This window comes from Grampus griseus, assembly GCF_964374135.1.
Source record: "Grampus griseus genome assembly, chromosome: 4".
NCBI lineage: Eukaryota > Metazoa > Chordata > Mammalia > Artiodactyla > Delphinidae > Grampus > Grampus griseus.
The window spans coordinates 124,249,350-124,393,528 of NC_138997.1; the positions used below are offsets into that span (position 1 = coordinate 124,249,350).

General features: G+C 37.6%; 1 protein-coding gene, 1 long non-coding RNA gene and 2 pseudogenes across 4 annotated transcripts in view; 1 reads left to right on the plus strand and 3 right to left on the minus strand.

Moving 5' to 3' along the window:
- The window catches only part of QRFPR (pyroglutamylated RFamide peptide receptor), a gene marked incomplete at both ends in the record, with an annotated part of 23,381 nt that extends 7,574 nt beyond the window's left edge, over window positions 1-15,807 (minus strand). The window contains one exon of the mRNA XM_082654037.1: window positions 15,370-15,807. Coding sequence (XP_082510163.1) covers window positions 15,370-15,807 — 438 coding nt within the window. The remainder of the gene's footprint in view (window positions 1-15,369) is intronic.
- A 13,194-nt stretch (window positions 15,808-29,001) lies between these two features.
- Window positions 29,002-93,037, plus strand: LOC309822185. Its single transcript, XR_014296717.1, has 3 exons — window positions 29,002-29,108; window positions 91,314-91,402; window positions 92,991-93,037. It is a non-coding gene; the product is annotated as an uncharacterized lncRNA (long non-coding RNA).
- LOC309822174 (large ribosomal subunit protein uL22-like) lies at window positions 32,032-32,591 on the minus strand (annotated as a pseudogene). The gene has a single exon. The product of its transcript is annotated as a large ribosomal subunit protein uL22-like (transcript).
- LOC309821796 (lysine-rich nucleolar protein 1-like) lies at window positions 76,542-77,897 on the minus strand (annotated as a pseudogene). The gene has a single exon. The product of its transcript is annotated as a lysine-rich nucleolar protein 1-like (transcript).
- Window positions 93,038-144,179: the final 51,142 nt, after the last annotated feature.

Consider the following 144,179-nt stretch of genomic DNA (forward strand, 5'->3'; position numbering starts at 1 on the left):
CATGCTCCACAACTACTGAGCCCATGTGCCACAACTACTGAAGCCCGTGCGCCTACAGCCTGGCTCTTTTCTTTTAGCAGAGTCCCCTGGACATGCATCCAAGTTGTTGCATTTATCAAGTTTGTTCCTTTGTATTGCTGACTAATACTCCACAGAATATATGTACCACAGTTTGGTTAATCATTCATCCACTGAAGACCATGTGGGGTATTCCAGTTTTTGACTATTACCGAAAAAGCAGTTATGAATATTCACATTTAGGTTTGGGTGTGAAAAAAACTTTTAATTTTTCTGGGATAAATACGCAAGAATGGAATCCCCTGGCTGCACGGTAATTGCATATTTAGTTTTATAAGAAATTGCGACATTATTTTCCAGAACGGCTGTGTCATTTGATATTCCTGCTGGCAATGTATAAGTGATCCAGTTTCTCCACATCCTTGCCAACATTGTGTTGTCACTATATTTTCTTTTAGCCATTCTGATAGATGTGTATTGATATCATGGTTTCAGTTTTCATTTTCCTGATTTCTAACAATGCTGAACATCTTTTCATGTGTTCGTTTCCCATCTGTATATCCTCTTTGATGAAATTTCTCTTCATGTGATTTGTCCATTTTCTAATTGGACTGTTTGTCTTTGCGCTGCTGAGTTTTGAGAGTTTATATATTCTATTGATAGATACTAGTTTTTTGTCAGATATATACTTTGTACATATTTTCTCCCTGTCCGTAGCTGGTCTTTTCATCTCTCTACATGGGCTTTAACAGAGCAAGTGTTTAATTTTGATGAGGTCCAAATTATCAATTTTTCCTTTTATGCATTGAGCTTTTGGTGTCAGTTAAGGACTCTAAGAATTCTGTGCTCAGCCCTGATAATTTTCTATGCTTTTTCCCCAAAGTTGCATAGCTTTACATTTACTTTTAAGTCTACAATCCAGTTTGAATAAATTTTTGTATAAAGGGTGAGATTTAAGTTTTTGTTTGTTTTGTTTGCTTATTTTCACCTATAAATGTCAATTGCTCCAGCACTATTTGTGGAACAGGCAATCCTTCCTCCATTGAATCACACCTTTGTCAAAAATCCTTTGAGCATATTGTGCAGATCTATTTCTAAATTCTCTATTCTGCTTCATTCATCTGTGTTTATCCCTCTGGCAATACCACACTGTTTTGATTACTTTATCTACATAGAAGCTTTGATATCAGGCAGAGGAATTCCTCCCACTTCTTCTTTGTCAAGATTATTTTAGCTATTTTAGGCCCTGTGCCTATTAAAAAGTTTTGAATAAGCTTGTCTATGTCTTCAAAAATCCTTGCTGGGATTTTGATAGGAATTACATTAAACCTATTGATCAATTTTGGGAGAACAGACATCTTTAATATATTGAGACTTCCAATCCATTAACACAGTGTCTCACCATTTCTTTATGTATTCTTTGATTTTCTTCATCTGCATTTTGTAATTTTCAGCGCACAGAACTGAAAACTATGTTTTGTTTACTGTATACCTAAGTATTTCACTTTCTTTGGAGTGATTATAAGTAGTATGGTATTTTTCATTTCATTTTCTGCACGTTACTTGTTAATATAAAAATACCACTGAGTTTTGTGTGTTGATCTTATATACTTTGACTTTGCTGAATTCACTTATTCTAGGAGATTTTGTAGATTCTTGGGATTTTCTATGTAGAAAATAATGTCTTCTGCAAATAGAGGTAGTTTTCTTTTTCCTTTCCAAACTTTATATCTTTTATTTCTTTTCTTTGCCTCCTTGCAGTGGCTTGAACTTCAAGCACTATGCTACATAAGAGTGGTGAGAGCAGACATCCATGCTCTGTTCCCAATTTGAGAAAAAAAGCACTGTCTTTCACCATTAAATATGATGTTAGCTGTAGGTTTTTGTACATGCTCTTTATAAAGCTGAGAAAGTTTCTCTCTATTACTAACTTGCTGAGAACTTTTATCATGAATGGGTGTTGGATTTTGTCAAATGTTATTTGTGTGTCAATTGCTATGATATGAGTTTTCTTCTTTAGCTTGTTGCTCTGGTGGATTACATTGATTTTTTTTTTTTTTTTTTTTTTTTTTTTGCGGTACGCGAGCCTCTCACTGTTGTGGCCTCTCCCGTTGCGGAGCACAGGCTCCAGACGCGCAGGCTCAGCGGCCATGGCTCACGGGCCCAGCCGCTCCACGGCATGTGGGATCTTCCGGGACTGGGGCACGAACCCGTGTCCCCTGCATCGGCAGGCGGACTCTCAACCACTGCGCCACCAGGGAAGCCTTTACATTGATATCTGAATATGGAGCCAGACTTACATACCTAGGATAAATCCCACTTGATCATGTGTGTAATCCTTTTTATACATTGTTGGATTCCGTCTGCTAATACACTGAGAATTTTTATGTCTAAGTTTGCAGTTGAGAGACATTGGTTTGCAGTTTTCTTTTTATTGTACTGTCTTTGTCTACTTTGTCAGAGTAAAAATGGCCTCATGAAGTGGTTTAGGAAGTGTTCCCTTCTCTTCTATTTTCTGGAAGAGTTTGTGTAAAAGTAGTGTTAATTCTTCTTTAAGTGTTTGGCAGCACTCTCCAGTGAAACCATCTGGCTAGGAGATGTTTTGGGGGGGGCAGCTTTTCAGTTACAAATTTAATTTGTCTCTTCCTTTTAAAAATGTCTTTTTAATCAAAGAATTATGAGCAAATCATTCAGAATCGGAAGGGCTACGATAAAAAAAGAATGGGTCTCTGCCCACCCCCTCTCACCTGCTGTCCTACTCCCCGACATCTACTTGTGTTTAGTTCTTCTGCCAGGTACCGTCACATTGCTAAACAGGTTGCTTTATATTCTTGATTTACTGATTTTAGATGGTCTATATTGACTTTCTTCTCGGATAGATAGGCTTTTAGTTCATTTTTATTACCTCCCACCTCTGCTTCTCCCCACATCTTTTAGTTTTCTTATAGTTATAACAATTTCTTCAATTGAAAAGCTTTAGAGAAGTGTGTTACTAAATTCTTGCACGTGGTTTCCTCTATCTTTGACTCATAAAGTAATATACTTAACACCCTTTTTCTTGGTCTATCAGCTTCCAACAGTTTATCTTGTCCCTCACTTTGTAAGATGAAGATACCTCACCTCCTCATGTCACCTCCTTCCTCCTTTTCTTCCTCTCTTCTTCCTTCCAACTTCTTTCAGCTATACCTTTATATTTACTTTATCAAGACTGATAGCTTTGCATTCTGTTCCATTGCCATGTTAAGTCTTCTGTACTTGGCCTACATTTTAATTATAAAAGATTAAAACTATAAGCAGCATTTTCATTATTATGACTACTTAAACATTATAACTACAAAACCAATATACATGTTCCAAATACATTTCTCTTTCTCTGAATTTATAGTAATGATCCTTGTGAATTTACTCATTGCTCTAAAGTGTGCCATATTTTAATGTGCTTTGTATCCGGGCCATGACCTTTTGTAGAGTATTTTCATTTATTTAATTTTTCCTGGAGTTTTAATTTGCATTTCTTTTTTTTCCAGTTTGAAGAAGAAACAGGTACCTTCTTCAACACAGTATAGCAGTTTAGAGTATAAGCTCTGGAATAGACTGCCTGGGTTTGGATCTTGGGTTAACCACTAGTTAATAGTGTGACCTAGAGACAATTACCTTACTTCACTGTGTCTTGGGGTTTCTTATCTATAAAATGTAGATGATGAAACAATACTTGTCTCATAGGACTCTTGGAGGATTAAATGAAATCATAAATGCCATGTGTTTAGGACAGAGCCTGGCACTATGTGAAAGTGCAGTCATGAGTGTTAGCTACATTTATTGCTGCCGTAATCATCATCATCATCATTATTTTTACTATTACATCTCAACTTTTCACATAACATATACACAACTTGGAATCAATTCTAGTATTTGTTCTTTTAAGACTTTCTTCTGGAAGACTACTGACTTCTAAGTTTGATGACTGTGTTTATTTATTTATTTAAAGATTGTTCTATAGCCATGTTCTTGAAATTCATTTAGAATGGATTCCTTCTCCACTGTTCCTTTTATTTCATGGCTTCTTATTTCTTGTATTTCACCCTTGTTTTGCATGAATCTTTTTCAAGTAAGTTCTTCAAATTAATGAGTTTAAAGTAAGCTCCTTAAGTTCTTGCTTATCTGAAAGTGGCTATAATTTGACTTTAAATTCAACATTATCTTCCTTTGGAATCTTGAAGATCTTGCCTTGTTGACCTCTAGCATCCACTTTTGGTGCTAACACATCTATACCGTCCGACTGATTTTTGCTCTCTTATGAGTATCCTGGTTTACTATTTGGAAGCTTTTATTGATCTCTTTGTAATTGTACTTCTGAAATGTTATGGGGATATGAGTTGAAGCCTAGACCATTTTTTATTCTTTTGCTCTTTGTGTGCCTTTTGAATTTGGAGGCCTCTGACTCTCTTATCTCTGTGTTTTATCTCTGTGTTTTGTGCATTTTTTTGGTGGAACTCTTATTAATCAGATTTTGGAATTCCTGGCTGTATCCCTCATGTTTCTATCTTTTGTTTATACATATTTTTTGCTTTATAAATTCTCTTTGTCTTTTTTGGTCCACATTACAGAGATCTTCTTCTCTTTATCTTCTAGCTCTTATAATTTATATATAAGTTCAGCAATCATATTTTCACTTTTAAGAACTTTTTCTTATTCTCAAATGTTCCTTTTCAGAGATGCTTACTCTTGATTTATGAAGTCAATATCTTCTTAAATGAAGACATCTCCCACTTACCATTAGTAACTCATTCATGAAAATGAGACATTCTGTGTGAAAATGTGCACTAGTAGCCTATTCCCCGTTATTTAAAATGCCAAATCAAACTCCCAACAGAATTCCTGAAGTGTAACTAAAATATAGTTAAGTCATCATTTAGCATGTAAAATGTATAAAATATTGCTCCCAATTTCCAGAACAAGAATGGTTTTTATCAAATGGTTTGTGTGCATGTTGCTCTGTATGCAGCATTTTCATGGTGCATCATGAATAATTTTTTCCAACAAGGCATAGCAACCAACACACAGAAATTAATAAATATGTTAGAAAATTTCAAATATAATTTGCAACAAAAACAGGACAATTACCTTGGATGACCTGATACCCATGAAGAAAGGAACAGACTGGAAACTTGAAGAAAGTTGAAAGGCGAGGAGGGCTGAAATGTAATCATTGTCACTGGCTGTGGAAAGTGATATCATGAGTAAGTTGGCTTGCAAAGGTGCAATTTCAGGCAAACTATAAAACTCAGAAGCTTTCAGTTTTGTTTTTTTTTTTAATCACTTTTGTGCTCAGGTAGGGACTCCTGAAAGAATCTTCAGGGGATGTAGTTGACTCTTTAGGATGAAACACTACAGAATAAAGCTTTACTTACTCTCCTGTAGTATGTTTATAGAAGTATTTGCATGGTGATATAAGAGATATCTGGCAGTAATATCTCCACCAAGTTCAAAGATAATGATTATCATTGTATCAGCAGAGCCCACAAATAATTTTCAGCAAGCAATGTCTAGTGGTTTAATTGAATACCTTCTGGTTATCACTGTGATTAACTTTTTCAGACTGATATCCTGAACAACTTTAGTACTTGCTAATTTCTCATCATGCATTTAAATAATTCTTCAACATCTTTTTCATTGACCTCTTTGCAAAGCTACTCTTCTTTTCAAGAGTAACAATTGCAAAGAATGGTTCAGTCGCAAAGAATGTGTAAAATGATGTGATGCTTCTCTTAGTGTCAGCAACATTCAGTACACACATCCCATTGTGAACACTAGGCATGCTTTTCAAAATATCTATTTGTGATTTTGATGTTCTACCAAATGTATTTGGAATATAGCTGGATAATTTTTATTTATAGATAAATCATTTGGTTTAAAATGTTTTCTTAAGTTTTGGGACATACATTTTTCTTATGTAAAATCATCTTAAAAAGTGTTGTATTGAATGATACATTTATTGTAGAAGTTTGAGACTAAAAACCAATAGGAATTCCACTATGAAAATATCAAATGAGGAGACATTCTTCAGAATATGTCCATAGATATGAAAATACCACTTAGAATTTTTTCTAAAGAAATCTATAAATCACCCATTTATGCTAGTTTCATTTATCTGTTTGTTTGTATTCCCTTTTATTCTGCAAACTTTCTTCAACTGCCTAACAATCCTTGATTGCCTTTACATATTTAAGAATGGGGCAACGTGAAAGACTTCTGGCTTCTCTGTGTACATGGGCTGGAGCTGTCCTCAGAAAGATTTTGATTTAGGATGAGTGGCCCTCCACAAGGGGCCATACAAATTGCGAGACCCTGAGGTTTTTCTTTGTGGAGCCAAGCTGATACTAACTGTAGTTCTGCTCAGAGTGCTTCCTTCAACTACTTTACAAGAAGAACCTTCTGGGTGCATATTTGTGTCAGAAAACAAGTTCACCAAAGTAAAATTATGTCTCTTCTGGTATTTCTCTTCCTATTTTCATTACTCTAATAGCTACAAATACCATTTTAGAAAAGTAACTGAATTGTTTTTTTACTTTCCACTAATGGCAATAATTAGACTTTCAAATAATAGAGTAAAATAAGCCCAGGTTAAACATTAGGGTAATAAAGCAGAAACAAGGTGGTTTCATTGTGCTAAAACTCTTAAAATAACTCACTGTCAAATAATATAGGAGGGATTTTTCTTTCTTTTCTTTTTTTTTTTTTGTATACAAGGAAAGAAATGGAGAAGGTCAGGTTAGCCATTAGGAAAAAATTCTTGAATGTGAAGGTTATCAGGCAACAAAATGCATTATAAAGTGTTCTTCCCCAGAAATGCTTAATAAAAATTTTTAACTATTCATGTAATTTATGTACTCAGTTGCTCACCAAACATAAAATAACCTCAAATTAGTGTAAACTAATGCCAAAAATAGCGGGATGGCTAAATAAAATATATGTCAATGTAATGTAAATTATTAAATCATCTTTCAATGGACGTTTTAAAATGAAAACTAACTGAAACAAGCAGTAAACAAGTGATATATACATGTACACACACATACACTCAAACACTAAAGGGTTTCTATTTTGCTAAAAATATATTCAGGAGAAAACTAACTACTAAATGTTACTAATTTTAGTAACACACTAAAATTCTCATCATAATTACCTCTGGATTTGGAATACATAATTTTTATTTTCTTTGTATTTGTTTGTTCTATATATTAGTTAGATGTTTTGGACTGCAAATAAAAGAAAATTCAGCTCAACTGGCTGAAACAATAAGGGAAATGTACTATTTCATATAAAAGTGATTCCAGAGGTAGAGCAATAATGGGGCAGTAAATTCTACAGCTGAATGATTTCAGCATGGATTGGCATTCTCTCCTTTGGATTACTTCGTCCTCCTCAGCATGCTTTTGTTCTTAGGATTCGAAAGGAAAATATACGCTTTTCTCAGTCCCTTTATGAAAGTGAGGAAAACCTCAGACTCTATGGCCAAAATGGGCTGCATGCCCATTTTAAAACTCATCGACAAGGAGAATGAAATTTAAAATATTGACCTACATTAATGAAATCCAACTCCTAGAGCTAAGAAGTATCCTAACCTCCCCTGAAGAACATGCCCACCCAATACGTTAACACACCAGGTTTCTGTCTGGAAGGAATAACATCCAACAAGACCTAATTAAACAGAGTCATTCTATGTGTAAGAGGTGATTGTATTAGTTCTCTACTGCTGCTCTAACAAATTACTACAATCTTAGTGGTTCAAAAGAACACACATTTATATCTTATAGTTCTGGAAGTCAGGTGTTTAAAATGGGCCTGCAGAGCTGCATTCCTTCTGAAGGCTCTAGAGAAGAATCTGTTTCCTGGCCTTTTCCAGTTTCCAGAGACTGCCTGCCTTCCTTAGCTCAAGGCCCTGCATCACTCTGACTTCTGGCACGGTTGCCACATCTCCATCTCTGCTCCTGACACTCCTGACTCCCTTTGTAAGTACGCTTGCGATTAATAGGGTCCAGCCAGATAATACAGGATGGTCTCCCCATCTCTAGATCCTTAACTTAGTCACATCAGCAAAATCTCTTTTGCCATGTAAAGCAACATAGTCAGAGGTTGTAAGGATTAGGTTATGGACATCTTTGAAGGACCACTGTTCTGTCTTATCACATAGGATTAACATGACAATATTGCACAGTGACTTATCATTAAAATGTCAATTATCTCCAAAACAGCAGATAAATTGAATACAATATCAATCAAAATTCCAGGGGGACAAACTTATTTTTAAATGCTTATGGAAAACTAAAGGTCCATACATAACTAAACCAACTCTGAAAGAGAAGGTCAAAGAAATGGGGGACTTTCCCAATGCAATATTTAGATATGCTAAAAAAGCCTTTGCAATAAACACTATAGCACTGGTGTGGACTTAGACAACTAATCAATGTTTCAAAATAGACAGAAAAGAAGATGGGAAATGGATTTATAATTGAAATGGCACCACAAATCAAGGGAGAAATTATAAGTTGTTTATAGGAAGTGTAAAAAAGACTAGCTCTCTACATGGAGAAAAATAAACCAATCTGCCTATCTTGTATCACATACAAAGGTAGACTCTAAATACATAAATTATCTGTTAAAAATAAAAGCATTAGATAAACACAGCAACATGGAAAGATGTTGGAAACAGCACTGAGCAAAGTAACAACGCATATTTATGCAACATATGTAAGAAGAATACAAACAAATTTAAAGGTACATATCAAACACATTATTGTAGCCACCTTTTCAGGGGGAGATGAATTATAGCAGGGAATGGGGATTTAAGGGAAAAAAAGAATATAAACATAATAAAACAAGAGAAGGTTATTGTCCAGAATGATAATAATATCATATTATTAACTCAACGCTATGAACCTGAGATCCCAAAAGAGAGCACAAAAGCAAGAATGAGAGAGAGTTGTAGGATGGAAGGTGAAAGAGAGAGAAATCTACAAACGTTTTTTACAAGATGGAGAAGGTGAAATGGGAATTTTTGTTTGCTTGTTTCAAGCTATAACTAAAACTTTAGGCCAGTCATATCTGAAGATGGAAGCAGTAACCATCAGTTACAATTCTCAGCAGTTACTCCTAGGTGGATATTCAGACACCCTTCCCAACAACAGAAATGTGTACACTGGGAATTCCAAGACCTACCCCAGATTCCAAGCCCTAGAAAGCACTGGTTCTCAAACCTGGCTACATGTTGTAATAAGCTGAGGATCTTTAAAAGAAATTGATACCTAGATCTCACTCTGAGAGATTCTGAATTGTGGGGAGTGAGTGGGGCCTTAGAGTTTTAAAAAGTACCCAGGTAATTTTAATATGCAGCAAAGTTTGAGAACCACTGGGTGAGAGAATGGATTTGAGAGTGAGCCTTCTCTTCAGGGTCTACTTTCTAACATTGCTTCCAACTGTGGGGGCTTGGGGAGGGCTTAGGAGGATATCTTAGTCTATCACACTAATTTTTCATGCTATAGTCTGTCTTCTCATTCATTCATTTGTTCATTGGCTCACCTATGGATCATATACTACTGAAGGCTCTGACTATAGACCGAGACAAAACATAAACACTCCCAGCTGTTCTTCACGGAAGGAGAGCAGGAGTTAAACAATATCCCACAAATAAATGTATAATTACAAAGCAGTATTCCAAGAAATTCTGTTTGAATGCATACAAGGATAAAGTTTAAAAAAACAAAAGTAAAATGCTGGATTAAAGTTGGTTGAGAAAATGACAATATACATTAAAGCAATGGTGGTGAGTAATACCTAGAATGTTGATGATTGATTATCTTGTACATTACAAGGGATACAAGCAGTGGTGTGCTAATAAATGTTAACAACCAGCTCCCCAGGTTAAAAAAAAAGTTTCTGATCATTAATTATTTGCTAATTTCCCTGGTATAAATATGGTCACCATGGCCAATCCCAAACTACCAAAAGGATATCAATAAGTGTGGAGCCTGGAATAGATGTACACACAGTTGGTTATCGTGAGTTGGTACAAATTAGCTCTAGCACACCATTGGATACCTAATTATGTTCAAAAAAATGATAGCTAAAAAGAATGCCAATCTATATATGTTTTATGACTTCTTTTATTTTTTGGTTTTGTTTTCTTCTTCTCTGTTCTTTCTCTCTGTGTATCTAAAACACTATTCCTGAACAGACTAGTTGTAAAAGAAAGTTTGTGTTTTAGATATGACTTCTTATGATAGTTAATTTTTTTCTTCTTTTTTCCAGTTGTATTGAGATATAATTGACATACAACCTTGTATTAGTTTAAGGTATAAAATATGACTTGATACAAGTATATATTACAAAATGATTACCACAATAAATGTAGTTAACATCCCATCACCCCACATGGACCTACTGTATAGCACAGGGAACACTACTCAATACTCTGTGATAGCTAATTTTATGTGTCAACTTGTATTGATAATGGGGTGCCCAGATGTCTGGTTAAACATTACTTCTGGTTGTGTCTGTAAGGGTGTTTCCAGAGGAGATTAGTATTTGAATCCGTGAACTGAGTAAAGCAGATGGCCCTTCCCAGTGTGGGTGGGCATCACCTAATCTGTTGAGAGCCCAAATAGAACAAAAGGGTGGAGGAAGGTGGGAATTTGTTCTCTGCCTGACTGCTTTGAGCTGAGAAACTGATCTTCTTCAGTCCTTGAGGCCCCTAGTTTTCAGGCCTTCAGACTCAGACTGGAATCTACAACGTTGGTTCTTTGACTCTCAGGCTTTTGAACGACCACTGCCACCTGCTTTCTGGGGTCTCCAGTTTGCAGACAACAGATTGTGGGACTTCTCAGCCTCCATAATTGTGTAAGCCAATTCTTCACAGCACATCATACATATACACACATACTATTGGTTCTCTTTCCCGGGAGAACCCTGACTAATAAATATGTTTATCTTTCATCTCTTCCCCTGAGCTGCTCTCATTGACTTCTGTGGTTCTGCAGCATCATGAAAGTCTATCTCTGCTCTCCTCTATTCTCTCTTTTCTTTTGTCCCTGTTTATGCCTTATACCTGCCAGAAGTGTCCTTTGTCCTGACTGAGCCACAATGATGATAATGTTCAAAGTTAAAAGACTAACTTCCAATCTAGAACACTTTTTACCATTTACTGTGTTATAATCAGCATTAACTTCATAAATTCATAAAATCTGCTTGGCAGCAACACCATAAAATATGTATTGTTATGACCTCCATCTGTAGAAAGAGATGAGAAATAAAGCAACTTACCCAAGGTTGTTCCTATATCCCATAAAATGATGGCTCCAGAGTCTATGCTCTCAGCCACTGTGAAAAACAGTCCCCAAACCACAGGTTTTCCATAATTAGTGTGGAGAAGAGGCCTTACAAAATAAGTAAGTATTTAGGGTATTCAATGGTTTGGAAGCATCAATCCTATTTCTTTTAAATTACGTTTCTACTTGCCAAATTAGTATAATTCTATTCTCTACCTGTCTCTATATTATGACTTGGAAGACAGCTGATTATCACTGTTTTCCTTCTTTTCTACATCTCATCTCTTTATCTTTCACATTTCCCTGCTTCCTTCCCACCCTGTTTTTCTGAACACCACTTTGCAAATCTTGTCGGGATAACATTTTTCTAAAATTTATTTGAGTAGTGGGTCTCCTACAATTTTGTAATCTCTACACTTAACACAGTTCGAGGATTAAAATATATTATTCTGAGAGACTACACCATATATTTTTCAAGAACAGCTCTGATTTTACTGCAGTAATAAAAATAGTCAGAGGGCTAGGTGGCCCTAGGCAAAAATCATGTGTATAGCTGTTCTTCCACTCGCCATGACTTGCATCTTTTTGTATAATCTCGTCTAAACAGTCTGCCTTTGTCACAGTCTCATCCACACCCACACATTCCAAGATGAATAAAAACTTCTGCTTTATTAGCAACCAACCACAGGTAAATCAATTTTTTAATTATCTGTGTTCCTTAAAATTGCATCATCAATTCCACCACTTTAGTAATCGAATTCAGAGAGTTGGCTGTAACAAAGTACTGCCACAGGGTAGCAATGGAACATAACCATGGCTGATGAATTCTGATGGGTTTAATTTGCTTATGGTCAACCATACTTGCTCTAACTTGACTCCCTTTATACTAGTGGTTTTAACCATGATCCACAATAGGAAATACCTTTACATTACACACACACACACACACACACACACACACACACACGTAATTTAAAGATATTTCTTATTGCATGTGGAGATACATATATGTATATACATATATATACACACACAACCAAACTTTTACTATGTAAATGCTCTCTGAAATTCTCTATTCTAATATATATCATTTTTTTAAAAATTGCTAATCCTGACTCACCCAATGACTCATGACTAATTAATAGGTTGCAACTCCTAGTTTGAAAAATTTGTTGCTTCAGATTAGTGATGCATCTGCTTCAGAATAAAATTCAAACTCCTTAACATAGCACTAGAAGGCTCTTCATGATTTCTCTTCTTTTCTCTCCAGCTTCATCTCTCACCACTTCCCCTTTGAATGCTAAACTCCAGGCATACAGAACTACTCACATTCTCCAGAAAAACTGCTGTCTTTCCTCAAAATCTTTACACGACATATATTGTGTACTATTCACCCTTGTATTTGAGTTCAGCATAACGACTAGCATATATTAGTCATTCAATAAATAGTTGAATCAGTAAAGGAATGAATAAATAAACAAATGAAAAATATTATATCAAAGTCTATGCAAAGAATGTACTTTGTCAATTACATCCCATAGATTTCACTCTGAAAATGCAGGTATAGGCTACAGAAAGGAGAAAAAACACCCAATAACCTAGAGATTTATTAAGGAAAATTGTAATTTCTGGAAACTGGAGTAAACAGCTTCATAATAGCTTATTTACTTTGAGGAAATTTTTACCCATTTAATTTGGTTCAGCGGGATTTTGGTCATCAACAAATCAGGCAGACAAGTAAAGTTGATTGTGTATTAAATTCCACACCCTCCTTGGTATAATTATGACTTGGAAAAATAAGCTCTAATGGGAAAAGTCCTCGTTATTGTAGTAACGGCCTCTATGGTATAACAATCAGAGAGAAATATTTAGCCTGTCTATTTGCTAACGAAAAGTGCTCAGTGGTGGCCTATTACCATTGGTCAAAATAACCTGTCCCCAAAGTGGAACACAGCAATGGTGTATTAGAGACCAATGAATCTCAAACTTCCTTGTGAATTTGGACCACATAGGGAATTTTGTTAAAATGCAGATTCTGATTCAATAGGTCTGGAATGGGGACTGAGACTGCATTTCTAACAAGGTTCCAGGTGATGCTCATGCCGTGGGCCCATGGCCTAGACTCTAAATAGAAAGAAAAGTACACAATTTATTGAAGACATTCTGTTTTGCTCCTAGAAATCATTATTTCCTAGCTCAAATATTTTTGTTACCAAGGTAACTGGGCCACAAGCAGGTCCTATGACCACTTGACCTAATGACTTGTGCTGGAGGAACTGTTTTAGCCAAGGAGCAGCCTCTCCTCCCTCCACAGAATTTCAAATTAAAAGGAACAAGTACCATTTGTCCCAGAATAAGATATCTTCTAGTTACCAGTGAAGCAGCCCTTTCTTATTTACCTCTTTACATCAGGAACTTCATTGCTGACAACATTCTACATTGCCACTACCTAGAATTGAAGCATGTTGAAAAGATGTGTAAAAGCCATGCCAAAACCAAATAGCTCAGTATATTATTTTGGCGCTTATGCCTCTCACTTAAGAATTGTTTTTCTGTTAGATTTCCTTCAGGTTTTCAGTGGAAGATAATCACATCCCATTCTCATATAGTCAGCTTCCCATCTGTCAGTAACATCTGTAAGTCAAGAGTTTCTGACAATAATAGAAAAATGTGGGTGCTTTTTTCCCCCAGTTCTTCCTTTTTTAAACAAATTTTTTTTTTTTGCTATATACCTTTTTCCAAGAAGAGAAAAAAAAAGGGGACATGTACAGAGTTGCTTTAATTAAAGGGAACGCTCCTGTGCCTTTTTCTCAAAAAATAAGCCATGTGTACTGGTCAAAAGTTTTTCCATTAGTTCTGTGGCGTTAGTTGCACTGGGCATCTTTAAAATGCCCAAGTATAATGATTTCATCAGAGTGCATAAAAAAGTCAATAATCCATAAGTCAGTTTACGACTCTGCATTATGTGTCACTTTCAAGCTAATACTATGTACTCTAATGTTTAGTGTATTGGGGGAAATATATATATCATAGATGGGATGGGAATCAAAGATTTTAGCAACCTGATCCACTAACAATAAACCCGGTGCAAATTAATGAAAAAAAGTAATGCCAGGGACTTAAATTGAGGATCTCAAGTTGGTAATGGTAGGATGAAAGAAACACCCGCCATGAGAATAAAAGGAATTAGCTAAGGAAGGGGTGGAAATAGCAGAGTTTGAGAGCACAATGATTCATTTCTCTCACATTCTCCCTATATTTCCAATCACTTTCTATGAATTTTGAGATGGTCACAAGAGTACATCCACCCATGAAAACACAGGTACAATCAATGTTTCCTCGTCCCCAAGGCACTCCATAAGCACTGATGAGAATACAACCCACTACTATTTATGGGTTACAAAACACGCTCTCTAGTCATGTCTCTTTGGAAAGACTGCATCATTTGGAGAAGTGCAGTGTCTTATTTTTCCCCACACACTGCTCCCAACGATGGCTCCAAATGGTTCTCTGCCATTTCTGCTACCATTCTAAGGAAGAGAAATTAATCTCTCTTCCTTTATCAGTCAAGGAGGGCATATATTTTCTGTGTCCCTTCTCCAAGTGTGACTCTGTTCATGTATTTTTTAAAAAGAAGGACTAGATTTTTTTTTTCTGCAATGCATTATATTTGTTTTAAAGTTTTAAGTCCATATATATACTTGCAGTACAAATACCTGTCTGGAAGCCCCACGGGCAACTGGGGAGTGAGGCTGGAGGTTAGAGGAATGAGGGGATGTTGGGGTTTTTATTATTTGAATTATTTTATCTTACTTTTATTTAAAAAATAGGAAAAAGTCTTGGTAATTATGGAAAAGGGAGCTGAACTAACTGGTGCCACTTCCCACCCCACTGCGGTGAGACTCTCCTAAGCATTTCCCTAACTTGTGTCTCTAAGCGACACGGAGAAAAATGCTGGAACGGAATCAAAAGGAGCAAAAACTTATCTCCAAGTGAGGGCAGGTGAGGAAATTCTAAGAAAGGGTACTGGATTCATTTGGTAAAGAGAAAAATGGAAGAAAGTCAGAAGAGTAGAGTGTGTGTTGTGGAGGGGGTCCCCTGGAAGGCTGGGGATTAGGGGAGAAGGAAAGCGCGCGGACTCACCCCCCAACCAGTTGTTGAAGATGTTCTCGAGCATAGTGACCAGGATGCAGAAGGAGATGGGCAGGTCGCTGAGCGCCAAGGAGCAGGTGAAGATGTTGGTGACGGTGCGCATGGCCTCGCTGAGGGTCACCACGTAGACCACCAGCGCGTTGCCAAAGAGCGCCAGGACGAAGATGAGCACGCCGGTGAGCACGAAGGCCAGCTTGGCGCGCCCAGGCAGCTGCGGGGTGTAGACCAGCGGCCGCAGCCCGTACAGCGCGATGAACTGCGCCCGTGTCGGGTTGTAGTCCCGCAGCAGCCGGGAGAACTGCTCCGGGGTGATGTTGAGCTACTGCATGCTGCGCGCGCCCCGCGTGCCATCCACCTCCCGGGGCTCGGACTCCCGCGCGGCGGGGCGCGGGCTACAGGGGGACCCGCGCGGCGGCCGCCTCCCTCCCCTGCAGGCCGGGACAGCCTCCGCTCTGGACTCGGGCGCACGAGAGGGCTCCCGCCAGCACCTCGGGAGGTTCTGGAGAAGGAAAGCAGTGCAGGGTTTTAACTCACAATCAACAGGCGAGAAGCCAAAGCGAGGGAGACGATCCCGTTGACCAAAAATGTTCGTAGTTCAAAGTCTTCTGCTCCTCTCTGAGGCCCGGCGCTGTGGCCGTCCGGAATGCCGGAGCGACAGTGCCCGTGCTTCTCACTCCCCAGCCTCTGGCCACGCGGTGAAGACACCGCACCGGCTCCGGGGGCGACGGAGGGTGGGTCTGGAGCTCGGCTGCGCGCCCCTCACTCCCGGCTTCAGCAGCGGGGACCCCGCCTCCGAACCCTCTGCGCAAGGGAAACTCCTCCCGGGCTCCCCAGTTTCTGCCACCGAGCCCCTTTCTCGTGCCTCAGATCACGCTTATGTGTAAAATTGAGTATTGGGGTTTTCCACAGTCTCACGGTTTCTCCTCTTAAGAAATAATGTGGGCCACAGCTAGCCAAGGCAAAAGAAGATTTATTTTTAATTATTTTTCTGTATTAAAAATTAATTACAGCGCCTAGGAAATTACACAGATAGTACAGAGAGGTCCAGTGCACCCTTCGTCTGGTTTCTCCAGTTGATTACATCTTATTTAACTATGGTACGATACAAAACCAGGAATTTGCTATGTGTGTGATATGTGTGTGTGTAGGTCTGTGTCATTTTATACCGAGTGTAGATTCCTGTAACCGCCACCAAAATCAAGATAGAAAACTCTTCTATCACCACAGAGGCCTCAGTGCAGCTACCCCTTTACTGTCACACCCAGCCTGTCCTCCCACCTCTAACCCCTGCTGATAACTCATCTATTCTCCATCTCTATATTTTGAGAGGTTGTATAAACAGAATCTTACAGTATATAACCTTTTTTTAAAACATCTTTATTGGAGTGTAATTGCTTTACAATGTTGTGTTAGTTTCTGCTTTATAACAAAGTGAATCAGCTATATGTATACATATATCCCCATATCCCCTCCCTCTTGCGTCTCCCTCCCACCCTCCCTATCCCACCCCTTTAAGTGGTCACAAAGCACCACTGGGCTGATCTCCCTGTGCTATGCTGCTGCTTCCCACTAGCTGTCTATTTTACATTTGCTAGTGTATATATGTCCATGCTACTCTCTCGCTTTGTCCCAGCTTACCCTTCCCCCTCCCCATGTCCTCAAATCCATTCTCTATGTCTCCATCTTTATTCCTGTCCTGCCCCTAGGTTCATCAGAACTTTTTTTTTTAGATTCCATATATATGTGTTAGCATACGGTATTTGTTTTTCTCTTTCTGACTTACTTCACTCTGTAGGACAGACTCTAGGTCCATCCACCTCACTACAAATAACTGAATTTCGTTTCCTTTTATGGCTGAGTAATATTCCATTGTATATATGTGCCACATCTTCTTTATCCATTCATCTGATGATGGACACTTAGGTTGCTTCCATGTCGTAGCTATTGTAAATCGTGCTACAACGAACACTGTGGTACATGTATCTTTTTGAATTATGGTTTTCTGAGGGTATATGCCCAGTAGTGGGATAGTTGGCTCATATGGTAGTTCTACTTTTAGTTTTTTAAGGAACCTCCGTACTTCTCTCCATAGTGGCTGTATCAATTTACATTCGATACTAATTCTTTTTCTACTCAGCATTATGCTCTGCAGATTCATCCAAGTTGTTAGGTATATCCGTAGTTCCTTTTTATTGCTGAGGATATATCACGGTTTAACCAGTCACCCATAGTAAGATGTTTTGGTTGTTTCCAGTTTGGGGCTGTTACAAATAAAGCTGCTATGAAGAACCAGGTACAGATTTTTGTGTGGACATGTTTTCATTTCTTTGGGAAATGCCAAGAAGTTTGGTTGTTGAGTCTATGGTCTGTATATTTAGGTTTTTAAGAAATTGCCAAACTACTCTTCAGAGTGGTTGTTCCATTTTACGTTGCCATCAGCAATACATTGGAGATTCAGTTTCTCCACATCCTTGCCAGCATTTGGTAGTTTCATTACTTTTATTTTAGCTGTTTTAATAAGTGTGCAGTGCAGTGATATCTTATTGAGTCTTAATTTGCATTTCCCTAATAGCAGATGATGTTGAATATCTTCTCATGTGTTTATTTGCCATCCCAATATCTTCTTCAGTGAAATTTTTTTTTTCAGTACGCGGAACTCTCTCTGTTATGTCCTCTCCCGCTGCGGAGCTCCGGACGCGCAGGCTCAGCGGCCATGGCTCACGGGCCCAGCCGCTCAGCGGCATGTGGGATCTTCCCGGACAGGGGCACAAACCCGTGTCCCCTGCATCAGCAGGCGGACTCTCAACCACTGCGCCACCAGGGAAGCCCTTCAGTGAAATTTTTAAAAATATAGTTTACCCACTTTCTAATTCAACTGTTTGGCCTAGCTGCTGTTGAGTTTTGAGGGTACTTTTTATACGCTAGATGCCAGTCGTTTGTCAAATAAGTGGTGTGTAAATATTTTTCTTCTGTCTGTACCTTGTTATTTAACCTCTTAACAGAGTCTCTCACAGATCAAAGTTTTTAATTTTGATGAAGTTCTATTAATTTTTTTATAGGTTATACTTTTGATTTTTTTTATAGGTTATACTTTATATATATACCAGTCTAAGAACTCTTCATCAAATGTTGTGTCCCCAGATTTTTCTCCCATGTCTTTTTCTAAAAGTTCTATGGCTTTACATTTGACATTTTGAGCTCTCTATTTTGTACCATTGACCTAAGTGTTTCTTTGTCCTCCAATACCTCACAGGCTTGAATACTGCAGCTATGTAAGTCTTGAAACCAGGTAGAGTGATTTCTGCCACTTAATACTTTTTGTAAAATAAAATAATTTTGTAAAAATTATTTTAGATATTGTAGGGCCAGCGCCTATTCAAATAAATTTTAGTATATATTTGTGTATCTCTACAAAATGCCTTGCTGGGATTTTGATAGGAATTGAGACCTTTCCTATGTTGAGTCTTCCAGTCTGTGAATAGAGTAAGTCTCACTGTATAGTTAGATCTTCTTTGATTTCTTTCATCAGTGTTTTGCAGCTTTCAGCATATAGGTCCTGTATATATTTTGTTAGGTTTGCAGTTAAGTTTTTTTTTAAGCATTTGTGCATGGTATAGTATTTCTAATTTTCAGTTCCACATATTCATCGCTAGTACATTGAAATGTGATTATTTTGTATGTTGATCTTGAAACCTACAATGTTGCTGAATTCACTTATTAGTTTTGGGCAGTTTTTTGTTGTTGTTGATTTCTTGGGATTTTCTATGTAGACAATCATGTCACTTGAGAAGACAGGCAGTTTTATTTCTTCCTTTGTGACCTGTATGCATTATATATCCTTTTCTTGCCTTATTGCAATGACTAGAGCTTCCAGTAGTATGATAAGTGGCAGTAATGAGAATGGATATCATTGTCTTGCCACAAGTTGTAGGGAATTAGGTCCTGTTGGTTGATGGTGTGGTTGAGTTCTATTTCCTTGCTGATTTTTTCTCTACTTATTCTATTAATTGTTGAGAGAGGAACTCCAACTATAATTGTGGATTTGTCTATTTATCATTTCAACTTTATTAATGTTTGTCCCACATATATTGTAGCTCTATTTCTTAATGAATGCACATTTAGGACTGATATGTCTTCTTGATGCATTAACTCCTTTATCATTATACAATGTCCCTTTCTGTACCAGGTAGTTTTCTTTGCTCTGAAGTTGATTTTATGCTATAATAATATAACCACTCCTGCTTTCTTTTGATTAATGTTTGTATGATATTTCTTTGTCCATCCTTGTACTTTAAACCTATCTATATCATTACATTTAAGTTGCGGTTGTTATAGAAATAAATCTTTGGGTCAATTAAAAAAAATCCACTCTCCAGTCTCTTTTAATTTGTATATTTAGACCATTTATATTAAATGCAATTGTTGCTATGTTAGGATTCAAGTCAACCATTCTATTTATTTATTTGTTTGTTTTCTGTTTGTTCTTAGTTTCTCTAATTTGTTTTTCCTGCCTGTGGGTTATATAAACATCTTTTAGCATCTCATTTAGATTTAACTGTAGTGGTTTTGACTGTATCTCTTTACGTACCCATTTTCTATGACTGCTGTATGTAAGTCACACTGCTTATGGTATTTTGTTATGGCAGCCCAAGTAGACTAAGATACCTACATTTTTCTAATTTTACCCCAACTCTTTCCTTAGTTTGACATGAACCCTGTAGCCATTGTTCTCTATCACTAACTTTCATGATAATAAAAAGCTGAGAAACATAAAAAACTCACAATATAAATATTCAGAAATACACCTGCTAACCTACATCTGGTATTGGAAATGAAGTAGTTATCTAAATCTAATGTTGGCATCTACCCACATGTTACTGCAAACATCTAGGAATGTTTTTATGGTAATTTTTAAAAACAATGCAACCGTGTTGTGCTATTATATTTTAAAGAATCTGACATTCCAAAAAAGCAATGATAAATGAAGTTCAACATTGTAACTATTGATGGAAGCCTAAGAAAGGAAGATGTCCTAATGGTTGCAGCCCACTGAAACCTCCTTGTAGAATTGATAGCCCACATCTGTGAGCCTGATTCTCTGGACTGTGGGTTGTAGATTTGGGTCACAGAGGATAGCCCTCAAATAGTGCAGAAGTCACAGAAATTGAAGGCCTGCCCCACCTCTCCCTGGGCCTTGGTACTGGGACCAAAGAAGGCTAGTAGTACAGCTGCACACCAATCCAGAGAAGAAATCTCAGGATCTGTTAGAAGCTGGAGTGAGTCTGGTGTCACCATATTCAATCGCCTGTGCTATGTGGACCCATGTTACTGTGGATAGCGGTGGTGCTGACCTGGATGCCTCAGCCCTAGGTCTACTCAGCAGTCTTCAAACAGATAAAGAGTATTAGAAATCAGGGAGGTGTGAGAAGGAAAGATTAGCTCTCAGTGGCTTCCTGAGATATATTCAAAACCCTGTGGAGCTAGAGTAGGAGAATGTTAATTGAAATAATACATGATTCATGTTAGGGTTGGACTAGAGCTAAATATGAAAAAAGATGAAATTCATCTTCAAAGTTTCAAATTCTGTGTTTGTTATTCTCCCTACTGATACCGTACAAGTACTCATTTCCACCACTTATTCACACCTCTTCGACCATTACTCCCCCATCCTCCCAACCCACTCCATCTCACCCATCTACTGCCAATCCCCACCCAAGTGAAAATATTCCTATGAAGACAGCCCAAGTCTGATCTCACAAGGCACTCCTGACCTTCTCCTCACCCCAACCCTGAAAACCCTTAGTGATCCAGTTCTTCAGATCTCTGCTTACTGCTAGAAAACTGAAAAATTAAATGAACAGTTATCTCTCTATCCAATACCTTTTTTGGATGGCAGTAGCAAACCATGCACTATGTTCATAATTGTGATGAAGAAACAGACACATCCCCCGCCTTTAAGAGGTAACTTCTGATGGACAAAGCACCATGGCATGCACACAATGGCATAAAACATAGCTCGGACTTTAGGCAGTTCATACTCTAGTTTAGGGGGTCTGCGAACTACAGCCTGGACCAAAGATGGCCCAGTAATTGTTTTTGTACTGCCCATGAACAAAGAATGATTTTTACATTTTCAAATGGCTGAAAATAATCTTAAAGAGAACATATTTCATGACACATGGACATTGTATGAAATTCAAATTTCAGTGACTATAAAAACAGAAAAATTTGTTCAGAACACAACCATGCTCATTGGTTTACATATTGTCTATGGCTGCTTTCATACTACAATGACAGAGTTGAATATTTGCAACGGAGACTGTTTGGACCTCAAAGCAGAAAATATTTACTATCTGACCCTTTGCAGAAAATGTTTGCCAACCTCTCATCTTCTTGGAGAGGCAAGATGGACACAAGTATTCATAGCCCAGAGCAAGGTGATATGTGCCACATCCACACACAAAAAAGACATGTTCCAAAAAATGTGAGCAAATCCACAAATGCTGCATAGAGAAAGTAGAATGTGACCCAGGCCTAGAAGGAAGGGTAGAGATGAAAGAAAGGCCACCTATTTCACACTGAGGGAACAGCCTCCCTAAAGACGCTGAGGTGGAAATGATTATGCTAGAGATAGGGGAAGCTGGAAAAGGTAAGGCAGGGAAGGTAGGATTGGCTTCTGATATTTGTTGCCAATAAAAATGACTGGAAGAGGACTTCTCTGGCTGTCCAGTGGTGAAGACTCCACACTTCCAATGCAGGGGGCATGGGTTCAACCCCTGGTTGGTGAACTAAGATCCCACATGCCCCATGGCATGGCCAAAAAAAAAAAAAAAACTGACTAGAAGACAGTAGTGAAAGAGAGTTCCTTTCCCAAAAGAAACAAGCTGACCAAGTGAAGGAGAAGCAATGAAGAACTTCTACTCCTGAAGGTAGAAACATGGGAGAAATTATTTCAATAAAGGTAAAAGGAAAGGCAAAAGCAATTATACTCCAATAAAGATGTTAAAATAAATAAATAAATAAAAATTAAAAAAAATAAAAGAAAAGGCAAAGGTACTTTATGGGAATGTTCTAGAGTTTATCTTGCCAGTCAGAGGGTGTAATAATCAAATCTTTCCCAGAAAAGATTACAAAATTGTCCGAGATGGGGCATTAACTAGACACTGACTGAAAGTATAAGTAGTCTAAAAACATAGTATATGGTGAATGTTTTCTTCACTTTGCTGAGAATCTTGTCACTCAGAAGGAAGAAGTAGATTCCATATATACATAGGGGCAGGACAGGAATAAAAACGCTGACATAGAGAATGGACTTGAGGACATGGGGAGGGGCAAGGGGAAGCTGGGATGAAGTGAGAGAGTTGCACTGACATATATACACCACCAAATGTAAAATAGCTAGTGGGAAGCAGCCACATTGCACAGGGAGATCAGCTCGGTGCTTTGTGACCACCTAGAGGGGTGGGATAGGGAGGGTGGGAGGGAGATGCAAGAGGGAGGGGATATGGGGATATATGTATACATATAGCTGATTCACTTTGTTATACAGCAGAAACTAACACAACATTGTAAAGCAAGTATACTCCAATAAAGATGTTAAAAAAAAAAAAAGAAGTATCTGGTAGAACTGGTGTTTTGTTTTTAACTCTGACCAATGTGGAAAGAGTTGATGGTATGACAGGAGTGACAGAAAGTTTGGGATGATTTTTGCTGTCAACTCTGAGTGTGAGTTGAGGTAGAACATATATATATATATATACACACACACACACACACACAAAACAGACACAAAAACTTCTAAGAAGAGAATAAACTAACGTTTGTGATCATGGTAAAAAAGAAAACGAAAGAAACAGAGACAGAGAGCCAGAGAGAGAGAGAAAGGCTTTTTTTCTGTTTGAGAGCAAGAAGTTGAACAAATAAGAGCTAATTTGGGTACAAGATCATATAATTTGGGTACAAGATCATATAAGAGCTAATTTGGGTACAAGATCATATAATTTTATATATTGGATATTTTATATCCATATTAATTACCATAAAAGAGGATTAGCAAGAACTTATATTTTAAAAATTGCACTTAATGATCCCACAAAAAATTGTAAAAATAAACAATTTAGCAAAGTTGCAGGATACAAACACAACCCACAAAACCAGTTGTGTTATGTTTTTATACACTAACAATGAACAGTCTGAAAAGGAAATTAAGAAAAACCTCACATATATGGTCAAACAATTTTCAATATGGGTGCCAAGACCATTCAATGGGGAAAGGACAGTCTTTTCAACAAATGGTATTGGGGAAACTGGATATCACATGCAAAAAACAATGGACCTTACTTAGATACAAAAATTAACTCAAAATGAATCGAAGACTGAAACATCAGAGCTAAAACTAAACAACTCTTAGAAGAAAACATAGAGAAAAAGCTACAGAACATTGGATTTGACAATAATTTCTTGGATTTGACATGAAAAGCACAGGCAACAAAAGTAAAAATAGATAAACTGAGCTACATTAAAATTTAAAACTTCTGAGCATCAAAGGATATAATCAACAGAGTGAAAGCAGCCTATAGAATGGGAGAAAATATTTACAAGTCATATTTCTGGTAAGTGGTTAATATCCAGAATATATTAAAAACTCCTACAACTCAACAACAACAAAAAAGCGACCTGATGAAAAAATAGACAAAATACTTGAATAAACATTTCTACAAAGAAGACATACAAATGGCCAACAAGTACATGAAAAGATGCTCAACATCACTAATCACTAGGGGAATGCAACTGAAAATCACAGTGAGATGCCAGCTCACACCCATGAGGATGTCTACTATTTAAAAAACAAAAACAAGATAACAAGTGTTGGTGAGAATGCAAATAAATTGGAACCCTTGTGCACTGTTGGTAGGAATGTAAAATTCCAGTCACAAAAGGACAAATACTGTATGGTTTCTCTTATCTGAGGTACCTAGAGTAGGCAAATTCATTGAGACAGAAAGTAGAAAGGTGGTTGCCAGGAGTTAGGGGTAGGAGGGGATGGAGAGCTGTTGGGATATACAGCATTTCAGTTTTGCAAGCTGCGAAGAGTTCTGGAGATTGGTTGCACAACAATGTGGATGCACTTAACACTACTAAACTGCACACCTCACAATGGTTAAGATAGTAAATGTTATGCTATGTGTATTTGAACACATTTTTTTTTTTTTTTTTTTTTTTTTTGTGGTACACGGGCCTCTCACTGTTGTGGCCTCTCCCGTTGCGGAGCACAGGCTCCGGACGTGCAGGCTCAGCGGCCATGGCTCACGGGCCCAGCCGCTCCGTGGCATGTGGGATCTTCCTGGATCAGGGCATGAACCCGTGTCCCCTGCATCAGCAGGCTGACTCCCAACAACTACGCCACCAGGGAAGCCCCCTGAACACAGTTTTTAATAAAAGGAGAAATGCATTAATAATATCATTTGAACTATACTTTACCTGCATTATTTTATTTTCACAACAACCATATGAGCAGGTGCTTTTATTATTTTCATTTTATAAATGAAAAAGGGAGGCATAGAGAATATTACGAAACTCAAGTTCACACAGCTAAAAACTGTTAGGCTGTTTCTCAAAATTCCAGTGAGTCAGGCTTTTAAGCCGATGCTGTCTTTACTACTCAGCAAAAAGCTATAAACTTACCAGGACAAAACAAAAAAATGGTGAGGCAGGGGCTTGAGGCATGAAGTTGGTAATGAAGGAAGCCAAGCAGGTATTTATACTAGTGAACCTAGATTACAGGAACTACAGCAACTGAGTGGAATATTTAGATACGAGCTTCCTGACCAGAAGGGAGTCAGGGCCAGGAGAAAAATATAAAGTACTGCAATTCTCATTACTCAAAAAAGAAAGGACGCATGCTGGTATGTCAGAAGAGACCAAGCTCTTTCTGGCTCTGAACTCTTGGGGGCGGTGGCGGGGGGTAGTAATTTACCACATCAGCCTTTATAGAAGAAACATTGACGTACATAATGGATGGTGTGTTCAGTACTGGTGGACATTCTGCATGTAGCCATAGCAAACGATGCCAGCTGATGGCATAATTCAAGTCATAGTTCTATAAAATGATGTGTATGGAAAACCAAAATAATAAAATGCAGGTATGGTGCTTTCTGGTGATTTGATTCCATAGGAAAAAGCTTAGGGAATGTATTACTATTCATGTCTCATAAACTACCAGCCCTGAATATCAATTCTATTTGTCAGGCTTTGGACAGGAGCTGTATAGGAAATGGCTCTAAATTGAGATAAATGAGGTAATCTCTGCTGTTGATTGAAAAGAGATCCAATTGCTCTAGACACAGCATATCCACGTTAGTGGATTTGCTAGGAAAGTTAAGGGGCTCAGCTGCGTTGTCCTACTGTTCAAGTGGACCCCTCCGATTCTGCACGGAAGTTGGCAACAGATTGTATAGCCGGAAAGCAAGAGGATGACTAACTTAACCATTAAGGGTTAAGGGGCCGAAGGACCACTGCTGAGAATCTTTAGAAAATCAGAAAACCAAGAAAAACAGTGTAGACTAGACATGGGTAAATTCTCCATTTCTCCAAGAAAGAAAATGGGGATTTTTAAACCATAAGTTTGAGGCCAGCTCCAGTAAAACTCTAGAGTAACTTAATAAAGGGAGGGAGATTATAAGCACAGGTTTTTATTAAGAAAAAGTTTTGTCAAAGTACTACATTATTTTAAGTGTTGCTAGACTAATGGTAAAACACTGTAGTCAGGGGATAGATACCCTGTTCATGAATGAATCCCAGCTCTGTCACTCACAAACTGCAGAACCCAGATGACTTTTTGTTTTGTTTTTTGGCTGCATTGGGTCTTCACTGCTACGCGGGCTTTCTCTAGTTGTGGCGAGCGGGGGCTACTCTTCATTGCGGTGCGCGGGCTTCTCACTGCGGTGGCTTCTCCTGTTACGGAGCACGGGCTCTAGGCACGCAGGCTTCAGTAGTTGTGGCTTGTGGGCTCGAGCGCAGGTTCAGTAGTTGTGGTGCATGGGCTTAGTTTCTCTGCGGCATGTGGGATCTTCCCAGACCAGGGATCAAACCCATGTCCCCTGCATCGGTAGGCGGATTCTTATCCACTGCGTCACCGAGGAAGTTCCAGATGACTTTTTTTTTAACCTGTCTAGGCCTCAGTTTCCTTGATTATAACCTGGGGATTGTAATACCTACTTAACAGTTCTATTGTGAGCAGTAAGCAAAATAATTCATGTAAATTGTTTAGCATGGTGCCTAACAAAAAGTGGTTGATAAACATTAGTTATTGTGATTTTCTAGTGTGAAAATGAAAAAGCAAGCATAGGTTTAAAATAATGAGTTTAACACTCAAAACCCTCGGGAAATGCTTTCATTTTTATTAAAATGCTTTTCTTTTTTTGTGATACGCGGGTCTCTCACTGTTGTGGCCTCTCCTGTTGCAGAGCACAGGCTCCGGACGCGCAGGCTCAGCGGCCATGGCTCTCGGGCCCAGCCGCTCCGCGGCATGTGGGATCCTCCCGGACCGGGGCACGAACCCGTGTCCCCTGCATCGGCAGGCAGACTCTCAACCACTGCACCACCAGGTAAGCTTTTTTTGTGCCTCTATATAGGGTAACTTTCTCTATTTCACAGTCTCCTAAGATTCATTTTTTTCAAACACAAATGTCATTAAAGGCTTTGACTAACAATAGAACACAAGAAAGATATTGTAGCTGAGTGTTAGAAAGGTCTTAGGGTCCTTCTAGGGGGCTTTTACATTTAAATTTTAACCTCCCTAATGTTTAGCTGACTTGTCTACAAGTTACTTTTTAATAAGACTAAGATTTTATACAATATATTGCTGAAGGAATAAGGTACGATTCAATTTAATATATGCAATAATGCGTGGTCATAGTAAATGGAGAGATGATAAAGGTTAGCGGTGGTGGTATAAGTACAGATGCTTTTTAGTTACTTTGTTTTGATTAGAAGTATTTTCCATTTTTTCCTACAATGAGTATATATAAAAACGGGGGAAATATTTTGAATTTTAAGATGTAGAGTGATCAGGAATGTCAAAATCTAAAATTTTTATAATAGGATGAGAACATGCTTGGAATGTATTTGTTTAAATTTTCTAGCCAGTTGAGTTTAGTGGATAGAAATCATAGCGTCCAGCCTTAGGAAAAATTTGTAAACACATTTCAGAATGTCCATTTATTTATTCATCAAGCACACATTCTCCCCAAGATATGCCACATGCTGTGTTACATATTAGGAGTAAAATGATAGGTTAGATAGAATATAATTCTGGGTGGCAGAGCCTCTTGCCCTTCCTAGAAAAGAGCAAAGCCTAAATTTTCCTAAGTCAGAAGTTCTCAGGTTTGGAGGCACATTAAAATCATCTGAGGAGCCTTTAACATCACCAATGCCCAGGTCCCACCTGAAGAGACTCTAGTTTAATTTAAAAGTGACTCAGGTGACTCTAATATGAAGCCACAGCCTGAAGAATGGGTATTGAAACCGACCGTTGAGGGATATGAGGAGGGGCGTGCAGGGATAGAGGGAAGAAAGAGACCGGGTAGAGGCTGGTCAGTGATGGCAGAAGTGGATGAGGGATGCGGAGGACATGGGAAAGAATGATGCCCAGTGATACCCTAAGAAACTTCTGTGCACCTGCTTACAGGTATGCCCTGTGTAAATGTGTTTTTTAAATGTTTTACTAAAAAGGACCTGGCCCCTTTAATAAAGGAAAGATCTGTGCCAGCCATCCTGAGACAGGTGGGGCAAACTGCTAGAAGCCTGTGACATAGCTCAGTAAAAACAAAATTCCATGTGCGTATAAAGAATTTATCATAAACCCCAGCTCCAGTGGAGCGAAGGCTGTCAAACCTCAGCTCAAATGGCACTTGCGGTGGGTCAGACTAGAAAAAACCAATAATCAGAAACACATCAAAACCGCAGGCACAGAGAAGGTCACTGGGACAAGTCTCAGCAGTTATTGACAATAAAGCAAAGAACATACAGGGAGATTGACAAACGGATTTCAAGAGGCCTGGCAACAGTCCTAAGGCCATGAAATCAGACTGTGGATATCAGCCAGATACAGCAGCAGGCGGCCGGCTTAGGCTGGGCAGATACTTGGAGCTTGAACTACAGACCCCAGAGGGATGAAAGGGAATAAGAAAGGGTGATTATCTCAGGTCGGGGCCTGCATCAGAGGCTGCAAGGGGAAGGTGAGCGTGGGCAAGAGAAAAACAGAGACACATTCTTAAAACTAAGATATAAAGAAGGATATGACCACAGAAGTAAGTCAACAGCCTATTTGAGAGTGGACTAAAAGTCAGATTACATCAACGGCTATGTATGGCCAACTTAAGCTGACGTGGCGCCTTTCATGAAGGAAGAGTTCAGGGCCCCCAGCCAGGCTCAGCTGGCGGCAGCTACAGTTAAGTGGCTCCAGCTGCAGGACCTCTTATGCGCAAGCCCCGCCGGTTATCGCGAGGCAGACTGGAAATAGATCCAAGGAGAAGGGGGCAATCAGAGGGCCCCCTTCCTAAGGCCTAAGGCTGGAAGAGCCCCTCTCTCCCTCCCACTGCACATCAGAGAAAGGTGAGTTCTCCCTGGATCTTGCGGGCCCCTGAGCTATGTTTTTCTGTGCTGAACTTGGCTGTCAGAAACGCTGAAAGGGGGTAAACAAGGAATGTTGGGAAGGCAGTTAGCGTGGGGTAAGAATGCCTGCAACACAGGAGAGGGCTACCAGGGAGGACTTTACACGTTCTGTAATGATGCGGCTGCAGGCAAGAGCAAAAGAGGTGTGTTTGTTCATTTGGGGAGGGGAGAATCACTTTTTTAAGAGAATGAAGGGAAGACAATTACATTGAGATTTTCATAGCACATTGTTAACAAAGGGTTTTAAGCTTAAGTTCCTGGTACATAGTATATGGCTTAATTTCAGTTGTATAACATTGGAAAAGAGGTTCGTCTGAATGCAGAACAATTAAAAATAGAATTAGATTAAGCAGTTACAAATAGGAGCTGGCATTTAGGAAGTTTTGCATTATTATCAACGTATTACTTCATACAAAGCACTTAAAAGTGCCTCTGAGTGCCTGCTGCCACCGCTGCTGCAGCTACTCTATTTAAAAGCATAAACATTTAATAGGCAGAATAATGGTTATGAGCCAAACTGATGGCACAAAAATCATGTTCCATCAACGAGAGTGACTTTGGATAAGTCACTTAATTTCTGTCCCTTATTTCCATCAGCTGTAACATGGAGATAACAATAGTACCATAGGGTCATAGGGAAAATTAGGTGAGTTTATAGTCATAAAATGCTTACAGCAGTGCCTGGTACGTAGCAGGTACAATATCACAAGTGTTTTCAATTATTATGAGTCTAATTAAATAATATAAAAAATGTTAAATCTCCCTGTAAATCAGTAGTTCCCAAACTTAGCTAAATGTTGGAATCTCCTGGAGCACTTTAAGATGTATGACACCTGGATCCCACCCCGAGTTATTATATAATGGAAGCTCCCTAGATGATTGTAACGGATAATTACCTTTGAGAATCATTAATGTAAATAATGACTCCCTTGCTTTAAGTAATGAGTTTCATTTAATTAAATAGGTCATTTTATAATAAATGAGTCTAATGACAGCTAACCAAACTGCAGATATAGAACCAACTGAAAAGAATCAGCTTTGTGACCCAATTTGGGAGGTACTTGCACTGAGTTCATAATACTTGTTTTATGTATTACATAATTCTAGTACTATGAGAAACGCCGTAAACACTGTGAAAAACAATAAATAATTGCCAAATCAATGGAGCAAGGGATCATTTGAGCAGGTGCTTTATCAAGGGAGCCGCAAGGGGAAAAAGGCCTCTGTCCTCAGGATGGTGTATGAACTCATGCAAAGACTATACTCAGAAGCTTTTATTATTCCTGTGGATTTGTTTATGATGAGGGTAACACAGAATTGCTGATGTTCCCAGGATAGTGTAGCCCACATGCTACTGGTTTAAACAGGGATTTTCCCCCAGGGCCACTTCTGGGGCACTAGTACAAAAATGGTAACTGATGCTACATTTTCCAGGAAATGCCAGAGTATCATAGAATGAGAAATCAGTTTTTATTTCAGAGTCTGAGTAGCAGATAGTTCTTTGGGCCGAAGGGAGGTTAAAGTGTGTGTCGCCTGTTAGAAAGGCAGAATCCGGTGATTGCAGAAAGACCACAGCCACAAGATCACTGCAGACCCGGGGGTATTCAGATTAGAGAGTTTGGGAGCTGTAAAATTCCTGAGGTTGGTAAGCAAGGCAGGCAGCCAGAATTTTGTGCAGTGTTTTGGAAGGAAACAACATTTTCTGAAGAAATTAATTGCATGCTGCTTAAAGACTAAATTTGGAACAATAAACAAAGGCATAGAAGTTCTCTATGATTTGTATCAGGAACTCTGAACTGCATAGGATGTAAGGGAAGAGTCCTTTAGCTGCACTGGTCAAAGGCAATGGATAGTTTTTGAGTGAAGACACAGAGACCATCCACACCTACCATATACCCTTCTTATATAGCCCATGTATGCTTAAATGTGTATAATTCCCATCACAGAATAAATTTACAGTCAGTCTCAGCAAGTCCATGTGAGAGGTAGCACGGCATAGCACAGCACAACACGACTGATTCAGACTTCCCAGGTTTGAATCCTGGCTCTGCCATGTACTCACAGGGGAAGCTTGGGCAGTTTTTTCATCTGTAAAATAGAGTCCATAAAAGTACCTTCTCTCAAAAAGCTGTTATGTAGATTAAAAGAATTCATATTTGTAAACCACCTAGAAGAGTGCCTTCACACTGCTATAGAAATGCTTCTGAAATAAGTAAAGCTTCATCAAATCTCAAATTAGAAATTCCCTTCTGACTTTATTATGTGTAGTCATGTTCCTGGATCAGGTGTCTATCTGATAATCAAAGTCCCAACTCTGGCATACAGATGTGCAGAAAATAAGATAAGCCATACTTCTTTTGGAAACGTGTTTTGCTGGGATTATCTCTACCTGAATGAGCACTGTGTTATAACACCCACTTCGAGGGTATCAGGATGACAGACAGGATGCAATTTAAGAATCTGAGGGCATCATTTGTCTATTACTCTCATATCAGGAAATAGGATGTAAATAAACTTCCTTGGATGTCAAGAATACCCAACAGCACATGAGATTCAACCATTCATCCTCAAAACTCTGCCCAGTGTTTGTATTTGTTTGGCTGGTTGGTTGGTTTGCTAGTTTGTTTGTTTGGTTTTTATGTTTATTATTCAGCTTTTTTACAGTCTGGAGAAGAGACGTGAAATTGCAGAAGCCTATGCTTCTCGGATTTTCTGGGGTTGGCAATGCTCAGGGCAGAGACAGCTCTTTCAATTATGGGTCTCGGTCAGTGTCGGCCACAAGGAAAAATGAATGGCCACACAGTTCTAAGGGGCCAGTATTTCTTTTTTTTTAGTTTTATTTGCATTTATTTTTTTGTGGCATTTATTCCCAGGCCATAAGTTTTTTGTTTCTTCGGTTTCTTCTGGGTTATCCTTTTCTTCTGTGCAACCCCCTTTTCTGGTTTAGGAACAATCTGTTCTTTTTCTGTAAGGATCATCTCACTGTGGCAGGGAGAGCTCGTGTATGGGTTGATCTGACCATGAGCTCTGTAAGTCCTGTGCTGCATCTTGGGGATTCTGTTCACCTGGGTACGCTCCGCTCAATGACCAGAGAATCTACATCTAAGCCCTTAAGTTCAGCATTACTCTCTGCATCTCTGAGCATGTGCAGTAAAAATTCAGGAATTTTTTGGGTCACCGACCCTGCATCCAGCCCCACTGTTTGGCCTGGGCACACCTACCAACTCGACCACTGTGACAAAGGAATGGCACACACTGCTTCTGTAAAGTGACATCCTTCAGATACTTGGTAGCTTTTCTGCTCTGCATACCCTTAATGGCCTGGGCAGTTTCACGAGTGTTCTTAAAGTGGACATGAAGATTTGAACCTCTTGACTTGCATGATTTTGTGGGGTTTTCTGGGTCAAGTGAATAGCAAACCATTTTTAGAGGTCACCTCAGGCCACTTACCAGAAAAGCAGGGGCTAGTATTTCTATATCACATAGAAGCTGAAGCCCAAATTCACCGTATCTGCAGCATGGACTCAAAGAAGCTACCCAGTGACACTCTGCCCCCAAAGTGCTCTGGCTAACTGGTTACAAGCTCTATCTTTGACGGGCCAGTGACTCTCTCAGCTGGTTTAGTGGCAAAACACTGTTGACCCTCAGCCAGTTTCTACATGGCATCATCATGGTAAAAGGATGACTCTAAGGAGCTCTTCTGGCCATACCTGCGCAGAGCGGGAAAAAAGGAATGTATGCCAGCACCGTGCATCCTGAGTGGCATAAACAGCTGACACCCTCCCACTTGGGATTTTAAGTTTTTATCCTTTTTAATGTGTGCAAGTGTCATAAGACTTTGACACCCCTCCCAGGATTTCTCGGGATCTTTCCCGAAGAGCATTTGGCCTAGAGCCCTGTTGCTACAGACTGTACCTCCTCTCTCTTCCCCTGCTTTTCTCTTTACAGCTAGACTTGCAAAGTAGATTTGTGTTAAAACACTTAAAAATGAAGATCATATATATATATATATATATATATATATTTTTTTTTTTTTCTTTTTTTGCGGTACGCGGATCTCACTCTTGTGGCCTCTCCCGTTGCGGAGCACAGGCTCCGGACGCGCAGGCTCAGCGGCCACAGCTCACGGGCCCAGCCGCTCCGAGGCATGTGGGATCCTCCCGGACTGGGGCACGAACCCGTGTTCCCTGCGTCGGCAGGCAGACTCTCAACCACTGCGCCACCAGGGAAGCCCGGAGATCATATTAATACAGCTCAAAATTTACCTTATTTTGTTCAAAAAAAAAAAAAAAAACACAGAGTGAATTGTCGAGTTTGAGCTATGAATGAAGCTTTGGGTAGATTTCAAGGCAATAATGCCAATCGACCTACTGAGTTTATCCCAAAGTGGACTGAAAGTTTGAGGAATCTGGCTGTGCTACTTAGATTGCCTAACCCATCCCATTAAATATTATTTTCTAGACCCCAAATTTCCCTTTTAGATCATTATCCATTGTCTGTTTTCTTGCCTGTGGTAATTACTGGGCTCCTGCACCACTGGAAGTACAACAGAAACATGTAACACAATCTGTTTTCTATTATGCTCCTAACCCTGTTTCTAAGTTCCAAGCAAACTCTCATCATCCTAAATTTACACACTCCTCTTCTTCCTTAGAGAATGATATGCATTTCTATTACTAAAATAATATAGTGGAAAAATATTTGCAATAGAACTTGTTTTCTTCTCTTATTTTTAATTTTTATACAATTTTTAAAGGTTTCACTCCATTTACAGTTATTACAAAATATTGACCGTATTCCCCATGTTGTACAATACATCCTTGTAGCCTATCTTACTCCCAATAGTTTAAACTTCCCACTCCTCCACTCCTATTTTGCCCACCCCGTTCTCCCCAAGGGTAACCGCTAGTTTGTTCTCTATATCTGTGAGTCTGCTTCTTTTTTGCTATATTCACTAGTTTGTTGTATTTTTTAGATTCCACATATAAGTGATATCATACAGTAGTTGTCTTTTCTGTTTGACTTATTTCACTTAGCATAATACCCTCCAAATTCATCCATTTTGCTGCAAATGGCAAAATTTCATTCTTTTTTAAGGATGAATAGTATTCCGTTGTGTGTGTGTGATATATATCACATCCTCTTTATCTTTTCATCTGTTGATGGACACTTAGGCTGCTTCCACATTTTAACAATTTGTAAATAATGCTGCTATGAACATTGGGGTGCATATATATTTTTGAATTAGTGTTTTCATTTCTTTGGACATATATACACAGGAGTAGAATTGCTGGGTCATATGGTAGTTTTATTTTTGGTTGTTTTTTTTTTGACACCTTTATTGGAGTATAATTGCTTTACATGGTTGTGTTAGTTTCTGCTGTATAACAAAGTGAATCAGCTATATGTATACATATATCCCCATATCCCCTCCCACTTGCATCTCCCTCCCACCCTCCCTATCCCACCACTCTAAGTGGTCACAAAGCACTGAGATGACCTCGCTGTGATATGTGGCTTCTTCCCAGTAACTATCTCTTTTACATTTGGTAGTGTATATATGTCAATGCCACTCTCTCACTTCTTCCCAGCTTCCCCTTCCCCGTGTCCTCAAGTCCATTCTCTAAGTCTGCATCTTTATTCCTGTCATGCCCCATGTCATGTATATATGTCAATGCCACTCTCTCACTTCTTCCCAGCTTCCCCTTCCCCATGTCCTCAAGTCCATTCTCTAAGTCTGCATCTTTATTCCTGTCATGCCCCATGTCATGTATATATGTCAATGCCACTCTCTCACTTCTTCCCAGCTTCCCCTTCCCCATGTCCTCAAGTCCATTCTCTAAGTCTGCATCTTTATTCCTGTCATGCCCCTAGGTTCTTCAGAACTTTTTTTTTTTATTCTGTATATATGTGTTAGCATATGGTATTTTTTTTTCTCTTTCTGACTTCACTCTGTATGACAGACTCTAGGTCCATCCACCTTACTACAAATAACTCAATTTAATTTCCTTTTATGGCTGAGTAATATTCCATTGTATATATGTGCCACATCTTCTTTATCCATTCATCTGTAGATGGACACTTAAGTTGCTTCCATATCCCAGCTATTGTAAATAGTGCTGCAATGAACATTGTGGTACATGACTCTTTTTTAATTATAGTTTTCTCAGGGTATATGACCAGCAGTGGGATTGTGGGGTCATATGGTAGTTCTATTTTTAGCTTTTTAAGGAACATCCATACTGTTCTCCATAGTGGCTGTATCAATTTACATTCCCACCAACAGTGCAAGAGTGTTGCCTTTTCTCCACACCCTCTCCAGCATTTATTGTTTGTAGATTTTTTGATGATGGCCATTCTGAGCAATGTGAGTTTTGACTTGCATTTCTCTAATAATTAGTGATGTTGAGCATCCTTTCATGTGTTTGTTGGCAATCTGTATATCTTCTTTGGACAAATGTCTATTTAGGCCCTCTGCCCATTTTTTGATTGGGTTTTCTGTTTTTTTGATATTGAGCTGCATGTGCTGCTTATCTATTTTGGAGATTAATCCTTTGACAGTTGCTTTGTTTGCAAATATTTTCTCCCATTCTGAGGGTTGTCTTTTAGTCTGGTTTATGGTTTCCTTTGCTGTGCAAAAGCTTTTAAGTTCCATTAGGTCCCATTTGTTTATTTTTGTTTTTATTTCCATTTCTCTAGGAGGTGGGTCAAAAAAGATCCTGCTGTGAGTTTTGTCAAAGAGTGTCCTTCTATGTTTTCCTGTAAGAGTTTTTATAGTATCCAGTCTTACATTTAGGTCTCTAATCCATTTTGAGTTTATTTTTGTGTATGGTGTTAGGGAGTGTTCTAATTTCATTCTTTTACATGTAGCTGTCCAGTTTTCCCAGCACCACTTATTGAAGAGGCTGTCTTTTCTTCACTGTATATTCTTGCCTCCTTTATCAAAGATAAAGTGACCATATGTGCATGGGTTTATCTCTGGGCTTTCTATCCTGTTCCATTGATCTACATTTCTGTTTTTGTGCCAGTACCATACTGTCTTGATTACTAAAGATTTGTAGTATAGTCTAAAGTCAGGGAGTCTGATTCCTCCAGCTCCATTTTTCTTTCTCAGTATTGTGTTGGCTATTCGGGGTCTTTTGTGTTTCCATACAAATTGTGAAATTTTTTGTTCTAGTTCTGTGAAAATTATCATTGGTAGTTTGATAGGAATTGCATTGAATCTCTAGATTGCTTTGGGTAGTATAGTCATTTTCACAATATTGATTCCTCCAATCCAAGAACATGGTATATTTCTCCATCTGTTTGTATCATCTTTAATTTCTTTCATCAGTGTCATAGTTTTCTGCATACAGGTCTTTTGTCTCCTTAGGTAGGTCTATTCCTAGGTATTTTATTCTTTTTGTTGCAGTGGTAAATGGGAGTGTATCCTTAACTTCTCTTTCACATATTTCATCATTAGTGTATAGGAATGCATGAGATTTCTGTGCATTAATTTTGTGTCCTGCTACTTTACCAAATTCATTGATTAGCCCTAGTAGTTTTCTGGTAGCATCTTTAGGATTCTCCATGTATAGTGTCATGTCATCTGCAAACAGTGACAATTTTACTTCTTTTCTGATTCAGATTCATTTTACTTCTTTTTCTTCTCTGATTGCTGTGGCTAAAACTTCCAAAACTATGTTAAATAATTGTGGTGAGAGTGGGCAACCTTGTCTTGTTCCTGATCTTAGTGGAAATGGTTTCTGTTTTTCACCATTGAGAACGATGTTGGCTGTGGGTTTGTCATATATGTCATTATTATGCTGAGGTAAGTTCCCTCTATGCCTACTTCTGAAGAGTTTTTATCATAAATTGGTGTTGAATTCTGTCGAAAGCTTTTTCTGCATCTATTGAGACTATCATATGTTTTTTATCCTTCAATTTGTTAATATGGTGTATCACATTGGTTGATTTGCATATACTGAAGAATCCTTGAATTCCTGGGGTAAACCCCACTTGATCATGGTGTATGATCCTTTCAATGTGCTGCTGGATTCTGTTTGCTTCTATTTTTTTGAGGATTTTCACAACTATATTCATTAGTGATATTGGCCTATAGTTTTCTTTTTGTGACATCTTTTTCTGGTTTTGGTATCAGGATGATGGTGGCCTCATAGAATGAGTTTGGGAGTGTTCCTCCCTCTGCTATATTTTGGAAGAGTTTGAGAAGGATAGGTGTTAGCTCTTCTTTAAATGTTTGATACAGTTTGCCTCTGAAGCCATCTGGTCCTGTGTTTTTGTTTGTTGCAAGATTTTTTAATCACAGTTTCAATTTCAGTGCTTGTGATTTGTCTGTTTATATTTTCTATTTCTTCCTGGTTCAGTCTTAGGAGGTTGTGCTTTTCTAAGAATTAGTCCATTTCTTCCTGGTTGTCCATTTTATTGGCATATAGTGCCAATTTTATTGGCATATTTTATTGGCATATAGTGGCCTTTCATGATCCTTTGTATTTCTGCAGTGTCAGTTGTTACTTCTCCTTTTTTATTTATAATTCTGTTGATTTGAGTCTTCTCCATTTTTTTCTTGATAAGTCTGGCTAATGGTTTATCAATTTTGTTTATCTTCTCAAAGAACCAGCTTTTAGTTTTATTCATCTTTGCTATCATTTTCATTTCTTTTTCATTTATTTCTGATCTGATCTTTATGATTTCTTTCTTCTGTTAACTTTGTGGTTTTTTTGTTCTTTCTCTAATTGCTTTAGGTGTAAGGTTAGGTTGTTTACGTGAAACTTTTCTTGTTTCTTGAGGTAGGATTGTATTGCTATAAACTTCCCTCTTAGAACTGCTTCTGCTGCATCCAGTAGGTTTTGGGCCATCATGTTTTCATTGTCATTTGTTTCTAGGTGTTTTTTGATTTCCTTTTTGATTTCTTCAGTGATCTCTTGGTTATTTAGTAGTGTATTGTTTAGCCTCCATGTGTTTGTATTTTTTACAGTTTTTTTCCTGTAATTGATATCTAGTCTCATAGCATTGTGATCAGAAATGGTACTTGATATGATTTTAATTTTCTTAAATTTACCAAGGCTTGATTTGTGACCCAAGATATGATCTAGTCTGGAGAATGTTAATGAGCACTTGAGAAGAAAGCGTATTCTCTTTTTGGATGGAATGTCCTATAAATATCAATTAAGTCTATCTTGTTTAATGTGTCATTTAAAGCTTGTGTTTCCTTATTTATTTTCATTTTGGATGTTCGGTCCATTGGTGGAGGTGGGGTGTTAAAGTCCCCTACTGTGATTGTGTTACTCTCGATTTCCACTTTTATGGCTGTTAGCATTTGCCTTATGTATTGAGGTGCTCCTCTGTTGGGTGCATAAATATTTACAATTGTTATACCTTCTTCTTGGATTGATCCCTTGATCATTATGTAGTGTCCTCCTTTGTCTCTTGTAACAGTATTTTAAAGTCTATTTTGTCTGATATGAGAATTGCTACTCCAGCTTTCTTTTGATTTCCATTTGCATGGACTATCTTTCTCCATCCCCTCACTTTCAGTCTGTATGTGTCCCTAGATCTGAATTGGTCTCTTGTAGACAGTATATATATACTGGTCTTGTTTTTGTATCTATTCAGCCAGTCTGTGTCTTTTGGTTGGAGCACTTAATCCATTTACATTTAAGATAATTATCAATATATTTGTTCCTATTACCATTTTCTTAATTGTTTTGGGTTTGTTATTTTATGTCTTTTCCTTCTCTTGTGTTTCCTGCCTAGATAAGTTCCTTTAGCATTTGTTGTAAAGCTCGTTTGGTGGTGCTGAATTCTCTTAGCTCTTGGTTTTAATTTCTCTGTCAAATCTGAATGAGACCCTTGATGGGTAGAATAATCCTGGTTGTAGGTTTTTCCCTTTCATCACTTTAAATATGGCTTGTGGCTTGCAGAGTTTCTGCTGAAAGATCAGCTGTTAACCTTATGGGGATTCCCTTGTATGTTATTTGTTGCTTTTCCCTTGCTGTTTTTAATGTTTTTTCTTTGTATTTAACTTTTGATAGTTTGATTAATATGCATCTTGGCTTTTTCTCCTTGAATTTATCCTGCATGGGACTCTCTGTGCTTCCTGGACTTGATTGACAATTTCCTTTCCCATATTAGGGAAGTTTTCAACTATAATCTCTTCAGATATTTTTTCAGTCCGTTTCTTTTTCTCTTATTCTTCTGGGGCCCCTGTAATTCAAATGTTGGTATGTTTAATGTTGTCCCAGACGTCTCTGAAACTGTCCTCAATTCTTTTCATTTTTTTTTTCTTTATTCTGCTCTGCAGTAGTTTTTTCCATTCTTTTATCTTCCAGGTCACTTATCTGTTCTTCTGCCTCAGTTATTCTGCTATTGATTCCTTCTAGAGAATTTTTAATTTCACTTATTGTGTTGTTCATCATTGTTTGTTTCATCGTTAGTTCTTCTATGTTGCTTTTAAACATTTCTTGTATTTTCTTCATTCTGTTTCCAAGATTTTGGATCATCTTTACTATCATTACTCTGAATTCTTGTTCAGGTAGACTGCCTATTTCCTCTTCATTTGTTTGGTCTGGTAGGTTTTTCTTGCTCCTTCATCTGCTGCATATTTCTTTGTCTTCCCATTTTGCTTAACTTACTGTGTTTGGGGTCTCCTTTTCACAGGCTGCAGGTTCATAGTTCCTGTTGTTTTTGGTGTCTGCTCCCCGTGGGTAAAGTTGGTTCAGTGGGTTGTGTATGCTTCCTGGTGCAGGGGACTGGTGCCTGTGTTCTGGTGGGTGGGGCTGGACCTTTTCTTTCTGCTGGGCAGATCCGTGTCTGGTGGTGTGTTTTGGGGTGTCTGTGAACTTCTTGTGATTTTAGGCAGCCTCTCTGCTAATAGGTGTGATTGTGTTCCTGTCTTGCTAGTTGTTTTTCATGGGGTGTCCAGCACTGGAGCTTGCTGGTCATTGAGTGGAGTTGGGTCTTAGCATCGAGACGGAGATCTCTGGAAGAACTCTCGCTGATTGATATCACGTGGGGCCTGGAGATCTCTACTGGTCCAGTGTCCTGAACTCGGCTCTCCCACCTCTGAGGCTCAGGCCTGACACCCAGCCAGAGCACCAAGATCCTGTCACCCACACAGTGCAGTGGACTGGTTCTCAGAGATAGAAATATTCAATGGAAGATACTTGATCCAGAGAGCTTTTGGGAGAGGGACGTGCAGCTTGTTCAGGCCACCAAGGACTTCCTGCCAATCAACAAGGCCCACTTCAGCAAGTTCAAGTTCGAGCCACTCAGGGAAATTTAGACAGGGTGTGATCTCCTCAGCCCAGTATTCCAAGAGCTTCCTGTACCTGCCTGCTGGGGAGAATTTCCAGAACATCTTCGATGAGCTGCTGGAGCTTGTGCACCTGGACTTTGGTGGCTTCAAGGAGCCTCCCCACATCACCACCAGGAAGAACAAGAAGAGTGCATGGCAGTCCAGCAGCCAGCAGGTGGCCTAGACTTCAGGACCCACTGGTGGGCAGGTGTGCTCCAGCAGCAAAGTCAGCAGCCACCAGGTGCTTCATGCAGCCACTCCCAGGAGTCTCAAGTAGTGCTCCCCACTTTGGGCAGGGGCTGCCACACCTGTGAGCCTCCATCCTCCTTCCTCCTTCCTCCTTCTCCTGGGCTGCCAGGCAGCTGGGTGAGGCCCTAGGGAGGCCTCCCACTCAGGCTCCTCACCACTGGCCGCCTGGGTGTCTTGTGTTTTTTTGTTATTGAGTTGTATGAGCTGTCTGTATAATTGGGAAATTAACCCCTTGTCAGTTGCATCATTTGCAGATATTTTCTCCCAATCTGTAGGTTGTCTTTTCATTTTGTTTGTGGCTTCCCTTGCTGTACAAAAACTTGTAAGTTTGATGAGGTCCCATTTGTTTATTATTATTTTTTATTTCTATAGCCTTGCGAGACTTAAGAAAACATTGGTATGATTTATATGATAGAATGTTTTGACTATGTTCTCTTCTAGGAGTTTTATGGTGTCATATCTTATATTTAAGTCTTTAAGCCATTTTGAGTTTATTTTTTTGTATGGTGTGATAGTGTGTTGTAAATTCATTGATTTACATGTGTTTTTCCAACTTTCCTAGCACTACTTGCTGAAGAGACTGTCTTTCCTCCATTGTATATTGTTGCCTCCTTTGTCAAAGATTAATTGACCATAGATGCATGGGTTTATTTCTGAGCTTTCTATTCTGTTCCATTGATCCATATCTCTCTTTTTGTGCCAATACCATGCTATTGATTACTGTAGCTTTGTAGTATTGTTTGAAGTCTGGGAGGGTTATGCCTCCTGCTTCATTCTATTTCTCAGGATTATTTTGGCAATCCTGAGTCTTTTATGTTTCCACATAAATTTTAGAATTTTTGTCCTATTTCTGTGAAAAATGTCATGGGTAACTTGATAGGGATTGCATTAAATCTGTAGATTACTTTGAGTAGTATGGCCATTTTGACAATATTTTTCCAATCCAAGAGCACGGATGTCTTTCCATTTCTATGAATCATCTTCAGTTTCCTTTATTGATGTTTTGTAGTTCTCAGCATATAAGTCTTTTACCTCCTTGGTCAGGATTATTCCTAAGTATTTTACTTTTTTGCATGTGGTTTTTAAAGGGATTTTTTTTTTACATTCCCTTTCTGGTATTTTATTGTTAGTATAAAGAAATGCAACTGATGTCTGTATGTTAATCTTGTATCCTGCTACCTTGCTGAATTCACTTATCAGTTCTAATAGTTTTTGTGTTGAGTCTTTAGAGTTTTCTATATATAGTATCATGTCATCTGCATATAATGACAATTTTACTTCTTCCCTTCCAATTTGGATACCTTTTATTTCTTGTCTGATGACTGTGACTAGGACTTCCAATTCCATATTGAATAGAAGTGGTGAGAGTGGGCATCCTTCTCTTGTTCCAGATTTTAGCAGGAAGGCTTTCAGCTTTTCACCTTTGAGTATTATATTGGCTTCTCATAAATAGCTTCTATTATATTGAGTTATGTTCCCTCTCTATCCAATTTGGTAATAGTTTTTAGCATGAAAGGATGTTGAATTTTAGCAAACGCTTTTTCTGCATCTATTGAGATGATCATGTGGATTTTGTCTCTTTTGTTGATACGGTGCATCACATTGATTGATTTGCATATGTTGAACCATCCTCATGACCCTGGAATGAATCTAACTTGGTCGTGGTGTATGATCTTTTTACGTATTGTTGGATTCAGTTTGCTAATATTTTGTTGAGAATTTTTGCATCTATATTCATCAAAGATATTGGCCTATAATTACTTTTTTGGTAGTATCTTTGTCTGGTTTTGGTATCAGGGTCTTGGTGGCTTCAAAGAATGTCTTTGAGAGTGTTCCCCTCCTCTTCAATCATTTGGAAGAGTTTGAGAAGGATCAGTATAAATTCTTCTTTGTTTGGTAGAATTTCCTGTGAAGCCATTGGGTTCTGTACTTTTGTTTGTAGAGGTTTTTTTAAATTACAGATTCTATTTCACTTCAGGTCATTGGTCTGTTCGTATCTATTTCTTTTTTTTTTTTTTATAAATTTACTTATTTTTATTTTTGGCTGTGTTGGGTCTTCATTGCTGTACACGGGCTTCCCATTGCAGTGGCTTCTCTTGTTGCGGAGCACAGGCTCTAGATGTACAGGCTTCAGTAGTTGCGGCTTGCAGGCTCTAGATCACAGGCTCAGCAGTTGTGGTGCACAGGCTTAGTTGCTCCACAGCATGTGGGATCTTCCTGGACCAGGGCTCGAACCCGTGTCCCCTGCATTGGCAGGCAGATTCTTAACCATTGCGCCACCAGGGAAGCCCTCTATTTCTTCTTGATTCAGTTTTGGTGGGCTCTGTGTTTCTAGAAACTTGTTCATTTTTTCCAGGTTGTCAAATTTGTTGACATATAGCTGTTCATAGTATTCTCTTATGGATTTTTGGTATTTCTGCAGTATCAGTTATTATTTCTCATTTTTCATTTCTTATTTTGTTTATTTGGGTCCTCTCTCTTTTTTTCCTGGTGAGGCTGGCCAGAGGTTTGTCAATCTTGTTTAATCTTTCAAAGAACCAGTTCTTGATTATATTGATTTTTACTATTTTTAATCTCTATCTTATTTATTTACTCTCTGATCTTTATTATCCTTCCTTCTGCTGACTTTAGGTTTTGTTTGTTCTTCTTTTTCTAATTATTTAGGTTGTAGTTTAGGTTGTTTATTTGAGATTTTTCTTGTTTTTTGAGGAAGGCCTGTATTACTATGAACTTCCTTCTAAGAACATCTTTTACTGCATCCCTATATTTTGTATGGTTGTGTTTACATTGTCATTTGTCTCAAGGTATTTTTAAATTTCCTCTGATTTCTTTGTTGATGCATTGGTGTTTCAGTAATCCCTTTTTTCTTATTTCTTTTTCTGTGGTTGATTTCTAGTTTCATGCCTTTGTGGTCAGAAAAGATGCTTGAAATAATTTCTATATTCTTAAATTTGTTGAGGCTTGTTCTGTGCTCTAGTTATGTGGTCAATCCTAGAGAATGTTTCATATGCACTTGAAAAGAATGTGTATTCTGGTTTTTTTGGATATAATGTCCTGAAAATATCAATTAAACCTAACTATCTATTATATCATCTAGGATCCCTATTACCTTACTGATTTTCTGTCTAAAAGATCTGTCCATTGATATGAGTGAGGTGTTAATGTATTCTAGTATTTTTTTATTCCCATCCATTTCTCCCTTTGTGTCTGTTAGTATTTGTTTTATGCATTTGGGTGCTCCTATATTGGGTGCATATATATTGGCAATTGTAATATCCTCTTCTTGTATTGATTCTTTTATCATTATATAGTGTCCTTCTTTATGTTTCTTTATGGACATTGTTTTAAAGTCCATTTTGTCTGATGTGAGTACTGTGACCCCCTCTTTCTTTTCATTTTCATTTGCATGAAATACCTTTTTCCATCCACTCACTTTCAGCCTATGTGTGTTCTTTGCCCTAAAGTGGGTCTCTTGTAGGCAGCATATTGTAGGCTTTTTTTTTTTTAATCCAATCTGCCACTCTATGCCTTTAGATTGAAGCATTTAGCCCATTATCATTTAATGTAATTATTGATACATATGTGTGTATTACCATTTTAAACCTTTTTTCCACTTGATATTTTATTTCTTTCTTGTTCCTTTCTTTTTCTTTTTGTTTTTCCTTTTGTGGTTTGATGATTTTCTTTTTTTATGCCCTTGTTCTCTTCTTTTTGGTTTTTGTGAATCTATTGTATGTTCCTGATTTGCAGTTACCCTGTTTTTGAAGTATGTTAACCCCTTCCTGTATCTATTTGCTTTAGACTGATATTCATATGGGTTCAAACACATTCTAAAAAAAAAATCTACATTTTCTTACTTTTTCCCCCAAATTTTATGATTTTGATGACCTCTTTTACATCTTCATGTTTATCCTTTTCCTATTCATTGTGGTTATCATTACTTTCACAAAAATTTCTTTTGATTTTAAAAAAAGTCTGTATATGGGCTTATTTAAGTGATTTACTTTCCAATTGTGATTTTCTCTTTCCTATGGATTCTTCTTTATTATTTAGGGAAGACCTTTCAATATTTCTTTTAGGATAGGTTTATTATTGCTGTATTCTTTTAGTTTTTGCTTGCTTCCTGAGAAATCCTTTATCTCTCCTTCTATTCTAAATGATAATGATGCTGGGTAGAGAATTCTAGGTTGCAGATTTTTCCCTTTCAGGACTTTGAATATATCTTGCCACTCCCTTCTGCCTGCAATATTTCTGTAGAGAAATTAGCTGATAGCCTTATGGGGGTTTCCTTGTAATTAACTTTTTGTTTTTTCTCTTGCTGCCTTTAGAATCCTCTCTAACTTCTGTCATTTAAATTATAATATGTCTTGGTGTAGGTCTGTTTGGGTTCATCTTGATTGGGACCCTCTATGTTTTCTGTTTCCTTCTGTAAGTTTGGGAGGTTTTCAGCCATAATTTCTTCAAATACATTTTCAATCTCCTTTTCTCTCTCTTCTCCTTTGGGAATCCCTATTATGCATAGATTGGCACATGTTATATTACCCCATATGTCTTTTATATTGCTTTAATTTTTTTTCATTTGTCTTTCTGTCTGCTGTTCTGATTGGGTACTTACCATTATTCTATCTTACAGATTATTATTTGTTCTTCTGCATTATCCAATATGCTATTTATTGCCTTTAGCTCTGCTTTTGTCTTGACAAAAGAGTTTCCTAATTTTTCTTAGTTTCTAATTCCTTTTTACAGTAATCTGCATTTGCTTTTTTTAATTTTTAAAAATTTTTAAATTTTTTACTTTTTAAGGCCTAAAAATTTAATTTCTGCACTTTCTAGTGGAAAATTTACAGAAAAAGAAATACTTATCAATTCAGCTAGAAGTCCTGTTATTTAGAAGATATCCAAAAATATTAAAAGTGGTTTAGTGTAAAATCTTCAAAAATATTTCAAAACTACAAAATATTTCAACAAACCCATAAGCCCATATTTTCTATACTGTTTTCTTGTTGGTTTTTAATTTTTATTTTATATTGGAGTATAGTTGATGAACAATGTTGTGTTAGTTTCAAGTGTACAACAAAGTGATCCAGTTATACATATACATATATCCATTCCTTTTCAAGTTCTTTTCCCATTTAGGTTATTACACATTATATTGCAGAGTTCCCTGTGCTATACATTAGGTCCTAGATGGTTATATATTTCAAATATAGCAGTGTGTACATGTCAATCCCAAACTCTCATTCAAACACTCCCTCTCCACTCTCCCCCCCTGGTAATCATAAGTTTGTACTCTAAGTCTGTGAGTCAGTTTCTGTTTTATGTAAGTTCATTTGTATCATTTTTTTTAGATTCTGCATCTAAGAAATATGATATGATATTTGTTTTTCTCTATCTGACTTACTTCACTTAGTATGACAATCTCTAGGTCTATTCATGTCGCTGCAAATGGCATTATTTCATTCTTTTTAAAGGCTGAGTAATATTCCATTGTATATATGTACCACATCTTCTTTATTCATTCATCTGTCAGTGGACATTTAAATTACTTCCACATCTTGGCTCTTGTAAACAGAGCTGCAATGAACAATGGGGTGTATGTATCCTTTGAAACAATGTTTTTCTCTGGATGTATGCCCAGGAGTGGGATTGCAGGATCATATGGTAGCTGTGTTTTTAGTGTTTTAGGAACCTTCATGCTATTCTCCATAGTGGCTGTACCAGTTTGCATTCCCACCAACAGTGTAGGAGGGTGCCCTTTTCTCCACACCCTCTCCAGCATTTATTATTTGTAGTTTTTATGATGGTCATTCTGACTGGTGTGAGATTATACCTCACTGAAGTTTTGATTTGCATTTCTCTAATAATTAGTGGTGTAGAGCATCTTTTCATGTGCTTTTGGCCATCTATATGTCTTCTTTGAAGAAACGTCTATTTAGATCTACTGCCTTTTTTTTTTTTTTGCAGTACGCAGGCCCCTCACTGCTGCAGCCTCTCCCATTGCAGAACACAGGTTCTGGACGTGCAGGCCCAGTGGCCATGACTCACAAGCCCAGCCGCTCTGCAGCATGTGGGACCCTCCCGGACCGGGGCACAAACCTGTGTTCCCCACATCGGCAGGCGGACTCTCAACCACTGCGCCACCAGGGAAGCCCTGCCCATTTTTTTGATTTTTTGTTTTTTTTGATATTGAGCTACATGAACAATTTGTATATTTTGGAGATCAATCCCTTGTCAGTCACACAGTTTGTAAATATTTTCTCCCATTCTGTGGGTCGTCTTTTTGGTTTGTTTATGGTTTCCTTTGCTGTGCAAAAGCTTTTAAGTTTAATTAAGTCCCATTTGTTTATCTTTGTTTTTATTTTCATTTCTCCAGAAGGTGGATCCAAAAGGATATTGTTGCAATTTACATCAAAAAGTGTTCTGCATATGTTTTCCTTTAAGAGTTTTATAGTATTGGGTCTTACACTTAGGTCTTTAATCCATTTTGAGTTTATTTTTGTGTATGGTGTTAGAGTATGTTCTAATTTCATTCTTTCACATTTAGCTGTCCCATTTTCCCAGCACCATTTATTGAAGAGACTGTCTTTTCTCCATTGTACATTCTTGCCTTCTTTGTCATACATTAAGTGACCATAGGTGTGTTGGCTTATATTTGGGCTTTCTAGCCTGTTCCATTGATCTATATTTCTGTTTTTGTGCCAGTACCATATGGTTTTGATAACTGTAGCTCTGTAGTATAGTTGGAAGTAAGGGAGCCTGATTCCTCCAACTATTTTTTGTTTTTTCTCAAGATTGCTTTGGATATTCAGGGTCTTTTGCGTCTCCATACAAATTTTAAGATTTTTTGTTCTGATTCTGTAGAAAATGCCATTGGTGTTTTGATAGGGATTGCATTGACTCTGTAGATTGCCTTGGGGAATATAGTCATTTTGACAATATTGATTCTTCCAATCCAAGAACATGGTATAGCTTTCCATCTTTTTGTGTCATCTTCCACTTCTTTCATCAGTGTTTTAACGTTTTTGGAGTAGAGGTCTTTTGCCTCCTTAGGTAGGTTTATTCCTAGGTATTCTTTTTGATGTGGTGTTAAATGGGGTTGTTCCTTTAATTTCTCTTTCTGATCTTTCCTTGTTAGTGTATAGAAAAGCAACAGATTTCTGTGCATTTATTTTGTATCCTGCAAATTTACCAAATTTATTGATGGACTCTAGTAGTTTTCTGGTAGAAATGTTAGGATTTTATGTATAGTATCATATAATCTGCAAATAGTGACAGTTTTACCACTTCTTTTCCAATTTGATTTCCCTTAATTTCTTTTTCTTCTCTGACTGCCCTGGCTAGGGCTTCCAAAAGTATGTTGAATAAGAGGGGTGAAAATAAACATCCTTGCCTTGTTCCTGATCATAGAGGGAATGTTTTAAGCTTTTCACCATTGAGAATGATGTTAGCTGTGGGTTTGTCCTATACAGACTTTATTACATTGAGGTAAGTTCTCTCTATGCCCACTTCCTGGAGAGGTTTCATCATAAATGGGTGTTGAATTTTTTCAAAAGTTTTTTCTGCATTTATTGAGATGATCATATGTTTTTTATTTTTCACTTTGTTAATATGGTGTATCACACTGATTGATTTGTGGATATTGAAAAATCCTTGCATCTCTGGGGTAAATTCCACTTGATCACGGTGTGTTATCCTTTTAATGTATTGTTGGACTCTGTTTGCTAGTATTTTGTTGAGGATTTTTGCGTACATATTCATCAGTGGTATTGGCCTATAATTTTCTTTTTGTGTGGTATCTTTATCTGTTTTTGGTATCAGGCTGATGGTGGCCTCATAGAATTAGTTTGGGAGTGTTCCTTTCTCATCAATTTTTTGGAAGAGTTTCAGAAGGATAGATGTTAACTCTTCACTAAATGTTTGATAGACTTTGCCTGTGAAGCCATCTGGTCCTGGACTTTCGTTTGTTGGAAGTTTTTAAGTCACAGTTTCAAATTCACTACTTGTGATTGGCCTGTTAATATTTTCTCTTTCTTTCTGGTTCAATCTTAGGAGATCGTACCTTTCTAAGAATTTGCCCATTTTTTCTAGGTTGTCCATTTTATTGGCATAGAGTTGCTTGTAGTAGTCGCATGATTTTTTGTATTTCTGTGGTGTCCTTTGTAACTTCTTTTTTATTTCTAATTTTATTGATTTGAGCCCTCTTCCTCTGATGAGTCTGGCTAAATGTTTACCAATTATGTTTATCTTTTCAAAGAACCAGCTTTTAGTTTCCTTTATCTCTTAAATTGTTTTTGTTGTCTCTATTTCATTTATTTCTGCTCTGCTCTTTACTGTTTCTTTCCTTTTACTAACTTTGGGGTTTTTCTTGTTGTTGTTGTTCTTCTTCTTCTTCCTTCTCTAGTTGCTTTAAGTGTAGGTGTAGGTTGTATGTATGAGATTTTTTGTTTCCTGAGGTAAGTTTGTATTGCTATAAACTTCCCTCTTAGGACTGCTTTTGCCACATCCTATAGTTTTTGCATCATTGTGCTTTTGTTTTCATTTGTCTCTAGGTATTTTTTGATTTCCTCTCTGATTTCTTCAGTGATCCACTGATTGTTTAGTAGCATATTGTTTAACCTCCATGTGTTTGGTTTTTTACAGGTTTTTTTTCTTGTAGTTGATTTCTAATCTCATAACCTTGTGGTCAGAAAAGATTCTTGATATGATTTCATATTTCTTTAATTTACCAGGGCTCACTTTATGTTCCATCATGTGATCAATCCTGGAGAATGTTCCATGTACACTTGAGAAGAATGTGTATTCTTCTGCTTTTGGATAGAATGCTCTATAAATATCAATTAAGTCTATCTGGTCTAATGTGTCATTTATGGCCTGTTTTTCCTTTTTGATTTTATGTGGATGATCTGTCCATTGATGAAAGGGGTTTTATAAAGTCCCCCACAATTATGTCACTGTCAATGTTTCCTTTTATGACTCTTAGCATTTGCCTTATATATTGGGGTGCTCCTATGCTGGGTGCATATATATTTACAATTGTTATATCTTCTTCTTGGATTGAGCCTTTGATTATTCTGTAGTGTCCTTCTTTGTTTCTTGTAACAGTCTTTATTCTAATTCTAGTTTTGTCTGATATGATTATTGTTACAACAGCTTTCTTTTGATTTCCATTTGCATGGAATACCATTTTCCATCTCCTCACTTTTAGTCTTTGACCCTAGATTTGAAGTGGGTCTCTTGTAGACAGCATATATATGGCTCTTGTTTTGGTATCCATTCCACCAGTCTAGGTCTTTTGGTTGAAGGATTTAATCCATTTATGTTAAGGTGGTTATCGATATGTATTTCTTATTGCCATTTTCTTAATTGTTTTGGATTTGTTTTTGTAGGTCTTTTTTCTTCCCTTCCTCTTTTATTCTCTTCTCTTGTGATTTGATGAGTAACTTTAACGTTTTGTCTGGAGTTTTTCTTTTGTGTATGTGTATCTTTGTAGATTTTCAGTTTGCCCTTACCATGAGGTTTTGATATAGCAGTCTATATATAAACAAGATTGTTTTAAGTTGCTGGTCTTTTAATTTCAAATGCACTTCCAATGTCCTGAATTTGTACTCTCCTCACAGTTGCTGGTTTTGATATCATATTTGTGTTCAGATGTTTTCCTACCATTATTTTATATTTGCCTTTACTGGCGAGCTTTTCCATTCATAATTTTCTTGTTCTTTAGTGGCCTTTTCTGCTTAGAGAAGTTCCTTTAGCCTTTGTTCTAGATCTTGTCTGGTGGTGCTGAATTCTCTTAGCTTTTACTTGTCTGTAAAGCTTTTAATTTATCTGTCAAATCTGAATGAGAGCCTTGCTGGGTAGAATATTCTTGGCTGAAGGTTCTTCTCTTTCATTACTTTAAATATATATGCCACTCCCTTCTGGCCTGCAGACTTTCTGCTGAGGAATCAACTGATAACCTTATGGGAGTTCCCTTGTATGTTATTAGTTGCTTTTCCCTTATTGCTATTAATAGTTTGTCTTTCATTTTTGACAATTTGATTACTATGTGTCTTGACATGTTCCTCCTTGGATTTGTACTGCCTGGGACTCTCTGTGTTTCCTGGACTTGGGTGATTGTTTCCTTTTCCACTTTAAGGAAGTTTTCAGCTATTGTCTCTTCAAATAGTGTTCCAGGTCTTTCTCTTTCTTCTTCTGGGACCCATATAATGTGAATGCTGGTGCATTTAATATTTTCCCACAGGTCTCTCAGACTGTCTTCATTTGATTCTTTTTCTTTATTCTGCTCCACAGCAGTGATTTCCACCATTCTGTCTTCCAGCTCACTTATTCGTTTTTATGCCTCAGTTATTATCCTATTGAGTCCTTCTGGTGTATTTTTTTCATTTCAGTTGTTTTATTTTTCATTTCTGTTTGTTTGTTCTTTAGTTATTCTAGGTCTTTGTTAAACATTTCTTGTATGTTCTCGATTTGTGCCTCCATTATTTTTCCCAGATTTGAATCATATTTACTATCATTATTCTGAATTCTGTTTTGGTTATATTACTTATCTCCACTTCACTTAGTTATTCTGGGGTTTTATCTTGTTCCTTCATCTGGGATGTATTCCTCTGCCATCTCATCTTGTCTAACTTTCTGTGATTGCATTTTCCATTCCGCAGGCTGAAGTATTGTATTTCTTCTTGCTTCTGCTGTCTGCTCCCTGGTGAATGAGGCTAACAGCCTTGTCCAGTATTCCCAGTGGGATGGACTGGTCCTGCCCACTGGTGGGTGGATCTGGATCTTGTCCCTCTGTTGGGCAAGACCGTGTCAGTGGGTGTGTTTATCAGGCAGCTGTATGCTCAGGAAGACGTTAAGCATCCTGTCTGCTGATGATGTGGAGCTCTGTTCCCACCCTGTTAGTTGTTTGGCCTGAGACATCCCAGCACTGGAGCCTACAGGCTGTTGGTTGGGACTAGGTCTTGTTGAGAAAATGGCAGCCTCAAGAGGGCTCACTCCAATTAGTACTTCCCAGAAACACTGCTGCCAGTGTCCTTATCCCTGCAGTGAGCCACAGCTGCCCCTCTCCTCTGCAGGAGACCCTCTAATACTAGCAGGTAAGTCTGCCTAGTCTCCCATGAGGTCACCACTTTTTTCACTGGGTTCAATGTGCATGAGACCCTGTGTGTGCCCTGTAAGAATGGAGTTTCTGTTCTCCCAGTTCTATGGAATTCCTGCAGTCAAATCCCACTGGCCTTCAAAGCCAGATTATCTGGGGGCTTTTCCTCCCGTTAGCAGATCCCTAGGCCAGGAAGCCTGACGTTGGCTTCAGACCTTTCACTCCTGTGGGAGAACCTCTGTGATATAATTATTTTCCAGTCTGTGGGTCACCAACTGTTTTGCCGAAAGTCTGCTTTTGGTTTTAAGGTTCATTGGATTCGCTCGCAAAATAACCACTCATCTCACACAAATAAACAGCTTTAATCAATTCTCTAATGAAAGGTGATTTAGCTTAATTTTAATATACAATCATTAGAAGGAAAGGAATAATATTAGAGAAACATAATAGGGTATACATCACCGAACTGGGCCGACACATACTTTCAGATCCAAACAGCAGCTGGGAAATCCTGAGTGACAGCAATCTGGAGCCCCAATTGGGAAGAGTCCTGGGCAGTGCGTCCACCCCATGAGTGAGACTTCAGCTTGGAGTGCTGGGGGCTTCCACTTATAATTCCAGACCACAAACTGATATTATCTGTTTACATGCAAAAATGCAGCTCTGGATTCACTTTAACAATGTTGTTGGTTTCACCATGTGAGTCACAAGATTTTCTAGATCCCCAGGGGACTGGCCTGGTCCGCGGGGCTCAAGAAATTCCAAGACCCACTCCCTTTCTGATCATAAGTGCTGTTTGACTTGCTAGCAGCAATTGTTACGTGTGCAAGCAGACATGCAGTCCAGGCAAGGTCACAGGTCGGTCAGAGGCCTGCTTCTGCCTCTGAAGCCTGAACAAGACTACTTTATTAATTTTCCCAACACCAACTGGCGTGTATGGGATTTGATTTTATTGGAATTGCACCCCTCCTATTGTCTTGTTGTGGCTTCTTCTTTGTCTTTGGGTGTAGGGTATCTTTTTGGTAGGTTCCAGAGTTTACTTGTTGATGATTGTTCAGCAGTAGTTGTGATTTTGCTGTTTCCATAAGAAGAGGTGAGCTCACAACCTTCTACTTTGTCATCGTGTCTTGGCCCTCCAATAATCTGCATTTCTATCAATAGCCTTTCTTAATTCCTTCAGTATTTTCATTATCTCCTTTTTGAACTCGGTATCTATTAGACTGAAGAGGTCTTGTTCATTGTTTGTTCTTTTAGGGGATTTCTCTTGATCTTTTAATTGGAAGTGGTTCTTCTTCTCCTTCATTTTACTTATATTTCCCTGACTCTATGAGTTTAGGAGAAACAATTACCTACTGTGGCTTTGGATGGCTATTTTTATGTGGGAGCATTTCTTTGTAGCCTGTATGGGTTTAATATTTTTGGTGCAAGGGCTGTTTTTAGCATGGATGCCTGCTTCCCCTTTCCTCACTGTGTGCTGGATGTTTTCCTCTTGATGGGGGATGTTACTGGTGTTGTTGTGACCAGAGCCTGCACTGGATGTTGAGCAGGGTCTCTTCTTTGCTATACGGTTGTCACAGCCCTTTCAGGGGCAGGGTCTGCTCCCTAGTTGTTGGATTAGAAGTCCCCAGATCCATTTCTGAGCTGTGGTATGAGGTAGGAGGAATTGGAGCTCTCCCACTAGGAGAGGAACCACTGTGTACTCCTCCACTGGAGCTGTCCTTTGGGGATTGTGCTCTGTGATGTGACTTGTCACCTGTACTGTGGGCTCACAAAGTACACTGTTGTTGGCACTACCCTCAGCCCTGCCTCAACCATGACAATTCCAGAAATTGGACCTGGTGTCCCTTAGGTGTTGTTTTCATGAAGACAACAGTGCAGATCCATAGGAGCAGATCCACTGAAGTCAGGTTCCAGGACCAGAGTAGTCATGCACCTGGACCCACCATGGGAGCTATGGAATCAGCCTAGACCCTGGCCCTGTCTCCATGTATGTATGCACTCTAGACCTACAGCAGCTAAAGCCAGACCTGTCCCAGCCATGGGAGCACCCATTTTCCACTTGGATGTCCTGCAGATGTTAGGTTAGAAAGCCACTTGTGGTGGCATAAATCCAGGGGTTGCATAGCCACAGGAAGAAAGCTCAGATTTCAGCCCTACTTCCTTAGTTGCATGGCCCCTGGGGATAAGCTCTGATTTCAGCCCCACCTCCACGTCTGGACAACTCACTGGCACTTGTGCACTCCCAGAGCTCATAGAGGTGGCTCTGAGCAGGCTGAGAGTGTGCTGGGAAAGAGGCTGTTATGGCAGGGCCTGCCCCTGCCTCCTCACACCTCTTAACAATGGTACTTCGCTTCTATGGTGGGCCTGGGCTTCTTCTGTGTACACCCCCCACTTGTGGCCATACCACACTCCAGCCCCTTCAGGCTGTCTCCATGCAGCCAGCCCCATTCCTTTCCCAAGGTCTGTCATCTAAAACCCGAGTTTCAGTGCCCAGCCCCCGCCTGCACCAGCAGACATGTGTCTCAGGCTGGGGAGTGCAGGAGAGTGGCATGGACCATCTTTGCAGGTCTCTTTCTGTTCTGCCTGTCACAAACTGGTTGCTGCATTCTTCTTTGAGCCTCTGAGGCTCTCTTTCTGTCCTGGCTGATCTCCCTGCTGGTGAGGGGACTTCCCAGTGTGAAGGAACATTTCCTCTTTCACAGGTCCCTCCTAGGGGTGCAGGTTGCATCCTGCTTCCTATTTTTTCTTTTTTCGTTTGTCCTACCCAGTTTCATGGAGATCTTTCTTGCACTTTTAGGTGTCTGAGATCTTCTGCTAACTCTCAGTAGGTATTCTTTGAGAACTGTTCCACATTTAGATGTATTTTTGATGTATTTGCGGGAGGAGTTGAGTTCCACTTCCTTCTATTCTGTCATCTTGATTGGACCCTCCCTCTGCTTTACTTTTGTTTGAATTTGTCTCATATACTTTCCATTCCTTTGCTTTTACTTTTAGCCTTTTTTACTTTAGCCTTTCTGAATCATTCCCTTTTAAGTGCATCTCCTATATATGATATAGAGTTGAATTCCACTTTAAAGCCAGCCTTATTTTTTAGCAGGTAAATTGATTCCATTTGCATTTATTAATATGACCAACATTTTTTATCTCCATATTTTTAATATTTCAAGTTATATTTACTATGTGTCTTTCATTAAATGTTCTCTTTTGTTTATTTTATTTTGAACTTTTTGGTTTTTAGGAAGGTGTGTATTTTTGTTCTAGTAGTGATCTTTATTCTAATACTTTTATATAATTCCCTAGTCCCTTTTTTCTTTACTTGGACATTTACTGTTAAGTTTATTATCTTTAAAAAATATTCTTCAACTGTCATCTGTTATTTATGGGCCAATTCATGAGGCAATTACATCTTCTTTTCTTTCCCTTATTCCATTTTTTGGTTGTCAAACATATATTTATATGCTTTTCTTCTACCTTTATTTTAATGTTAAATGCTCACTGTTTTTTTTACAGAAGTCTCCCTGATCATCTCTGAAATTCATTTTCTTATTGTTTCTTTAGAAAGGACATGTAGATAAAATACATCTTTGAGTTATCACATGTTTAAAACTATTTTTTCAAAGACCTTTATACAGACTTTATTCTTTGCTTAGTATGTTGCTGTTGAAAAGCAGAGTTACACCAATCTGATTTCTTTCCTTTGTAAGTGACCTTATGTATTTGCCTGGAGGCACAATGTATCCTTTCTTTTATTTTTTATTTCTTATCTTTAAAGTCCAATAGTTTTACTAGATTGTGAGATATAACTGAACTTCTGGGATCAATACTGTCAGGTATTTAATGGAAACATGATTTTTTCTTTAAGCATAGTTTAAAATGTTCTCTTTAACTGTATTTTCCCCTATATAAGGACTCAAATTATATATTATATATATAATAGATCTTCTGTCCCTCTCTTTTATTTCTATCACTTACTTTCTTCTACCTTGTTCATAGTTCCTCACTTCTGTATATTTATTTATTTTTAATTCCAATTTTATTGGGATATAATTGATATACAGCACTGTATAAGTTTAAGGTGTACAGCGTAATGGTATTTTTTTTAAATAAATTTATTTATTTTTGGCTGCATTGGGTTCTCATTGCTGTGTGGGCTTTCTTTAGTTGCGGTGAGCAGGGGCTACTTTTCATTTCAGTGCATGGGCCTCTCATTGCGGTGGCTCCTCTTGCTGTGGAGCACGAGCTCTAGGTGCATGAGTTTCAGTAGTTGTGGCACACAGACTCAGTAGTTGTGGCACGTGAGCTCTAGAGCCCAGGGTCATCAGTTGTGACACATGGGCTTAGTTGCTCCATGGCATGTAGGATCTTCCCGGACCAGGGCTTGAACCCATGTCCCCTGCATTGGCAGGCAGATTCTTAACTACTGCCCCACCAGGGAAGCCCCAGCATAATGGTTTGACTTACATATATTGCAAAAAGATTGCCACTGTATGTTTAGTTAATACCCATCATCTAATATAGATACAAAAAAAGAAAAAAGTTTCCCTTGTGATGAGAATTTTTAGGATATTGTCTTAGCAATTTTCATATATACCATGCAGCAGTATTAACTATAGTTATCATGTTGTACATTACATCCCTAGTAGCTATTTATCTTTTAACTGAAAGTTTGTAACTTTTGATTACCTGAATCAAATTCCCCAACCCCTTACCCCCACCTCTGGTAACCACAAATTTTTACTTATTTTTTAGTTAGTTTGTTCGGTTTTGTTCTTTTAAATTTCACATATAAATGAGATCATTTAGTATTTGTCTTTGTCTGACTTATTTCACTTAGAATAATGCCCTCACAGTCCACCCACATTGTCCCAAACAGAAGGATTTCCTTCTTTTTTAGGGCTGAATACTATTCAATTGTGTATATATACACAAACCACATTTTTATCCATTCACCTGTCCATGGACAATTTAGGTTGTTTTCATGTCTTGGCTATTGTGAATAATGCTGCAATAAACATTGGGGTATAGATATTTCTTCAACATAGTGATTTTCTTTAGATATATACCAGAGGTTGAATTGCTGGGTCATATGGTATTTCTAGTCTTAATTTCTTGAGAGACCTCCATATTGTTTTCCATAATGGTTGCATCAGTTTACATTCCCACCAACAGTGCACAAGGGTTCCCTTTTCTCTACATCCTCACTACATTAGTTATCTCTTGTCTTTTTGATGATGGCCATTATAACAAGTGTAAGGTGATATCTATTGTGGTTTTAATTTGTATTCCCCTGATGATTACTAATGTTAAGCACATTTTCATGCAACTGTTGACCATTTGAAAACCTTCTTTGGAAAATGTCTATTCAAGTCCTTTGACTGTTTTTAAATTGGATTAGTTGTTTTTCTATTGAGTTGTCCTAGTTTCTTATATATTTTGGATATTAACCACTTATCACGTATATGATTTTCCAGTATTCTCTCCCATTTTTTAGGTTGCCTTTTCATTTTCTGGATTTTTTTTCTTTTGCTGTATAGAAGCTTTATAGTTTGATATAGTCCTTTTGTTTGCTTTAGGTGTCATATGCAAAAACATCATTGTCAATACCCATGTCAAGGGGCTTTTTCTCTGTTTTCTTCTAGGAGATTTATGGTTTCCACTCTAATATTTAAGTATTTATTCTGAATTATTTTTTGTTAGTGGTGTGAGATAGGGGTCTAGTTTCATTCATTTACATGGAATATTTCATTTTCCCAGCACCATTTATGGAAGAGACTGTCTTTTCTCCAATGTGTATTCTTGGCTTCCTTGTCAAATATTAGTTGACTGTGTTTGCTTAGGTTTGTTTCTCAGCTCACAATTCTGTTCCATTTGTCTATGTGCCCATTTTTATACCAGTACAATACAGTTTTGATTAGCTTTATAATATACTTCGAATTCAGGAAATGCATGCCTCCAGCTTTTTTCTTCTTTCTCAGGATGGCTTTTGGCTATTCAGAGTCTTTTGTTGTTGCATACAAACTTTAGAATTGTTCTATTTCTGTTAAAAAAAAATGATGTTGGAGTCTTAATAGGGATTGCATTAAATCTATAGATGGTTTGGGTAGTATGGAAATTTTAACAATGCTAATTATTTCAATTCATGAACATAAGATATCTTTCCATTTATTTGAGTCTTCAATTTCTTTCATCAAATTCCTGTAGTTTTTAGTGTAGGGATCTTTCACCTCCATGGTTAAATTTATTTCTAAATATTGTTTTTGATTCTATTGTAAATGGGATCATTTATTTTTTTCAGAAAATCCCTCATTGGTATATAGAAAAACTACTGATATTTGTATGTTAATTTTGTACCCTGCAACTATACTAAATTTATTCATTAGACCTAACAGGTTTTTAGTGGAGTCTTTAGCATTTTCTATATATAAAATCATGTTATTAACAGAGACAATTTTACTTCTTCCTTTCCAACTTGGTTACCTTTTCTTTTTCTTTTTTGCCTGATTGTTCTGGCCAGGAATTCCAATTCTATGTTGAATAAAAGTGGTAAGAGTGGTCAACCTTGTCTTTTTTCTGATCTTAAATGAAAAACTTTCAGCTTTTCACTATTGAGGTTGATGTTAGCTGTGGACTTGTCACATATGACCTTTATTACATGGAGGTTTGTTCCCTTTCTACTCACTTTGTTGAGATATTTTATCATAAATGGATGTTGAATTTTGTGAAATCCTTATTTCTGCACCTTATGAGATAATCATATGGTTTTCATTCTTGATTTTGTTAATGTGGTGTATCAAATTGACTTGTAGAGGTTCAACTAAACTTAAACTTGAATACCTGGAATAAATTCTACTTTATCATAGTGTAAAATCCATTTAGTGTGATGCTAAGTTGGATTTGCTAATATTTTGTTGAGGATTTTTACATCTATACATATGATGGAGATTGGTCTGTAATTTTCTTTTCTTGTAGTGTCCTTGTCTGGTGTTGGCATCTGGGTAATTCCAGCCTCATAAAATGAGTTTGAAAGTGTTCCTTCCCCATCTATTTTTTTGGAAGTGTTTAAAAATAATTGGTATTAATTTCCTTTAATGTTTGGTAGAATTCACCAGTGAAACCATTTGGTCCTGTGCTTAAATTTGTTGGGGGATTTTTGATCCCTGATTCAATATCCTTACTTGAAATTGGCCTGTTCAAATTTATTTATTTCTTCATGTTTCAATCTTCGTAGATTGTATGTTTCTAAGAATTTATTCATGTTTTCTAGGTTGTCAAGTTTGTTGGCATATTCACAGTCACCTCTTATAATTCTTTGTATTTCTGTGGTATCACTTGTAATGTCTCCTCTTTCATTTATATTTTTTTCGTACAAATTTTAAGATTTTTTGCTCTATTTCTGTGAAAAATGTCATTGGTAATTTGATAGGGATTGCACTGAATCTGTAGATTTCCTTAGGTACTATAGTTATTTTGAAAATATTGATTCTTCCAATCCAAGAACAAGGTATATATTTCCATCTGTTTGTGTCATCTTTTTTTTGCGGTACATGGGCCTCTCACTGTTGTGGCCTCTCCCATTGCGGAGCACAGGCTCCGGACGCACAGGCTCAGCGGCCATGGCTCATGGGCCTAGCCACTCTGCAGCATGTGGGATCTTCTCAGACTGGGGCACAAACCCGTGTCCCCTGCATCAGCAGGCAGACTCTCATCCACTGTGCCACCAGGGAAGCCCTGTTTGTGTCATCTTTGATTTCATTCATCAGCATCTTATAGTTTTAGGAGTATCCTTAGGTAGGTTTATTCCTAGGTAATTTATTCTTTTGGATGCCATGGTAAATGGGGTTGTTTCTTGAATTTCTCTTTCTGATCTTTCACTGTTAGTGTATAGAATGCAAGAGATTTCTGTGTATTAATTTTGTATCCTGCAACTTTACCAAATTCATTGATGAGCTCTAGTAGTTTTCTGGTAGCATCTTTAGGATTTTCTATGTATAGTATCATGTCATCTGAAAACAGTGACAGTTTTACTTCTTCTTTTCCAATTTGGATTCTTTTATTTCTTTTTCATCTCTGATTTCCATGGCTAGGACTTTCAAAACTATGTTGAATAGAAGTGGCAAGACTGGCCATCTTTGTCTTGTTCCTGATCTTAGAGGAAATGCTTTCAGTTTTTCACTGTTTATTATATTGTTAGCTGAGGGTTTGTCATATACAGCCTTTAATATGTTGAGGTAAGTTTCCCCTATACTCACTTTCTGGAGAATTTTTATCATAAATGGGTGTTAAATTTTGTCAAAAGATTTTTCTGCATCTATTGAGATGATCATATAGTTTTTATTCTTAAATTTGTTAATGTGGTATATCACACTGATTGATTTGTGGATTGAAAAATCCTTGCATCCCTGGGATAGATCCCACTTGATCCTGGTGTATGATCCTTTTAATGTATTGTTGGATGTGGTGTGCTAGATTTTTGTTGAGTATTTTTGTGTATATATTCATCAGTGACATTGACCTGTAATTTTCTTTTTTGTGATATCTTTGTCAGGTGTTGGCATCAGGGTGATTGTGGCCTCATAGAATGAGTTTGGGAGTGTTGCATCCTTGGCAATTTTTTGGAAGAGTTTCAGATGGATAGGTGTTAGCTCTTCTCTAAAAGTTTGATAGAATTTGCCTGTGAAGCCATATGGTCCTGGGCTTTTGTTTGTTGGAAGTTTTAAAATCATATATTCAATTTCAGTGCTTGTGATTGATCTGTTCATATTTTCTGTTCCTTCCTGGTTCAGTCTTGGAAGATTGTACCTTTCTAAGAATTTGTCATTACTTCTAGGTTGTCCATTTTATTGGCATACAGTTACTTGTAGTAGTCTCTTATTATCCTCTGTATTTCTGTGGTATCTGTTGTAACTTCTTCTTTTCATTTCTAATTTTATTGATTTGAGCCCTCTCTCTTTTTTTATTGATGAGTCTGACCAAAGGTTTATCAATTTTGTTATCTTTTCAAAGAACCAACTTTTAGTTTCATTGATCTTTTCTATTGTCTTCCTTGTCTCTATTTCATTTATTTCTGATGTTTATGATTTCTTTCCTTCTACTAACTTCGGGGGTTTTCTTATTTTTTTTTTAATTGTTCTTCTTTCTCTAGTTGCTTTAGGTGGAAAGCTAGCATGTTTATTTGAGATTTTTTGTTTTGTTTTGTTTCTAAGGTAAGATCGTATTACAATAAACTTCCCTCTTAGAATGCATTTGCCACGTCCCATAGATTTTGCATCTTCGTGCTTTCATTTTCATTTGTCTCTAGGTATTTTTTGATTTCCTCTTTGATTTCTTTGGTGATTCATTGGTTTTTTAGTAGCATTTTGTTTATACTCAATTTCTTCAGTGATCCATTGATTGTTCAGTAGCATATTATTTAGCCTCCAGGTGTTTCTGTTTTTTATAGTTATTTTCATGTAGTTGATTTCTAATCTCACTGTGTTGTGGTTGGAAAAGATGCTTGATATGATTTCAGTTTTCTTATATCTACTGAGGCTCACTTTGTGGCCCAGCATGTGATCAGTCCTGGAGAATGCTGCATGTGCACTTGAGAAGAATGTATATTTTGCTACTTTTGGATGGAATGCTCTATAAATATCAATTAAGTCTATCTGATCCAATGTGTCATTTAAAGCCTGTGTTTCCTTGTTGATTTGCTCTCTGGCTGATCTGTCCATTGGTGGAAGTGGGCTGTTAAATTCTCCCACTGTTATTGTGTTACTGTCCTTTTTAGCTTTTATGACTGTTAGTATTTGCCTTATGTATTGAGGTGCTCCTATGTTGGGTGCATATATATTTACAATTGTTATATCTTCTCCTTGGATTGATCCCTTGATTATTCTGTAGTGTCCTTCTTTGTCTCATAACAGTCTTTATTTATTTATTTTATTTTTTGTGTGTGTGGTACGCGGGCCTCTCACTGCTGTGGCCTCTCCCGTTGTGGAGCACAGGCTCCGGATGCGCAGGCTCAGCGGCCCTGGCTCACGGGCCCAGCTGCTCCATGGCATGTGGGATCTTCCTGGACCGGGGCATGAACCCGTGTCCCCTGCATCGGCAGGTGGACTCTCAACCACTGTGCCACCAGGGAAGCCCCAACAGTCTTTATTTTAAAATCTATTTTGTCTGATATGAGTATTGCTACTGCAATTTTTGTTTGATTTCCATTTGCATGGATTACCTTTTTTTATCCTCTTACTTTCCATCTGTATGTGTCCCTTGATCTGAAATGAGTCTCTTGTAGATAGCATATATATGGGTCTTGTTTTGGTATCCATTCAGCCAGTCTAGCTCTTTTGGTTGGATCATTTAATCCATTTACATTTGAGGTAATTATCAATATGTATGATCCTATTGCCATTTTCTTAATTGTTTTAGATTTGTTTTTGTAGGTCTTTTTTCTTCCTTTCCTCTTTTGTTCTCTTGTGATTTGATTACTAACTTTGTTGTGTTTGGATTCCATTTTCTTTTTTGTGTGTGTACCTGTTGTAGATTTTCAGTCTGTTAACATGAGGATTTGATATAGCAGTCTATATATAAACAAGATTATTTTACGTTGCTGGTCTTTTAATTTCAAATGAATTCCCAATATCCTGCATTTGTGCTCTCCTCTTCTCACAGTTGCTAGTTTTGATATCATATTTGTGTTCAGATGTTTTCCTACCTTTACTTTATATTTGCCTTTCTGGTAAGCTTTTCCATTCATAATTTTGTTTCTAGTAATGGCCTTTTCTTTTCTGCTTAGAGAAGTTCATTTAGCATTTGTTGCAAATCTGGTCTGGTGGTGCTGAATTCTCTTAGTTTTTGCCTGACTGTAAAGCTTTTTATTTCTCCATCAAATCTGAATGAGAACCTTGCTGGGTAGAGTATTCTTAGTTGAAGTTTCTTCTCTTTCATCACATTAAATTTATCATGCCTGCAAGTAAATTTATCTTGCCTTCTGGCCTGCAGAGTTTCTGCTGAGAAATCAGCTGATAACCTTATGGGAGTTCCATTGTATGTTATTTGTTGCTTTTCCCTTGTTGTTTTTAATGTTTTTTCTTTGTTTTTCATTTTTATCAGTTTGATTACTATGTGTCTTGGCATGTTCCTCCTTGGGTTTATCCTGCCTGGGACTCTCTGCACTTCCTGGACTTGGGTGACAGTTTCCTTTCCATCTTAGGGAATTTTTCAGCTACTATCTCTTCAAATATTTTCTCTTGTCCTTTCTCTCTCTATTCTCCTCTGGGACCCCTATAATGTGAATTTGGTGCATTTAATATTGTCCCAGAGGTCTCTTAAATTGTCTTCATGTCTTTCCATTCTGTTTTCTTTATTCTGTTCTGTGGCAGTGATTTCCACTATTCTGTCTTCCATCTCACTTATCCATTCTTCTGCCTCAGTTACTCTGCTATTGATTCCTTCTAGTGTATTTTTTATTTCCATTATTGTATTTTTAATTTCTGTTTTTTTTTTTTTCTGTGGTTCTTCTAGGTCTTAAACATTTCTTTTATCTCCACAATCTGTGCCTCTATTCTTTTACTGAGATCTTGGATCATCTTCACCATCATTACTCTGAATTATTTTTCCAGTAGATTGCCTATCTCCACTTCACTTAGTTCTTCTGGACTTTTATCTTGTTTCTTCATTTGGGACCCATTCCTATGCCATCTCATTTTGTCTATCTTTCTGTGATTGTGTTTTCCATTCTGCAGGCTATGGGGTTGTAGTTCTTGCTTCTGCTTTCTGCCCTCTGGTGGATAAAACTGTCTATGAGGTTTGTGCAGGCTTACTGTTTGGGAAGGTCTTGCTCTTGCCCACTGGTGGGTGGAGCTGAGTCTTGTCACTCTGGTGGGCAGGGCCGTGTCAGGGGGTGTATTTATTGGGCAGCTGTGGGCTCAGGAAGATTTTAAGCAGCTTGTCTGCTTTGGGTTGGGGCTGTGTTCCCGCCCTTTTGGTTGTTTGGCCTGAGGCATCCCAGCACTGGAGCCTACAGGCTGTTCTGTGAGGCTAGTTCTTGGGGGGCGGCGGGCCTCCATGGTGTTCACTCCAATGAGTACTTGCCAGCACTCCTACTGCATGTGTCTTTTTCCCTGCAGTGAGCCACAGCCACCCCCCACCTCTGCAGGAGACCCTCCAGTACTAGTAGGTATGTCTGGCCCAGTCTCTTATGAAGTCAGTGCTTTTTCCCTGGGTCCTTGTGTGCACTAGACCATGATTGTGCCCTCCAAGAGTGGAGTATCTGTTTTCCTCAGTCCTGTGGAATTCCTGCAATCAAACCCCACTGGCCTTCAAAACCAGATTCTCTGGGGGCACCTCCTTCCATTGCCAAACCCCAAGGCTAGGAAGCCTGACATGGGGCTCAGGACTTTCACACCTGTGGGAGTACTTCTGTGGTACAGTTATTTTCCAGTTTGTGGGTTGCCCACCTGGTGGGTATGGGATTTGATTTTATCATGATTGGGCCCCTTCTACTGTCTCATTGTGACTTCTTCTTTTTCTTTGGGTGTAGGGTCCCTTTTTTGGCAGTTTCCAGTGTTTTTGTTTTGTTTTGTTTTATCAATGGTTGTTCAGCAGTTAGTTGTGATTTTGGTGTTTTTGTAAGAAGGGGTAAGCTCACATCCTTCTACTCTGCCATCTTATAATTTTGTTTATTTGGATCCTTTGTCTTTTTGTTTGTTTGTTTAGTCTAGTTAAAGTTTTGTCAATTATATCTATCTTTTCAAAGAACAGACTCTTAAGTTTGTAAATTCTATTTCATTTTCTGTTCTCAAGGTTATTTATTTCTGCTCTCATCTTTATTATTTCTTTCCTTGTGCTAATTTTGTGCATAATTTGTTCTTATTTTCTACTTACTTGAGGTATACATTTAGGCTGTTCATTTGAGAACCTTCCATTTTCTTGTATATACACTTATAGCTATAAACTTCTCTTAGAACTCCTTTTGTATCATCCCATAAGTTTTGGTATGTTGTGTTTCTGTTTTCCTTTTGCTTAAGATACTTGATTTCTCCCTTAATTTATTTCTTTATCCATTAGTGTTCAGGAGACTGTTTTCTAATTTCCTTGTATTTGTAATTTTTATAGTTTTCCTCCTATTCTTTCTTTCCATATATTGTGGGGTTTTTTTAAATTGATGTAGTTGATTTATGATATTTTGTCAGTTTCAGGTATATAGCATAGTGATTCAGACAATTTCTTCTGATTGCATTCCATTATAGTTTATTACAAAATAATAAACATAATTCCCAGTGATGTACAGTAAATAGTTGTTGTTTATAATTTTATGTGTAATAGTTTGTATCTGTTAATCCTACACTCCCAATTTGTCCCTCTCTCTCTCACCTTTGGTAACCATACTTTTTTTTTCTATGTCTGTGAGTCTATTTCTGTTTTGTACATAAATTCATTTGTATTATTTTTTAGATTCCACATTTAAGTGATATCATATACTATTGTTCTTTTTCTGGCAGACTTACTTCACTAAATATATCCTCTAGCTCCATCCATGTTGCTGCAAATATCAATATTTCATTCGTTTTATGGCTGAGTAATATTCAATGGTGTATATATACCACATGTTCTTACATCAGTCATCAACTGATGGACACTTGTGTTGTTTCCATGTCTTGACTATTTTAAATAGTGCTGCTATGAACATTGGTGTGCATGTATCTTTTCCAATTAAGATATTTTTTACAGATATATACTGAGATATGTTACTACTGGATCATATGGTAGTCTGTTTTTTAGGTTTTTTTTTTTTAACTCTCCATAATGTTTTCCATAGTGGCTATACAAATTTACATTTCCACCAACAGTATAGGAGGATGCCCTTTTATTAACAGCCTCTCCAGCATTTATTATTTACAGACTTTTTCATGACAGCCATTTTCACCAGTGTGAGGTAATACCTCATTGTGGTTTTGATTTACATTTCTCTAATAATTAGTGATGTCAAGCATCTTTCATGTGCCTGTTGGCCATCTGTGTGTCTTTGAAAAATGTTTATTTAGGTCTTCTGCCCATTTTTTTTGATTGGGTTATTTATTTTTTCAATACTGAGTTGCATGAACTGTTTGTATATTGGGTATTAACTCTTTGTTGGTCATATCATTGCAAATATTTTCTTCCATTCCATAGGTTTTCTTTTCATTTTGTTAATGGCTTCTTTTGCTGTGCAAAAGATTTTAAGTTGGTTTAGGTCCCATTTGTTTATTTTTGCTTTTATTTATTTTGCCTTGAGAGACTGGCCTAGGAAAATATTGCTACGATTCGTGTCAGAGAATGTTTTGCCTATGCTCTCTTCTAGGAGTTTTATGATGTTATTCTTTACACTAATGTCTTTAAACCATTTTGATTTTATTTGTGTATATTGTATGAGGGAGTGTTCTAATTTCATTGATTTACATGTAACTGTCCAGCTTTTCCAATACCACTTATTGAAGAGACTGTCTTTTCTCCATTGTATATCCTTGCTTCCTTTGTCATAGACTATTTGACCATAGGTGCATGGTTTATTTCTTGGCTCTCCATTCTCTTCCATTGATCTATATGTCTGTTTTTGCACCAGTTCCACACTGTTTTGATTACTGTAGTTTTGTAGTATAGTCTGAAGTCTAAAAGGATTATTATTCCAGTTTTGTTCTTTTGACTCAGGATTGCTTTGGCATTTTTGGGTCTTTTGTTGTTCCATATAAATTTTAGGATTATTTTTTCTAGTACTGTGAGGACTGTCATTGGTATTTTGATAGGAATTGCATTACATCTGTAGATTGTTTGGCAGTACAGGCATTTTAGCAATATTAACTCTCCCAGTTCAAGAGCTTGGGATATCTTTCTATTTCTTGGAATCATATTCAATTTCCTTTAGCAGTGTTTGTCTTTCATCTCCTTCGTTAAGTTTATTCCTAGATATTTCATTTTTTGACACAATTTTAAATGTTTTTTTTTAATTTTCTCTTTCTGGGTATTTCATTATAAGTGTAAAGAAATGCAACAGATGTTTGTATACTAATCTTGTATCCTGTTACCTTGCTGAATTGATTTATTAGTCCTAATAGTTTTGTGTAGAGCCTTTAGGGTCTTATTTAGAGTATCATGTCATCTTCAAATAGTGACAGTTTTACCTCTTCCTTCCAATTTGTATACCTTTTATTTCTTTTTCTTTTCTGACTGCTGTGGCTAGGATTTCCAATACTGTATTGAATAAAACTGCTGAGAGTTGTTATCCTTGTCCTTTTGCTGAATTTAGCAGGAAGGCTTTCAGCTTTTCACCAATGAGTATGATGTTAGCTATGGGTTTGTCATAAATGGTCTTCATTATGTTGAGATACGTTCCCTCTATACTCACTTTGGTGAAAGTTTTTTATCATAAATGGATTTTAAATTTTGTCAAATGTTTTTTCTGCACCTGTTGAGATAATCATTTGGTTATTGTCTCTCCTTTTGTTAATGTGGTGTATCACATTGTTTGCTTTGCATACACTGAACCATTCTAGTGACACAGGAATGAGTCCAAAGTGATAATTATGTATGATACATTTTATGTATTGTTGGATTCAGTTTGCTAGAATTTTGTTGGGGATTTTGGCATCTATATTCAACAAAAATATGTCTTGTAATTTCTTTTTTGTAGTATCTGACTGATTTTGGTATTAGGGTGATTAAAATGAATTTGGGCATGTTCCCTCCCCTTCAATTTTTTGGAATAGTTTGGGAAGGATAGATATGTTGTTCTTTGTATACTTGATAGAATTACCCAGTAGACATTGTGTCCTGGAATTTTGTTTGCAGGGAGTATTTTTATTACAGATAATATTTCACTTCTAGTGAACAGACTGTTCAAACTATCTGTTTCTTTCTGACTCCGTTTTGGCAGGGAACCTCTAGCAACTCATCCATTTCTTCTAAGTTGTCCAATTTGTTGGCATATAACTGTTCATAGTATTCTATTATAATTCTTTTGTATTTCTGTGGTATCAGTTGCTATTTCCCCTCTTTCATTTCTTATTTTGTTTATTTAGGTCCTCTCTCTTTTCTTCTTGGTGGTCTAGTGAAAGGTTTGTTAATTTTGTTTATCTTTTCAAAACATCAGCTCTTGGTTTTATTCATCTTTTGACCTTGATTATTTATTTCCTCTCAGATCTTTATTATTTCCTTTCTTCTGCTGATTTTGGTTTTTGTTTTTTCTTTTTCTAATTCTTTTAGATGGTAGGTTAGGTTATTTATTTGAGATTTTTCTTGTTTCTTGAGTAAGGTCTGTAGTACTATGAACTTCCCTCTTAGGACTGCTTTTGCAGCATCCCATCGATTTTGTAAAGTTGTGTTTTCATTTTCATTTGTCTCATGGTATTTTCTGATTTCTTCTTTGATTTCATCATTGAGCCATTGGTTTTTTAGTAGCATCTTGTTTAGTCTCCATGTAATTTTTCCCCCCATTTTTCTTTCTGTGGCTGTTTTATAGCTTTATACCATTCTGGTCAGAAAATATCCTTGAAATAATTTCTGTACTCTTGAATTTGTGAGGCTTGCTTTTTGACCTAGTTTGTGGTCTATCCTAGAGAACATTCCATATTTGCTTGAAAGTATGTACATTCTGATTTTAGGGGGATGTGGTGTCCTGCAGATATCAACTAAGTCCAACTGGTCTATTGTGTCATTTAAGACCACTGTTGCCTTATTGATTTTCTGTCTGGATGATCTGTCCATTGATGTCACTGTGGTGTTAAGGTCTCCTACTATTATTGTAGTATTGTCAATTTCTCATTTCATGTCTGTTAGTATTTGTTTTATATATTTAGGCACTCCTATATGGAGTGCATATACGTTAATGTGTGTAATATCCTCTTCTTATATTTATTGCTTTATCATTATATAATGCTCTTTTTGGTCTTTCTTTATAGTTATGTGTTTTAAAGTTCATTTTATCTGATATGAGTATTGCTACCCCTGTTTCCTTGTCATTTCTATTTCCATGAAATACCTCTATCCATTCCCTCACTTTCACTCTGTGTGTCTTTTGCCCTTAGGTATAGGCAGCATATTGTAGGTTCTTGTTTCCAATTCAATTTGCCACTCTCTGTCTTGATTGAAGTATTTAGTCCATTGACATTTAAAAAATTATTGATAGACATGTACCTATTGCCATTTTATTCCTTATTTTTTAGTTGTTTTGTAGTTCCTCTTTCTTCATTTCTTCTTTTTGATTTTCCTTTTGTGGTTTGATGATTTTCTTTTGTAATAATTGAGTTCATTTTTGGTTTCTGTTAACCTAAGGTGTATTTTTGATTTGTGGACCATGGAGTTCAAATATGTGAACCCATTACTGTATCTGCTTGCTTTAGACTGGTAGTGATATGTTTAAACACATTCTAAAAGATTTACATTTTCTTTCTCCCCTCCCCCCATTTATGATTTTGATGTCATATTTTACATCTTCATTCTTATCCTTTTGCTGTTTTTTATAATTGCTTTTACATTTTTGTATTGTTTTTAAATCTATGCACTTTTTAATTTAAGTAATCTTCAATCCTTTTATATATTTGCCTTTCCTATTGTGATTTTCCCTTTCTTATAGCTTCTTGCTTCTTTACTATTTGGAGAAGACCCTTCAATATTTCTTTTAGGGTAGGTTTAGTATTGCTGAACTCTTTTAGTTTCTGCTTATATGAAAAATTTTTTACCTCTCCTTCTATTCTAAAGGATAGTCTTGCTGTGTAGAGTATCTTAGGTTGCAGGTTTTTATGTTTCAGCACTTTGAATAGATCATGCAACTCTCTTCTGGCCTGCAAAGTTTCTGCAGAGAAGTCATCTGATAGCTTTATGGGGGTTCCCTTTTAACTGATTCTGTTTTTCTCTTTCTGCCTTTAATATTCTCTCCTTATCTTTCACTTTTGCCACTTGAATTATTATATATCTGTGTGGGTCTGTTTGCATTCATTTTGTCTGAGACCCTCTGTGCTTCCTGTACCTTGATAAATGTTTCCTTCTTTAGGTTTGGGAAGCTTTTAGCCATAATTTCTTCAAATACATTTTGATCCCCTTCTCTTTCTCTTCTCCTTCTGTATCCTCTATTATATATAGGTTGGCATGTTTTATATTTTTCTATAGATCTCGTATGTTGTGTTCATTTTTTTTTTCATTTGTCTTTCTGTCTGATGTCTGATTGGGGAATTTCCACTAATCTATATTCCAAATCCCTTATTCTTTCTTTGTCATTTAGTTGGCTATTCATTGCTTCTAGATTTGTTTTTATCTTGGCAATCAAATTGTCATTTTTTGATTGGTTCATCTGTATTGTTTCTAGTTCCTTGTTACAGTGATCTGCATTTCTATTAATAATCTTTAATTCAGTTAGCATTTGTATTGCCACTTCTTTGAACTCACAGTCTAGTAAACTGTTGAACTCTGTTTAATATTTGTTTTAATATATTTCTCTTGTTTTTTTTTTTTTTTTAAACTGGGAATGGTTCTTCTGCATTTGTGTTTGGTTTTTTTTAACATAACTTTCTCTGTCTCTGTGAATTTAGGAGAAACAGTTATCTATCCTGGTTTTGAAGGGCGCTTTATGTGGAAGCATCCCTGTGTATACTGTGTGTGTCCAATGTTTTTGGTGCAAGGGCTGGTTTTGGTATGGATGCCAGCCACGTCTTTCCTCAGGATGTGCTGGTCATTATCCCCTTGATGTGCTCTGGTTTGTTTTGGAGTATCTAGAGCTGTGCAAGTTGCCATGTGGGCCTTCTGCTTACTGCCTTTTGTTACCCTGTCAGGTGTGGGGTCTGCTCCCCAGTTGTTGGAGTAGAAACCCTGAAGATTTGGTTCCATTGCCCTTGAATGCATGCTCTGGCTTAAAGGAGATGATTGCTGAAGGAAGTGAGGCTTGTGCAGTAACAGAGGATATATTCACTAACCGTGTAGTCATCTATAGTTCTGCTCAGTGGCAGACCAAGGTCATGTTCTTTTCTCTGTTGTGTTCATCCCAGATATAGTGCAAGTCTTTGCCCTTGAGTAGGCTGGAGCTCTGAGTTGGGGAGTTGTGCTTGCAGGAATTGAGGTGGCTGCACTGCCATCTAATATCTATGCTGCCTCTTTGGCAGACTTCTCTCAGGACTTGTCTACTGCACTGTGGAGTGGGCAGAGTTAAGGTGCTCTCACTGGAAGACAAACCACTGCATAACTTTGAGCATGCTGACAGTGGTTGCCACAACCCAACCTGGACCACACCCTAGGCCCTCCAGGCTCTCTCTTTGTAGCCAGATTGAGCATTCTCCCAGGAGCTGTCTGCCTGAGATTCAGCACTTAATCCTATCATGCTCTTATTGTACCACTCCTTGCACATGCTGACAATGGCCACATTCATCCCACCTGGATCACACCCCAGGCACCCCAGTCTGTCTCTGCACAGCTAGACCAAGTCTTTGCCCATATCTTGTACCAGGCTGTGATGTGGAGTGAGTGGGGCTGGGATGTTCATGCCTTTGGATTGGGGAGTGTGACAAGGCAGAGCCACCAGTGTAAGGCTCTTTCCCACCTGACTGTTGGCAAACCAACATGAGTGCACTCCTTGCAAGTAAAACCTAGGCTTCTCCATCCCTTCTGTCTGTCTGAACAAATTTCCCAACAGAAAGGGGGCTTGTGTCTTCCATGCAGGACACCGGGTCTGGGATGCCTAGATTTTTGCTTGACTTGCTCTCTCTTCCCAAGGCAGAGATCCGCCTGTGTAGACCTTCTCTTCCTTATAGATCCCCCCTAGGGACTCAGGTCCTGACCTGATGCGTTTTTGGGTTTTTTTTGTTGTTGTTGTTCTATCCAGTTATGTGGAGATTGTTCTTTCAGCTTTGGTTGTACAGGAGTTCTTCTGCCAGTTTCCACTTCTGCTTAATTTCCTATGAGAATTGTTCCACATGTAGATGTATTTTCAATGTGTTTGTGGGGGGAGGTGAGCTCTGTGTCATCCTACTCCACCATCTTGATCTCCCTCCTCCTCCTGTTATTGATTTCTAGTTTCATGCTATTGTGGTCAGAGTAGATACTTGGTATGAGTTCAATCTTCTTGAATTTGCCAAGGCTTTTCTGTGGCCTAATATATGGTCTATTCTAGAAAATGTTCCATGTATGCTTGAAAAGAATGAGTGTTCTGCTGTTGTTGGATAGACTGTTCTGTATATGTCTATTAGGTTCATTTGTCAATCGTGTTCAAATCTGTTGTTTCCTAACTGATTCTCTGTCTGGATAGTTTATCTATTGTTGAGAATCGGGTATTAAAATCCCCAACTATTATTGTATTGCTGTTTTTTTTCTCATTTTAGTTTTGTTTGCATTTGGTTTATATTTTTATTTAGGTGCTCTGTTTTTGGGTGCATAAATATTTGTGATATTTTTGTTTTACCCCTTTATTATTATATAATGACCTCATCTCTTTTTACCATTTTTAGTTTAAAGTCTATTTTGTCTGATATGGTTACAGCTACCCTTGCTTTTTTAGGGTTACCATTTGCTTGTAATATCTTTTTCTATTCCTTCACTTTCAATCTATGTGTCTTTAAAGCTAAAGTGGGTATTTGTAGACTGAATATCACTGGACCTTGTTTTTTTCTTTTTATCCATTCAGCTATTCTATGTCTTTTCATTGGAGAATTTAATCCATTTATGTTCAAAGTAATTTTTTTTTTTGGTATTGCTCAAATGTTCCCAAGTGGCCTTTATTTCACAAAATTATTTTCATTTAAATTATTTCCTATACCACTTTTACTATATGATGCTATTCAAATGAAAATCAATTGGCGAATTTACAAATTATGCACTTTTAAGTCATCTACTTTGAGGCTGTACACATCAGACAGCATCAGTGCCCAAGCCTGAGTCAGTGAATTCCTAATGCCCTTCTTCCATTAACCTGGACTTGGACTTTCACATTTGGTCAGGTATCCGTTACACCAAAGCAGCCTCTGAACCATATGTTACCTGGCCCAGGTGGAAGCTTAGATTTTCTATGTTCTTGTGTGGTTTCCTCAGCCTGTTACTAAATCAATTAGCCAGTCTCTGAAGACCATGGCCTAGATGAGATGAAGTCTACTACTACTACTACTACATGAAGGATGATGGAACAACAACACAAAAAAAATCAAAAAATTTTAGGAAATAAGGTGAAAGTGAGAAAAACCTCTGCATGAGGCCTGTATTAATTTTCTATTGCTGCTTTAAATTACTACAGACATAGTGGCTTAAAACATCACAATTTTACCACCTTACAGCTCTACTGGTCTGAAGTCCAGTGGGCTTACCTTCAAAATGAAGGTGTCAGCTGGGCTGTATTCCTTCTGAAGGCTCTAGGGGAGAATCAGTTTTCTTGCCTTTTCCAGCTTCTAGAGGCCACCTGCATTCCTTGTCTGGTGGTCCCTTCATCTTCAAACTAGTGACAGCTTGTTGAGTGTTTCTTGCAAGTCTCTTGACTCTTCTGTCCCCTCTTCTACTTCTAATCCTGGATTATCTGGGTAGGCCCAGTCTAATCATATTAAGGTCAGCCGATTAGCAAACTTAATTCCATCTGCTACCTTAAACTCCCTTTTGTTTTGTATCACAACAGATTAACAGGTTCCAATGATTAGGACTTGGACAGGGGGTGGGGGGTCAGGGCATGGAGGCATTATTCCACCCACAAACCTGAACATTTCTAAGTTTGCAGAGCTGAACACACAATTTTTAAGGGGAAAACTGTGTCTATCTGGCAAATACTTTTTTCTTTTTTCTTTCTTTTTTTTTTTTTTTTTTTGCGTGGGCCTCTCACTGCTGTGGCCTCTCCCGTCGTGGAGCACAGGCTCTGGACGCGCAGGCCCAGCGGCCATGGCTCACAGGCCCAACCACTCCATGGCACGTGGGATCCTCCCAGACCGGGGCACAAACCCACGTCCCCTGCACCGGCAGGCGGACTCCCAATGACTGCGCCACCAGGGAAGCCCCTGGCAAATACTTTTGATGGGCCAGTCTAGTTACAGAAAGGTGGCCTCATGGAGGGGCCTAGTGAGCTAAGGCAAAACAGCAAGAATCACCCCAAGGAATAAAAAAGTGGTTAAGAATCACGAGGTGATGGATAAAGGCAGTTATAAGGAGGGAAGGACCTTGCCATAGGAGAGGGTCAGTCAGTGAGCAACCCCCAAGGGAGAAACAGCCAACAAGTTCGAGAACAGTGTTGTTACATATTCAGCTAAGACCTTGGCTGTGCTTAAATACCAGACCTCCCACCCATCTCTCCCAGATTCTGAGTAAAAATCCAAAAACCGCCTTGTTCCAGTGGAGACAGGCTGTGTGCTACACGGAGTCAACTAATGAGGAAAAACATGGGAAACCACACCACAAAAACTTGCAGACAGCTTGAGGAGGGCCCAGGACATGGGGAAAAAGGGGGATAGGTGACTCAAGACAGTGTTGTTTAATTTACGAAAGGACGGAGGCCCAGCTAACTGCAGGGCAGGAGCTGTCACTAGAGCAACAGTGGTCTGCACCTATGAGAGCAGCCGAGACAAGGCTAATAAGTTCAATCTGAGGACACTTGGCATCTTGCCGACTTGGCTGCCCAGCCTTCTCTGCTTACACCCTGCTTCAGGAACAGACTTTAATAAACCTTCCCAAGCCAAGTGGAACTCATTCATTCACACTGAGCTAGAAAGTCAAATCCTATCACACAGAGACTGAAGATACCGAACAGCAAGAGGGGAAAGGCCTGACCACCACACCCTAATGAGAGCTACCACTGTGGGGATAGGTCAGGGGCAATCGCTCAGCCACTCTCCGGAAGCACCCGGCAGATGGCTGAGCACAGTCCTTCCTGACAGTCGAGCAGGCCCAAACTGTAGTGTGATCTCTCAGCAAGATAAAAATGATTAGAGAAGCAGTGGTTGGTCCCTTTTACACTGGGCAAGTTCCTGTAGTGTGGATCAAGACTGGGAAAGATTTATTCCCCTGTCGGAAGGGGATGTGCCCTGAAGCTAACTCAAATGCAGAATCTTACCGTGTAGGCCTCTTCCGTTATGCATCTCAAGGTTGAATCCGTGAAAGGCCAAGTTCACCTTCTGAGGGAAGTGGCCCACCTGAATCACTGCTAACACAGACTTTGTAGGACTCTAGACCTGGCCAATGCTTGTTGGTCAGGGCCCAGGCAGGCCTGCCTCACCTCTGCCCCATGGGACAGTAGTGGACCCGTGTTCATCTCACCAGCATCCAAACCTCAGTCTTCCTTCCTGACTGGCCTGAGAGTCTCCCTCCACATGCCAGGGGCTGGCTCAAGAATGGGTACGTGACCCACTGCTGGGCAATGAGTTATGACAAAGGGCTTCTGGAAGTTTCCTTGAACCACAAGAAGGTTTTTCTTCTTCCTCTGTAATGGTCTAGTGTCTTGATACGCTGTCTGGAACTGCTACAGCCATCTTCCCACCAGCCTGATGAAGCCACCACTGAGGATGATGGGGCAGAGAGCAAACACTCGTTTCCTTCATGGGAAGCTGAATCAACCCCCTATGACAGGACAGCACTCCCTGCCACGTGAGAGAACTGAATTTCCTGGCTGTCCAGGCCTGCCTGAGACAGGATGTCTGTAGCAGGAGTTCAAGCCAAGTGGTGTGAAAAAGGCCCAATCACAACTGATATTTTGGGAAGTAAAATGCTAGGTGAGTGCGGAGAAGGTGGTCACATGTCACTCGGGTGGCTATACCTGGAGCTTTGTGAGGCTGGCTGTAGCATCAAGGCTTGGAAACACTGTTCCCAGGCTGATGAGGCAACGCCCTGTCATCCCCACGTCTGTGCCTCCCGGCATTCGACCTCCTCCAGGGAAGTCGCCTGGGATTCTCCTCCTCATGTTTGAAAAGAATCCAATAAACACGTCCCTGGGAATTAATGTGCCTTCGGTTCACGTGGAGGACTAATCACCTGCTCTCTAAAACGCCTGTTCAGAATCCAGTTAAAGCAGAAAGATGAAATGCAAGCTTGCCACTGGGGATGGAAGGACGGCAGACGCAAAAGGCAAGATGGGTTTAGAAGCACATTTCCCAGCAGCAGAGGAAGCTCAGCCACATCTGCTTGGTGGCAATCCAGAGGCCTCTTTGCCTATGGCTACTCCAAGAAGGGGGAGGGAAAATGAGCTTGCTTCTCCCTGTTTACATTAATCCTGCTTCCTGTTTGAGTTTTAGGCATGTAAAAAGCTTCTGTTTCCACAGTTGAGACATTTTAATCCTCAATGAGTATTCTGGGTGAAATTCCCTAGAGGGGACATTCAGTGTGGTGAACAGTGACATCGGTCTTGGGGCACAAAAGTGCACTTGGCACTTACTGGTTGGGTGACCCCAGGCAATGTTATTACTTCATTCCTGAACTTCAGTTTCCTCATCTATAAGATGGGGATAATAATAGCACCTGTTTCAGAATCATGAAGATTAAATACATTAATGTAAGGGAGACATATGTGCCTGGCACACAGTAAGCACTAGACGAGTGTGAGCTACTGCTATTGATACTCACTGTCTTCAACAGGGATGGAAGCTTCACCCAGAAAACAGTAGGTTTCAGCCACTCACATGTTCTCCTGGTTCCTGAAACGAGCTGCCCTCACCCCAGTTTTTCCAAGCACATCAACATAGTTGTCCTTTATCTCTGCAGGAGTTCGATTCGAGACAACTGTCCTATGGCTTTCATCTGCATAACAGAACCGCTTTGGGGGACAAGACAGGAGAGTTTAACCTTCAAACCTGATTGACTTGGATGCATTCCTGTCAATATAAAAGATTTTTGTCCAGAGCCGTGGAGAAGCCGAGGCCGGCCCTCCAGTTGTACTTCCAGCTCATGGCCCGGTCGTAGTCTTGCTGCAGATTCTGCTGCAGGGTGTCGGCCACCTTCTTACTGAGGGCCACCTTCTTGCTGAGGACCACATTAGGGGGGTGACTGAATGAAGGGGACAGATTTTTAAGCCACGCATGAGTTTGAGAAATTTCAGTTTCTGTTCCTCATTTTCAAAGCCAGCAGTATCCCATTGGCCAAACTGAGTTCCCGTCTGCTTCCTGGTGTCAGAAGCTTCCGTCCTGCCCGACTCACGATCGATCTCTTCTTGCAAGGCCTTTCACCTCACCTGGTCTATGTGCACCTCGTCCGTGTTGCCCTTCTTTTCCAACACTACCTCCAAGTCCGTGTCTGGCTGCTCCTCCCAAGGTTCTCCTGCTACTCTGCTCTCCTGCCTCTTCTTCTTCCTCTTCAGGGCGGGCTCCTCAGTGTCTGCCTGCTCTGCCTTTTTCCTGGACTTCATTTTCTTCCTCACAGGGGCCTTGGGGTCATCTCCTATTGGGATGTATTCTGGAGCTTCAACTTTGACTGACTTCTTTTTACTTCCTTTCCTACGGCTGCTCTCCACAGACCTGGAGAGCTCAGGGTGCCCCAGGGGGGTATCTCCCTCCTGGTGGGTTTTCTCTTTCTTCCTCATCTTCATGTTGTGTTCCCTGGGGCTCCCCTGCTTCCGTTTCTGTCCCGAGGCTGCCTGCTCAGGGACGCCACCTTTCCCAACTGAGCAAGTGTACAAAGCATCCCTGGCCTCTCGGAACCAAGGGTCCCTGGCTGAGAAGGCTGTAGCTCCCTGTGCCTTCTTCTCCTTCTTGTGTTTTTTGAGCTTCTTGCCAGCTCTGGTCACCCCCTCGCCCTGCCTGGGGTCTGGGGAGGTCTTCACCCTTGAGCCAGGGGACACGGACTTTCTCTTCTTCTTCTTTTCCCTACCGAGGGACTCAGATGGACCAAGTGCCTGCTTCCTGGGGCTGGGCGATGGCTCAATCCGTCTGGCACATAACATGGTCTCAGGTTCTAGGGGCTCCTCGCAGACGGTGCTGTGACCCTTCTTTTTCTTCATTAGAGGCATTTTGGGTGCCTGCTCTTGGACCATATTCTTCGAGGGTGATGTGGCTCTTGTGGGACAAACCTCCGCAAAATAACTGTCACTGTTTAAAATCGAGTGTTGAGTCTCTGGTTCTTTAACTACCTTCTTTTTCTTCTTCTTCTTTTTCTCTGGGAGCCCAAGGCCCAGGTCTCCCTTGTGAGTCTTAGTGATCATTCCTGAAGGCCAAACTTCCCCGCCTCCACGTGAGAGCCCGTTCCGCCTTCCAAAGTAATTATTGATAGGTAAGGGTGTACTATTGTCATTTGTTGTTTTGTTTTTGGGTTTTTTGGTAGATTCATTGTTTCTTCTTATCCTGCTGGTTTCTTTTGAGATTAGATGACTTTCATTGTCTGTATTTTGACTTTTTATTCTTTTTGTATAATTACTACATGATTTTTCCCCCCTTGGGTTATAATGAGGCTTATGTAAAATATCTTAAGATGATAATACCCTATTTTAAACTGATAACAACTTAACTTTGAGAGCATTCCTAAACTTTACAATTCTCCTTTCCTCCACATTTTACGTTATTGATGTTGCAGTTCACATATATTTTATATTGCATATCCAATAACGGATTACTGTAGTTATGGCTATTTTCAATATTTTTTAACTTTTAAACTAGAGTTATAAGTGAATTATGCAATATCATTACCACATTAGACAATCTGACTTTGACTATATAGTCACCATTACCAGTAAATTTTACACTACCTTCATATGTTTTTACGATGTTAATTAGTATCCTTTTACTTCCATTCAAAGAACTCCCTTTAGGATTTCTTTCAAGGCTGTTCCAGTGGTGATGAACTCCTTCAGCTTTCATTTGTTTGGGTAAGCTTTATTTTTTCTTTATTTCTGAAGGACAGCTTGGCTGGGCATAGTGTTCTTAGTTGATAATTTTTAGTATTTTGAATATATTATCACATATCTTTATTATAGTTTAATTTTTTTAATCTTTTTTTTTTCTTCTCATCCTCTGTCCCTTGCTATTGTTTTGGGCATATCTATTCTTCCTTGGATACCCTGTAATTCATTGTCCATTCCTGAGATGTCTTTGTTTTTTCCTTCAGTTTTTGTCCTGAGTTTGTTTAGCATCCATTCATATTTTCCTCTTGTTTTTCCAGTTCTGTTTTCAGACTTCGAACTTTTGATTTATGCTGTTTTCTCATATCAGCGATTACTTGTTCAATGACGTTAAATTCATTTTGGAAAGTCGTGTTAGTGTTTATGTGCCTCATATTTTTCATCTTTTAGGTTTTAATGCACCAAAGTATCTTGATAATCATTTTCTGCTTTATAATTATTGGAATTTCTATTAGATGTTGAGTGTCTTTTGTCTTCTGTTCATGTTTATTTGTGTTACATTTTCCTGGAATAGCAATAGCAAAAGGGGAGTTTGGATGACTAACTCAGTTCCTTACTTCATGAGTGCTCTCTAATGTTGCTACAGGGAGTGAAGTTTTTTAAATAAACAGTTTAAAGTTTTTTTTTATTGCTGTCGTTGCTATCCTGTATTTTTCTTAGTTTCAATTCTTTGTTGGTTTAGTAGGATATTTTATTTTTACTCACCTTCTTTTTTTCCCTTCACCATCAACAATTCAGGGCTACCTCCTTCTTCCAGGGAAGGAGTGGTACCCTTCTGTAATGGTTATCTATGGATGCATAATAAATCACCCCAAAACTTAATGGCTAAAAATAATATTTGCTTATGATTTTGTGAGTTAGCAGAGAAGAGCTCAGCTGGGACAGCTTGTCTATGCCTCACATGGTATCCACTGGGCTCACTTATGCCAATGCAATTTGGGATTGAAGATCCAAGATGGCTTTGGTAACTTCTGCTAGGATGACTGGAGGACTGGGGTCTTTCTCCTTGTGGCGCTTTATCCTCCTTATGGAACTTTATCTTCCTAGTGGCACTTTATCCTCCTTGTGGCACTTTATCCTCCAGGAATTATCTCCTCTCAAGACCTTTCAACTTCATGTCCTTTTGTGTTCATGTAATTTCCAGTGGGGTAGCTTGACTTCTTCACATGGTGGCTCAGAGTTCCAACAGGTCACAAGTGCAAGGTGCAAGGACTCTTAAGGCCTAGCTTCAGAAGTTACATAATCTCACTTCTTCCACAATCTATATCTCACAGAAAGTCACAATAGGAACCCGGATTCAAAACTCCATCTCTTAGTGGGAAAAATGCAAAGTCACATTGCAAAAAAAAAAAAAAAAAAAGGCACAAGGGATGAAAGAGTTGTTATGGCCACCTCTGGAAATGTTTCTTAAGTGCTGGGAATTACTTCTCAAGACTGCTGCCTCTAGTTCCATATACTTCCTGAACTCCTTCCTTTTGAGTCCTTAGTAGTTTTTTTTCAGATTTACCAGGGCTTAGATATATTTCCAGTATTTTCTGACTTGAAGTGAACCTTCTACCTCTGGAGCTGAACCCTAATTGACACTATATGTGTGCCACTACCACCATGACCCAATTCCACCTGTATTCACCTCTCTTCTTTGTATTCCCTACTAACTTCACTCTGTTCTGAGTTCCAGAACCAACTATGCTGCTCTTGGATGATTATTTCCTCTTTAAAAATAAAGTTCGTAGAATTTTTCCCAGTTATGCTGCAAATGACCTAATTGTGGGGCTATAGGCCAACTTCAGACAGAGAGACAGGGAGAGAGACAGGGAGAGGGAGAGGGAGAGAGAGAGAGAGAGATTCAGATTTAAGCAGCTACCATTATCCTATCTAATCTTACAGTGAGACTCTCATAATTTCATAATTACAAATCTGAGATTGAAGTGTTGCCATTCTGTGTCTTTGAGAACACGTCACATATTGATATCTAAGTGCTACCTTAAACATTCTTATATATTCAAAATATATTTAAGAACTAGGAAAAACTATATGCAGAATTCTCAGAACATCTTTGATTTAGATGTCCCCTAAGGAAAAAATTTTAATAAGAAAATTAAAATAAAAACAAGAGATGGAAATATTTCCACTGAATGTTGTCTAGATTTTTGCTCAATGTATTAATATATTATTGCATTCCACTGAGCAGCACAAAATGCTTTCTAAGTCTTGGTCAGTCACTCGCCTGATAATGCCAAGGAAAAGAAATCTGCCAGATTCCTGAGAAAGGCTATTATTTGCCAGGATTGCTTATCTTAAAAAAAAAACAGTCTTAAAAGCATTTTAGTATTAAAGTAAACATTTTAAAACTTCACTTATGCTTTTTCCAAGACTAAATTGAGAAACATATAATACTTAGTATCTATCCTTAAACACTATATAAATTTTAAAGTTTCAAATCCTTTTTACTCATAAAACTTTGTTAGCAACCTAAATCCAAGATTTTAAGAATTTTCCCAACTGAATTAATTTTTCTTATTCCAAAAATGAAAATACAGTGCACACAGAAATTAGGTGGTGCTAAGTCAGTGGAGAAAGAATTTTTTTCCTTATTAAAATCCTCCAGGTAGCAATTGAACATCTACTTAGTGGATTAAAGATAACCTTCTCTCTTTTCCTTGTCTAGGTATAGGTTTGGAGAATGTGTGGCCTTGGGAATAAAGGGAATTTGGCTAGCCTGTCTGGAATGTAGGGTATTACCTAGTTAGGTGATGAAACATCCTTAATTGTTGACAATGATTTATTGTGTTTCATTAGGATTAAAAATCTCTCATTACTCAAAAAGCGGTTTGTGAGTCAACAGCATTGACATCATCTGGGAGCTTGTTAGGAATATAGAATCTCAAGTCCTACAGAATCAGAATCTTCATTTTTAACAAGATCCACTGTTTATTCCTATGCACAATAAAATTTGAGAGTCATTGGCATAATCTGTTTTTGAAAGAGTTGACCCTATAGTTAAAACCATAAGAAAGGTATCTGTAAAAGCATGATTGCATTTAATCATAACTTATAAAAGTTTCCTATTTTTTCAAAATAATAAAGTCCACAAATTGAGTACCGTTTAAAGAAAAGACACTGTTGACAATATGCAAAGATCAGGAAGACAGCCTTTGCCTCTAAAGAACATTACAGACTAGAGCAGAGATAAAAAAAATATGGACATAATCTCAGTACAAGGCACTTAGGGATACTTTCTGTAAGAGAACTATGAACTATATATTTTTTATTTTTTTGCGGTACACGGGCCTCTCACTGTTGTGGCCTCTCCCATTGCGGAGCACAGGCTCCAGACGCGCAGGCTCAGCGACCATGGCTCACAGGCCCAGCCGCTCCGGCATGTGGGATCCTCCTGGACCGGGGCACGAACCTGCGTCCCCTGGATCGGCAGGCAGACTCTCAACCACTGCGCCACGAGGGAAGCCCGAGAACTATGAACTATTAAGGAAGGGCAGCCCTGAGAGAGATCAAGGAAGACTACATGTAGGAGTTAGCCTTTGAGCCGGTATTTCAGGTATAAACAGAATTAAAACAAAGGGAATGATGGTGAGCAAAACCTTAACAGGCAGGAAAATGTAAGACATTTATCTAAAACACAGGGTACATATAAGGGAACATAAACAAAATCTAGAAAGGTAGGATAAGACCAGATACATTATAGGTTCTTTCCCAATTTCATACTCTCTTCTCATGGTAACAATCAATATCCCAATGTGTAGGGTATTTAAGCAGTTTGTGGTAAAGGAAATGGATTTTAAAACTAGACCAAAGTGGGTTGAAACTTTAGCCTCACCTCTTATTAGATATGGGTCCTTGGCTAAATCACTTAAACACTCCAAGCCTCATTGAGCACTGGGTGTATTAATTCATGCATGTAGACTGTTTAGCACAGTGCCTGATACATAATAATTACTCCATAACATTATTTTCTCCTTGTGGGTTTTGACATCTTGTCAGTTATATCACCTGTCAAGTAGAGATGTAAAAATTTCAGATGGACCTTGGTCTTCAATATCTTTGCTCTGGAGTTATAGAAATCCCAAGTGGAAGTGGAAGAGAAGTAAAGAATGTATCACCATGTCTCTGTCAAAAGATATTGTAACAATTCCCTAAGCAAAAGTAATGTAAAATGCCTTAGATATGGAATCATTTGATGTTAGAGGTTGTAACTACAATAAGTATTAAGTGCCAAAGCTGATTTCATTTGTTCATCTGTGAAATGGGAATAAAGCCTACTTCTCAAGGTTGATGGAAGGGTAAGATTACATATGTATATTTTTATATCATTCAACACAGGGCCTAACACATAGTAAACATTCAATAAATGATAGCTACGATCGTAATGATGATGAGTACTATTATATCAATAAACTAGATAAGTAACATTTATTCCAGTTCTATCTGAGTACACCCCTTGTCAAGCTGCATAACAAAGCAGAATGGAACCTATAAGATTTGACAATGTTTAAACTTTTCTGTCTCCTTGAGCCCTGGAACTCCTTTAGCAGGGTGACCTTGGGAAGTTTCTTAAAATTCTTTGCTGCCTTGCCACTGAAACCATCCTTGACAAGATCATGAGCAGTCTCAGCAAATCCAGTGGCCAAGTCTTGGTCCTCATCTCACTGAAACTTTTGGCAACATTTGATAAAGTTGGTTGCACTCTCCCTGACACACTTCCTTAGCTTCAATGACATCACTTCCTTTCTCTCCTTTATCTACACTGATTCCTGCTGATTGATTTCAGAGTCATGGCCTTCAATGTAATAATATACAGACATGTACCAAATGTACATCTCTAGCCCTGGCCTCTTCCTGAGCTACAGACTCATCTCACACACTGTCTCCAATTTACCAGCCTATTTCCTAGGGCTACTGTATCAAATTACCACAAATTTAGTGGCTTAAAATAACAGAAATTAATTGTCTCATAGATCTGGAGGCGAGAAATCTGAAATCAAGGTGTTGGCAAGGCTGCCTACCCTCCAAATGCCATAGGGGAAAATCCAGCTTCTGGAAACTCCAGGCATTCCTTAGCTTGTGGCTGCATAACTCCACTCTCTGCTTCCAATTTCATATGGCCTTCTTCCCTTCTTTCCTGTGTCTGTAGCTTTTCCTCTTCTGTCTCTTACAAGGACACTTGTCATTAGATTTAGCGCATACCCAAATAATACGGAATGAACTTATCTAGAGATCCTTAATTACATCTGCAAATACCCTTTTTCCAAATAAAGTCATATTCACAAGTTCCAGGGGTTAGGATGTAGACATATCTTTTTCAGGGGCCACCATTCAACCCCCTACACAACTCCTCTGTGAACTCTACTTTCAAATATGTCCCAAATCCAACCATTTTCTACCATCTTCACAGCTTCCAGTCTACTTGAAGCCACCATCATCTCTTGTCTAGACTCGGCACAACCACTTAACTTGTCTCCCTGCTTCTGCTTCTCCACAGTCTATTCTTTCTGCACAGCAACCAAAGTTGTCTTTTAAAATGTAAATAGAATCATATCTTTTCCCTCTTCAAATTTCTCCAGTACTTTCCCATCATACTTAAAATCCGAAGTCCTCACCAAAGGCCTCCAAGGCCTTGAAGGGTCTGGCCCCTGCCCACCACTCCAAACTCATCTCCTACCACCAGTCTCCCTGATCACTCTGCTTCAGCCACAGAGAGTTCTTGCTCTTTCTTGACTATACCAAGTGTGATCCCCTGGAATCAGGAACATTCTTCCTCCAGATCTCCACCAGGTTCTCTCCCTTACTTATTTCAGGTTGCTGCTCAAATAGCATGTCTTTATTTTTATGTTTTTTCATTACGTTCTCAGGACTTGTAACTGGAAGTTTATACCTTTTGATCAACTTCACCCATTTCACCCACCCCTACCCACCCCTACTGCCTCCATCACCACCAATCTGTTCCCTGTATCTGATATCAATGGTTTCTTTTTCTATATTCCACATTTAAGTGAGACCATACAATATTTATGCCCTCAAGTTCCATACATGTTGTCATAAATGGCAGAATTTCCTTTTTTATGGCTAAATATATTCCAGTGTTTGTGTATATATTTGTGTGTGTGTGTGTGTGTCTATGCCACATTTTCTTTATCCATTCATTCATCAATGGACACTTAGCTTGTTTCCACATTTTGCCTGTTCTGAATAAAGCTGCAATGAACACAGGTATGCAGATATCTTTTTGAAATAGTGATTTTGTTTTCTTTGAATAAATACCCAGAAGTAGAACTGTTGGATTAAAATGGTAGTTCTATTTTTAAATCTTTGAGCAACCTCCATACTGTCTGCCATAGTGGCTGTACCATTATACATTTCCACCAACATTGCACAAGTGTTCCCTTCTCTCCACATCCTCACAACACTTGTTATTTCTTGTCTTTTTGATGATAGCTATGCTAACAGGTATGAGATGATATCTCATTATGATTTTTGGTTTGCATTTCCCTCATGATTAGTGATGTTGAGCACTTTTCATGTACTGTTGGACATCTGTATGTCTTCTTTGGAAAAATGTCTATTCAGATCTTCTGCACATTTTAAAATCAGATTGTTTGTGTTTTTTTTGTTTGTTTCTGCTATTGAGCTATATGAGTTCTTAATATCTTTTGGATATTAACCCTTTGTCACATATATGATTTGCAAATATTTTTTCCCATTCCATAGGTTGCCCTTTCATTTCGTCAATGGTTTCCTTTGCTGTGCAGAAGCTTTTTAGTTTGATGTAGTCCTGCTTCTTTATTTTTACTTTTATTGTCTTTGCTTTTGGTGTCAAGTCCATGAAATCGTTGCCAAGACTGATGTCAAGGATAGCATGTCTTAACGAGGCTCTCTCGGAACATTCTTTCTAAATAGTCTTGCCTGGGCACTCTCTATCACCTTATCCTGCTTTATTTTTCTATGTAGCACTAATCACTACTGGTGTTGTATGTGCCCTTTCTGCTCCTGTATGTCTACTTCTCAAGGGATGGGGCATCGTCTTGTATACCTGTTTCTCCAGTACCTAACATCAGTCTCTGAAAGATCATAGAAACTTCAAAATTATTTGTTGAAGGAATGAATGAGAGGATAGTTCCTATAAAAGGCCAAAGAAGTGAGAGACTTTGGGGTAGAGATGGAGGCATACTAATCTAAGGCATACTTCTCTTTATGTATCTATTAACTTAATCTTGAACTTGCAAAACAGATATAAATAGGCAATGTTTCCCCTCATTTCTGCTTCTCATATTTGGAAATAACACAATGTATCTTAGACATTTGGTGTTGATTTGAACAATGAGAGTAAAATGAAAACTTGAGGCAATTATCTGATTCAAAATACAGGATATTTGTAATTTCAACTATCTGAATATTCAGAATGTTTTCAGGAGGGTTAAAATATCTCAAAAGCAGCTTGAGCTGCCTCATAAATACTACCTTGAAAAAGAGCATGTATCAATTAACATACTCTTTCACTTCTCTCTCTCTCTCTCTCTTTTTTTTGTCTTTTACCAGTTTCCTTTCACCCAGGATTCAGGCATTGCAAAGGAGGGTCTCCTTCCTGTTTAAAAGAATTTACATTATATTTCCATTCCCACTAAAAGCTGCTATCCTGAGATTATGTAACGTGCACTTAGGAGCTGAGTCAACACATGGCTGCAGGCCTAGTGTTTAATATGGACACAAAACCTGGCATTTAACAAAATCTTACTTTTAATTTTCCCTGCTCACAGCAATTAGTCTGTAACAGGGCAACCAGTGCTTTTATTGTAGGTCAACTGAAATTTTCTCTGTCCTTGCAGTGATATTTTGATGGTGGTTCTGTGCTAGATAGATAAAAAGAAATCATGAGCCATGATGAGGATGGCAAAGCGAAGGATGTGCACCCCTACCCCCCACCACCCACAGAGCAGTGGGTCTCAGGAGAGAGTACAGCTATCTGAGCTCAGTTCCAACTGTAGGGTTGTTGTTGTTTTTTTTCTGTTAAGTAATTTTTTAAATTTTATATGAAATTTTTTTATATAATTCTAAAGACAGGATCCAGATTTCAAAGATATCATGTACCTACAATGGGCCTCAAAATACCCAGGCCCTGGGGTGCACCTTTGGTCTCCTCTGTGGGAAGGAGTGTTTCCATGGAGACATGGGAGTACCACTGGAAAAAGCACTGTGTTCCAGAAGCTTTGGTCTAGAGTATAATTTGTACCTGAAACAAATTTCCGTTTTGAATGGTTATTCTATGTGAGTTAGAGTTTATAGTAAGTTAAAAAAAAACCTACCTGGTATCTGCAACTGAAAAACAATTAAAATCAGAAGAAGTAACCTTTTTTTCTTTGGGGTACGCGGGCCTCTCACTGTTGTGGCCTCTCCCGTTGCGGAGCACAGGCTCCGGACGTGCAGGCCTAGCGACCATGGCTCACAGGCCCAGCCGCTCTGTGGCATGTGGGATCCTCCCGGACCGGGGCACGCACCGTGTCCCCTGCATCGGCAGGCGGACTCTCAACCACTGCGCCACCAGGGAAGCTCAAGAAGTAACCTTTTATCAAGAGGTATTTTAGATATCTTAGAGCTTGTAGATACATCCAGAGATTCTTAAACAGTTCTTTTTAAGAATTCTAGTCTTCAGCACATTGGAAAAGGGGTTTAAATCTAATGTTGGACTCTGGCATTTTCTCCAATATAAAGAGAATATTTAGTCAGTATTTAAAATACTTGGAATTTTAAGTGTTTTTTCCTATGATGTTTTTCATAAACTTTTGGTCATTTCATTGTTTCTTCATTTACTATTAAGTGTTATCTTAATTGAATGGGTGCATTAAATACTTTTAGTGGTTGTGATTTATTATTATATAACCTAATTGTAAATTTGTAACCCATTAGTTTGATGGAATTAAATAGATCCGTATTCCTCAAAATTATACTGATTTACAGAAACTGCTGTCTGAACAAGTTTGAGAACAATTTATTGAGTCCAGTCAACTTGTTTTATGATTAAACCCAGATGTTATAAGATGTCAGAAATGATATAAAACCATATGTTAGAAATAAGTTCACAGAAAAAAAAGATAAGACTAGAACCTAGGTCTTCCACATCATAGTAATCTTTCTTTCATTGCACTTGATATTTTTGTGGACCACAGAGATTCTTATTTCTTATGCTAGATGTCAAACTTATAATGCATTATAACCTTTTGTGCATAGAAAAATGGAAAACATATATACACAGCTACATTTGCCCTAAGAAATAGCTGTGCTTTCTCTTGGGAGTTTGCAGGTAAAATGTAAACACGGTTTAGACCTGGCAGCCCACTACTAAGAATCAAAATAAAGCAAATATAACCATTCATTGCCACAAGAAGAAAAGAACATTCTCACATCCACAGGTGTCCACACGTGCCATGACATTTGGCTAAAAGAATAATCAAGGCAGCCAGGGAAGAAAGAAGGCAAAAACAGACAGCTCTGAAGGAGAAAAAGGAGACCAGTGAATTCTTTAGTTTCCCAAATTAGAGAAATTAATTTCTGATTCTCAGAGGTGAAGGATGTCTATGCAGAATTTTGGAGCATATAACAAAGATAAGGATCAGAGATGGCCTAAAGCCTACCCTCATCTTGATCTCTAGGTCACACTTGGGAACTTTCTTCCAACAACTAAACGGGGAAAGAACTAGCTGCAGTAGACACAGTGTTTGCCTGTGGTCAACCCTCCCACTGGGAGCAAACTAAGGAGTCAGATCACCTGGCTTTTTCTGAGAACTGCTAGCTTTCCAAGTGTAGGCAATTCAGCTCCTAAGCCTTCTATTTCTACATCTGGAGAAAAAGTGTGTTTTTCCGGCTCTATAATCTAGAACGAGATCAAAAGAACCTCTTCTCATCTCTCTTCCCAAAAGATACTTTATCAACTTCTGCCTGAAGATAGTAAAATCTACTGTTTACTGAATTCAGATAATCAGTCAGTGTTTAAGAATAGTGAATATACTCATGTCTCTGTTAATGAAAAAGATAATTCCAAAGATATATTTATTGGTCAGAAATTTAATTACCAGGGGTAAAATACTACTAGATTATACTACTTTCTAGGGGTTCAGAAAAGTTGCATTAAATACTAATTGAATTAATATCAAGTGTTTGGGGAAACAGAAAATATGAGTTGGCAATCATAGGGTGGAGAGATGGGTTACATTGTGTAAAGGAGTGTCTGTATTATGTGCAATAACAGCTGACATTTATTCAGTGTCTATAATGTATCAGAGGCTTTACATACATTCCCTCTGTCTCAAGCCAGAAAGTATGTATTGTTTTCTTTTCAGCTGAAAAACCAAGTCTCATAACCCAGCTCAAGCCAGGTCTGTGTGGCTCCCAAAACTCTTTCCATCTCGCCACCCTGCCTCCCTGCTCAGAGGGGAAGTGGGAAAGAGGCTGAGAATAGATCCAAAAAGAAGATAGAGCTATGGTGGGAAAAGAAGACTCCAAATTTCAAAACCCAAGGAAAACAGACACTTTTACTCCCTGAACCCCCTGGGAATTGATATCTAAGTGTACAAATGTGATTCAGTGACTCTTGTCAGCCCCACCAAAGGTCTACCTGCTTATAGATGTCCAACATAGATTGTATAGAATTAAAAATTAAAGGCATAAAAGGGAAATAAAGGTCAGTATTTGAATGAAGGAGATCAGAATCTTTCCTATTTTAGAAAAGTAGAGGAAAACATAAAAAAGGCAATGAAGTTTTTTAAAAGTTGATTCAAGAAAATGTACAAATAGAAGATAAAATTTGGAAATCGCAACTTTGTCTAGTTCAAACTTGTGAACCTTCAGCTGGGGGTGGCTACTAGAACCTATACAGGGATTTGACCCTCAGGCCCGTGGATTGTGCAACTTTGATTAAATAATGTATTGATTTTTGAGTTGAACTATTTTTTAAACTTTTTGATAAATGAATTTCATTCCTAAAAGATCTATTAATCAGGATCTCACTGTATTCCCAATGTACTTGGAACTGTGGGGAATATTAAAAGAGTGATCAGAAATTAAATACAGTTCTTTCTTCTACTGTGGGAAGAATTGAACTCCTATGATTACATAATCTTTGCTTTTCTCACGTAGGGGACTCAGCTCTGATAAAATTCTGAATAACAGTTCAGTATGTTTGAGAATCCAAAGACAATATTAAGATGAAGTCTACTTAACCCCCCTCTCCTTGAATTATTATTGGAATAATTAATTTCTATTGAGACTAAAGGCCAAAAGGGAATAGTTGGTACAGTTTTGTACACATTCGTGAAAAACTTATTTATTTATGATTCATTGGTATGAATTGCTTAAAGATGTGATAAATAAAAAATAAAGTCAGTAAAAACATCTTTAAAGCATCCTTTCATTCCTCCATTTAGTTTCTTTTTATACTAAAAATAGCAATAATTATATATTCCTACTTCTCTCTCCATCTGATCTGAGAAGATGTTTAGAATGTGTTCCATAAAAGTAAGAAGTGTTAAGGTTAATAATTTAAACTTAGAATGTTTTCAGTAATTTTGCCTTTCACAAAAAAAATAAATAAAAATCTCAAAAAACCCCGCCTTCCATCTAACTAGCAGCTCATTACTGTCAGGGATCTACACATGTCTTCATTTTGCTTTTTGTATTTTGTCCATCACAAAATTTACTAACCTAAGAGGCAGGCCTGAGAGGAGTAAAATGAGAGAGGGAGATTCTTGCCAGCCGCTTGGGCTCTCAAGACTAGAGATAAGATCCTCTTTCACCAGTTAAGATCAGAGATCCCCGAAGGGAGAATATATTAACAGTTATTTTAATACCTTAGTGACTAAGCATAGTGGGACTGGTCAGCAATCAGTTAAGAGCCGGCCAGGGGTCTAGAGACTGAAACCCGAATGTGTGTGACTTTTAGCTATTCAGAAGGACTGTGATGGAAAATGCCAAAGCTGGAAATTCAGGAATCATTTGGCCATGTTTTACTCCACTTTGTTTCAAAGAATAGTGTCTTTTGACATGTATACACTGCTATATTTAAAATAGATAACCAACAAGGACCTACCGTATAGCACAGGGAACACTGTTCAATATTCTGTAATAACATAAATGGGAAAAGAATTTGAAAAAGAATTGATACATGTATATGTATGACTGTATCACTTTGCTGGACACCTGAAACTAACACAACATTGTTAATCAACTATGCTCCAATATAAAATGAAAATTTAAATAAAAAGAATAGTGTCCTTGTGGATTTAATAAAAAAGCAAGACTTAGTTTCAAATCCAACAAATTTTATTGAACACTTTCCATATGCCACATCCTGGGCTTGTGCTTTCAAATACATTAACCCATTTAATTCTTAAAAGAAATATTTGAACATGTATTAAGATGATAGGGGCTTAATGGTAAAGTAGAATGGGATAAAACTGTAAGACAAGCATGTGAATGGCTATGTAGACAGGGGATGAAAAATTTAGGTTTGGGTGCCTATATGGTCATAAATCAGACAATCCTGTTTAACTCAATATATCCTAACCCTGCGTATAGATTTTCCTCTTATTCCTCTCTCTAATCGATCAGGGTTTGTCAAACTTTAGTATTCACAAGAATTTCCGTATAGGTTTGCATATACAAAACCACGTTTACAGGCATACCTTGTTTGATTGTGCTTTGCTTTATTATGTTTTGCAGATTTTTTTTACAAATTGAAGATTTGTGGCAACCTTTCATTGAACAACTCTATTGGCAACACTTTTCCAACAAAATTGTTTTTAACGAAGGTATGTACATTATGTTTTTAGACATAATGTTATTGCACACTTAAAAGACTACAATATAGTATAAATATAACTTTTATATACACTGGGAAACCAAAAAATTCATGTGACTTGCTTTATTGCAATATTCACTTTATTGAGGTAGTCTGGAACAGAACCCACAATATATATGAGGCATGGCTGTAGTGTATCTGCTGCTTGCCCCTCCATAAAACTGTGAACATCATGGGTGAGAAGAGGAAGGGAATGCATACATACTGAGCTAGGCATCATATAAGCAGCACCTAATACTATGCTCTTCTGACAGTTGTTACTTCCTTGTCAACTGGAGGTCAGAACATGTATTAAGTTGCCCAGTTCACGTCACTATTGACATAGCAGGAATTTGAACCAAGGCCAGATTCAAACAAAAGCCCAAACTCTTTCTGTTTTCCACTTTTCCTAGGCAAATATATACTGGCCTTGGAAACATGTCTTCAATAAAAGAAAGAAAAAGTGATATGCTTGGGGACAGGAAGTGATCAGTAGGTGTTGCATAAAAACAAGATATGTCAAGTTAAACTTCACCACCTCACGGTTTTGCCTTAAGCAGTCTTCACTATTAACAGTCATCTCATGTGACACTTTTGGATGAGGGCTTGCTCTGGGTAGGTTTCCTATGTATAAAATATCAACAGCCAAAGATGGATGTATGGAATCACCTCACTCACTATATTCCTTAAAAAAACACAATAAGCTATTATAATAATCATGCATTTTTTTCTTTGCTTCTTAGCAGGCCAAATCAGAGTTTTGTTGTGTGTTTATGTGCATATGTGTTTAATCACAGTAGTAATTATGGTGCTATTAAATAGATAGTAGCAACTGAGTTTTCATATTATTTCAGTTAAGATGGAAAAACACCCACACCAGTAGAAGTCTTTTAAAATATTAAACTTTGATTTTAAATTTCCATACTGTAGAGTTAAAAGAGAAATTTTAAGAGAGGATAGTAAAATCATGACTCTCTTAAAGATATAAAATGAACATATCAAAAGATTTTATTTAATTCATTAAATAAAAAGGGAACCAGATCAATGTTGCAGCTTCTTCAAAGGAGAAGTCAGACCCATTAATTTATATGAAGTAAGGGAATGTTGAAATTAACTTACAAATGGACCCAAAGTGGCTTTTTCCACGGGTAGAATTAGAAGAATTATTATATGGTTATCAGCTGTCTACAATTTAGAGTTGTAAAATAGTTCAAAAGCAATGAAAGGTGCAGAGTCCTTTACAGAATCAGATAATCTCCTGGAGGCTCCAGCATTCCACTGAAAGGATATCTAGTAGTTTCTTTAGTTTATTCCAAAGTCTTAAATTCTTCCTTACAAAAAGTACATGATAATTCCTATAAAACCTATTTTCTAAAATAACAATTTTTAAAAAGAAGAGCAATTATTTTAAGAACATCCTGTTTATGCCTAACCATGTTGTCGTGTTTCCTGGTTTCCTCTGGCAGCTGAAAAGTACACTAAATAGTTAGACAGTGTTCAAGGAGAGTACTTGTTTAATGCCTATTTAGACATTACTGTGTCAAAATTTGTTTTCACAGCCCTTCTTGCACTTGCATAGAAATGTACGAGAAGACCTGAACAGGGCAGGTAAGGAGCCAGAAAACAATATTGGGTGTGGTGTTAAAACAACCTGGGTGGGGGTGGCGGTGGGGAGCAAGATTCCAAGTCCACACCTGTGGCTTAAATTCACTGAAAAGACACAATTTAATAGATGTGTGCATAAAGAGAATATGGTGGTGTTTCTCAAAGAATTGTTGAGGAACATCTACCTTTTGGGGTGAATAAGATGATTTGCAGGTACACATACCTACAGAGCCTCAAAGCATTAATTCACATAGTGATTCAGTTCTAGGAAAGCTTTAGAAATGAAATGATGTTAGATGTCCTGACAGAAAAAAAAGACCAACTTACAGTGCTGACATTGAGGATCAAGTAGGATTGGTTGGATGGGTGTGGAGATCAAATGATAGACAGAGTGTGTATGTGGGGGGGATGGTGTGTGTGTGTGCATACATGTTCATGGGAGAGAGAAAGAGGGAGTGTGCACAACAGAAGGCTTACTGATGCAAACCTGTGGCCTGATTACCCATAATAGAAAAAAAAATTCCTGTTACCCTTAAAGTTGTCTTTCCCTCAATACAAAGAATAGATTATACCCACAAAATAGACTCACAGAAATGGAAAACAAACTTATGGTTACCAAAGGGGAAAAGGGGGAGGGAGAGATAAATTAGGAGTTTGGGATTAAAATATACACACTACTATATATAAAATAGATAACCAACAAGGACCTACTGTATAGCACAGGGAACTATACTCAATATCTTGTAAAAACTTACAATAGAAAAGAATCTAAAAAGGAATATATATATATATATCTATATATATAATATATATAACTGATTCACTTTGCTGTACACCTGTAACTAACACAACATTGTAAATCAACTATATTTCAAGAAAAAATTTAAAAATAAATTCACATTTGCTAATATATATAATTTTAATAATTTAATATATAATTTAAATTATATATAATTTTTAGTTGTATATAATTTTTAACATATATATATATACACACATAAACACATACCCATATCAGAACAGTCAAGCATATATATGCAAGAGGCAGGAACATTGTATTATATTTATAGGCTTCTTTTTTATAGAAGTTTCAAAAATCAAAGCACATAGCTATTTCAAGATGGCACAGTGGTTATATTTCATCATTTGGCTTTTTTGTCTAACAATCTTTCTTTTTTTGTACTGTATGCCTTTGAGTAATTCTATTCAAATCTGTACATTTCTGTAGCAGTTTCTACTCAATCTGTGTAAAATGACACACCTTTGGATTATATTTCTTCCTGAAGAATTATCAAAAACATTGGTATTGAATTTATTATCACCCACCAAAATACAGCACCTGCTATGCTGTCCCTCTGCTATTGAGTTGTTTCTGTGAATGCCATGTTTAGTAGACTAATCTTAGTTTCATTTATCTAAAGTAATAAGTGAGAGACAATGGGATTTTTCCCACAATGCCTATTTTAATATAGTAGAAATCTGAAGAATAATCATGTGGGCAAGTGAAATCTAGACTATGTATTGTATTCAGACTAGCAAAAATTGATAAGTTCCCCTAATTAAGGCCTTCTTTAAAAATTAGCATTGGGATGTTTTAATAATGAATTCTAAGACCCTAACCATAACCTAAGAAATAGAATGTTGTCCAAGAAATAGAAAACAAAAGGAGCAAATGAGTACTTTTCTAAATGCTAATAGCACAGTCTGCCAGTTTCATCTGGGGTCATTTCCATCAAGCATTTGAATAAATGGCCTAGAAGAAGAAAAACACAATAAAGCATAATTTCCATAGGCTCGAGGATGACATTGTCCTGGTAAAGGACTAAAAAATGCAAATAGATAGACCATGAAGCTAAAATAATCTTTATGAGAGGAAGTCAATGGATGTCAAATAATTAACAAGTACCTTTTTGGTTTAGACATTATTCTAAATGCTAAAAATATGGAACAGTAGAAGATGTGCCATCATAATTATCTATAAATTTCACAGTGACTGTGATAGTCCCAGCTTGACTTCATCTTAGTAAGTGGTAACTATAATAGTGTGCTTTTGATATTGTAGGTTACATAGAGGCTTTTTGGTAGTACAGGAGTTAATACTGTGGTATCTATGATCCTCTCTAGAAGAAGATACCAAAGACAAAATGGCCATTACTATGAAACAAAAGCAGGTAAATGAAATCATCAGAAGATTCATATTAAAGATTGGAAGGGAAAGTTTCTAAGTTTCTATATTTTTTAAAAAGGCTTTTAACTGATATATACAACAGCCCAAGTAAGCTCTAAGTAATATAATGGCAACCTGATGGAGACAAAAATGTAGAGGAATAAGGGGTGCTGTAAGCGGTAAAATAGTTGAAGAGTATGAAAGAAATACACAAGATTGCTAGCACCTAACTATGAGTTGAAATAAACAACTATAACACCTAACTATGAAAGAAATACACAAGATTGCTAGCACCTAACTATGCTAACTACGAGTTGTTTCTATCATGTTGAAAGCAAAGTATATGGTAGTGATCATCTTTTAATTGGTCAGAATAGAGTGAAAATAAGAGGCCAGCATCTCTTTAGTTGTGCATACTTGCCCAATACCAAAGAAATTTGAGTGAGCTTCTCTTGTGGATGGCTATTGAGCAGTGAGAATATCAAGAAACATGGTTTCCCAAAGCTACAGACTGCCCTGGCCCTGAATGGATAAGTGAGCCATGGAGCAGTGAGTTTCCTAGAGCCTATCTTTTCTCAATTCTCTCTTGATAGAACAAGCCTCTCTTCCTATTTCTCTTCTCTAGAAGAAGGGTTCCACAAAGCTGGCTTTATTCTGATTTCTGTGATAAGCCTGTGCCATGTTCTGTCATATATTCACTAGAAACACTAGAGGGTAAAAACAAACAAACAAAAATGCCCTCATTTTGCCTATTCTGACAACAATGGTAGAAAAATGATTTTTCTTACCATCCATGGCATGGCCTATGTTAAATCTGTTGCTGATTTCTTTCCTATTGCCTTCCATGACATTACACTTTTTTTTTCCACTTTCTCTTCTCTGTTTACTCCATTTCATTTTTGTGGAGTTCTCTCCTCTTATCATGAGTCATAAATTGTTTTTTCTCAGTGTGCCCTGAGCAATTTTGTCACTTGGAATTCACTGCAGATAACAAAGTTTTCTCTAGCTAGTGTAAGCAGTAAGGGATTTGCTACAGTGTATTAAATTACCTACAGAGTCATTGGGAAAGTCTAAGAAACAGACTCAAGGTTGAACTTTCAGGAACATCTTCAAGGACACAAAACAAAAGACTGTCCCTTAAACCAGGAAGCAATTTGTTGGATTGTGAAGGTGCCACTGGTTCATCTACTGATTCCAGAATGGGAAAGATGCCACTTCCAGATGGTTCTTAAAACTGAAGCAGCATACACAGCAGCAGAATTACCCTCACTTTACTTTTACTTTCTAAATCTCACATAGGGGCACCCAACTGGTAGATTCCAAATCATATCCAGAATCCTAAATGCAAAGGAGTATGGAAAATGTAGTTTTGGCCTTCTAGCCTCTGAAGTAAGGATGGCATATTAGAATAGAATGAATTGGATCTATTTTCCATTGGTTACTCAATACCCAGATACATTCTTCTATCCACACTTAAATGCTACCAACAATTTAATAGCAAATAAACATATAGCCTAAACAGATAATTTAAAAGTGGGCAGAGGACCCAAATAGACATTTCTAAAAGGAAGACATATAAATGGCCAACAGGTATATGAAAAATGCTCAAATCACTAATTATAAGGGAAATGCAAATCAAAACTACAATGAGATATTACCTCTTGGTAGAATGGTTATTATCAAAAAGACAAAAGATAAAAATTATTGACAAGGAGGCAGAGAAAAAGAATCCTTGTGCACTGTTGGTACAGCCATTATGGAGAGCAATACAAAAGGTCCTCAAAAAATTAAAAATACTACCATATGATCCAGTAATATATACCCCTTCTGAGTATATGTCCAAAAGGAATGAAAGCAGTATGTTGAAGTGATATCTGTACTTTCATGTTCATTGCAGCATTATTCACAATAGCAAAGATATGGAATTAACCTAAGTGTCAATTGAAAAATGAATGGATAAAGAAAATGTAGAGAGAGGGAGGTCAAGATGGCAGAATTGGAGGATGTGAAATTCATATCCCCCTATAAACACATCAAAAGCACATCTACATGTGTAATGATTCTCACAGGAAACTAACTGGAAACAGGCAGAAAAACTCCTACACAACCAAAGCTGCAAGAAAGATTTCCATATAACCAGGTATGATGGGGGGAAAGAAGGCATCAGGCCAGAACTTGCACCCCTGGGAGAGATCTGTAAGGAAGAGAAGTTTTACATGGGTGTACCCTTGCCCTGGGAAGTGAGCAGGTTGAACCACAGCCTGGGCATCCCAGTCCTCGGGTCCTGTGTGGAGGAGACAGGCCCCCTTTCCTGCCAGAAAATTCACTAAGTCAGGAAAAAGTGCTGGAGAAACCTAGAATCTACTCATGAGAATTGCACGTGTGCTGGCTTGCTGACAGAGCAGAAAGATCCTGGCACTGGGAGTTTCCACCTTGCCACCCTTCACAATCAAAGGGATCAAACACCCCAGCTCTGCTTATTCCACACCACAATCTGGCAAAAGATCTGGGCAGAGACTTTGTTTAGCTGTGTATAGACAGACTGGGGTGCCTGGGGTGTGACCTGGGCAGGGTCTCAGAGACCATTGTCTGTACCTGCAAAGGGTAGTGGGTGTAGCAACATGAATGTTGTCAAAATGAACGTGGACAGCTTGACAGGAGTGCATGGTGGTTAAGCACTGAATTTCCAGTAGACAGGCCCTGGGAGGAGATTCATCTAGCTACACAGAGACAACATGGAGGGCCTAGGCTGTGGTCCAGGTGGAGTGGTGATGACTATTGTCAGCACACTGAGGAGTACTCAGGGGTTAGTTCTATTAAGATTATTAATAGAAATGCAGATCAGTGTAACAAGGAACTAGAAACTATACAGATAAACTGATCAAAATTAGATAATTAAATTGCTGAGATAAAATCCAATTTAGAAGCAATGAATAGCCACTTAAATGACAAGAAGGCATAATGAATAACTGATCTGGAAAATAGAATAATGGAAATCACCCCATCAGAACAGTAGACAGAAAGACAAATTTAAAAAAATGAAAGCAACATATGAGATCTATGGGATAATATAAAATGTGCCAACATATGCATAATAGGGGTTCCAGAAGGAGAAGAGAGAGTGATAAAGGGATCAAAATGTATTTGAAGATATTATGGATGAAAAATTCCCAAACCTAAAGAAGGAAACAGATATGCAGGTATAGGAAGCACAGAGGGTCCCAAATAAATGAACCCAAACAGACACACACCAAGACATATCATAATTAAAATGGCTAAAGTGAAAAATAAAGAGAGGGTTCTAAAGGTAGCAAGAGAAAAACAGTCCGTTATAAGGGTAGCCCCAAAAGTCTATCAGCTGATTTCTCTGCAGAAATGTTGCAGGCCAGAAGGGAGCTGCATGTCATATTCAGAGTCCTAAAAGGGGAAAGCCTGCAAGATTATCCTTTAGAATAGAAGGAGAGACAATGAATTTCTCAGACAAGAAAAACTAAAAGAATTCAGCAATACTAAACCTACCCTAAAAGAATTATTAAGGGATCTCCTCTAAATACGAAAGAAGAAGAAAAAAATAGAAAAGAAAAAAGGATCTATGGGAAAGGGAAAATCACAGTAGGAAAGGCAAATATATAAGCAGATTGAAGATCACTTAAATAAGCCAGTACATAGATTTAAAAACACTCAAAAAATTATAAAAGTGATTATTACCACAACAAACAGCAAAAGGGTAAGAATGAATATGTAAAATAGGACATCAAAATCACAAAACTTGGGGGAGAAGAGTATAAAAATGTATATCTGTTAGACTGTGTTTGAACTTAATGATTACCAGTGTAAAGCAAGTAGGTATAGTTATGTGTCAACATAATTGAACTCCATGGTCCAGAAATAAAAAATATACATATATTCACAAAAAACAAAAAGAAGAGAACACAGGGATTACAAAAGAAAATCATCAAACCACAAAAGGAAAAACAGGGCTTCCCTGGTGGCACAGTGGTAGAGAGTCCACCTGCTGATGCAGGGGACATGGGTTTGTGCCCCAGTCCGGGAAGATCCCACATGCCATGGAGCGGCTGGGCCTGTGACGCATGACTGCTGAGCCTGCACGTCCGGAGCCTGTGCTCCGCAACAGGAGAGGCCACAACAGTGAGAGGCCGGCATACCACCAAAAAAAAAAAAAAAAAAAGGAAAAACAAAAATAAGAAATGAACAAAGAAGAACTACAAAAACATCTGGAAAATGAGGATTAAAATGGCAATAAGTACATATCTATCAATAATTACTTTAAAGGTTAATGGACTAAATGCTTCAATCAAAAGACACAGAGTGGCAGATTGGATTAAAAAAAAAAAGAACCTGCAATATGTTGCCTATAAGAGACTCACTTCAGGGCAAAAGATCAACACAACTGAAAGTGAGGGGATGGAAAAAGATCTTTCATACAAATGGAAATGACAAGAAAGCAGGAATATAGCGCTACTTATATCAGACAAAATAGACTTTAAAACAAAGGCCATGAAGAAAGACAAGGGCATTATATAATGATTTAAGGATCAATATAAAAAAATATTACACTCATTAACATATATGCCCCCAATATAGGAGCACCAAAATATATAAAACAAATACTAACAGACATAAAGGGAGAAACTGACAATAATACAATAGTAGTAGGAGACTTTAACACCCCACTGACATCAATGAATAGATCATCCAAACAGAAAATCAATAAGGCAACATAGGTCCTAAATGACACAATATACCAATTGGACTTAACTCATATCTACACTACATCCCCCAAAACCAGAATACACATTCTTTTCAAGCACACATGTAACACTACCTAAGATAGAACACATACTATGTCACAAAATAAGCCTCAACAAATTCAAGGAGATAGAAATTATTTCAAGCACCATTTCTGACCACATCGTATAAAACTAGAATTCTACCACAGAAATAAAAATGAGAAAAATAATCACATGAGGACTAAACAATATGCTACTAAAAAACCAATGGTTCAGTGACAAAAACAAAGAAGAAATCAGAAATACCTTGAGATGAGCAAAAATGAAAACACAGTGCTACAAAATCTGTGGGCTACCACAAAAGCAGTCCTAAGGGAGAAGTTCATAGCAATACAGACCTTACTCAAGAAACAAGAAAATTTTCAAATAAATAATCTAACCTACCATCTAAAAGAATTAGAAAAAGAAGAACAAACAAAGACAAAGTCAGCAGAAGGAAATAATAAAGATCTGAGAAGAAATAATCAAGGTAAAAAAAAAAAATAGAAAAGATGAATAAAATCAAGAGCTGGTTTTTTGATGAGATAAACAAAATTAGCAAACATTTCACCAGATCACAAAGAAGAAATGAGAGAGGACCCAAATAAACAAAATAAGAAATGAAAAAGGAGAAAAAGCAACTGATACCACAGAAATACCAAAAGAAATTATAGTAGAACATGATGAACAGTTATATGTCAATAAATTGGACACCTGAGAAGAAATGGACAAGTTTCTAGAAACATACAGGATGCCAAAATGGAGTAAAAAAGAAACAGATAATTTGAAGAGACTGATCACTAAAAGTGAAATCTCATCTGTAATTTTAAAAAATTCCTGCAACCAAAAGTCCAGGACTGGATGGCTTCACTGGGGACTTCTACCAAACATACAACAAAGAACTTATCCTTCTCAAACTATTTCAAAAAATTGAAGAGCAGGAAACACTCCTAAATATATTCTATGAAGATACCATCACTCTGATATCAAAACCAGACAAAGACACTACAAAAAATGATAATCACAGGCAAATATCTTTTATGAATAAAGATGCAAAAATCCTCAACAAAGCAAATCCAACAAATGTAAAAAGTATCATACACCATAATCAAGTTCGACTCCTTCCTATGTCACAAGGATGGTTCAACATACACAAATCAATATGATACACCACATTAACAAAAAGAAAGACAAAAACCACATGATCATCTCAATAGATGCAGAAAAAGCATTTGACAAAATTCATCATCCATTCATGATAAAAGCTCTCACCAAATTGGATAAGGTGAACATACCTGAACCTAATAAAGGCCATTCGTGACAAACCCACAGCAAACATAGTACTCTATTGTGAACACTGAAAGCCTTCTTGCGAAATTCAGGAATAAGACAAGGATACTCACTTTCACCACTTTTATTCAATGTAGCGTTGGAAGTCCTACCCACAGCAGTCAGACAAGAAAAAGATATAAAAGGTACCCAAATTGGAAGGGAAGAGGTAAAACTGTCACTATTTGCAGATGACTCTATATATAGAAACTTAGTCTCCACACAAAAACTATTAGAACTAGTAAATAAATTAAGCAAAATAGCAGAATATAAGATTAATACACAGAAATCTTTTGCATTTCTTGACACTAACAATGAAATATCCAGAAAGAGAAAGTAAAAAAAAAAAAAAATCAATCCCATTTAAAATTGCATTAAAAAATACCTAGGAATAAACTTAACCTAGGAGATGAAAGACCTATGTGCTGAAAAAGGAAATTGAAAATTATTCCAAAAATTGGAAAGATATCCCATGCTCTTGGACTAGAAGAATTAATATTGTTAAAATGCCTCCACTACCCAAAACAATATACAGATTTAAGGTAACTTCTATTAAAATACCCATGACAGTCTTCACAGAACTAGAACAAATAATCCTAAAATTTATAAGGAACCAAAAAGGGCCCAGAATTACCAAAGCAATCTTGAGTAAAAAGGACAAACCTGGAGGCATAACACTTCCGGATTTCAGACAATACTACAAAGCTACAGTAATCAAAACAGAGTGATATCAGCACAAAAACAGACATATAGATCAATGGAACAGAGTAGAGAGCCCAGAAGTAAATCCATACACCTTTAGTCAAGTAATCTATGACAAAGGAGGCAAGAATACACAAAGGAAAAAAGAGAGTCTCTTCAACAAGTGTTGTTAGGAAATCAGGACAACTACTTGTAAATCAATGACATTAGAACACTCCTTAAGAAGAACTACAATCTTGCATCCTGTGGAACGAAAACCACATTCACAGAAAGATAGACAAAATTAAAACGCAGAGGACTATGTACCACATGAAGGAGCAAGATAAAACCCCAGAAAAACAATTAAGTGAAATGGAGATAGGCAACCTTCCAAAAAAGAATTCAGAATAATGATAGTGAAGATGATACAGGAACTCGGAGAAAGAATGGAGACAAAGATCGAGAAGTTGCAAGAAATGTTTAACAAAGACCTAGAAGAATTAAAGAACAAACAAACAGAGATGAAACAATACAATAATTGAAATGAAAAATACACTAGAAGGAATCAATAGCAGAATAACTGAGGCAGAAGAACGGATAAGTGACCTGGAAGACAGAATGGTGGAATTCACTGTCATGGAACAGAATAAAGAAAAAAGAATGAAAAGAAATGAAGACAGACTAAGAGATTTCTGAGACAACATTAAACGCACCAATATTCACATTATAGGGGTCCCAGAAGGAGAAGAGAGAAAGAACCCAAGAAAATATTTGAAGAGATTATAGTCGAAAACTTCCCTAACATAGGAAAGGAATTAGCCACCCAAGTCCAGGAAGCACAGAGAGTCCCAGCCAGCACAAACCCAAGGAGAAGCATGCTGACACACATAGTAATCAAACTGACAAAAATTAAAGACAAAGAAAAATTATTAAAAGCAACAAGACAAAAACGTCAAATGACATACAAGGGAACTCCCATAAGGTTAACAGCTGATTTCTCAACAACTATTATACAAGCCAGAAGGGAGTGGCATGATATATTTAAAGCAATGAAAGGGAAGAACCTACAACTAAGATTACTCTACCCAGCAAGGATCTCATACAGATTCTATGGAGAAATCAAAAGCTTTACAGACAAGCAAAAGCTAGCAGAATTCAGCACCGCCAAAGCAGCTCTTCAACAAATGCCAAAGGAACTTCTCTAAGTGGGAAACACAAGAGAAGAAAAAGGACCTACAAAAACAAAGCCAAAACAATTAAGAAAATGTCAACAGAAAATACATATTGATAATTGCCTTAAACGTGAATGGATTAAGTGCTCCAACCAAAAGACACAGGCTCACTGAATGGATAGAAAAACAAGACCCATATATATGCTGTCTATGAGAGACCCACTTCAGATCTAGGGACACATACAGACTGAAAGTGAGAGGATGGAAAAAATATATTCCATGCAAATGGAAATCAAAAGAAAGCTGGAATAGCAATACTCATATCAGATAAAATAGACTTTAAAATAAAGAATTTTACAAGAGACAAGGAAGGACACTACATAATGATCAAGGGATCAATCAAAGAAGAAGATATAACAATTATAAATATTTATGCACTCAACATAGGAGCACCTCAATACATAAGGCAAATGCTAACAGCTATACAAGAGGAGATGGACAGTAACATAGTAATAGTGGGGGACTTTAACACCTCATTTACACCAATGGACATATCATCCAGACAGAAAATTAAGAAGGAAACACAAGCTTTAACTGACACAATAGACCAGATAGATTTAATTGATATTTATAGGACATCCCATACAAAACAGCAGGTTACACTTCCTTCTCAAGTGCGCACGGAACATTCTCCAGGATAGATCACATCTTGGGTCACAAATCAAGCCTCGGTAAATTTAAGAAAATTGAAATCATATCAAGCATCTTTTCCAATCACAACACTATGAGATTAGAAATAAATTACATGGAAAAAAACCATAAAAAACACAAACACATGGAGGCTAAACAATACGTTACTAAATAACCAAGAGATCATTGAGGAAATCAAAGAGGAAATCAAAAAATACCTAGAGACAAATGACAATGAAAACATGATGATCCAAAACCTATGGGATACAGCAAAAGCAGTTCTAAGAGGGAAGTTTATAGCAATACAATCCTAACTCAAGAAACAAAAGAAATCTCAAATAAACAATCTAAACTTACACCTAAAGGAACTAGAGAAAGAAGAACAAACAAGACCAAAAGTTAGCAGAAGGAAAGAAATCATAAAGATCAGAGCAGAAATAAATGAAATACAAACACAGAAAACAATAGCAAAGATCAATAAAACTAAAAGCTGCTTCTTTGAGAAGATAAACCTTTGACCACACTCATCGAGAAAAAGAGGGACAGGACTCAAATTACTAAAATTAGAAAGGAAAAAGGAGAAGTTACAACGGACACCACAGAAATATAAAGCAACATAAGAGACTACTACAAGCAACTCTATGCCAGTAAAATGGAGAACCTGGAAGAAATGGACAAATTCTTAGAAAGGTATAACCTTCCAAGACTGAACCAGGAAGAAATAGAAAATATGAACAGACCGATCACAAGTAATGAAATTGAAACTGTGATTAAAAATCTATTTTACAACTGTTCACAAGGTTGTAGTTGATATTTGTAACTTCCTCCATTACCGTAGTCATGAACTCCCATAAAGGGAGAACAGCACATTCAGGTCGTTACCACCAAGACCAGACTCTCCCACCCTCTGTGGGCCTGCTCACCAGTAGCACCTTAGGGGGCAGTCTCCACCTCACTTTTTCTTTTGCGGTACATGGGCCTCTCACTGCTGTGGCTTCTCCTGTTGCGGAGCACAGGCTCCGGACGCACAGGCTCAGCGGCCATGGCTCACAGGCCCAGCCGCTCCGCGGCATGTGGGATCTTCCCGGACAGGGGCACGAACCCGTGTCCCCTGCATCGGCAGGCGGACTCTCAACCACTGCGCCACCAGGAAAGCCCTCCACCTCACTTTTATCTTCCAAATCTTGCAGAGGTGCATTTGTCTTGTGAAATTACATCCCAAACAGCAGCTTCCAAGGAGAAAATGGAGTTTCTCACTTTCAAGTTTCTGTAAAGCAGAGCAGAGTTTGGAATAGATATGGAGTGACAGTTCACCACATCCATGACAGGACTCATTAGCTCCCATAATCCTTCAGGGATCTTACCCACTCACAGGACTTCAATTATAGTCCACAAGCACCTGAGACCAGATAGTTCAGAATTAGATTTTCTCTTTAGATTTTAGAAATCTAAGGCACCTGCTTATACTATTACCAATACCAACGGCAGGATTTAAACAGTACCCCATAATTGAATACATTAACATTTCCACAGCAATAGGTATAAATAATCATACTCCTGGGGTTAATAAAGATATTTTAAAGTTTAAATCAGTTTGTCAGACTTTGCTTACAAATGCATTTGCAAGAAACTTCTAAACAAAATATTTTCAGTTTTCAGAGCATCTGAGATTTGGAATTGTGGATCTGTACAAATTGCTGTTGATAATTCCCCACCTGTACTTCCAGTCCTGAGCTCTGTATCCTTATATGTTTATGTCCACCCCTAACTTTCACACACAGAAAACCACAATGTTTTTCAAACTGAATTCAAACCCACTCTTCCTCACGTGTTCTCTGACCCAATGAAAGGTGTCAACATCTACCTGTTTGTTGAAGCTGGAAACCCATGTCATCCAAGAAAATCCCTCTCCCTCATCTACATTCAGAATTATTCCTTAAGTCCTGTCAATCTTACTGCCAAAGTATCTCTCCAACATACTCACTGCTCCCCAACACTGCCGCTACCTTTCGGTTCAGACCACCAGCATATTTTACCTAGATTATGTAAAACAGCTTCCTATCCTGTAGCCTCCCACACCCAGTATTTACTCTCAAGGCAATAACACAGTGACCCTGTCACTTCCCTACTTATAACACTTCCTATCTCTCTCCTAGAGACTATTTTCCCTCAGGAAAAAGTCCCTCTTCTGAACATTGTTTAGAAGACCCCTCTTTGCTTACCACTCTACTCTCACATGATTAAGCCTCACTGCATGCACTCCTTTTAGAAATTTGAGTTGATCCTGCTTTCCCTTACATCAAATCTTTCTTTCCCATGAAACAAGCCTTTTGATTTTGCCAAGCTAACTCCCACTCAGCTGTCAGATCTCCACTTGGATGTCAGTCTCACTGAGCAGACTTCCCAAGGACCAGAGCCTGTCTGAGTTCTTAAAGCAACGTACGTGTCTCTTTCCTTCCCAGTTACTAAATTCTGTTCATTGATCTGCACCTGCCCTCACCCCCACCTCAGGTTGTACCTTATGGGAAAACAATACCATATCTTCTTCTCTCTTTTATTTTTTAATTGGGGTATAGTTGTTTTAAAATGTTGTGTTAGTTTCTACTGTACAGCAAAGTGAAGTAGAGCTCCCTATGCTCTACAGCAGGTTCTCCTTAGTTATCTATTTTACACATATTTGACCATATCTTCTTTATCTGACCAGTGATTGCCAGGTACTAAAAATATTTGAATCTGGGTTATAAGGACAAATGAATCTCTCTCCTTTCTCATTTTTTCTACCGAACTCAAAACTCCTCTGTCCTGTAAAGAAACAAGTAATGTGTCTGAGAGACTTGAAATCTCAAGAAAAGCAGAATTGGAACATTACAACAAAATATGAGACAGACAAATCAGCCAAAGGAGTCACTTCTCCCTATGAGCCATGAGCACATAGATGAAGGCCGACCTAAAAGCTTTCACGAGAGAAACAGAACAAAATCTGAGAGAGGCAGCTGCAGAAAACATGCTGTAATCTCAAAATAGCATGTAATACAGGAAGACAGAATGAAGGAGGCTACAGCAGGAAATATCACTTTTTAAATATTACTTATTACACCAAGACCCTTGAACAAACAAGAGGAGCCAGGGGCTCAAAGAAGGTGCTCGGAGGCCGGGAAACAACATTAACGCCATAGCCTTGCTGCCACAAGTGGGTCCTTCGTGAGTCTGCCTGAAGAGCGATGAAGAAAAATATTTATACTTGGATGGTTGAAAAAAAGAGGAAAAATGTCATAAAGCATCTGTATGTTTCATGTCTTTGGGAGCCAGAATTTGAGAGAAAAAAGAAAGTTTTCAAAGAAATGACTCATCCTATTTGAAAACAATCTGCAAACTAATATTAGAATCAAAGTACATCTTATTTATTTATTTATTTGGTTGTGCCAGGTCTTAGTTGTAGATCACCTGCTCCTTAGTTGTGACATGTGAACTTTTAGTTACAGCATTCATGTGGGATCTAGTTCCCTGACCAGGGGTCGAACCCGGGCCCCCTGTGTTGGGAGTACAGAATCCCAACCACTGTGCCACCAGGGAAGTCCCTCAAAGTACATCTTGATTGCACAGAGGGTTTTCCTTCCACGCCTCTTTCCATGTTTAAAAATAAGTTACAGACACACTAAAAGATGCACTGGATGGTAACCTGGGCAAATGAAAACACGGCTTTTAATTCAGCATGGGATATTTGGTCATTTTTGTCTTGGATTTCCCTTATTTTGAAAGCATTTTCAATGAAGTAATTCTTAACAAAAAAGGTTTAATGTTTCCTACATAACAGATTTTGTTTAATTCTGACAGTAATGGGTAAAAGTGAGATTAGTTAAATAATAAACTAAAATAAAATTAAAAAGGGACCTGTTGGGAAGACATTCCTGCCACTTAGAAGTCACTCAGCATGACCATAAGTTAACAGGCAGTGACAACTCAGTGTAGAAAGGAGGTACCAGCTGAGCCTGATAGCCTGACAGCACCCCATCCCCCCATTACCTCTCCACATTAGTTGATGATATGCATGCAGTTAAGATCCATGCTGTTTCCTGGGATGGAGAGACTGGGAAATGGAGAAACCTAATCATTTCTATTCTTCAGCCCACAGGACAAGAGAGATCTTGTAGAGAGAAAGCAGAAGCTAACAGACTTCTAGGGAACTTATCAAATTGGGGATAACCAAGTGCTTCTTTGGGGACTAAAACAACCAAATGTAGGCTTGAGTGTGGGAGGGAAGCTCTCTCCCTTCTGCTCTGAGAGGAGATGATGGTAGAGGAGCACAACTGAGACCTACCCTGGAGAGAGACCAGGATGGAATGTAGGGGTGGCCTCAGGGATGGGATGGAGGCTAGGCAGCATATGGGAAGTAACGAACCAAGGAAATTCAGATCTGTACAGTTAATGGGGTCTCATTTGTAAACTCTGTTTTAGGAAGCCTGGGGACATTCTGGGTGTATAAAGATAAAGTACTTAAAATAATCTCAGATCCCAGAAAGTTGACATTTCTCCCTGAGGGGAATATTAAAGAATTTACGATTTCCCTCAGTAAGCAATAGAATACTGCCCAGTTTTCCTTACAAGTTAAGAGAAGTTTGGATTTTATTTTAACTCAGAAGTTGGTAGAACTCTATTAAATGGAAAAAAAAAAACAATTAAAAAATTTATTTGGGTAAAAGAAGCATTATAGAGAACAATAACTGTTTTACCAAATGATTGTAGATGCAATAATAATTGCACTAATAATTTATCGATTCTTATTAGACCTGTGGAATATAAATTTTAGTGTGAAAATATTATATTCCTTTTAGTTTAAACATCATCAGTCCTAAATAAAAGAGAGTCTCTGAATTTCAGAAACTAGCACTAATTCCCCTCTATTGATTATGAAAGCAAAACTGTTATATCCAGATTTAGCCACCTGCCATCTTATTTGCAGACAGAAGTAAGAAGTACCCTGGCATAGAAGTTAGAGCCCTGGAGTGGGTGTCAAGTTAGAGCACTGGTTGTAACTCAGATGCTGCCTGTATGACTTTAGGCAGGTTAATCAGCCTCTGTGTGTCTAATCCACAATTGGATTAAAACATGTCTAGAATTCCTCTATCTCTTACACTCTAAAGGCACAGACTCTACAATGAGTAGAAAATATTCAGTGAGTTGACATGTTGTGTAATCTATAGGACAACTTTGCTGGCAAGTCAAAAAGCAGGGAAAAAAACCCTTCAAACATAAGGGACTCCTGAACTGTAATAAAATGCAGCCACATGCCCCCATGAAATTTAGTCTCTTTTTGTACGCTTTTGGCATACATGTGATGGTTCACCATCTGATGGTTCACCAGATCCCTTGTGATACTTTCTCAGCCCTGGGAAGGGGAAACTTTCATGTGCTGCCTTTGCTGACCCATTAAGAAAATCTGTTCCATAAACTGTTCTCTTTAGCATCTGTCCTTTATATTACTGAAGCCATGTAGCTTCCAAGAAGGCTGTGCTATATGCATTCCCTGTCCACAACAAGCCAGTCACTAAATGTGTTAATTTGTGCAAACATACATATTTTTGTTGTGTGTAAGTAAAGGTTAATGTCACAGACATTTAATCAGTACCTCCCTGTGGCAGGCAGAATAATGGCCCTCCAAAGAAGTCCACATCCTGACCCTGAAACCTGTGAATATGCTACTCTACATGGCAAGAGACTTTGTAGATGCCACGAAGTTAAGGACCTTCAGATGGGAGATTATCCTGAATTGTTTGAGTATGCCCAGTGAAATCACAAGGGTCCTTACAGGAGGGAAGCTGGGGTGTCAGAGTCAGAATAGGAAAGGGATGACAGAAATCAGATATTTGAAGATGCTACACTGTTGGCCTTGAAGATGGAGGAAGGTGTCACAACATAAATGTGGACTCTAGTAGCCGGGAAGCTAAGAAAATGGATTCTCCCCTAGAGCCTCCGAAAAGAACACAACTTTGCTTACACCTTGCTTTTAGCCCTTCAAGACCAATATCACTTCCCTCCTCCAGAATTGTAAATTAATAAATCTGTGTTGTAAGTTAACAAATTTGAGCCACTAAGTTTTTAACAAATTGTTACAGCAGCAAAAAGAAACTTATATACTCCCTAATAACAGTATCTATAGAAATTAGACAAATACCATTGACTCTCCCCATTTCACAGACAGAAAACTGACAGATCAGTGATTTGTATATCTCTTCTAAACAGTTTAATTAATGAGTTTTCCCAAAGCTCAATTTAGGATAAATGAAAGTCAGCCTATTTGTATTAAAGATTCATAGATGAGATCAACTTCATGGAGGTACTGGATGGTTCCATAAAAGAATGATGATCCTACCATAAATCATGTACTTTAATGGATGTTCTGCTAAGAAATATCCCTTTCTAAATTAACATTAGAGAGAGAAAAGGAGCCCCATGAAAACAAACAAGGGCCATTATTAAAACAAACTGTGTGCCAAATCTTTTTTATAAAATGGACATTTCTCTCTTGTAGACACAAAGAAAAAGGGCTGTGGAGAAAGGATAAATGTTCAGAAAGTGTAAATTATTGTTCTTTAAATAGCATTTGTGAGGCATCAGCTCTGAAATACCTGTCTTGGATAACCAAGCAGAAGCAGCACTTATAATAATTACTTCATTCTGACATGATTTGAGGAAGTTTTTCTGACAATTCTTGACCAGATGACTAGAATCCTCCCTGTGAAAACCATTATCAGGTAAATGTTCTACCAGGAGCCTGGGCTAGAGGCACCCAGGCCTCGGGTAATTGGCATGAAATAGATTTTCTGAAGAGAATTTAAAGTAAGAGTTTGCTTCTATTTCTTTAGAAGTAAAAACTAGATATTAAAAAAAAACTTAAAAAATGCTTATTAAGAGGGGATGTTTAGTAAAATACGTGTACAACATATTTGATACATTACTTACAAACTCTACTATCCTGCTAACTTTAATTACATTCAAGTTTTTCTTCAAGGTCACATTTTCTGTTCTTTCCTCAGACAAGGGCATGACTGAATGCCAGATGTCAAAATTTAAAGGATGCACACTCAAATATTGCTTTGGTCTAATTAAGGAAACTTTACCATATTATATAGCTTCTAGTCTTAAGGAGCCCACAGTTAAAAGGGCTATTGTATTTCTTCTACATTAATTTAAAAATTTCCATTTTGCTATTATTTGTCTTGTGCCTCTCTCCTTTACCAGGTTCTATGTGCAGAACCTCATAACATCTGAATAACTTGCAGCACATCACTTTAGCCTCAGTTTCCTTGCCTGTGAAACGGGGATTATATCAATTCCATAAGGCTGTTGTGAGGATTAAAAAGGATAATTACAACAAATTGTTTAGCATGACTTGATTTCACATCAGGATGTTGCTATAAGAAAACAAGCCAAAAGTTCCATGTACACATCCCAGAAAAAAATTAGAAACATCCCATAAATTAGAAGGGACCAAAAAGGACACTGATACTTAAGTTTGACAGCTATACTCCAGGCAAGTTATACACATCTCTCCCTTAGTCCTTGGATCTAGAGAGGTATACTTATATTTTTCCAGTTTTACTGAGATATGATTGACGTAAAACATTATGTAAATTTAAGGTGTATAACATGATGATTTGATATGCACATACATATATTCTATTTTAGATTCTTCTCTCATATAGGTTATCACAGAATATTGGGCAGAGTTCCCTGTGCTATACAGTAGGTCCTTGTTGGTTATCTATTTTATATACAGTATGTGTATATGTTAATCCCAAACTCCTAATTTATCCCCCCGCCACCTTTCCCCTTTGGTAGCCATAAGTTTGTTTTCAAAGTCTGTGAGTCTCTTTCTCTTTTGTAAATAAGTTCATTTGTATCATTTTCTTTAGATTCCACATACAAGTGATACCGTATGATACTTGTCCTTCTCTGTCTGACTTATCGCATTTAGTATGATAATCTCCCGGTCATTCCATGTTGCTGCAGATGGCATTATTTCATTCTTTTTTTATGGCTGAGTAATATTCCATTGTATATATGTACCACCTTCTCTATATCCATTCCTCTGTCAATGGACATTTAGGTTGCTTCCATATCTTGGCTATTGTAAATAGTGCTGCAATGAACATTGGGGTGCATGTATCTTTTTTTTTTAACACCTTTATTGGAGTATAATTGCTTTAAAATGTTGTGTTAGTTTCTGCTGTATAACAAAGTGAATCAGCTATATGTATACATACATCCCCATATCACCTCCCTGTTGCATCTCCCTCCCACCCTCCCTATCCCACCCCTGTAGGTGGTCACAAAGCGCCGAGCTGATCTCCCTGCACGATGCAGCTACTTCCCACTAGCTATCAATTTTACATTTGGTAGTGTATATATGTCCATGCCACTCTCTCACTTCATCCCAGCTTACCCTTCCCCCTCCCTGTGTCCTCAAGTCCATTCTCTACATCTGAGTCTTTATTCCTGCCCTGCTCCTATGTTCTTCAGAACCTTTTTTTTAAAATTTAGATTCCATATATATGTGTTACCATATGGTATTTGCTTTTCTCTTTCTGACTTACTTCACTCCGTATGACAGACTCTAGGTGCATCCAACTCACTACAAAATAACTCAGTTTCATTTCTTTTATGGCTGAGTAATATTCCATTGTATATACATGCCACATCTTCTTTATCCATTCATCTGTCGAAGGACACTTAGGTTGCTTCCATGTCCTGGCTATTGTAAGTCGTGCTGCGGTGAACATTGTGGTACATGACTCCTTTTGAAGTATGGTTTTCTCAGGGTATATGCCCAGTAGTGGGATTGCTGGGTCATATGGTAATTCTATTTTTGGCTTTTTAAGGAACCTCCATACTGTTCTCCATAGTGGCTGTATCAATTTACATTCCCACCAACAGTGCAAGAGTGTTGCCTTTTCTCCACACCCTCTCCAGCATTTATTGTTTGTAGATTTTTTGATGATGGCCATTCTGACTGGTGTGAGGTGATACTTCATTGTAGTTTTGATTTGCATTTCTCTAATGATTAGTGATGTTGAGCATCCTTTCATGTGTTTATTGGCCATCTGTATATCTTCTTTGGAGAAATGTCTATTTAGCTTTTCTGCCCATTTTTGGATTGGGTTGTTTGTTTTTTTGATATTGAGCTGCATGAACTGCTTGTATATTTTGGAGATTAAGCCTTTATCAGTTGCTTCATTTGCAAATATTTTTTCCCATTCTGAGGGTTGTCTTTTCATCTTGTTTATGGTTTCCTTTGCTGTACAAAAGCTTTTAAATTTCATTAGGTCCCATTTGTTTACTTTTGCTTTTATTTCCATTCCTCTAGGAGGTGGGTCAAAAAGGATCTTGCTGTGATTTATGTCAAAGAGTGTTGTTCCTATGCTTTCCTCTAAGAGTATTATAGTGTCTGGCCTTACATTTAGGTCTTTAATCCATTTCGAGTTTGTTTTTGTATATTATGTTAGGGAGTGTTCTAATTTCATTATTTTACATGTAGCTGTACAGTTTTCCCAGCACCACTTATTGAAGAGGCTGTTTTTTCTCCATTGTATATTCTTTCCCCCTTTATCAAAGATAAGGTGACCATATGTGCGTGGATTTATCTCTGGGCTTTCTATCCTGTTCCATTGATCTATATTTCTGTTTTGGTGCCGGTACCATACTGTCTTGATTACTGTAGCTTTGTAGTATAGCCTGGTTCCTCCAGTTCCATTTTTCTTTCAAAAGATTGTTTGGCTATTTGGGGTCTTTTGTGTTTCCATACAAATTGTGAAATTTGTTTAATGTGTCATTTAAAGGTTGTGTTTCCATATTTATTTTCATTTTGGATGATCTGTCCATTGGTGAAAGTGGGGTGCTCAAGTCCCCTACTATGATTGCGTTCCTGTCAATTTCCCTTTTTATGGCTGTTAGCATTTGCCTTATGTATTGAGGTGTTCCTATGTTGGTTGCATAAATATTTGCAATTGTTATATCTTCTTGGATTGATCCCTTGATCAATCTTGGATTGATCCCTTGATCCCTTGATCCCTTGATCATTATGTAGTGTCCTCCTTTGTCTCTTATAATAGTCTTTATTTTAAAGCCTATTTTGTCTGATATGAGAATTGCTACTTCAGCTTTCTTTTGATTTCCATTTGCATGGAATATCTTTTTCCATCCCCTCACTTTCAGTCTGTATGTGTCCATAGATCTGAGATGGGTCTCTTGTAGACAGTATATATATGGGCCTTCTTTTTGTATCAATTCAGTCAGTCTATGTGTTTTGGTTGGAGCATAAAATCCATTTACATTTCAGGTAAATTTCGATATGTGTGTTCCTATTACTATTTTCTTAATTGTTTTGGGTTTGTTATTGTAGGTCTTTTCCTTCTCTTGTGTTTCCTGCCTAGAGAAGTTGCTTTTGCATTTGGTGTAAAGCTGGTTTGGTGGAGCTGAATTATCTTAACTTTTTCTTGTGTGTTACTTTTGCTTCTCTGTCAAATCTGAATGTGATCCTTGCTTGGTAGAGTTACCTTGGTTATAGGTTTTTCCCTTTCATCACTTTAAATATGTCCTGCTACTCCCTTCTGCCTTGCAGAGTTTCTGCTGAAAGATCAGCTGTTAACCTTATGGCAATTCCCTTGTATGTTATTTGTTGCTTTTCCCTTGCTGCTTTTAATATTTTTTCTTTGTATTTAATTTTTGATAGTTTGATTAATATGTGTCTTGGTGTGTTTTTACTTGGATTTATCCTGTATGGGACTCTCTGCACTCCTGGACTTGACTGACTATTTCTTTGCCCATGTTAGGGACGTTTTCCCTAATCTCTTCAAATATTTTCTCAGACTCTTTTTTTTTCTCTTCTTCTGGAACCCCTATAATTTGAATGTTTGTGTGTTTAATGTTGTGCCAGAGGTCTCCGAGACTGTCCTCAATTCTTTTCATTCTTTTTTCTTTTTTCTGCTTCATGGTAGTTATTTCCACTATTTTATCTTCCAGGTCACTTATCTGTTCTTCTGCCTCAGTTATTCTGCTATTGATTCCTTCTAGAGAATTTTAAATTTCATTTATTGTGTTGTTCATCATTGTTTGTTTGTTCTTTAGTTCTTCTCGGTCCTTTTTAAACGTTTCTTATATTTTCTCCATTCTATTTCTAAGATTTTGGATATCTTTACTACCATTATTCTGAATTCTTTTTCAGGTAGACTACCTATTTCCTCATCATTTTTTGGTCTGTTGGGTTTTTACCTTGATCTTTCATCTGCTGCATATTTTCTGTCTTCTCATTTTGTTTAAGTAACTGTGTTTGGGGTCTCCTTTTCGCAGGCTGCAGGTACATAGTTCCCATTGTTTTTGGTGTCTGCCCCCAGTGGCCAAGGTGGTTCCGTGGGTTGTGTAGGCTTCCTGGTGGAGGGGACTGGTGGCCGTGTTCTGGTGGGTGGGGCTGGATCGTGTCTTCCTGGTGGGCAGAAAAGTGGTGTGTTTTGGGGTGTCTGTGAACTTAGTGTGATTTTAGTCAGCCTCTCTGCTAATGGGTGGGGTTGTGTTCCTGTCTTGCCAGTTGTTTGGCATTGGGTGTAGCATTGAGATGGAGGTTTTGGGTAGAGCTCTTTGCCAACTGATATTATGTGGGGCTGGGAGGTCTCCGGTGGTCCAGTGTCCTGAACTCAGCTCTTTCACCTCAGAGGCTCAGTCCTGACACCAGGCCGGAGCACAAAGACCCTGTCAGCCGCATGGCTCAGATGAAAAATGAGGAAAAAAAGAAAGAAAAATATAATAGTAAATAAATAAGAATTTTTAAAAATTATTAAAATAATTTTTTAACAATTATTAAAGTAAAAAGTAATAATTTTTTAAAAAGAGAGAGCAACCAAACCAATAAACAAATCCATCAATGATAACAAGTGCTAAAAACTATACTAAGATATATATAAAAATCAGAAACAACTCAGTCACAGACAGCAAACCCCATGTCTACAGTTTCTCCTAAAGTCCACCACCTCAATTTTGGGATAATTCATTGTCTATTCAGGTATTCCACAGATGCAGGGTACCTCACATTGGTTGTGGGGATTTAATCCTATGCTCCTGAGCTCCTCAGAGAAACTTCCCTTTCTCTTTTTTGTTTGCACAGCTCCTGGGGTTCAGCTTTGGTTTTGGCCCCACCTCTGCTTGTAGGTCGCCCTCAGCCCTCTGTTCCCACCCAGACAGGATGGGGTTAAAGCAGCGGCTTATTACGGGGCTCTGGCTCACTCCTTTTGGGAAGTCTGAGGTCTTCTTCCAGCATTCAGTAGGTGTTCTGTAGGAGTTATTCTACATGTAGATGTATTTTTGATGTATTTGTGGGGAGGATGGTGATCTCCACATCTTACTCCTGCACCATCTTGAAGGTCCCCCCACACATTTCTTTTTGAATTGTGGTTTTCTCCAGATATATGCCCAGGAGGTGGACTGAAGGATCACTTGGTAGCTTTATTCTTAGTTTTTAAAGGAATCTTCATACTGTTCTCCATAGTGACTGTACCAATTTATATTCCTATCAACCATGTAGGAGTGTTCCTTTTACTCCACACCCTCTCCTGCATTTATTGTTTGTAGACTTTTTGATGATAGCCATTCTGACTGGTGTGAGGTAATATCTCATTGTAGTTTTTTTTTTTTTTTAATCATTGTAGTTTTGATTTGTGTTTCTCTAATAATTAGTGATGTTGAGGATTTTTTCCTGTGATCTTGGCCCTCTGTATGTCTTCTTTGGACAAATATCTATTTAGGTCTTCTGTCCATTTTCCGATTGGGTTGTTTGTTTTTATGATATTGAGCTTCATGTGCTGTTTTAAATTTTGGAGATTAAGCCCTTGTCAGTTGCATTGTTTGCAAATATTTTCTCGCATTCTGTGCGTTATCTTTTTGTTTTGTTTATGTTTTCCTTTGCTATGCAAAAGATTTTAAGTTTCATTAGGTCCCATTTGTTTATTTTTGTTTTTATTTTCATTACTCCAGGAGGTGGATCCAAAAGATATTTCTGCAATTTATGTCAAAGAGTGTTCTGCCTATGTTTTCCTCTAAGAGTTTTATAGTATCCAGTCTTACATTTAGGTCTTTAATCTATTTTGAGTTTATTTTGTGTATGGTGTTAGAAAATGTTCTAATTTCATTCTTTTACATGTACCTGTCCAGTTTTTCCCAGCATCATTTGTTGAAGAGACTGTCTTTCCTCCATTGTATATTCTTGCCTCCTTTGTTGTAGATTAATTGACCATAGGTATGTGGGTTTATTACTGGGCTCTCTCTTCTGTTCTATTGGACTTAACTCTATCTTTGTGCCTGTACCATACTCATTTGATTAAAGTAGCTTTGTAGTATAGTCTGAAGTCAGGGAGCCTGATTCCTCCTGCTCCATTTTTCTTTCTTAACATTGCTTTGGCTATTCAGGGTCTTTTGTGTTTCCATACAAATTAAAAAAAAATTTTATTCTAGTTGTGTGAAAAATGCCATTAATAATTTGATAGTGATTGCTTTGAATCTCTAGATTGCCTTGGGGAATGTGGGCATTTTAACAGTATTGATTCTTCCAGTCTGAGAACATGGTATATCTTTCCATCTGTTTATGTTGTCTTTGATTTCTTTCATCAGCAAGTTACAGTTTTTGGAGTACAGTTCTTTTGCCTCCTTAGGTAGGTTTATTCCTAAGTATTTTATTTTATTTAATGCAGTGGTAAATGGGATTTTTTAATTTAAATTGTCTTTCTGATCTTTTGTTTTTAGTGTATACAAATGCAAGAGATTTCTGTGTATTAATTTTAAATCTTGCAATGTTACCAGATTCATTTGTGAGCTCTAGTAGTTTTCTGGGAGCATCATTAGGATTTTCTATGTATAGTATCATGTCATCTGCAAACAGTGACAGTTTTACTTCTTCTTTTCCAGTTTGGATTCCTTTTTTTTTTTTTTTTTTTTTTATTCTCTGCATGCTGTGGCTAGGACTTCCAAAACTATGTTGAATAAAAGTGCTGGGAGTGGACATCCTTGTCTTCCTGATGTTAGAGGAAATGCTTTCACCTTTTTGCCTGATGTGGGGCTCATAACTCACACTCCTGTGGGAGAACCTCTGTGATATAATTATTTTCCAGTTTGTGCTTCACCCACCCATCAGGTATGGGATTTGATTTTATTGTGAATTGTCACTTCCTGCTGTCTCATGGCTTCTTCTTTGTCTTTGGATGTAGAATATCTTTTTTGGTAGGCTCTGGTATTTTTTGTTGATAGTCGTTCAGCAGTTAGCTGTACTTTTGGTGTTTTCATGAGAGAGGGGAGCTCAAGTCCTTCTTCTTAGCCATCTTGTCTCCAGACTCTGCATATTTTTTAATTGGATTTTTTTCCTATTGAGTTGTATGAATTCCTTATTTTTTTTATTATTAATCCCTTATCTGATATATTGTTTACAAATACTTTCTCCCAATATGTTGGTTACCTTTTCATTTTGTTGATTGCTTCTTTTGCTATGAAAAAGTGTTTTATTTGACGTAGTCCCTCAAACATCAAACTAATGCAGTAGTTGGTTAATTTTTGTTTTGTTTCTTGTTTTTTTGGTGTCATATCCAAAACATTGCTCCAAGACCAATGTTAAGCAGATTTTACACTGTTTTCTCTAGGTGTTTCATGGTTTCAAGTCTTACGTTTAAGTGTTTAATCCATTTTGAGTTTATTTTTGTGAGTGGTGTGAGATAGGGGTCTGCATGTTAATATCCATTTTTCCCAAAACCATGTATTGAAAACTTTATCTTTTGCCATTGAGTAATTTTTGGTGGAATATTAGTTGACCATATATGTTTGGATTTATTTCTGAGCTCTCTATTCCATGGGGCTATGTGTCTATTTTTATGACATTAACATACTTATTGATTACTAAATCATTGTAGTACAGTTTGAAATCAGAAAGTGTGATGCCTCCAGCTTTGTTCTTCTTGTTCAAGATTACTTAGGCTATTCAGGGTCTTTTGTGGTTTCTTATGAGTTTTAGGATTGTTATTTCTATTTCTGCAAAAAGTGCCATTGGAATTTTGATAGAAATTTCATTCTATAGATGACTTTAGGTGGTATGGGCATCTTAACAATATTCTTTTGATCCATGAATTTGAGCTATCTTTTCATTTATTTGTGTCTTCTTTAATTTTTTTCATCAATGTCTAATAGTTTTCAGTGTAGAGATCTTTCACTCCTTGGTTAAATTTATTCCTAAGTATTTTACTGTTTTTCCTCAAGCTTTATTGACATATAACTAACATATAGCATTGTGTAAGTTTACACATTTACTTGGTACATTTATAGATTGCAAAATGATTACCACCATATTATTAGATACCACTTCCATCCCATCATATAATTACCATTTCTTTTCTGTTGTGATAACATTTAAGATTTACTCTCTTAGCAACATAGTATATGGTACAGTATTATTAGTTATAATCACCATGCTGTACCTTGGATCCCCAAATTTATTAATCTTATAACTGGAGGTTTGCACACTTCGATGAATATCTCCCCATTTCCACCACATGCTAACCTCATGTAACCACCACTCTATTGTTTCTGTGAGTTTGTCTTTTTTAGATTCTACATATAAGTGATATCATACAGTATTTGTCTTTCTCTGACTTATTTCACTTAACATAATGCCCTCAAGGTGTGTGTGTGTATGTGTGTATGTGTGTGTGTGTATCCTCTTTATATAAGCATCTGTTGAAGGACACATATTGTTTCCATGGCTTTTCTATTGTGAATAATGCTCCAATGAACATGGAAGTGCAGATATCTCTATAAGATCTTGATTTCAATTTCTTTGGATATATATGCAGAAGTGGGATTGCTGGGTCATACTGTAGTTCTATTTTTAATTTTTTGAGGACCTCCATATTCTTGTCCATAGTGGCTATACCAATTTACATTTCCACCAACAGTGCAAGAGGGTTCCCTTTTCTGCACACCCTCACCAATACTTGCTATCTCTTGTCTTTTTAATGAGAGGCATTCTAACTGGTGTTAGGTGATATCTCATTGTGTTTTGATTTGTATTTACCTAGTGATTAGTGATGTTGAACACCTATACATGCACATGTTGGCCATTTTTTACCTCTTCCTTGGAAAACTATCTATCCAGTTCCTCTGCTCATTTTTTTAACAACTGAATTGTTAGTTTTTTGTTATTCAATTGTGAGTTTTTTTATATATTTTGGATATTACCTTATCATATATATAATTTACAAATATGTTCTCCCATTCTATAGGTTGCCTTTTCATTTCATTGATTGTTTTATGTGTAAAAGCTTTTCAGTTTAACGTAGTCCCACTTATTGGTTTTGCTTTGTTGATAGTGCTGTCACATTCAGTAAATCACTGCTAAGACCAATGCAAGGAGATTTTCTCTTTTCTTCTAGGACTTCCATGGTTTCAGGTCTTAAATTTAAGTATTTATTCCAGTTTGAGTTCATTTTTGTGAGTGGAGAAAGGTAGGGGGCCGATATCATTCTTCTGCATGTGGTTATCCAGTTTTCCCAATATCATTTATTGAAGGGACATTTCTCCACTGAACATCCTTGGCTCCCTTGTCAAATATTAGTTGACTGTATATGAAGGGATTCATTTCTGGGCTCTTAACTCTGTTCCAAACAGTACCATACTGTTTTGACTATAATAGCTTTGTAGTATAGTTTGAAATCAGGAAGTGTGATGCCTCCAGCTTTGTTTTCTTTCTTAGGATTGCTTTGGCTATTTGGGGTCTTTTGTGTCCCCATACAATTTTAGGATTTTTTTTTCTATTTCTGTGAAAAATGCCACTGGAAGTACATTGAATCTATAGATGGCTTTGGGTGGTATGGACATGCTAACAACCTTAATTCCTCCAGTCCATGAACACAAGATATCTTTCCATTTGTTTGCGTCCTCAGTTTCTTCCATTGAAGTCTTGTGGTTTTCAGTTCAAAGAATTTCACCTCCTTGGTTAGATTTATTCCTAAGTATTTTATTGTTTTTGATGCTATTGTGGCTGGGAGTATTTCTTTCTTTTTTCAGACATTTTATTGATTGTTGAATATATTATTGTTATATATATTCAGGTGTTTTTCTATATGTTGATTTTGTATCCTGAAACCCTACTGAATTTGTTGATTAGTTCTAGCAGTGTTTTGTGCAGACTTTGGGATTTTCTATATGTAAGATCATATCATCTGCAAAAAAAGACAATTTTGCTTCTTCTTCCTCTCCTGTTTGGAAGCCTTTTATTTCTTTTTCTTTCCCAATTTATCTGGCTAAGGTTTCCAGTACTGTGTTAAGTAGGGGTGGTGAGAGTGGGCACCCTTATCTTGTTCCTGATCTAAGAGGAGAAGTTTTCAACATTTTACCACTGAATATAATCTAGGCTGTGAGTTTGTCATACATGGCCTTTATTTTGTGGAGGTATTTTTTTCTATACCCATTTTGTTGAGGGTTTTTATAATGAAAGGATTTTGTACTTGGTCAGATGCTTTTTCTGCATCTATTGAGATGATCAAATAATTTTTATCTTTCATTTTGTCAATGTGATTTATCACACTGATCAATTTTTTGGATGTTACACCATCCTTGCATCCTAGGAATAAAATCCACTTGATTATGGTGAATGATTCTTTTAATGTTCTATTAACTTTGGTTTGTTAATATTTTAGAATTTTAACATTTAAGAATTTTTGCACCTATATGGTTGACCGTTGTACAATGCAGGGGTTAGAGGTACTGACCCACTGTGCAGTTAAAAATCTGCATATAAGTTTATAGTTGGCCCTGTGTATCTGCAATTCCACAAGCTCCTGTGGGGGCCCTGGCTGTTGATGTGTTCACTCATGGCTGCATACTTTCTGCTGTGTGCACTCACGCTGCAGTGGAGGCCAATTTTGGGCATCAGGCCAGTGGCATGCAATGCACAGCTTAAGGGACTAGCCCCAAGTGTGGACATGCTGGTGGGGATAAGGAATATAGAAACACTATGATGTTTTCTTGCACTCATGCAGCTGGAGAAGGCTAAGTTAGCTGCCAGCATACCTCTTAGGCTCTGGTGGGGGACAGGGAAGGACCCGGGTATCTGATATTTTATACTTGCACAGGCACAGAGAGCTTGGATGGCTGTCATTGTGAACCTGGGCTCTAGTGGTGGTGTGAAGGCTGAGAGAGAGAATACGGGGTAGGGAAGGGGTAGGGAGGCACTGAGGTAAGGTTGGCATTAGCAAACATAAATACCTATGGGGCAACTGGTAAGATCTACATAGCTGACCCTTGACTGCCAGTTGAGGAAGCTGCTAGTTTGTCTGCAGAGCAGGTCTTTGTGAACCATAATCACTCTTGCTATGTGTTTGCTAATGATAGCCTCTGCTTTTCTTTCTTGTTCCTGGCCAGCTCTCTTTGTTTATCTGGGTGGGGTAAAACCAAAGCTAGACATTAATGATGTGCTAGGAAAGGCTACAGAAGCTAGTGACTCACCCCACTCTTCCTTTCTTGGTGAAAGGAATTCTTTCTAGCTGGGAAGTTTCTTCTTGGTGCTGCATGATGCCAACTTGGGGGATAGTATAATGCAGGCAAAATGAAGTTTTCTTTCTTTTCTTCTCGTGCAATTACTCTGGTTTTTTTGTTCCATGGTATTGCTAAAACTTCCTAAGTGGAATCTAGGGGTCTCTGGAAGCTGTTTTTCTTTGTGGATAGCTGTCTAATCACTGATCATGGTGGGAGGATGGGGAAGTTGGGATCTCCTACATTGCTATTTTTTCCCAGAATGTATGAGTACTTACTTTGCTGTTTATGAGTCTATTGTAAGTGGGATTTTTTATTTATTTCTCAGTTATTTTATTATGTATAGAAAAGCAACTGATTTTGTGTATGTTGATTTTGTATCCTGCAACTTTACTGACTTCATTTAATCTAAAAGTTTTTTGGTGGAGTCTTTAGAGTTTCCTATACATAAGATCATGTCACTCGCAAACAGATACAATTTTACTTCTTTCTTTCTGATTTGGATGCTTTTTATTTCTTTTCTTGCCTAATTGCTCTGGCTAGGACTTCTGATACTATGTTTAATACAAGTGGTAACAGTGGGCATCCCTGTCTTGTTCCTGATTTTACAAGAAAACCTTTCAGCTTTTCACCAGTGAGCATGATGTTAGTTATCTTATCTAAATGGCCTTTACTCATTTACAAGGCTCTTTTAGTATCTACAGTCTAACCAAGTTTGGTGGGCTTACCTCTGGGTCTCCCAGACTATAGCCAAGAGGGGCTGGAGTTGGTTCACAGGTCACTTCAGTTTCCACATCTGGGACCAAGGACTGTACGTCTATTAACAGATACAGAGTGGGCGTGACTCCTCTTGGGTCCCTTGGTATATGATGCTGGTGACAGGACCAAGGCAAACAGAGCTATAGCCAAGTTTCCCATGGGTAGAGAGCTGTTTCTGTTTCTATAGCTGGGACCATGGTCAGTGAGTCAGCTCCCTTGGTATGAGCCTACTTAACAAAATGGCTCTCTCTGTTCTTGGACTGCACTTGGGTTTCACTGTTTCCTACCTGGATCCCAAAACTCCCAGGAAGACACTTTTGTCTGTGGTTGTATGATAAATTGTTGTTGGGGAGGGAAACATGCAAAGGACATATTATTTGGTGATTCTGATGACATTTTCCTCTTGATTAGGTAAAATTATTAACACACTTTTGTATATGAAAGTGGAAAGGATAAGTAAGTTGTCCAAGGTCCCAGAGGTATTAAATAATAGGAAGAAGCTTCAATCCTTGTCTCTCTGAAAAAAAGCCATACAGCCTCCTAGTAAAATTAAAGTATATCATCTTTCAATGATGACAGCACAGAGACTGTTTGATGTGTCTTGTCTCCCCAAGCTGTAGCCTCAAAGCCAGGGTACTAGCAAGAAAAGCAGCATTGTCAAATAAAACAGTATAGCTTGGTCTTCTCAGGAATGGTGGCAGCATCTCAGCAGAGGAGGCTCTTGGTTAAATTCTGCAATATGCTGAATGAACTTTTTGGCCAACCCAATATTTAGCATCAAATGTTGTTTTCCCCCGTGTTGCAGTTTTCTCTAGTTATTCTTCAGTAGTTATCTGATAAAGTCCATTTCTTGTCCAGCCCTGTGTTGGGCATTGGTACTCTGAAAATTAATGGAGGAGCAGTAAACACTGTGCCTTCCTAAGTAAAGGGTGGTGTGCCCTTTCCTCTACTGTCCCTCAGGGCTCACCAGATGCCCCAAACAGCATAATGAGAAGTTCTAGGCAGGGAGAAGCTATACAATGAACAGATACCTGAGACTGGTAGGAACAAGGTAAACCTGGAAAAGTGGCCTATAACCCATTCTCACACAGGTGTATGTTTTCCCCATGTAACTAAGAACAGATGATTCTAGAAAAGTCATATAGAACGAGGTGGAGAGACAAGGAGGAAGTGTCTGGAAGGAGGCTAAATTACACATATTCTGTACAAGGATAAACCTTTGGGTCACGATAGGTGCTTAATATGTGAAATTTCTTATTTTTTCAAATAGTGGCCTGGTTTGTATTTAGAGTTTCTCTATAGATCATTTAAGTTCCCACTTACAGTTTATGGGCTCGTCTCCATGGAGTTTGATAGAGAAAATGATTATGCATTTTTTTCTTACTGCAAAGCACTGAGCAGTATGGTGATTAAACATATGGCCTCTGGCATTAGTTTGCCTGGTACTATTTCTAGATTCATAATTTAATTGCTAGGTGGCTTCAGGCAAGTTACTTGGTCTCTCTAAACCCCAATTTTTTCATCTATTAAGTAGGTAATGGTACCTACCCTATAACATTTGGTAATGAGTAAATGGGAGAATTAATGTAATTTGTAAATTTGTTGGCATATAATAAGTGCTCAGGAAATGTTATTCCTAACTGTAATTATCATTGTTTCTAAAGTGCTAGGAAACTCTCCTCTCCTCTATGGATGCCAGTAGTTGGTTGAGGACTCTTGTGAGAAAGAATTATAGGGTCAACAATATCTTGGGTGGGGTCAACTATGTCCTTGATGTTATGCCCACTGGAAGGAGCCCAAAGGTTTCTCTCATTGGTTCTTAACTTTGGTTGCACATTCAAATCCCCTGGGGAGCCTCTAAAGCTCCTGATGCGAGGCCACTTCCAGACTAATTAAATCAGAATATCTAGAGGTGACATTATCATTTTTACAGCTCTCCAGCTGACTTGAATGTGCAGTCATGAGCGAGAACAATTACACTAGCTCCTAAAAGTGCAGAACGAGGACCAGTAGCCTTGGCATTACTTGGGAGATTCTTAGAAGTGTTCAATCCTGCCCCACCCCAGCCCAGAGGTACTGAATTAGTCTGTATTTTAACAAGATTCCCAGGTGATTCACCTGCACATTCAAGTTTGAGAAGCACAGCTCTAGCTTGATGTTTCCAGCAATATCTCTCAGCAGCTTCTCTTAGCACAAGTAATCTCACCAGCAACAGAATCTTCTGGTGGTCATTCTTTTCAATATTTATCTGGTCAACAGTTCCCAAGAATGCTTCCTGTCCCCCTTTTGTACTTCTTCAGTCTGGAAATAGCCCAGTTCCCTGTTTCTTGTTCAGGGTTCCCTCTAGAGGGCCCTGCCATACAGCTCTTCGGAGGACCTCTTTCAAAGACCAATTGGATATCATAAAGCACACGATATCATGTTTCTAAGCACAAAAGCAATCATTTTTGCACTTTAGTTATTAAAAGTAGAGGTTTATTAGCACTCCTTAGCTCGGGGAGGACTCACATACTCTTTGGAAAGGCATCTAAAGTGTTGCTAGACATAATCCAACAGTCCATCAGTCAGTCTCTGAAGTCAGGTAACTAGGGAGAGGATCTGGCAAGACTTTACAATTTCTTTTCTCAGATAAGCCCTTAAGGAATAGCAATAAATAAGTGAGAAATGTCTTAGAAATATACGCATACATCTTTGTCAGTAAGCAGAGGCTCAGTTACAATGCCATAACAATCAATTCCAAGACCTCATTTGCTGCATACAGAGTTTATTTGCTACTAACAAGATTTGATAGTAGGGCTCTGCTCATCATAGGCACTCAGGTTCCCAGGCTTACCAAGACTCCATCTCAACATAGACTTCGTCAGTTACTGAGGCTGGGGAAAGGAAATTGCAGTTTCTCACAGAAATGAAATGTGTTTGTCTGGAAGTGACGCATGTCACTTTCATTCTCATTTCACTGTCCTTGCAAGCTTACAGGACTAACTTAGAAGAATGAGAGGGAAGGAAACCTCACTGTGTTTTGTTGCTTTAAGGAGAGAAGCATTAATTAAGAATGGACATATTTCTTTAGTCTCCCATTTTCATTTCTTTTATATCCTTTCTTATATATAAAAAGAAATGTTGATATATATACTGATAGCATAAGGCAAAAATAATAGTTTAATCTCATATCCTTTTGTCTCCCCTATTTCCCAATTCTCATTATATTATTTTCTAGACTTTTCATTCTGGGTTATTACAGGTATATTTCTTCTTTTCCTTTCATTGTGTTGTTGTTGGAAATCTGATGGAAATTTAATACTCATTCCTTTGTATGTAATCTTCTCTTTATCAGCTTTTGGAATTTGTCTTTGATGTTGTTAAATTTTACTACCATTTGCCTACATGTGGCTCTGCCCTTATCATCTTCTTTGTCATTCTGTGATGTCTTCAATCTGAGGTCTTCATCTTTTTTTCTAATTCCAAGAAAGTTTTTTTTCATGAGTTCTTCAATTTTATTTCTCCTTCTTTCTAAAATTCCCATTATCTGAGTATTAGTCTTTCTAAATGAAAAAAAAATCCCTTGTCTTTGTTCTCTCCTTCAGGGATACTTCCTTTATCAGATCTTCCAATTTAATGATTTGTTCCTCAGTCATATCCATTCTGCTATCCAGCCTACCTATTAGGTCTTTTACTTTAAGTATTATGTTTTTATACCTAATATTTGTGCTTGAGACTTTGCTATGTTTCTTTGTTCTTGATTTATATTAGTGATATGCTCTAGTAGATTTCTTAGTCTAATTTTAAATTATTAAAATTTTTTTTATACTGGAGTATAGTTGATTTACAATATTGTGTTATCTTCAGGTGTACCACAAAGTAATTCAATGATTCAGTGGATACATATACATATATCCATTCTTTTTCAGATTCTTTTCCCAATAGGTTATTACAGAATATAAAGTTCCCTGTGCTATACAGTAGGTCCTTGTTGATTATCTATTTTATATACACTAGTGTGTATATGTTAATCCCAAACTCCTAAGTTATCCCTCCCCACCATGTTTCCCCTTTGGTAATCAGAATTTTGTTTTTGAAATCTGTGAGTCTATTTCTGTTTTGTAAATAAGTTAATTTGTATCATATTTTTTAGATTCCACATATAAGTGATATCATATGATATTTGTCTTTCTGAAGGGACATACCTCAATCCTTTCAAGATTCCACAAACAAGAAACAGCAGAAACAACAACCAGCAGAGATTCCTGTCCCCCACAGTTAGTTTGCAATTGCTTCAAGAGCGTCCCAGATGAAATGTGAAACTGGTCCCCATACACAGAGGGCAGGGAACTTCCATATGAAGCTTCTCTTGAGCAGCTGCAAGACAAGGAGATCTCTGCACTGACACCCCCCAAATTTTGAAAGTTTATGTAGAAGGTCAGTCACACATGCCATCCAGAAAGTCTCAATAACACGTTGTTCTCTCAAGACTGCATCCTTGAAAATGGTTCCCATTGTGGGAACGGGGGACAGTGTACATTCCAAGCACAGGGAGAGAGGTGAAAAGCCTCTGACTGCTGTGTCCAGTTTGAGAGCCAACTGGAGGTCATGTCCTCTTGATTACCTCCTCCAACACCCACCCAAGACTTCAGATATTAGAATTATTGGCCAGAAAACAAAAAATAATAGAAGTGTTTAAATGTATAAAGAAGTAAAAGAGATACTCAAATGCTCATCAAGAAAATAAATCACCAACAAAAATGGAGACAAGCTTTGAAAAAAATCAAACCCCTAGGAGTGGAAAAAAAGTTAAAAATATAATCTCAGGGGATAAAGAACAGATTAGGCACAGCTGAAGAAAGAATTATGAAACTAGAAACAAAATTATTAGCTCAGAGAAGAGAGGGCTTAGAAAATATTAGAGTTGAAAAGACGTTTAATTTATAATGATAAGTTCTAACATCTTTAAAATTGGAGTGTCATATAATTGGGGTGTCAGAAAGATACAATAGAGAATGAGGAAGAGACAATATTTGAAGAGATTATAGCTGAGAATTATAAAAATAAAGATGTAAAGATATGAATTCATAGGATATGGAAGAAAAACAAACTTTTAAAAAGATAAATAGAAGTAAATCCAAACCTAGACAAATCATAATGAAATTGAACACCAAGACAAAGAAAAGATCATAAAGGTACCTGAAAAGCAAAAGAAATAATATCTGCAAAGAATAATATAAATATTAGCTAACATTGACTTTTTGGGATATAGTTGACATACATTCTTTTCGTTTCAGGTGTACAACATACTGATTCAATATTTGTATATATTGCAAGTTAATCACCACAATAAGACTAGTTAACCTCTACCACTAGACATAGTGCTTTTTCTTGTGATTAGAACTTTTATGACCTACTCTCTCAGCAACTTTCAAATATAAAATAGGGTATGATTAACTATAGTCACCATGCTGTATATTACATCCTCATAATTTATTTTATAATAAAAGTTTGTACCTTTGCTGTTTCACGCATTTTACCCACCTCCCACCCCTCACCTCTGGTAACCAACAACTGTTCTCTGTGTCCATAAGCTCAGATTTGTTTTCAATTGTTTTGGATTCTACACATATAAGTGCAATCATACAGTTTCCGTCTTTCTCTGTCTGACTTATTACACTTGGCATAATACCCTCAAGGTCCACCCCTGTGGCCACAAATTCATGATTTCATTTTTTATGGTGGAATACAACACCATTGTATATATGTGTGTTTATGTATTTGATATATATAGTGTGTATATATACTATATATATTTATATTAATTTATATGAATGAATCTATTCATCCATCAATGGACACTAAGGTTGCTTTCATGTCTTGGCTGTTGTAAATAATACTGTAAAAAATGTGGAGATCTACATGACGTAGACGTAGAGAATGGACTTGAGGATGCAGGGGGGAGGGGGAAGCTGGGGCAAAGTGAGAGTAGCATCGACATATATACACTACCAAATGTAAAATAGATAGCTAGTGGGAAGCAGCCGCATAGCACAGGGAGATCAGCTCGGTGCTTTGTGACCACCTAGAGGGATGGGATAGGGAGGGTGGAAGGGAGGATCAAGAGGGAGGGGATATGGGGATATATGTATGCATATGGCTGATTTGCTTTGTTGTACAACATAGTATTGCGAAGCAATTATACTCTAATAGAGATGTATTTTAAAATGTGGGAGTGCATATATCGTTTTTGAGAGAGCATTATCATTTTCCTCAGATAAATGACTAGAAGTGGAATTGCTGGATTATATGGTAGTTATGTTTTAATTTTTTTGAAGAACCTTCACATTGTTTTCCACAGGGGCTGCACCAATTTACATTCCCACTAACAGTGCACAAACGTTCCCATTTCACCACATCTTTGCCAATAATTATTTCTTTCTGATAATGTCATTCTAACAGGTGTGAGGTAATATTTCATAGTGGTTTTGATTCACATTTCTCTGATGATTAGTGACGTTGAGCATCTTTTCATGTACCAGTTGGTTAGCTGTATGTCGTCTTTGGAAAAATGTCTATCCAGAGCCTCTGCCCATTTTTTAATCAGATTGTTTGGAGTTTTTTTGCTATTGAGTTGTATGAGTTTTTAATATTTTGGAATTTAGCCCCTTGTGAGACATATGATTTGCAAATATTTCCTCCCATTCAATAGATTGCCTTTTCATTTAGTTGATACAGTGCAGAAGTTTTTTAGTTTGATATAGTCCCACTTGGCAAGAATGATGCCAAAGAGCTTACCACTTATGTTTTCTTCTAGGAGTTTTCTTTTTAAAGTTATTCAGTTATATATATATATATATATATATATATATATATATATATATATATATATATGAATATATGTATTCTTTTTTCATTTCCATTATAGGTTATTATAAAATATTGAATATAGTTCCCTGTGCTATACAGTATGTCCTTGTTGGTTATCTATTTTATATGTAGTAGTGTGTATATGTTAATCCCAAATGCCTGATTTATCCCTCCCCTCACCGCCCCTGCTTTCCCCTTTGGTAACCATAAGTTGGTTTTCTATGTTTGTGAGTCTATTTTTGTTTTGTAAATAAGTTCGTTTGTATCATGTTTTTTAGATTCCACATATAAGTGATATCATATTATATTTTTCTTCCTCTGACTTTACTTAGTATGATAGGTCCACCATGTTGCTGCAAATAGCATTATTTCATTCTTTTTTATGGCTGAATAATATTCTATTATATAAATATATATGTGTGTGTGTCTATACACACACATCTCCTTTATCCATTCATCTGTCAATGGACATTTAGGTTGCTTCCGTGTCTTGGCTATTGTAAATAGTGTTGCTATGAACATTGGAATGCATATATTGTTTTGACTTAGAAGTTTTTGTCTTTTCTGGATATATGCCCAGGAATGGGATTGCAGGATCATATGGTAGTTCGAGTTTTAGTTTTTTAAGGAACCTCAATACTGTTCTCCATAGTGGCTACACCAATTTACATTCCTACCAACAGTGAAGGGGGCGCTCCCTTTTTTCCACATCCTCTCCAGCGTTTATTATTTGTAGGCTTTTTGATGACGTCCATGCTGATTGGCGTGAGATGATACCTCATTGTGGTTTTGATTTGCATTTCTCTAAAAATTATCCATGTTGAGCATCTTTTCATGTGCCTGTTGGCTATCTGTATGTCTTCTTTGGAGAAATGTCTATTGAGTCTTCTGCCCATTTTTTGATTGGATTTTTTTTATATATATTAAACTGTTTGACTTGTTTGTATATTTTGGAAATGAATTCATTGTCAGTCACATCATTTGCAAATATTTTCTCCGATTCCATGGGTTGTCCTTTCATTTTGTTTACGGTTTCTCTTCTAGGAGTGTTATGATTTCAGGCCTTACATTCAATTCTTTAATCCATTTGAATTTTTATGTGTTAGTAGTTAGTTTGTTAGTAGTATTATTTTGTAGTTAGTACTTAGTAGTTTGTTTGTTAGTTAGTATGGAGTAAGGTAGTGGTCCATTTCATTCTTTTGCATGTGGCTGTACAGTTTTCCCTACACCATTTATTGAGGAGACCATTCTTTCCCATTGTATATTCTTGGTTTCTTTGTCATGATCTATTTGACCATATATACATGGGTTTATTTCTGGGCTCCTTATTTTGTTCGATTGATCTATATGTCTGTTTTATGCCAATACAACACTATATTGATTACTATAGCTTTGTAATATAGTTTGAAATCAGGGAGCATGATGCATCCAGCTTTGTTCTTTCTCAGGATTGCTTTGGCTATTTGTGGTCCTTTGTGGTCTCATACAAATTTTAGAATTTTTTTGTTCTTTCTGTAAAAAAAAATGCCATTGGAATTTTGATAAGGATTGCATTGAATCTGGAGATTGCTTCAGTAATACAGGTATTTTAACAACTTTACTTCTTCCAATCCTAGAGCACAAAATATATTTCAATTTGTCTGTACCTTTTTCAGTTACTTTCATAAATATCATATATTTTTCAGGGTACAGGTCTTTCACCCACCTGGTTAAATTTATTCCTAGGCATTTTATTTTTCTGATTCGGTTGTAAATGGATGGTTTTCTTAATTTCTCATTCTAATATTTGTTGTTAGCATAGAAAAATGCAACAATTTTCAGATACTGATTTTGTATCCTGCAACGTTGTTGAATTCATTAATTAGTTCAAACAGTTTTCTGGTGGAGTCTTTAGGATTTTCTATAAATAATATGTCATCTGCAAATAGTGAAATTTTACTTCTTCCCTTCTGATTTGGATACCTTTTATTTCTCTTTCTTGCCTAATTGCTCTAGCAAAAATTTCCAATACCAGTATTAATAAAAGTTGTGAGGGCTTCCCTGGTGGCGCAGTGGTTGAGAGTCCGCCTGCTGATGCAGGGGACACGGGTTCGTGCCCCGGTCCGGGAAGATCCCACATGCCGCAGAGCAGCTGGGCACATGAGCCATGGCCACTGAGCCTGCATGTCCGGAGCCTGTGCTCCACAATGGGAGAGGCCACAACAGTGAGAGGTCCGCATACTGCAAAAAAAAAAAAAAGTTGTGAGAATGAGCATCCTTGTCTTGTTCCTGATCTTAGAGGAGGCTTACTTAAAACATCTTATAACAGTGTATTTTAAGTTGATGATAACTTAAATTTAAGTCATTCTAAAGCTCTACATTTTTACTCCTGTCCTCCACATTTTATTTTTTTGATGTCACAATTTACGTCTTCTTCTGTGTTAACAATTATTTATGTTAGTTATTTTTACTATTATTGTTTATTAACCTTCATACTAGTTCTATAGGTGATTAACTCACCACCTTTACAATATAAGATTATTTTGAATTTTACTATATGATTATCTTAACCAGTGAGATTTATGCTTTCATATGTTTTCCTGTTACTGATCAGCACCCTTTCATTTCAGCTTAAAACAGTCCTTTTAACCTTTGTTATATGGCTAGTTTAGTGGTGATAAACTCCTTTAGCTTTGCTTGTCTGGAAAACTCTTTATCTCTACTTCAATTCTGAAGGACAACTTTGCTGGTGAGAGTATTCCTTTTTCTAATTGAAGTATAGTTGATTTACATATGATATTTGGTTATTTTCAGATGTACTGCAATGTAATTCAGTTATATATATTTTTTTCAGATTATTTTTCATTGTATGTTATTACAAGATGTTGAATATAGTTCTCTCTGCTATACAGTAAATCCTTGTTGCTTATCTATTCTATGTATAGTAGTTTGTATCTGTAAACCTCATACCCCTAATTTACCCCTTTCGTCCACCCTTTCCCCTTAGGTAACCATAAGTTTGTTTTCTATGTCTGTGAGTCTGTTTCTGTTTTATATATAAATTTCATTTGTATTGTTTTTTTATTAGTGATATAATATTTGTCTTTCTCTGTTGGACTTACTTCACTAAGTATAGTATTTTGTAGGTTCATCCATGTTGCTGCAAATGGCAATATTTCATTCTTTTTATGGCTGATTATGTACCACATCTTCTTTATCCATTCCACTGTTGATGGACATTTAGGTTGCTTCCATGTCTTGGCTATTGTAAACAGTGCTGCAATGAACATTGGGGTGCATATATCCTTTCAAAGCATCTTTTTCTCTGGATATATGCCCAGGAGTGGCATTGCTGGATTGTATGTTAGCTCTTTATTTACTTTTTTAAGGAACTTTCCTTCCTGTTCTCCATTGTGGCTGTACCAATTTACATTCCTACCAAGTGTGGAAGGATTCCCTTTTCTCCACACCCTCTCCAGCATTTATTGTTTGAAGATTTTTTGATGATGGCCATTCTGACTGGTATAAGGTGATATCTCATGGTAGTTTTGATGTGCATTTCTCTAATAATTAGCGATGTTGAGCACCTTTTCAGGTGCCTGTTGGCCATCTGTATGTCTTCTTTGGAGAAATGTCTATCTAGGTCTTCTGCCCATTTTTTGATTGGGTTATTTGTTTGTTTGTTTTGATATTGAGCCACATGAGCTGTTTGTAAATTTTGGAGACTAATCATTTGTTGGTAGCATAGTTTGCAAATATTTTCTCCAATTCTGTGTGTTGTATTTTCATTTTTTTTTATGGTTTCCTTTTCTGTGCAAAAGTTTTTGAGTTTAATTATGTCCCATTTGCTTATTTTTGTTTTTATTTCCATTACTCTAGAAGGTGGCTTGAAAAAGATATTCCTGCAATTTATGTCAAAGAGTGTTGTGCTTATCTCTTCCTCTAAGAGTTTTATAGTGTTGTCTTACACTGTCTTTCATACATTTTGAGTTTATTTTTGTGTATGGTGTTAAAGAATGTTATTATTTCATTTTACTTGTAGCTGTCCAGTTTTCCCAGTACCATTTATCAAAGAGACTTCTCTTTCCTCCATTGTATAGTCTTGCATCCTTTGTCATAGATTAATTGAGCATAAGAGCGTGGGTTTATTTCTGGGATTTCTATCCTGTTCCACTGAACTATATTTCTCTTTTTATGCCAGTACCGTACTGTTTTGATGACTGTGGATTTGTAGTATAGTCTGAAGTCAGTGAGCCTGCTTCCTCCAGCTCTGTTTTTCTTCCTCAAGATTGCTTTGACTATTGGGGGTCTTTTATATCTTCATACAAATTTTAAGATTGTTTGTTCTAGTTCTGTGGAAAATGTCATTGGTAATTTGATAGGGATTGCATTGAATCTGTAGATTTCCCTGGGTAGTAGAGTCATTTTGACAATATTGATTCTTGTAATCCAAGAACATGGTATATCTCCATCTGTTTGTGTCATCTTTGATTTGTTTCATCAGCATCTTATATTTTTCAGTGTACAGGCCTTTTGCTTCCTTATGTAGGTTTATTCCTAGATATTTTATTCTTTTTGATGTGATGGTAAATGAGATTGTTTCTGTAATGTCTCATTTTGATATTTTGTTGTGACTGTTTGGAAATGCAAGAGATTTCTGTGTGTTAATTTTGTATCTTACAACTTTACAGAATTCATTGATGAGCTCTAGTAGTTTTCTGATAGCATCTTGAAGATTCTCTATGTATAGTATCATGTCATCTGCAAACAGTGACAGTTTTACATCTTCTCTTCCAATGTGGATTCCTTTTATTTCTTTTTCACCTCTGCTTGCCATGGCTAGGACTTCCAAAACTATGTTGGATAAAAGTGACAAGAGTGAACCTCTTATCTTGTTCCTGATCTTAAAGGAAATGCTTTCAGCTTTTCACCATTGAGCGTGATGTTAGCTGTGGATTTGTCATGTATGCCTTTATTATGCTGAGGTAGGTTCACTCTGTGCCCACTTTCTGGAGAGTTTTTATTATAATTGGGCATTGAATTTTGTCAAAATCTTTTTCTGCATCTATTGAGATGATCATATGCTTTCTATTCACTTTGTTAATATGGTGTAACACACTGATTTGCTGATATTAAAAAATCCTTGCATCCCTGGGATAAATCCTACTTGACCCTTTTAATATATTGTTGGAGGCAGTTTACTAATATTTTGTTTAGGATTTTTGCGTTTGTATTCATCAGTGATATTGACCTGTAATTTTTGTGTGTGTGGTATCTTTGTCTGGTTTTGGCATCAGGGTGATGGTTTTGGCATCATGGTGGGCTCACAGAATGAGATTGGGAGTTTTTCAGCCTCTGCAATTTTTTGAAATGGTTTCAGAAGGATAAGTATTAACTCACCTCTAAATGTTTGATAGAATTCACCTGTGTCTGTGTGAAGACATCTGGTCCTGGACTTTTGTTTGTTGGAATTTTTTAAATCACAGGTTCAATTACAGTACTTGTGATTGGTTTGTTCATATTTTCTATTTCTTCCTAGTTCAGTCTTGGGAGATTGTTCCTTTCTAAGAATTTGTCCGTCTCTTCGAGGCTGTCTATTTTATTGGCATATGGTTGCTTGTAGTAGTCTCTTAGAATGCTTTGTATTTCTGTGGTGTCCATTGTAACATCTCCTTTTTCATTTCTAATTTTATTGATTTGATCCCTCTCCCATTTTTTTCTTTTCTTTTTTTTAACATCTTTTCTCCCTTTTTTTCTTGATGAGTCTGACTAAAGGTTTACTCATTTTGTTTATCTTTTCAAAGAACCAGCTTTTAGTTTCATTGACCTTTTTTATTTCTTTCTTCATTTCTGTTTCATTTATTTCTGCTCTAAATTTTTGGATTTCTTTCCTTCTACTGACTTTAGGTTTTATTTGTTTTTCTTTCTCTAGTTCCTTTAGGTCTAAGTCTAGGTTATTTATTTTTTCTTGTTTTCTGGGGTAAGATTTTATTACTATAAACTTCTCTCTTAGGACTGCTTTTGCTGCACCCCATAGGTTTTTGATCAGGTTTTCATTTTCATTTTTCTCTAGGTATTTTTCATTTCCTCTTTGATTTCTTCAGTGATCCACTGGTTTTTTAGTAGCATATTTTTTAGCCTCCTTGTGTTTGTGAGTTTTAGTTTAGTTTTGGTTTTTTTTTTAGCGGTATGCAGCCCTCTCACTGTTGTGGCCTCTCCCTTTGTGGAGCACAGGCTCCGGACATGCAGGCTCAGCAGCCATGGCTCACGGGCCCAGCTGCTCTGTAGCATGTGGGATCTTCCCAGACCGGGGCATGAACCCGTGTCTCCTGCATCAGCAGGCGGACTCTCAACCACTGCACCACCAGGGAAGCCCCCAGTTTTACAGTTTTTTTCTTGCTATCTTAAATTTACTGAGTCTTACTTTGTGGTCCAGCATGTGGTCAATCCTGGAGAATGTTCTATGTGCACTTGAGAAGAATGTGTATTCTGCTGCTTTTGGGTGGAAGGCTCTATAAATATCAATTAAGTCTATCTGGTCTAATGTGTCATTTAAGGCCTGTGTTTCCTTACTGATTTTCTATCTCGAAGATCTGTCCATTGATGAAAGTGGGGTATTAAAACCCCCCACAATTATTGTGTTACTGTTGATTTCTCCATGTATGGCTGTTAATATTTGCCTTATATATCGGGGTGTTCCTATGTTGGGTGCATATATATTTACAGTTGGTGTATCTTCTTGGATTGATCCCTTGATCATTATGTAGTGTCCTTCTTTGACTCTTGTAACGGTCTTTATTTTAAAGTCTATTTTGTCTGATTTGAGTACTGCTACTCCAGTTTTCTTTTAATTTCGTTCACATTGAGTAACTTTTTCCATCCCCTCACTTTCAGTCTGTATGTGTCCCTAGATCTGAAGTGGGTCTCTTGTAGACAGCATATATATGCATCTTGTTTTCATATCCATTCAGCCACTCTGTGTCTTTTGGTTGGAGCATTTAATCCATTTTCATTTAAGGTAATTATTGATATGTATATTCCTATTGCTATTTTCTCAATTGTTTTGGATTTATTTTTGTAGGTCTTTTTTCTTCCCTTCCTCTTTTGTTCTCTTGTCTTGTGATTTGATGACTAACTTTAGTGTTGTGTTTGGATTCCTTTTTTCTTTTCTGTGTGTGTATCTCTTGTAGATTTTCAGTTGTGGTTAACATGAGGATTTGATATAACACTCTATATATAAGCAAGATTATTTTAAGTTGCTGGTCTTTTAATGTCGAATCCTGCACTTGTGCTCTCCTCTTCTCACAATTGCTTGTTTTTGTTTTTGTTTTTGTTTTGTTTTTTCAGTATGCAGGCCTCTCACTGTTGTGGCCTCTCCTGTTGTGGAGCACAGGCTCCAGACGTGCAGGCTCAGCGGCCATGGCTCATGGGCCCAGCCACTCTGCAGCACGTGGGATCTTCCTGGACCAGGGCACGAACCTGTGTCCCCTGCATTGGCAGGCAGACTCTCAACCACTGTGCCACCAGGGAAGCCCCAGAGTTGCTGGTTTTGATATCATATTTGTGTACAGATGATTTCCTACATTTACTTCATGTTTGCCTTTACCAGTGAGCTTTTCCATTCATAATTTTCCTGTTTCTAGTAGTGGCCTTTTCTTTTCTGCTTAGAGAAGTTCCTTTAGCATTTGTTGCAAAGCTACTGGTGGTGCTAAATTCTCTTTGCTTTTGCTTGTCTGTAAAACTTTTGATTTCTCCATCAAATCTGAATAAGAGCCTTGCTGGGTAGAGTATGCTTGGATGTAGATTCTTCCATTTCATTACTTTAAATATACTCTGCCCATCCCTTTTGGTCTGCAGAGTTTCTTCTGAGAATTCAGCTGATAACCTTACTGGAGTTCCCTTGTATATTATTTGTTGCTTTTCCCTTGTTGCTTTTAACATTTTTTCTTTGTCTTTAATTTTTGTCAGTTTGATTACTATGTGTCTCAGTGTGTTCATCCTTGGGTTTATCCTACCTGGGACTCTGTGCTTCCTAGACTAGGGTGACTGTTTCCTTTCCCATGTTAGGGGAGTTTTTGGGTATTATCTCTTCAAACATTTTCTGAGGTCCTTTCTTCTCCTTCTGGGACCCCTATAATGTGAATGTTGATGCATTTAATGTTGTCCCAGATATCTCTTATACTCTCTTCATTTCTTTTAATTTTTTTCTTTATTCTGTTCTGTGGCAGTGATTGCCACCATTCTGTTTTCCAGGTCACTTGTTCTTTCTTCTATCTCAGTTACTTCTAGTGTATTTTTTATTTCCGGTATTGTATGTTCATCTCTATTTTTTTGTTCTATAGTTCTTCTAGGTCTTTGTTTAAAACTTCTTGTATCTTCTCAATCTGTACCTGCATTCTTTTTCCAAGATCTTGGATCATCTTAACTGTTATTACTCTGAATCTCTGAATTATTTCTTCCAGTAGATTGCCTTTCTCCACTTCATTTATTTGTTCTTCTGAAGTTTTATCTTGTTTCTTCTTCTGGGACATATTGCTCTGTTGTGTCATTTTGTCTAACATTCTGTGATTGCAGTTTCCATTCCAGAGGCTGCAGGGTTGTAGTTCTTCTTGCTTCTTCTGTCTGCACTCTGGTGGATGAAACTGTTTACAAGGTTTGTACAGTCTTACTCTTGGGAAAGCCTGGTTCCTGCTTGTTGATGGGTGGTGCTGGGTCTTGCAACTCTGTTTGGCAGGGCCATGCTCAGGAAGACTTTAAGCAGCCTGTCTGCTGATGGTGCCCTGTTGTTTGTCTGGCTTGAGGCATCTCAGTACTGGAGTCTCCAGGCTCTTGAGTGGGGCTAAGTCTTGTGATGGAAATGGTGGCCTCCAGGAGGGCTCACACCAATGAGTACTCACCAGAGCTGCTGCTGCCAGTGTCCTTGTCCCCGCAGTGAGCCACAGCTGCCCCTTGCCTCCACAGGAGACCCTCCAATACTAGCAGCTAAGTCTGGCTCATTCTCTTATGAGGTCACTGCTTTTTCCCTGGGTCCTGGTGCACACAAGATCTTATGTGCACCCTCCAAGAGTGGAGTTCATGTTTCCCCCAGTCCTGTGGAGTTCCTGTGATCAAACCCCGCTGGCCTTCAAAGCCATATTCTCTGCAGGCTCCTCCTCCATTTGCCATACCCCCAGGCTGGGAAGCCTCATGTGTGGCTCAAGACTTTCACTCCTGTGGGAGAACTTCTTTGGTATAATTATTCAGTTTGTGGGTCACCCACCTGAGAGGTATGGGATTTGATTTTATAGTGATTGTGCTCCCCCTACCATCTTTTTGTGTCTTCTTCTTTGTCTTTGGGTATAAGGTAACTTTTTTGGTAGGTTCCAGCATTTTTTCTTGTTTCTTAATGTAAGATTGTATTGCTATAGACTTCCCTCTTATATCTGCTTTTCCTGCATCCCATAGGTTTCTGATTGTTGTGTTTTTGTTTTCATTTGTCTCTGGGTATTATTTTTTTGGTGATCCATTGATTGTTTAGTAGCATATTGTTTAACCACCAGGTGTTTGTGTTTTTACAGTTTTCCTTCTTGTAGTTGATTTCTAATCTCACAGCATTGTGGTCGGAAAAGTAGCTTGATATGATTTCAATATTCCTAAATTTACCAAGGGGTTCTTTTTGGTCCAGCATGTCCTCTATCCTGGAGAATTTTCCATGTGCACTTGAGAAGAAAATGTATTCTGCTGCTTTCAGATGGAATGTCCTATAAATATCATTTAAGTCCATCTGGTGTAATGTGTCATTTAGGCCTGTGTTTCTGTATTGATTTTCTGTCTGGATGATCTGTCCATTGGTATAAGTGGGTTGTTAAAATCTCCCATTATTACTGTGTTACTCTCTATTATTTCCCCTTTTATGGATGTTAGCATTTGCCCTATATATTGAGGTGCTCCTATGTTGGGTGCATATATATTTTACAATTGTTGTTATATCTTCTTCTTGGATTGATCCCTTGATCATTATGTGGTGTTCTTCTTTGTCTCTTGTAACAGTCTTTATTGTAAAGTCTATTTTGTCTGATATGAGTATTGCTACTCCAGCTTTCTTTTGATCTCCATTTGCATGGAGTACCTTTTTTCATTCCCTCACTTTCAGTCTGTATGTGTCCATAGATATGAAGTGGGTCTCTTGTAGACAATATATACTGGTCTTGTTTTTGTATCCATTCAGCCAGTATATATGTCTTTTGGTTCAAGCATTTAATCCATTTTCTTTTAATTATCAATATGTATGTTCCCATTACCATTTTCTTAATTGTTTGTTTGTTTTCAGTCTGTGTATGTAGGCCTTTTTTTTTTCCCTTCCTCTTTTTTTCTTTTTTCTTGTGTTTCTTGTCTAGAGAAGTTCCTTTAGCATTTGTTATAAAGCTGGTTTGGTTCTGCTGAATTCTTTTTAGCTTTTGCTTAAAGCTATTGATTTCTCTGTCGAATCTGAATGAGAGCCTTGCTGAGTGGAGTATTATTGGTTTTAGGTTTTTTCCTTTCATATCCTGCCACTCATTTCTGGCCTGCAGAATTTCTTCTGAAAAATTAGCTGATAGCCTTATAGGGATTCCGTTGTATGTTACTTGTTGCTTTTCCCTCGTAGACAGCCTCATCCACCAGAGTATAGACAGCAGATGCAAGAAGAACTATAACCTTGCAGCCTCCAGAATGGAAGCTGAAATCACAGAATGTTAGACAGAATGACACAGCAGAGGAATATGTCCCAGAAGAAGTAACGAGATAAAACCCCAGAAGAACAAAGAAGTGGAGATAGTCAATCTACTGGAAAAATAATTCAGAGTAATGATAGTTAAGATGATCCAAGAACTTGGAAAAAGAATGCAGGTACAGACTGAGAAAATACAACGAATTTTTAACAAGGACCTAGAAGAACTAAACAAAGAGTGATGAACAACACAATAAGTGAAGTGAAAAATACACTAGAAGGAATCAATAGCAGAATAACTGGGGCAGAAGAACAGATCAGTGAGCTGGAAAATAGAATGATGGAAATCACTGATGTGGAAAAGAACAAAAAGAATGAAAAGAAATTAGGACAGTCTCAGAGGACTCTAAAACAACATTAAACACACCAACATTTGAATTACAGTGGTCCCAGAAGAAGAGAAAGAAAAACGGTCTAGGGAAAATATTTGAAGAGAATATAGTTGACAACTTCCCTAACATGGGAAAGGAAATAGTCACCAAGTCAAGGAAGTGCAGAGTCCCATACAAGATAAACCCAAGGAGAAACACATATTAATCAAACCAACAAAAATTAAGTACAAAGAAAAAATATTAAAAGCAGCAAGGGAAAAGCAACAAATAACATATAAGGGAATCTCCATAAGGTTAAGTTGATTCATCAGCAGAAACTCTGCAAGCCAGAAGGGAGTGGCAGGACATATTTAAAGTGATGAAAGGCAAAAACCTACTGCCAAGATTACTGTACCCAGCAAGGATCTCATTCAGATTTGAAAGAGAAATTAAAATCTTTACAGACAAGCAAAAGTTAAGAGAATTCAACACCACCAAACCAGCTTTACAACAAATGCTAAAAGACATTCTCTAGGCAGGAAACACAAGAGAAGAAAAAGACCTACAAAAGCAAACCCAAAAAGATTAAGAAAATAGTAATAGGAACATACATATTGCTAACTACCTTAAATGTAAATGGATTAAATGGTCCAAACAAAAGACATAGACTGGCTGAATGGCTACAAAAACAAGACCCATATATATGCTGTCTACAAGAGACCCATCTCAGACCTAGGGATACATACAGACTGAAAGTGAGGGGATAGAAAAAGATAGTCCATGCAAATGGAGGTCAAAAGAAAGCTAGAGTAGCAATTCTCATATCAGACAAAATAGACTTTAAAATAAACACTGTTAAGAGAGACAAAGAAGGACACTACATAATGGTCAAGGGATCAATCCAAGAAGAAGATATAACAATTATAAATATATATGTACCCAACATAGGAGCACCTCAATATATAAGGCAAATGCTAACAGCCATAAAAAGGAAAATCAACAGTAACATAATAATAGGGACTTTAGCATCCCACTTATACCAATGGATAGATCATCCAGACAGTAAATTAATATGGAAACACAGGCCTTAAATGACACATTAGACTAGATAGACTTAATTGATATTTATAGGATATTTCCATCCCAAAACAGCATAATACACTTTCTTTTCAAGTGCACATGGAACATTCTCCAGGATAGATCACATCTTGGGTCACAAATCAAGCATCAGTAAAGTTAAGAAAATTGAAATCATATCAAGCAACCTCTTGAAACACAAGCCTATGAGATTAGAAATCACTACAAGAAAAAAAAACTGTTAAAAAATACAAACACATGGAGGCTAAACAATATGTTACAAAATAACCAATAGATCACTGAAGATATCAAAGAGGAAATCAAAAAATACCTAGAGAAAAATGACAATGGAAACACGATGATCCAAAACCTATGGGACGCAGCAAAAGCTGTTCTAACAGGGAACTTTATAGCAATAAAATCTTACCTCAAGAAACAAGAAATTTCAAAAAAACCCAACATAACCTTACACCTAAAGCAACTAGAGAAAGAAGAACAAACAAAACCCAACGTGAGTAGAAGGAACTACATCATAAAGTTCAGAGCAGAAATAAATGAAATAGAGATGAAGAAAACAATAGCAAATATCAATGAAACGAAAAGCTTGTTCTTAAAGATTAAAAACAATTGATAAACTTTAGACAGACTCATCAAGAAAAAAGGGAGAGGACTCAAATCAATAAAATTAGAAATGAAAAAGAGAAGTTACAATGGACACCACAGAAATACAAAGGATTATAAGATACTACTATAAGCAAACTATAGGCTAATAAAATGGACAACCTAGAAGAAATGGACAAATTCTTAGAAAGGTACAATCTTCCAAGACTGAACCGGGAAGAAATAGAAAATGAACAGACCGATCACAAGTACTGAAATTGAAACTGTGGTTAAAAATCTTTCAACAAACAAAAGTACAGGACCAGAAGCCTTCACAGGCAAATTCTATCAAACATTTAGAGAAGAGCTAACACTTATCCTTCTCAAAGCCTTACAAAATACAGCAGAGGGAGGAACACTCCCAAACTCATTCTATGAGGCCACCATCACCCTGATACAAAAACCAGACAAAGATATCACAAAAAAATATTTTTTTTCTTCACTGATTAATTATTGTTCATTGATGAACATAGATGCAAAAATCCTAAACAAAATACTAGTAAACTGAATCCAACAACACATTAAAAGGATCATACACCATGATCAAGTGGGATTTATTCCAGGGATGCAAGGATTTGTCAATATCCACAAATCAATCAATCAATGTGATATATCACATTGACAAATTGAGAGCGATAACAGTATGATCATCTCAATAGATGCAGAAAAAGCTTTTGACAAAATTCAAAAACCTCTCCAGAAATTGGGCACAGAAGCAACCTACCTCAACATAATAAAGCCCATGTATGACAAACCCACAGCAAATATCATTCTCAATGGTGAAAAACTGAAAGCATTTCCTCTAAGATCAGGAGCAAGACAAGGATGTCCAATCTCACCACTGTTATTCAATGTAGTTTTGGAAGTCCTAGCCATGGCAATCAGAGAAGAAAAAGAAATAAAAGGAATCCAAATTGGAAAAGAAGTGAAAATGTCACTGTTTGCTGATGACATGATACTATACATAGAAAACTCGAATGATGCTAACAGAAAACTATTAGAGCTCATCAATGAATTTGGTAAAGTTGCAGGATACAAGATTAATACACAGAAATCTCTTGCACTCCTATACACTAACAATGAAAGATCAGAAAGAGAAATAAAGGAAATAATCCCATTTACCATCACATCAAATATAATAATATACCTAGGAATGAACCTACCTAAGGAGGCAAAAGACCTGTACTAAAACTGTAAGATACTGATGAAATAAACAAAAGATGACACCAACAGATGGAGAGATATACCATGTTCTTGGATTGGAAGAATCAATATTGTGTAAATTACTATACTACCCAAAGCAATCTACAGATTGAATGCAATCCCTATCAAATAACCAATGGCATTTTTCACAGAATTAGAACAAACAATTTTACA